This window comes from Quercus suber, unplaced genomic scaffold (assembly GCF_002906115.3).
Source record: "Quercus suber isolate HL8 unplaced genomic scaffold, Cork oak 2.0 scaffold_428, whole genome shotgun sequence".
Lineage (NCBI taxonomy): Eukaryota > Viridiplantae > Streptophyta > Magnoliopsida > Fagales > Fagaceae > Quercus > Quercus suber.
Genome location: NW_027069879.1, coordinates 308946 through 436445, shown reverse-complemented (window position 1 = coordinate 436445; position 127500 = coordinate 308946). Strand labels below are relative to the sequence as shown.

Genomic DNA, 127500 nt, shown 5'->3' with positions numbered 1-127500 from the left:
TTATGAACATAACATTTCTCATATTTAATAGTTAAATATACAAACATAATTATGATAAATACTAATTAATAGCCCCCTAATAACATAAATAACTTTTATAACTATTAGATTTCATATTTAAATATAATCATAATAAAAATTTATTAACAAATATCATAAGTGTAGGGGTGATAGGCCCAGTAGTACATGTTGATGTATATATGGGGCCAAGGGCCCAATTTAAGGACATTAAGTAGTTAGAGGACGGGTAAACACCTTTCTAAGAATCGGCGTTGGTAAGTAAAGAGGTGAAGTCTGATCATGATCATCCAAGAAGGCTAATTAAGGAGGAATGCTTCCTCGGCTAAGCAAAGCCGAGGTTAGCAGGTGCAGTCTGACATGAAGAGCAACATTCCGGATGATTCCACTGATGAGGATAAGTATCAAAAAGGAACAAGATAGAGGGATGCCATGAAATATCTAAAGGGAAAACTGCTATCACTACATTAAATACTCTGTAGCTAACTCTTTGGCCGCATTAATAAAGAAGTGATACTTGAACAACATCTTTCAGCTTTACAGCTATTTCCCAAAGATTTCAAGGAGGTGTTAATGGGACAAGTATCAATACCAGTAATTTAGTCTACACGTAGAGGGTAGAGATGAAGGAGGAGGATAGTATAAAATAGAAAGAAGACTCTAAAGGGAAGGGATCGAGAAATTAAGAGAAAAATACTGTAGTAATCAAGAGCTGAATTTGTAATCAAACTTGAAAGAAATATATAAGAACTGATCTTTTCGGATTGTGTTGGGGATGATTTTTTTTAGATTAAACCATTCTATCTTTATTTTCTTGTCATCTGGATCCACTTTACTTGTTGTTTGACTTATTAAAGCCCAATTTTCCAACCCACTTTCTACAAATTCATTGCATTGAGCTATTGGATCTAAGTTCATACATCCTTTGGACTTGGGAACCAAATTGCGTCCTTACAATAAATATTAAATTTTGTATCTATATATAAAAAATATATATTGTATGAGATAAAAATCGAATAATCCCTATGGGTTGGTCTTTAAGTGAAACAACAAATTTGTAGAGATGAGTTCAAAAACTAAATTCTTAGAAAACAAGAAAGAAACTCAGAATAAAAAACTTGACTACCAAATATGATGGAAAGATAATCACTACTTCTTTCTTATAAACTTTCCTTGGTCAGTCTCGAGGAAGACAAATACACGCGGATAACAACAGTACAAATGAAGCTATTACAAGCCCTTTATAATCTTTTGTCTAAAGTTAATCTTTTTCAAATCCCCATACATAGAGGGTTTTTTTTTTTTAATTTTTTTTTCTATTTATAGGGTGATTGTAGTAATCTCAACTGTCTACTTGTATAGTGGATGCTCCCTATGGTGGGATACTTGTCTCATTCCTCCTTTCCCTCCTTTTGAGGCTGTCAAATCACTATTCAAAAGGATCATTTAGCCATAAATGCAGCATGGCTAGTTGGTGAAGTACATTTAATGTGGAGGAGATAAATGCTTTCTTAGGAAGCTTCCTTCACCTTTTACTTAGGATTCCAATGTTCCTCCATTAGATAGTTTCCTATGAGAAACCTACGAGTCTCCAATTATCCGTCCATGTTACAAAGCTCGCCTTGCTCCTTGGCCCGAGCTCATGGGACAAGCCTTCCTCGGACGGGTCTTCTCGAAATCTTAGAGGGTGGTCTGTTTTTAGGCAAGTCTTTTCCAAGCCGAATCCTTTGCCCTTAGGCTCATTTTTCTTCCATCACTATATTATTGGATCACTTTGGGCTTATCTAGGCCCAATCCTCTTCAAGCTTCCCCCCTGTCAGCAATCAGCAGTAGAGAGAGAGAGAGAGAGAGAGAGAGAGAGGCATTCCAAGTTTTCTGGTAAAATAAAATTCCAAGGTACGAGGCTTTGTAGACAAATCCAAAAAAAAGAAAAGAAAAAAGAAGGCTTTGTAGCCAATCAGTGCCTTTCATTTAGACAATTTATTAATTTCTCACTCAACGTGAAAAATATTAGAAATCAAAAAAATATCTTATTACGTTCTTGACCGACTTGCAAGGCTGACTTCTCTCTGTCTCTCTCTCTCCACAGGTTCGTCCTTCCTCACCATTCTCATGCTCCGCATTTAATTCTCAAAATACGGATTACGTAATTAATTAATTAATTTCCAATTTTTTAAAACTATTCTTAGATTAGACTATAAATCTTGTCCATTTAATTTTTCCTTCTCAAAAAAAAGAAAAGAAAAAAAGAAAAAAAAAATTCACTCTGCAAATCAATCGTTGACCGAAACCCTAGGGTTTCTACCCCTTAAGCTCTAGGGTTTGATTGGTCCTCATCGATGGATTTGGAATTGGTCAAGAAGGGTTTGAGTTTCTCTCAGAGGAGGAAAAAATGGCTGATTCTGCTCGCCGTGTTCGGCGTCTCCGGTTACGGTGTCTACAAGGTCTACAATTTGCCCTCCGTGACCAAGAAGAGGAAAAGGTTGATGAAGCTCTTCGGAGCTTTGGTTTCTCTAGCCGAAACGGTCGCCGACTCCGCCGAGACGATCGGTGTTGTCTCTAAGGACTTGAAGGAGTTTCTCCAATCCGATTCCGACAAAATTCCCAATAGCTTGAAGCAGATTTCGAAAATTGCGAGGTCGGAGGAGTTTTCCGAGTCCTTGGTTAGGGTTACGGAGGCTTTGACGGTTGGGATTTTGCGGGGATATAAGGTTGATGCGAAGGTTGATGGGGATTCAGGTACGGCTTCGGGGAATTCGGGCTTTTCTGATAGGGTTTTGGAGAAGCTTTTCTCTACTGCTGGGACCGGTTTTGTTTCGGTTGTGGTTGGAAGCTTTGCGAAGAACTTGGTTTTGGGATTTTACTCCAATGGTCATTCTGGGAATCGTTCTAGTGTGTCGAGTTTATCGGAGGTGCCCGGATGGTTAAATGTGGTTTGTGATGATAAATGTAAAGAGCTCATAGGGAATTGCGTTCAAGTTTTTGTAAGCACCGCGGTTACGGTTTATTTGGATAAAACAATGGATATCAATGTGTATGATGAGATGTTTGCTGGATTGACGAATCCCAAGTATGAAAATAAAGTGAGGGACATTCTGGTTACAATTTGTAATGGTGCTGTGGAAACACTTGTAAGAACATCTCACCAAGTATTGAGGAGTTCGAATTCGAGTTCAAAATTGGGTTCAAATTCTTCTTCCCCAATTGTTGATCTGAGTGAAGGCTCGAGTGCCATGAAAGACGAGTTTTTTCAAAGAGAAGGGTCTTTGAAGCAGCCAAAGGATGAGGAATATTTTGATGGGATTCAGGATAGTGGGTGGGTTGGCAAGGTTTCATCTACATTGGCAGTGCCAAGTAATAGGAAGTTCGTGCTTGATGTGACTGGCAGGGTGACGTTTGAAACAGTGAGATCCGTTGTGGAGTTTATGTTGTGGAAGCTATTGGATGGTTTGAAAAGAAGTCTTAATGTTGTTCGCGAGGAGGTTGTGGACAGAGGATTGGAAGTTATCAGATATTTTAGTGCAAAGTCTTCTGTCATTGTTACCATATGTCTTGCTTTGTATCTACATGTTTGTGGTGGTGCCAAGGTTCCCTTGCCTGCTTAATTTGATGCGTTCTCCCTTCCTTACAAAGGTCTTGTCATGGAGACTCCAATGACTTTATACTGAAATGGCTTCTTCTGGATAGGTTTTTTAATGTATATCTTTGTCTTGATTAATTAAAATGCAAAATTGGGTTCGCCTATTTAGTCTTGATTGATAGATTTAGCACTGGGAAATTTAGTGCTTCCACTTATTTCTATGTATATGTGTCTGTTTATTAAAATGCAAAGTTGGGTTCGCCTACTTCATTTTGATTGGCCACGAAGTGCTTTTAAATTAACTGGAAATTGGAATTAGTTCCATTACAATTGCGTCCCCCCCCCCCCCTCCCCCCCCCTCTTTCTCTCTCCCTTCTCCAAAATAGCAATTCAATAAAAAACTTTAGGAGCAGAGCCCTGGGGCTTGATTGTTGGATTTTTGAGGGGACATTGTAAAGTGCTTATGAGATTTGCAATTAGGTTCAATTTTATAAATCTACCACCTATATGTATAGGCCCCTTAGAGATTAACTTATTTTCTCTGCCTCCCGATATTAGTCTACTTTATAATTTGAAAAGCACATAATGCATGCATAAATACATGCATGTATTTATGCATATACCCTTCTATATGCATAAATATATGGGAGCTTTGAGTTTTGAGGCCTGATGCTAATAATAAATTTTAAGGATTCATTGTCATTGGTAATTTATTAGGTTATGATGCAAGTTAGCAGGCTGTGCCAATGAGCTCTGGCTCAAGTGGCACTTCCTCCCTTAAAAGGGGTGGAGGGTAAGGTTGCGAGTTCAAAACTCCCTAGGTGTGTATGCAACTTGCCAATAAAAAAAAAAAAAGAAAAAGAAAAAAAGAACATGTTAGTGGGCTGTGGTGCTTGTTATCCTTTAGGCCTAGATTATTATTATTATTATTTTTATATAGCCAGTATATGCTGCATGCTAGATGTGGAGTCCTGTCTGCAAGACATTTCTTTAAGTTGATTCAGTTTTCTTGTGCTATTTTTGTTTTTTTCGTAGATGCCAACAATGTATCACTTTCTTTGAATTGAGTTTATGGGGGAAACTATGGAATGAAATAACCATAGTTGGTCCTCATTGTGTTGTTTCTTCTAAGCATAATTACTATGAGGATATATAGGCTTTCAATCCGTAATAATTTCGAAGCATTAAAGCAGGATGAATCTGGAGAAGTCAAAGTGGTTTTTGATTGTGCAGTGCAGGTGGAATTGGAGGGATTGATGACTGGTGGACATATCAATGCTACTTTAAATTTGAATGTTGTTGTTCACAGTTTTCAAATGTGGAGTGTACTGTTGTCTATTGGGGAGACGACTTTTTGGACGAGTTCAGTAATTTGGGGTTTGCCGTCTACAATCGGTTGGTGTAATTCTTTTCAATGGATCTGAAATAATAATTCTAGATGTTAAGGTGATGCATTTTAACTGTTTCAGTGTTTTCAACTTTTAAATAAAGTTTGTAATTGCATTTCATGGAATTCAGGGGCTAGATTTGATTCCATGTCTTTTTGCTGCAAAAACTGAAAGTCTTCTGCTGCCTGAGAGTTGGGGGAGAGGCCCCTGATTATCAACATCGTTGGGCTGTTGTTTTTGTTTTCCTAGTCTGTTCTAAGGAAAGTACATGATGGGATCAGATGTATAATCTGCATCAAATGAAACTTTCTTCTCCCATAAAATGAGGAGGATGAGGTTGTGGATTCAAAACTTGCTACGTGTTTGTGGAACTTACTAATGATTTATAATATCTTAATCAAATGTAGCATAATCATTTATGAGCCCACTACCTGATACATGTATTTATGATTCTTGTTAACCTTCTATCATTTTGATTTTGACAAAAAGATTTTGTTGGCCAAAATGTCGCCATTATTTTATCTTTTCTAGCTATCATATGTATTTAAATTATGACAACTTTTCATTTTGTCTTTTGGTGTCAACTTACTATACAGAAACCACTAATTGAGTAATTGTACTTTGCTGTTGGTTCTAGAGTTCCCTACTTATAGCCAAATGTTAATTGTTTATGTTTTCTCAGTCTACTTTTGAACTTGTTATTAGAGGTGAAACTTAGTAGGACTGAAGGCTTTGTGGTCATGTCTAAATTATTGCTTACTAGAAAACCTATATTGATCTATTGAAATATGATTTAGCATGATGACAATGAATATTTATAAAAGGTTTAGGCTGGGCCTCTTCCTTTTGAGATGGATTACCTGATTTAGTTTCTCAGGAGAGGTTACTTACAAGGTTGTGATTTGAGTTGGTCTTCTTCTTCTTTTTTGTTAAAGAAGAATGGGATTATTCTAAACCAGTAATAATTTGGTATCATGAGAGCAGCTGAGACATCTTGAAACATGAAGAGTGGGCTGGATTGTGCAGTCTGAGTGGGAAGGTCCCGACTCTGAATGGGTTGAATGAAATACTTAACCTGACCTACCATTACGCCCACTAGTTTGTGCATGAATTGCCATAAAAAATAGGTTTTCTGTTAGTGATTGTTCCTGTTCCCATTACTTGAGCTGATAAGGGAGTTTAATGATCTTTTATCAGTGCATTATACTCTGCATATATTTACAATTTATATTGCTTACCATTACGCCCACTAGTTTGTGCATGAACTGCCATAAAAAATAGGTTTTCTGTTAGTGATTGTTCCTGTTCCCATTACTCGAGCTGATAAGGGAGTTTAATGATCTTTAATCAGTGCATTATACTCTGCAGATATTTACAATTTATATGCGGTTCGGTGGTTGCACCTCTTGATCCTATCCACAAAGAAATGAGTAGCATATATATAAGCTCAGCTGAATCTGCTGGTAGAGTATTTATTGTGTGAGTTGTTGAAAGTAAATATGAACCAAACAAATTATGTGACTAGCTATCTCCCTCTCTTTTGAGTGGCTGTGCTTGAAGCCTTGAACTGTGATGGTTTGGTCCCCATTAGAAATCTGCTATGCGTTTTACCACTTGAGACAGGATTGGAGAGCATGCCATAGATTTTAAAGATTAAGTAATCTTGGTCCCTGAGGGTTTAAGTTGATTACTCTAGAATTACAGCATCTCATAAATAAAGTCTATTCCTTATAAATTGGTAGCAGCTTAGGTCTTAAATATCTTTGTCGCAGTTACTATGGCCAAGCTGTCCTATGTCATGAAAATGGTTTTGCATTAGGAAACATCAACCATGACAAATTGCTTTCATGGGGAAGATAATATTTATTATTGGTCTTTGGTTTGTCTGTTAACTGGTTCGTTCGCTTAGGTATAAGATATTTTTAGGTTTCTGGTTTGCCTTGGGTTATCTCGTTTCTTGTAAGAGCAATTTTTGCTTGCCTAACATACCCGAATGGGTGCCTAACTTTTCTAGAAAAGAGACGCACACACAAAAGCTTGCTAACTTAAAGACTGCATTACTAAGCTCGTAAATTGTTGTAACATTTGGGAGGACCAAAGTGTTTATACAATTCTGTGTAATATGTTAGGTCTTAGTTTCTGAGGAGATGGTGGAGAAGAAAAGACAGAATCTAGCACAGGTTCAAAGAGCAGCATAATTCGCACAGCAATAATGGTCGTTAAAAATGCATATAATTATTTGTCATTAACTCATGAAAACGACATGTTCATTATTTCAAAGTTTTTTTTTTCTTGCTTACACCAAAGCAGGGGTAGGGGGATTTGAACCCAACATTTCATCTGAGAATCGGACTATACCACTGAGCTACAAGACTCACATATTTCAAAACTCTCGAGTAAAACTTATATATGACAAGAAATTGTCATAGACGGCTTTGACACTTCTTTTATTTTGGCGACAAGTAGACATAGAATAATAGATATTGGGAAAAATTCTTTAAGGATTTGATGAGGGTGATGATGTGCTTTGGTTGAATTGAAAGGAGGGTTAGAATTTTTTTAAGTATGAAATTCTGCGGTAATTGCACAACAACCTTTTTACACCATGATGTTGATGATTACTTTCGTAGGCCTTGACCAAAAAAAGGTGTATTAGTAATGGCCTTCCTTTTCTCATTCAACCAAACTGGAATCTCATTCGCTTCTCAATGCTTAACAAACTATTCTCAAACTTTATTTACGGCTCTAGTCAATTTTGACGTATATCTTGGGTTTTGCCTCTATGCCAATACGCCTAAGTTGACTCTTGCTTGATAAACATTTGCTGGGAAAGAAATTAGGCAATGATTACGCCAAAATAGAGCTGCCCATTATTCTAGGGACATAACTTTGAAGTTGTTGACTGTAGGCAGTGAAGATGAAGTTGTGAATTCATATGAGAATGTTTGTGTAACACTCACAATTGACCACTTCAACAAATTGTGATTGTAGAAACCTATTATCGATTGGCTAAGCCATCTAAAGCATTGGAACTGCTACAAGGTACAGAATTTTTAGTTTCGTGCTTTCATCAAAACAGCTCTTATTAGAATATTAGATTCAAAGCTTGATATTAAACTTGGCATAAACGTTGATTAATACTGGAATTGACCTCATTGACTCAGAAGCTCTCATCTTTAGAAGCTGGCAGCTGGGTCACGTAACTTCTTTTTTAGATTTAGGAAAAGGTTACGTATCTGACTTTGGGATTGAAAATTATCTTATGAAGTTGCGCAAATTCTATGACATTCAATACAAAATCCGATGCTTCAAATTTTCTTCTTGTTTATCAAAGGAACTATGGAAGTGAAAAGTAAAGACACCCGTATTATTAAGCACGTATTAAAAAGCAAAGAAAATAATGAAATCAATGAAACGGCCATGTTCCCAATGAGAACGAATTCAGTTCCACAAATTAGTATTTAACTTTTTTTTTTGGTGTTCAAAACAAAAGAATGATCAAACTTATAATATTATTATCAAAAGGCAACACCGGTGCTTGTAGAAATTACAAACCCAATTTATTTATCTTGTACTGTTCGTACATGTTGGTACGAGGATATTAAACATAATAATGTTTAAAATCTAGAAGAAGCAAATATAAAACTACTAAAAGATTCAGAGGAACACCAAACCTATCAAATCACACTAAACCCAATTCAGAACATGCATATAATTCAAATCATTCCCATTATTAAACTGAAAATACCAACTTATTGCAATTCAATTACACTAATTTCTTGATACAGAAGTTCAAGGTTTGTGCTTCTGAGTATAGATATAATCCAGATGAGCCGCGAGGGTTCTTCTCATCAAGCACTCTTCTTTCCCCTCTACTCCTTCACAATTCTCATTAACTTCAATGTTTTCTACTTCATCAATCTATATCCCAAAAATAAAAATAAATAAAGAAAAATTAGATTTTACAACAAAAAATTAATACAAAAGGTTCACAAGAGGAAAAAATTGGACGTACCCCATTTGGTGTGGTAGAAAGAGAGTCTCCAGCCAAGGTAGGCTCGGGACGAGCGGCGTAGGTTAGCACCAAGCTAAGGAGAAGGGCAATTGTGAAGAGGGTGCTAAGCTTAGACATGTTTTTTTGCTTCACAAATAATTTTGGGTTCTCTTTGTTTGGGAGATTAGTGCTTACTGCTGAATTTATAGTGGAGTTGGCTAACCCCAAGGAGATTACGCAATCACTGAAGTGGAAACCATTAGGTTCACGACATGTTAGCAAGGTTAATAATGATAGGTGTACCATGCGAGTAAAGTTTCACATACAATAATAGTGATAAAAGCGACTGATTAATATAATATAATTTGACCAATATTTATAGATTTAAAGTGTTTGGTTAATTCCACATTAAAAAATGAGTGTGAATAAAAGAGGTTTAAAACTTGTGCTGTGTATTAAAAAATTAGGCATTTTTAAATATACACCATTGTAAGTTTATATAAAAAAATGAATAATGCTACATAAATAATAATTTTTATAATAGTTGAGTTGATAGTTTTTTTTTTTTTTTTTTGGTCTTTCCAAGCATGGCCATCTTTTATGTTATCAATCTTTTGTCTTTTATTTTCTTCATGCATAATTCCTTTACGACTATTTTCTTTCTTTAGTTCGTCCTTTTCTTTGTCTTTATATGTTATAGACATAGTTCTGTCAGTTGCTTTTGAATTATCTATCAAGTCATCTTTTCTACCATTTATCATATTTATTGATATCGAATTATCCTTTTGCCTATTATGCCAATTATCTGTCATAACTTTTGTTAAAGGTGATCTATGATGGGGTTCAAATTCTTTTTCTTCTTCTAAAGGTGAATTTAAAATTTTCATTTTTTCATAGAGGTCCAAAAAGCTATCATTTTTACTTTCTGCTTTAGTGTATGTCGTAGATCTTTCATCCTTTTCTATAGATTCTAATTTTTTATTAATTATGTCTAAGAAACTATTATTGTGTCTATTAGTCTGTCGGTTAATTTTATCTCCTGTTAATATACTCCAATTTTTTGCATTATTATTATAATTATAATTGTATTTATCCATATCACTGTCAGAATCAGAATCTGTTTCATAATCTATATTATTGTTTGACCAATTATTGTCTATATCTCTCATGCTATAACCTTCATCATAATCTATATCATCATAGTCCATGTTTCAAATTAGTGTGTGTCTAACCTAAGTGTGAACAAGCAAACAGATTATGAGCTGATAAATGTATTTGTTCTTTTTCTAAGCAATTAATAATTACTGGCGGAACTTTATTACTAACCACTGATATCCTTACTATCGGGACCACCTTCTCGGGAAACTCCATTGCGGGACCACCCAAACAACGCCAGTTCGTCGGCTAACAAAACGGGCTAACCAATGCGAATGCTATGGTTTGCCAACGAGTGTAAGGCTGACCAATGCTATCAAGGAGCAAGTAGTGGCTATACTGTAATATGAGTTCCTAGTAACTTCTTAATTGCAAAGAAATAAAACTCATACACCTACCATCCATGGCTCTGATACCATTAACTACCCAAGAGAGAGCACAGCAGTAATATAGAAGCATAAACAATGATAAAATAGATGATAAAGAAGAAAATAGCAAAACAGATATATTCAAAAATAAGTTAAAACAGAGTATGGAATATGAAAACTGAACTGATAAAATCTTACTTGAAAATACTTCTGTCTTTGATTAAACTTGAAAACAAACTGTCTTTGATACAAGCTTGAAAATAAAACACTGTCTGAAGAGTTACAAGATTACAAAGTAAACTGTCTGAGGAGAAAGGTTACAAGATTATAAAAGGGAAGTTACAAAAGTCTTTCTGAGAGGGAAGGCTATTTCAAGGGCTTTCTTAAAACTATCTCTGGAAATTTTGGACTTGGTCTTCAAAAGTAACTTGGGTTAGGTAGAGTGAACCCAAGTTAATCTGTCGGTGGAATCTTGTAGAATCCTAAACAGTAAAAGTTTTACTTTATAAACAGTAACCTGTCTGGAATCTTTGTGTGCTAGTAAATAGTAGTGTCATCTGTCTGTCTCTTGTCTCTTGTACTGTCCTTGAACTGTCTGTCTCTTGTCTCTTGTACTATCCTGGACTGGTCTAGATTTGAAAATCCTTCTTACACGTGGATTGATATTGTCTGTGTATTCTGTAGTTGTCTGTTATTTTGTCTTGATAATACCATAGCTATTCTGTTAATATGTCTGAGAAACCTTTCTGATCACCACTTGAATTCTGAAGGGATATTGTCTCTATTGAGACGCCTTCATGCTTTGACTGAAATCTTAAAGATTTCTATTTGGGCAAAATATGGTCATAGAGTTTAGCCTTAGAATGGCTATCTTGCTTGCCAAGCAATTGACCGTTAATGTTAAAATTAANCTAGTATTAATTAGATGAGATGAGTTGTAAAGCAGTAAATACTAGCCTTTTTTCTACCGTTAGATATGTGAGAAATCAATGGTTTAAAATAGGTGTAACTTTTTTAAAATTACACTAGGTGTAACTTGAACCCAGCTCATTCTAGAAACACAACACTTTACACAATATTTCACAATTATTGATGCAACAAGCTTTTAATGGTAGATAATAATGATGTTAATGGAGGTCCTCAGTCATGGTTTTAAAACCAAAATAGTTGAAGAATTGAAAAAGAGACCAATTCCTGGTTCTTGACCTATTTTTGCCCCTTTTTTTAGTTTTTACCAAATCAGTTCCATGTCTGGTTCTTGGTTTAACCTATTGAACTGGCCGGTCTGGTCTTGTTTTTTAAAATAGTGTCAGTAAGAACAACAAAAATACATGTCAACTCCTTCTCAACACGTATAAAAGATAAAGAAGTGTTTAAAAAAGGAATGATAAAAGAGATGATAGAAGTAATTGAAAGACAAGATAGTAAAAAGCTAGAGACAAAAGAAGATGTAGGGAAAGTTATAAGAAAGGACATACTAAAACCAAAAGGAAATAGTGCTCTTGAAGAATCTCTATGTAGGAAACTAGATATAAAGAATAAGATAGAGAAAGGTTGGAAAACTAATAATAATAGTCCTAAAGAAGTGGAGGAAAAGCAAAAAGGAGAAGCTAGCTCAGTACAAATTATATGTAAGAAGCTAGAAATAGAAAGAGACATAGAAAGACAAAATAACATAATAAAAGATGTTATACGTACAAAACCAGAGCAAAAAGAAGAAATAGGACAAGAAAGAGCCAAAGCAAAGGAAATAGTCAACAAAGGAAGGAAAATTAATAATAATAAAAAGGAAAATAATAGTACGATATAAATATGATATGGATATAGGCGTACAACACCTTAAATAAAGTGTTCATACTTCCTGGCTATTCATCAAATTTTCGTTTATTGACAAACACATATCTCTATTTGTTTAGTTCATTGGCGCATATGTATGGATATTATCACAATATCTCCACCCCGCAAAAAGTAAGTACTTATGCTTTGGTTGTTGGATTTGACAATAAATTTTATTGTAGAATGAATGATTACTAGATAAGAAGAAAGACCCTTCAATGGAACTTCATTTCTGAGATTGCTAATGTTTCTGAAACCCACAGCTGAGCATTTTATTATGTTCAGTGTTGATCAATCCATTTCAAGAGTTTCATGAATTGAATTGTTTCAAATTGGGCCGATGGACTCAAAGATCTTGGCTTCATAAAGCTGCTTTGAGAATGTTAATGCAAGGGGCTATCAAAATGGGTTATCTTGGGAAGAACTGTGAAGCATAATGGGCCGGTCAAGTTGCACAAATTAGCATTAGGAAATATAAAGTTCTTTCTTTGCACCAACTCGAGTCCATGGCGTTTTAGTTCTTTTTGCGTGTACCAGTAGTAACAGAAAAGGCCCAAAAGTGACTATATTTGGGCCTTATATTCCAATTATTGGGTTTTGGGTTGAGGCCTTTTCTACATAGGCCTAATGTTCCAAACCCCCTTGCAGAATTGAGGATTTGACATCATCACATCATGATTCCCATCAATAGAAATTGACTTATTTTGAAGGAAAAAAAGAGTAATAATTTGAAGAAAGAGAGGTTCTTTTTTCAACAAAATCACCCGTGGTATCACTTTGAAAATAACATTTCTATCTAATCATTTTAAAATTAAAATTGACTTATTAATAAGGTTTTAATTGGCCCATTAGTTTTACTGGCATAAATAATTTGTCTTTTCATATCTTATCCAAGATAATTAAACTAAATATCAAAATGAATCTTATCAAAAAAAAAAATCAAAATGAAATTAGATCAATTTCTCCGAAATCAAACATCCAAATGAATAGTTTTGACATCAATTCTTGTGTTTATCAAAATATCAGTGAAAGACATGGAATTTGGACAAACATATTGAACTTTGGCAGCAAAACCTGGCTAAATGGAGCGTTTGAGTGTGACATGTTTAAAATGTAAAAATCTTAACCAAAACTGAGACTTGCTTATCCCATTGAAACGACTCTTTGAAATCCATAAGTTATAATAGATAACATACTAGTAGCAACAAATCTGTTTTTTTGGTACCAAGAGCAACAAATTTGTTGTAGGCAGAACATCTTTGATTTCTTGCTGCCTTAATGCCATAATTCACAACATTTTCACAATAATTTTATAATAAATTTTAGGTGACAAATTATTACTTGTTATTATCTGAGTTCATTCCTAAATTTACTTTTTTTTATTTATCAGTAACAGTTTGTCACCCAGAATTTGTTGTAAAATTATAACGAAAATGATGGGGGAATGAGATTTTTCTTCTGCACGCTGCTTAGGTGATTTGACTCACACATATGCTATACTCGTGCATCCATGGACAACTTTCACTGTGTAATGTCGGTCCCCTAGTTGAAGAAAAATCTCTCCAGCTATGTGGATTATGGAGTAGGTCTGTTGAGTAGGTAATGAGATGGGGTCACCCGGTTGGGTAGGGTTAACCTTTATGATGAGACCCACTTTAATCTATGGGTCTCATCATTGTCTTCCCTCATTTATTTTTTGATTTATATTCACCGCCTAGCTTCTCCTTCACTTCCATTCCATCACATCCATTGTCTTCACTGTATATGAGTTTATACATGACATGAATATTACATGCTACCGACTATCTTTTATTTCCACTTCTTTAACAATTCTGCCATTCAAGCTGATTTTTTTTCTGAAAAATTCATATATTTTCTCACCAAACTCATCTCATTGAGATCCAATACAAACACAAAATATATAGGCAATTCTTTAATAAAGAGTATATGCTTAAGCAGTTTAAGCTCCACATAAGTGAAATCTCAAATGAGTAGATGACTATATTACCATGTATGCCTAGACGATTAGGTTGAATTGTAAATAACATTGGTTGAGTCTCTGGTTCTATTTTACCAATATTTTTTTTTTGGGGAGTAAAAAGCGATAGATATTATATATCCCATGATTTTGAGGGTGATGAACTAATGATATGCACTACTGAAAACATATCCCATTAATTATATTCCCTTTTTTAATGCAGAAAGAAGAAGAAGAATAGAGAAGGAAGAAGAAGAAGAAAGAGGACAATATATCATTATATCCCATTATAGCATGTCTTGGAATGAGGATTTCTACCAATTCAATATCAAATTGCCTTTACTAGAAAGAAGACATTCCTTGACCAATTTAAAAGTTTTTCGCTAGTCTGTCGTTTGTAGTTTTTGATTGATGGACCTAACAAATGAGTTTGGCTACAAGGGGTCAAACTAAAATGAATTGCAAAACTAATAACTCTTATCAGTTCTTTAATGATTCAGGTGAATCTAGTATGACCCTTATTTTTTTCATATATAAGTAAGAGGAAAAAAAATAAAACATTATATGTTAGGTAAAGAAAAATATAACTTTGGTATGCAATGAAAACAAGTCAATAAAGAATTAAAATTTATTAACTATGATTATTCTATAAATGGATTATATTACCTTCAAATTCATACCATGGCCTTAATCCTCATCGAATTTCTATTATTTGAGAAGAGTGAAAAGTGAAGAAAAGAGTCAAGAGAAGTATAAATATAGAATCATATAAAGAAAAAATTGAAATTAATTGGATAGACTGAAACATATGTAAATAGAAAGAACATAGATTTTTTCTTTTTAAAAAAAAAATTTTGGGTCAACCTAACATGATTAGTAGTGTTTGCAAATTGAGTATAGGTTTACCTGTTTTTTATGGGTTATAAATCCTATCTATACCAATTTTATTCTCTGGGTTCAAGTAGGTTAATGGATTTGTGTCCAATTTTGTATTTATTTATATAATCTAATTAGATCATATTTTTATGTTTTCAATGTAGATGTCTACGGTTCAAATTTCTCACCTCTCATTGTAACTATTGAATTATCAAAACTCTCGCTTTCTCTCTCCATAAAATCCATTGCAATTGCTTCAAAACTAATCTAACTGCCACCTATCACCTATTTTGTAACGGGTCTTAAACATCATCTACCAACTTCAAAATGCCACTCAATTGTTAGTGTGTTATTGTGTAAATTATAACTATAACTTAAAAATTGTAAGCTCTCAGAAATAGATGTTTTATTTTCATTTTTAAACTAAAAAAACTAAGTTATTATAATTACCCATTCGTGGATTTAGGCATGGCTTTTTAGAGAATGACACATTTGACACCTAGAGATTTTTAGTGCGATATGAGTAAAAGAACCTTGTTATATAAGCAAAAAAAAAAAAAAAAAAAAAATGAAAAAATGAAAAAAGCACCGAATTATAAACACTTTCTTTGATATTCAGCTCACTTTAATCCACTACACATGCAAAAGCAAAAGGGAGTGTGAAATTGATGACATTTTCTGTAAGCAAAACGAAGTAAACGGGAAGGAAGCTTGATTGCCATTTTCATTTTGCCAACAATTGAGATAACTTGGGGCCCATCTCCCTTGAGGGGAATATAGCTACTAGTACTACATTCATATAATTCAATGAATCCTTCCAATAATTCATTTTTATGATTGATAAACAAAAACAATTAATTATTACAAAAATTATTTCTAGAAAAATCCCATTTCAAAATACATTAGGGAAAAAAAAAAATCCCCTTGATCATATATAATTAATATCTTTATCTACAGTAGCTAGCGCAATTAGATTAAATAAAAACCTAACATTACAAAATGAATAAATATCATATTGTATCTTATGATTTGAAACCGGTTAAGTTTGCCCCCACAAAATTTCAAAAGGAACAAACAAAGGATCAATCTAATCTATCCAAAAAAGAAAAGAAAAGAAAAAAGATCAATCTAACTATCTAAAAGTGAGTCTGGATTAATTTTTTCAATTTTTTTTTTAATTTATATAAACTTTTTAATGTCTCATTTTTTCTAGACACAACTATATCCTTACTAATTTTTAATATATAAACAAATTAGTATTTAGCAAAAAGTTAATCCAAATGCATATTTAAGATATTAGGTTAAGAAACAGAAAGCTTGATATTCATATAAGGTTTTATACAATTAATATCTTTTTGGAATCCATGAATCTCGATCTTGTGAAACCTTTGGTTGAATCAAATTACTACCTATAGTTAAAAAACAAACTCTTGGCCGGCGTTCATCTCTCTCTTCTTGTAAATTCTCTCATTATAATATTAAAAGAGAATATATATTCATTTTACTGTGTGATTATTTAGCTTATACTAATATATTTATGGTCCTTTCAAAAATCAAGTCAATCTTCTCCTTGAATCTCTAGCTTAAAATATTAATGGAACTAGCTGATATGATTGTCTATATCCGCAATTGATTTATACGCAAATTTTTAGTTTGAGTCCTACAAATTGCATTTGTTATCAAGAAATTCAAAAAATCATAAGAATCAAACCAGCTATATATGTTGGATGCACCGATTTCATGATTTGAGAGCAAAATTGTAAATTTACACTCATTGACCAAATTTTTACAAAGTTTGACTAGTGGTTAAACAAACTCAAAAATTCATCCGATTGTAAAAATCCATTCTTTTTACGCCGAAATATGTCTTTCATAACACTTTAACCAAGCTTGAGTAAATTGCTTTTCCATATCTTTGAAAATACTTTTTCCAAATGAGATATCAGTGTAATTTACTCTATATATTGTAGGTAATAAAGTTGATATATTTTAGTTGTTTTCAAGGAACGCCGGTGAGAAGTCACCATTGTTATCCATTATAACATTGCCCACACCATGTACGTACGTTGTGAATGGATCAATGAGTACGGCCCAATCAACCCATTAACGACAATAATATGAATAAAATTTCCTATCACTGTCAGGAATAGCGTGGTATTGTAATTGTAGAATTGGAAAACAAATTAGAAGAAAGATCTTCTTCCTCTTTCTCAAAAAAAAGAAAGAAAGATCTTCTTCCTTATATTATTACTGTACTTTTTTTAAAGAAAAATTCTTTATTATTACATGGATGCTTTGTTTTAATTTCATATTACGGGACTGCAGTTTTTTTAAATAAAAAATTAATGTATTTTATTATTATTTGAGTAAATTATAAATTACATTTCTAAAATTTGAGAATGTTTGGATTTTGCACTCAAGAGTTTCAAATTTTAGATTTTACTTTCGTTTAGATTTTACATCGTGATATAAAATCTTCTAAATTTTAGAGGTATTTAGATTTTACTCTTTAAAGTATGGGGTGTTTAGATTTTACACCTTCAATTTCAGGATGTAAAATCCAAATACTTTTAAAATTTAAGGGATAAAATCTAAATTCTGAAACACCAAGTGTAAAATTCAAATTCTAAAATTTTAGAGTATAAAATCTGAACACCTTCAAATTTTAGGGTTATAATTTGCAACCTACCTTTATTATTTTTAAACATAAAAAAAAAAAAAAAAAAAATCTTTAAAATTTTCAAAACGTTTAGGGCCCAAGCTTCAAGATAATACCACCATGACCATGCCACATACATAAACAGTTAACACGAATATTATAATACAAGTTCGTAATTCCATAACTTGTCCAAGGGCATACATTAGAACTCAGCATCAAAATCATTGAGAAACCTTAATAGATTAGAGGTCCCTTAAGTTGAGCTTGAAGCCTCACAACATTTCTCTTCCTGTGCCAACAACAACTAGCTAGCTAGTCTCTTAAAACTCATGGCCGCCACCACTACCTCTACAAGCTGTTCTACCTGCTTCAATTTTCAATCCAAAACGGTTGAGCCAAGGCCCCTGACCTCGCCGTCGTCGAGCCAAGGCTCACCCGGGTGTGGCAAGCTTGATGGGGTGGCTATGTGGTTCATCAATGGTGTCACCACCGCCTTTTTCGCGTCTTTGGAACGATGTTCTTGCATCCGTATTGCCACAACTGAGGATGATGGTGATGAAGGCAATGACTTGCCATTGATTCTCAATGATGGAAATTTTAGGCACGATGGTGGAAGTGGCACAACTAGCAAGAGGAGGACAGGGAAAGGCAAGAAGGGAGGAGCACTTCTTGAGTACTAAAAGAATTTTTATGATAAAAGTGAAAAAATCAAGCTTTTTTTTCTTTTGGGGGGGTAAGTAATTTAAGAGGAAGTTCTTGGAGTTGTGGAGTTTGTTTCATATAATATGGTTTTGGAAGGAAAAACATGAAGAAAAAGGGTTATGGTTATTGCTTTTGAACCTGTGATGAATATGATCCAATCAATAACTGCATTGAAGTTATCATCTATGTTTTATAAATCTCTATACTATGTTCATTGGTGAATATTTCTTTTTACTTAGTTTTATAAATTTTAAAGCTTTTGAAAATAATTGCATGTTACCATTGAGTTCTTCTATAAAAAAACAAAGTTTGGTGTTTATATCTGAGTCATCTGACTACTCTGATCATATTAAATTTCATTATTGATCCAGATGTTTTTTCTTGCAAACATCGCCCAGCTCCATATACCAACATACAGATATTGCCCAATTCTAAATTTTCACTCAAAAAAAAAAAAAAAAAAAAAATCAGATCTTGTCCAATCATAGCATGAGTTATTGAATCAATTGTGGTCTATCAATTTTATTTTTCATATTTTGAGCAATTGACTAAACATCGACAAAATTTTAGCCTATCGCATGCTCTGAAGAGATGATTTACTGTGCAAATAAGTGAAGGAGAAACACAGACTTTTTTTTGGGGGGCGAGTATCAGCCATTCACGGACTCACCTATACCGTTGAAAATTATCACCTCAAGTCTTTGTGATATATTTCTCAATGGGAAATATTTCTAACAAAATACTTTGAATGAATGCGATGTTATAAATTTTATTTTTTGTGTGATTGATTAGACACCAATCCGGCAGGTCTGGAATTAAGAACTCAATGTCAAATTTTTTTTTTTTTTTGGAGGGTTATATATATATATATATATATCACCTATACCCTTGAAAAATTAGCTCTTTGTCTTTGCGACAAATATCTCAATGGATAGATTCTAACAACATAAGTAAATAGGGTTGTTAAGGTATGACCATATGACCATTTAATGTTATAGCAATGATATTTCTATTTTCTTGCTGCATTTATTCATTTGGGACCTTTGGATGCTCAATTGAGTGAATTAGGAGTTGACACTTTACAGTTTGCTGTAACATTTTCCATCAAAGCTTTGGAACATTATTAGTACATATTAAACTGTTCAATTTCGCTATATTTTATAAGACAATTTGTAGCAAAAGTAAAACCCCCACTCTACTAAAGGCACTTTAGTTATTCATGAAAGCTTTTTCCCCATGATTTTGAATGATGTTTGTTGTCATCTAGGTCATCATCATGTTGTTTCCCTGCCATTTGCCAAAGTTTCTTTTACTTTTGTTTATCTTTTTTCCTAACCATCTACAGCGGCGAATCCAATGCTAGATATGTCTCCTTTTTTTTTTAACCAAAAAAAAAATTCCTCTAAATTCTAATGGCTAAAAAAGACAAGGTAAACACCTATTTGCCCGTCAGAGAAGGTGAATAAACTATCAATCTGTTCAGCCTTTTAATCGTGCTATTGAGCTCTAGATACGCATATATTAGTTCCAGTTGTTGGCATTATTTATGTTGTTTTATTCAAATTCCTTGAAACTTTTCATTTCATTGGATTCAAAACTCTATAATATATATATTAGGTTCACATATTGGTGGTCTGAAATCTGCCCTTTATGCCGAAAAGCTAGTTAGTACATTATTACCAACATTCTCCCTTATATACCACAAACGGCAGACAAATCAAAATTTTCGTTAGATTTATGATAAACACTACACCAATGCTGCACCAGGTCCATAAAAAAAAAAAAAAAAATCATATTAAACCACCCAAATACATTTTGAGTAAGTTCAGTTAGTTCAACTAAAATCATTTTGTTGTTGAATAAAAGATTTAGGGTTTAAATTCTATTTAAACTAAAACTAATTGATGTTTTAATATGATGATAAAGAACAATAATTATGGAACAAATGTTATAGATTGAAATTCTATTGTATTTAAAAAAAAAAAAAAACATTTTAACATGGAAAGGAATATGGGTTCAACTTTATCTTAAGCTGGTTGTAGAATATAGACACATTTAACTTTTTTTTTAAAAAAATTTTAAATTAAGGTATTTGAGGGAGGGCCACAGGTCATGGCCTAAATGGCCATTCCATATTTTAAGGGAGCTTCTTTGATTGGACCAATTGAATTCTTATAGATACCAATTGTTAAGGGGGAAATTGATGCATCTGAATAAATTATTGGGAAGCCAAGCTGAAACTCAACGATAGGCTCTTGAGATGATGCCCAAAGGCTTTCGGTGTGGTGATAAGCCTATCCAAGCAAAAACATAAAGGTTGCACCTTGACAAAACAGCAACAAAAGCCCAATAAAAATACTTCAAAATAGTTAATTAGTACGTTAGTGGTCCTGTTTTGATAATACAAGAAAAATAATTTCTCCAATGGTAGGGTAAAATTACACTTAGAGTCTAGCAGTTCAATTATTAAATAGATTTAGGAAAGTGTTCACTTCTAGAGGTCCTTGTGTATCTTGGTTAGGGGAATTTATGGTACTTTCAGCCATCATTATATCAATATAAGGGAAGAGTTTTCTTGTTACAAATACATTATATCCTTTAATAGTAAAACAAAAAGTAAAAATTAAAGGTTCCATGGGAAGAAGAAAGTGGTTAATTGGCATGGTGTGAAGGGAGAGAGAGATTTCAGCTCAGTGCAGTAAATGTTGAACTAAGATTTTGGGGAATATACCTGGAGCTAGTCTCCTTTTTCTCTCCGTACTAGTATAGTACTTACTTCCCGTTTCCCTTTCACCGGAGCTAGTCTCCTTTATCTCCTATTCTCTGTTTCATCTCTCCATCCCCACACCCCGACCCACCTACAGATCTGCTGCTACCCTTCCATCGGCTGCTGCTCTGCTACATCCAAACGAAACCAAACCCATACCTGAAACAGAGCCTCCGCCATGGAGGTTTCAGATCTTGTGACTAAAACTGAAAAATGTTCATGTCAGAACATTAGAATAGAGCTCCCTCCAAACCAAGATAACAACCTACCGCCAGATAATATCCTACTTGCCAAAATCATATCTGCCAAAAACATAAGCTACAATATGGTAAAGGACATCACTGTCAGGGCTTGGAAGCCAGTTTTCCCAATGGAAATCAAAAGACTCAGCAAGGAGGTCTTCATGTTCACTTTTCACCATGAGGTGGACCTCCACAAAGTCTTCACGAGGAGACCATGGTCCATCAGAGGGGGCCACATGGTTCTTAAGAGGTGGAGCCCAGATCTTACATGGCAGAAAGTTGATTTCTCGTCATCCTCAATTTGGGTCCAAGTTCACGGCCTACCTACTCTATGGAGAACAGAGGAAAACTTAAGAAAGATTGGGTCTAGAGTGGGTGCTATCATGGAAGTCGATCTGATAAGAGAACCGGGTGGAAAGTGGAGAAAATTTTTTAGACTCAGAGTTAAAGTGGACATATCCAACCCATTAATTCTAGGTGTTTTCCTTCCTCGGCCAAGTAAAAATGATTTATGGATTGGATTAAAATATGAGAAAATTGTTGATATTTGTTATTATTGTGGCATCATTGCGCATGAGCAAAAGATTTGCTCAGCAGAGGTGTTCAAACTCCAAAACCCATTTGGAAAAAGTTTTAAGGCCGCCGGGCCATAGCTCAGAGTAGAAAATGACGAAGTCCCTAATGAAATCGCCACCAATACTTCGACCCCCATCCCCACTAGCTCATCAGATTCAAATCTTCACCAAGTTGCCGACAGCAATAGCTGGTAAAACGCCAAAAGTAACCATGGAAGTGGTCCTGTCCAGAGAGACAACACGTGTACACTGGAGGATAGTTTGCATTCTATTAGAAAGGACAGCTCAAGGACTGACACCGAAAATCTTGGGATGGTACAATCACAGCTGGTGAGTGACACGCAATCCTTATCCCCCCAAGAGGTGGTTAGCCCCGACATTTATGAGGCTCGAAATTTCTTTCTTTTGACTCCTGTGAAGATTGGGCTTCAAAAAAGCCTCATGACGTGCATGAAATATATACGATAAAGTACTCACATATCTGCATATTTGGCCTTACTTTTATGTTATTTTGTGACTGATTATATAATATCTTTGTGTTGCAGATAACAAGGGCTTTACATGCAAAGTGGGGCTAAGCCAATTGAATCAAGCCAACTTACATCCAGCCAGGCATGAATATTAAATTTAAGTCCAATTGGAGTGAGGAATCAAAGGAAATTTGCACCAAATCCAAGTCCAATTCGGATTAGGATTCCAGCCTGCACATCAGTTAGTATTTTTAGCATAACTTTCGGCTCAGATATTCAATCGAGATTATTCAAGTTGGGCTGGAAAGTTAACTTAAAGGGCTACAACTTTGTAGTTTACCAGAAGTCCTAATTCTGACGTTAAGTGGGCCTAAATAGTCGGTTAAGTAAAGCCTAAAAGTCTGGGATTTTCTCCAAACGGGAATTCAACTTATAATAGGATTCATTGACCTATTTAAAGGCTTTTTAGGGCAAAATTCAGGGGGACTAAGGCTAGTGCTAGGGCTGTGATGAAAACAGAAAATTGGAGTAAGAGGCAATGCCGCATGTGGCTTCTCTGTAGCTTTTCTCCATGATAGCACTGTGACTATTTCTTTCTCTATTTTATTTGTCTAATTTAATGTTTAGTATTTTATTTTTTTGTTTTATTTCAATTATCATGAGTAGCTAAATTTATAATTAGGGTTGAGGATGAAACCTTGTTAAAGATTATTAGTAATATTTACGTGATTTAATTTTTCCTACAATAGTTGTTCTTTAATGATATAAATTGTTCTTGCTTCATATCAATTGACTAAGATGGGATTCTAGATATGAGTTCAATCATGTTTTTCTCATGATTTAGAATTTGTCTTAATTAATTGAATGCTTGGTTTATTAATTCTTGATTATAAAATTGGATATCGTTTGTGATTTGTCTGTCAATGGATACAAGTTATGATTTGATTTTTAGAATTAGATATATCTTGTGATTTGTTTGGCTACGGATACAATTGATGATTTGGTTTTATACTTAAGAAGCGAAGAAGAACATGCTTTTGATTTTTAAAATAAGGATTTTAACAAGAATATTTTCCATGATAGTAAGATTGATTTCTAGATTATCATGTAGTGAGGTGGGAAAAATTAATAATCATAAATATATGCTGATATGACTTACAAGGCGGATTCCAAAACCTTATTTCCTTTCCCTTGATTGTTTACATCTTTTTATTATTTTATATCTCTTGCTTAGTTTAACTATTCGCTTAATTTTATTATTTGCTTAGTTTATTTAATTTCAAAACAACCAATTTTTATTAAACTAAATTAGGATTAATTTGGTTAAGATTTAATTAATTTTCCTACATTCATTCAAGTCCCTGTGGGTTCGACCTCGTTCTTGTCAAACTATACTTCGGTACGGTTCGTACACTTGCGAGTATTTTAAAATTTCACAACACCTCACTCCCACTAAACCAAACCCAACACACCAACTTGGCCCATTTGATGACCCAGCCAATAGTCACCTGTCAAACCCATCCTTAAGTGAGGACCTAAAGTTACAAGGCCCAACCCCAGTCGGCCCAAAAACACCTTCCAACCCGTGTAAACTGCCTTATGTTGAGCACTCAGACCAAAAGGCTTAAAATCCTCTTGACCACATATCCCTTACCCTCCCCAGTGAAAAAGCCATGATTGATACACAAACCCAGAGCACCCAAGTGCCATCACCATCCTCATCAAAAACTTTGAGCATAAATCTTAAGAGAAAAATACCTAGACCAAGTTTTGATCTCTTTGCAAAGAGGCTGAGGAAAGCTGTCACAGCTATAGAACCGGTGTACTTTGACCCAAGTACGGCAACACTCATTCTGCGATCAAGGTTGGAAGACTTTATTTTGGATGAGAGAAAGAAAGCTGAAAATCATGGTGAGCTCCATCCTGACCCTTATCCCTATTCCACCCCTATGGTATCTAAATATATCTGTTCTAATTCTGTTTCTACAGCCGAGGAGGCGGGCTTTATCATGCCCCCAACCTCACCCTAAGGATTCTAGGTTGGAACTGTCGAGGCATCTGCAACGTCGTGACAATTCGAGCCCTTGGGGCTCAAATAAAAGGAGCAAGACTTGATGTGGTCTTCCTATCCAAAACAAAAGCTGATAAAAATAGGATGGATTATGTAAAGAAGTTTGTTAAGTTTGATTATTCTTGTGTTGTTGAGGCGAAGGGCTATGCAGGGGGTTTATATAGTATGTGGAAAAATGGCCTAGCCAAAAAAGAGGTAGAGTATGATAAAAATCTAATTGCAGTCAAGGTAGCAACCAAAGTGTTGAATGGTTGTTAGTTGGTTTCTATGGTCCACCATACAAATCAAAGAAGAAAAAAGCATGGGGGAATTTGTTTGCTTTTCTAGAATCCCACCAGGGACTGTGGGCTTGCATTGGAGCTTTCAACTTTATAATCAATGATGAGGAACAATTTGGAGGTAAGAAAGGAGGGCCATCATCTACAAACTACCTTAAAGAATTATTGTTTGAGCTAAATGCAGTGGATTTGGGGTACTCAGGGAACAAATTCACGTGGGCTAGAGGTAAGTGGGGCAATTCCGCAATTAGAAGGAGGCTAGACAAGGGGGTGGCAAACATTTCATGGCGACTGGCATACCTAAAAGCAACCATTACTCATCTTGGTGCTATTAAGTCAGACCACGCACCGATCCTACTGGACACTAACCCATGTGATAGTTTTGCTCATAGGCCTTTTAGGTTCGAAGCAATTTGGCTTAGGAATGAAAATTGCAGTGCTGTTATTGAAAACGCCTAGAATGTAAAGGTTTCAGGATCAAAATTCATCAAATTGTACAAAAAGCAAGCTGCAACCAGAGATGCTCTCCGCAAGTGGAATAAGGAGGTGTTTGGCCAATGCCAGGACAAAATTAATTCTCTCCTCAAGAAAATCAGGGAAGTGCAAGATAGACAGCCTTCACATGAGAATGGTTTAGTAGAAAATGGTCTTCAATATGAACTCTCGGAATGGCTTCTCAGAAGTGAAGTGTTATGGAGACAAAAGTCCAGAGAACTGTGGCTCAAACTAGGTGATAAAAACTCAAATTTTTTTCACTTGTCTACCATCATTCGAAGGAGAAGCAACAATATAGATGCTATAAAAAATGAAGATGGCTCTTGGATCTATGAGTTTAGCCAAATCAGGAATCAATTTCGAGACAATTTCATAAATCTGTTCAAAGAAGATGATATATGTTTTCCGGAGAATCTTGACTATTTGGTGCTACCTTGCATCACTGAGGAAGAAAACGAGAGCTTACAAAGCATCTCATCTCCAGAAGAGATCAAAGTTGCCCTGTTTCAAATGCAGGACTTAAAGGCACTAGGCCTAGATGGCTTCCCAGCACTTTTCTATAAACAACTTTGGTCTACAGTAGGAAATGATGTTGTAAAGGCAGTCTCTTCCTTCTTCATCAGGGGTTCAATGCCAAAAGAGGTAAATAGCTCTCTAATTGTTCTCATCCCTAAGATATCTAACCCCACCACTGTTAATCATTACAGACCAATTAGCCTTTGTAACGTGGTTTATAAGATCATTTCAAAGCTCTTGGTGGAAAAGCTTCGGCCTCTTCTTGATAAGTTGGTGTTGCTTACTCAATCGGCATTCATACCAAAAATTAGATGGATAGCAGAGAACTAAATCATTGTCCAAGAAATTTTGCATAGCTTTAAAACCCTTAAAACGAAGCCAGGCCTTATGGCAATCAAACTTGATCTCCAAAAGGCGTATGACAGAGTAAATTGGAAGTTCTTGGAAGCAGTCCTCCTTCGTTTTGGTTTCAATGAAACTTTCATAAGGTGGATCATTGCTTGTGTTTCTTTGGTTTCTTTCGAAGTGGTTGTTAATGGGGGCAAATCAGAATGCTTCAAGCCAAGTAGGGGGCTTAGGCAAGGGGATCCACTCTCCCCATACCTATTTATCTTGGGCCAAGAAGTGCTATCCAGACTTATAGAGCATGAACTTAGATTGAAAAATATTGCTGGTATAAAATCTAGCATCAGTGGCCCAACGATCTCCCATGTTATGTATGTTGATGACATCATATTATTCATAAAGGCCCCTAGAAAAGATGCAGAAAGTTTAGTGAAAACGTTGGAGAAGTACTGTAGGTGGTCAGGCTAATCTATTAATAGAAGCAAGTCGGGGGTTTTCTTCTCAAAGCACACACAAATCCAAACCCGTAGGTCCATGAAAGGAATCCTCCAAGTGAAAAGCCTAAAAAAGGATGCGGTATACCTTGGAGCACCACTGTTCCTATCAAGGGCACCCTCTAAGGACTTTGCATTCCTTGAAGATAAGCTTGAAGCAAAATTGTCGGGATGGAGAAGCAATTGTTTGTCATGGGTAGGGAGAAGGACTTTAATTAACTCAGTGGCTCAATCAATGTCGATCTACACCATGTCCTTATTCTCTATTCCCAACAAAGTGTGTAACAACTTGGATGCCCTAACTAGAAGGTTTTGGTGGAAGCCTAAACAAAAGGAGGGAAGATTTCTGGCTTGGAAAGCTTGGGATAGCTTATGCTGTCCAAGAAACAGTGGTGGTTTGGGGTTCAAAAAAGCCAAAAACATAAATTCCGCATTACTGGCAAAGTTGGCATGGATGATAGCATCCAAGAGAGATAGCCTCTGTAAGAGGATTCTCAGAGCAAAGTATAAGGTGAAAGATGATTGGCTTAGAGCGGAAGCATCTAAGTATGCATCCCCACTTGGAAAGCAATTGAGAAAGCAAGGGAAGTAGTTAGAAGGGGAGTTTGCTTCCTCATTGGAGATGGTGAATCAATTGATGTTTGGTTAGACCCTTGGGTACCTTGGATTAAAGGCTTCATCCCCTCCCCAAAAGATGAGTGAAGTTGTCTGTTGCCCATGAAAGTGGCTGAGCTTATTGATTTTGAGCTTCACACCTAAAAGACTACCATAGTTCAGGATATCTTTAAATCCATTTCAGCCCAAGCAATCCTCTCCATTCCCATCCTTATTGGACCAAGGCCAGATAAGCTATTGTGGATTCCAGATTCCAAAGGTCTTTTCTTGGTTAAATCTGCTTATAAGGAGCTGCTGTCTAACCCCCCTTCCCAAGTTGCCACTGAAGTAAATTGGTCAAAGCTTTGGAAAATGAGAGGTCCAGAAAGAACCAAAATGTTCCTTTGGAGAGTTGCTGTAAATGCTCTTCCCACCAGAGAAAACTTGATGAGCCGCATGGATATATCTGAGCTGTGGTGTGTACTTTGTAACCTGGAGGTGGAATCTGCTTCTCATCTTTTACTTAAATGCCTTGCAGCCAAGGCTCTCTGGTTCTTTGCATGCTGGGGTTTCAAATCAGATGAAGCTCACTTAGCTCTCCCTAGTGACATCATTAAGGTAATATTGGATCCACCACCGGCTCTTTGTCAAGTGCAGGATATGTGGCTTGTATCCCTTAATATGGCTCTTACTATGGAGGAAATTTGGTGCACTCGTAATGCTATTATACACCTAAAAGGTACTATTGACCTCCAAGCTTCCATGCACACGATTGGGACAAAATTGAATGAATGTGCTAATGTTTTCTTCATTCCTTAAGCACCTTTAGCTGAACAACCAGTCGTTCACTGGTCTCCCCCTCCCTTGGGCTTTATTAAACTCAATGTGGATGCGGCCATTTCTCAGAACAACTTAGCCTTAGCGGTCATTGCTAGAGATGCTCATGGTTTGTGTTAAAGGCCTGGTCCAAGATTCTGCCAAAGAGATCCCCGCTCTATGCTAAAACCGAAGCCATCTTATGGGCTTACAGATTGCTAAAAGTGAGGCTTGGAGTGATGTCATACTGGAAAGTGACTCAAAGAATAGCATTGATGCAATCTTGGACTGCACGTCTCGGCCTCAATGGTCTATCTCCTCCTTGGTTTCTAACATTTGTTTCCTTGCTAAGTCGTTTGGCTCTTGTCTGTTTTTTTGGATTAATAGAATTGGTAATACTGCTGCCCATGAGGTAGCAAGGTTTGCTTTAGTGTCTTTAGTTTCTTTTTGTTTGGTCTCTGAAAATCTTCCAGCCAGTGTGGCTTTTGCTTGTAAGGAAGATGCTAGTTTTTGTTAGTTTTGTTTTCTTCAATGATATTACAGCTTATCAAAAAAAAAAAAAAAGATTTTGGGGAATATATATATACATGGCATGAATGGGGTAGTGTGGGCTATTAGGGATGGCAAAATGTACCCGACCCGCGAGTACCCGGCCCAGCCCGACCCTAATGGGTTGGTTTTTACCCGACCCGTTTAACATTAGGGTCGGGTCTGGGTTTTCATTAAAAAACTCGAAGCGGGTTCGGGTCAGGTCCGGGTATTAGGCATACCCAGCCCGAACCCGACCTGTATATATAATATTAAAAAAAAAAAAAACCCTAAGTATAAATAGTCATTTTTCACCATCAGACCCATTCTCTCACCCTCTCATTCTCTCCCAAGCCGCCTCCCATTCTCTCCCTCACCCTCCCTCTCGCTCTCACTCTCACTCTCAGTCTCACTTCGCCGGCGCCGTTGCTCCTTGCACCTCACCTCACCGGCGTCGCTCCGTTCTTCACCTCGCCAGGCCGAACCCCAAATCACCAAATCACCAGGTCTTTCCTCCCTCCCTCCTTCAGCTTGCCGCAGCCTGCAGACGTCGCTGCTCTTCCCCACCTCGCCAGGCCCTCCTCCACCTCACAAGGCCGCAACTCTCTCATCTCCCTCACCTTGTTGTGGCTTTTGCAATGAAAATCGTTCTTTTTTTTTTTTTTTTTTTTTTGAAAGGATGAAAATCGTTCTTTTTGTTCAAAGAATCAAATTTGTAATATTTAGTTTTAGTGCTATTTTGGTTGAATAGGATCGGCTTGTTTGATTTGATTTTGTAGGGTCTTATTGTTCAGACCTAGGGTTTGTATGTTAGTTCTTGTTTTTACTTTTGATGTGGGAAAATATTGTAATGAAAAAAAAAGGATTTCCGATCTGTTGGTTGCTGAGAAAATAATGGGTTTTGTTGGTTTCCGATTGTTCAAATCTGTTGGTTGCTGGAAAATAATGGGTTTTCTTGAGTGTTCTTTTACGCTCCTGTTTGGTTGCTGAGAAAATCAATATCAGGCAATTTTTTTTTTTTTTTTTATTGGGCCACAAAATGGGCCTTGAAGTACCACGGTCCAACGGGGCCCGTGGGGCCCGGCGGGGGCGGGTCTGGGCTCCGGGAAAAAAATCCGTTAAGTAAACGGGCCGGGTTCGGGCCGTGGGTCTTGGCCCACGGGTCGGGTCCGGGTATGGAAAAACCCGGCCCGTACTCGACCCATTGCCATTCCTATGGGCTATTTTGAGTGAGTGGGTATTTAGACTTGTGGTGGTGTGATGGAGTTAATGCTGGGGGTTAAGGTTTTAGTGAGTAAGGGGTTGTTTGTGACTGATTAGGAGGTATTTATGGGTTGTGAATATGTAGAAAAGGGAAGGCAATGTCTGAGGCTAAGTGAGTGTAGGCTAAGGGGAATGAGTTGTAAGCTTAGGGAGAGCTAAAACACAAGCAAAATGGCAAGCAAATCAGAAGTTTCAGAGGGAGTTGGTGTGTGTCTGTGGGCTGGTGTGCTTATGCTTTTATATTGGAGTTTAGGGAAGCATTAATTAACAAAAGTCCAAAAACGTAGGATTGATCAGGGGGCAGAGTATCAAGCTTAATTATCTTAGGATTTGGCTAAAAGTGGGAGATTTGCTTTTGGGGTTGCTTTGCTTCTTTGGGTAATATGACACATGGTGGGTTTTTGAGGTGTTTTGCATTAAATGTCAAGATTTTCTAAAGCTAAGTTTAACCAATTGGATTAAGGCAAGTATCAAGAAGAAATCCTAGTGCTGCAACTGAGATTTGGACCCCAAGAAGTAGGATTCAACACCTCAAACCAGATGTCAAAGTTTAAGCTCACTTCAGAGGGTTTTGCTGGAAATCCCTTTATGCTCTCCAAGCCGCATGTTCCCAATTTTTCCCCTTTAGGATTCATGAGCTTGGCACATGAACCATGTCTTGAATGTTTTTGACATTTATAGCATTGTTTTGTTGAGGTTTAGATAATTTGGTTTCAGCTCCCCTTTCGCTGGAGATATTGTCTTGAGAAAATGATGAAGTTCCATCACCCATTATATTTTAGCTGATATCACAACCTTTAGGCACTGTTCATGTTAGGTAGAGGGTCATAGAAAGTTGATGGGACAATCCTTAGTTCATCCTCAATGACTTGGTTCTCTTGTAGAGGCCTTCAGTTGTACCTTGGTTAAGGATGAACAAGGGCTGGTTGTCTATTTTCAGTCCTCTGCCTCTTGCTGGAGTTCTTTGTATTGGGCTTGCTCATGTGGGCTGGTCCCTTTGGGCTGAGCTGTGTTCATCCTACAAAATGGACATCAACAACACAGGTTGCCATGGGTTTTCATCCCTCATGGACTTTTATTATTAGTAAATATTTTGGGTTTTCATAGATATTTGTAATGGGCCTTTAGGCAATGAGTTGTAATATTTGAAATAATAGGATAAGTTTCAAAATGCCTTTGCAAACAACATTTACTATTTTTGAAAATGATGAACTCCATATCATAAGTAATGTTTATGATTTCTAATAATCACATCATAATTTAAATGGTAAGCTTGTAGGATTGAATAGTTACCATGAGCTTTGAAGATAAATATTATGTGTATTGTGATGTAAAATATGTTATGAGATGAATATCATAATCTTCAATATAACTTTCCATGCGCTTTTGATTATAACTTTCCTGGAGCTTTTATAAAATGATTGCTCCGGTTTTTTGAGATGCCTGCCATAGTAATGTTTAAGAAAAATCGTTCATCTTTTAAATGAAATAATTATAACATAATATTTTTGCCAAGCGTTAATAATCTTAAGCTTTTGATAAAATAGTGCCAATGCAAATTGGGCTATTGATAAAATAGTGCCAACACAAATTGGGCTTTTGATATTGCTAGTGAGAACAAGGATTTTTTATGTTGCCAGTGAGAACTGAGGTTTTTGCCAATGAGAATTGGGTTTTTTGATGTTGCCAGTGAGAACTTGGCTTTTTGATGTTGCCAACAAGAACTGGGCTTTTAATAAATAATTTGTCATGGGTTTAAATCATGGGCTTTGATCATGGGGTTGAATCCCATTGATAAAATAGTATTGCATGAATTTGAATCATAGGCTTTGATTATGGGGTTGAATCCCATTGATAAAATACTATTGCCATGAATTTGAATCATAGGCTTTAATTATGGACTTGAATTCTATTGACAAAATTGTTTTGCCTTGTATTTGAATCATGGGCTTTTTTCAAATATTGCCAAGCATGAAAATTCTTGAGCTTTAGAAGGAATGAGATTTTAGCTTTCTCAATAAATAATTTAGGCTTTACAAAAATATTGGGTCTTATAGTGTTTTACATTTGTAGCCCAATTTTGTGATGGAAAGAAGAATGGTTGTGGACTAGCATAGTAATAGTAAAAAATATATAAGCATGCCCAATAATTTTTTTATGATGTTTGAAAAATAAATAGGTGTTATTTAAATAATATTAGGTAAAAAAATGTACCCTAACACCAATTACTACGTAATTTTTTGTTAGAATATTCAAGCTTTAAACACTAATTTATATAAGCTTAAAGAATTTTAAAATTGAGGAAGATGGTCCCGCCTTAGCTATAATGTGAGTCTGTTTTTGGTATCATTATGGTCGTGGGATGTGGAGTGAAAACTAAAAACATGCCAATTATCAATTGGCTTTTTTGTATACATTATTTAAATAGAGGCTATAATCATGATGTTTGATGTAAGATAGTTTATGTTTTATTTATTTATTTATTTATTTTTAATGCCTAAAAAAATAATAACCCAAAAATAAATCCCACACACTTGATTACTAAAACGTTTTATGGTTTGAATAGCTGGGATTTTGCACAATGACTTCATAATATATAAAATTTTCGTTTTAATTAGTTGTAGTAGGTTTCATGGGATATATTTATTCAATAATCATATCACAAACAAAAGTTTGATATACCTCCAGTACTTTTTGAAAAGAAATCTCTTTTTGTTTTAATGAGAGACTGCCACATCATCCATTAATTAAATAAAAAGTGAAAATTAAGACTCATTACCATTTGCCATTATATATATTTAAAACAAAAGGACATGTTCAATTAAAAAAGTACTAGAAATAAGTCAAACCCCACAAACAATACTTTTCAATACATAGAGGTCATTGAAACAATGCACTCTAAATGATAAATAGGTATTTATTTTTCACAAAACTAAAACTCATTTATTTATAGATAATTCTAAATTTCTAATCATTATGTTTATTATAGTTTTGAAAAAAATTTATTTAAAAATTATTTTAAGAATATCACATTGTACTCGTGAATTATTCATTTATTATTCAAAAAATTCAAAGAAAATAATGATATACAATAACAATAACTATGATTTCATAATCTATAATTTATGTTATAGGGTAAGGTTTAACTCTAGTGCTCCAATGCACTGAAGTCAATATAATACAAAAACATGGCAAAAATCGAACACATGTCCATATTATGTTGGCTTCAGTTCTCTATAGCACTAGAGCTATAAGTCATGTCCTTAACTAGTCCTATAACATATTAATGAGCAAAGCGGATATTAATATAAATTAAAATAAATAGTCAGAATCCATATATTACAATTAAATATATAGCATTAATTATAGGATACGTACAACCAGTTCTAAAATCCTTTTTTTTTTTTTTTTTTTTGGTATGAAACTTGACAGCTAAAATATATGTTTTCTTATTAAAAGAATAAAAAAGTATTGAGTATTGAGTATTGACATTATTAAAACTAGCTCTCTCCTTAACAATAAAACTCTAGATTGTTGCTTCCATCTGCTCCAAGTCTTCTTCTTTCTGTTTTAAAGATCATTGCGTCAGCCATTCCTCCAGAAACACATAAATGTATAAACTCGGATAATTTTCAGTTTGAGGTGTAAATGCATACACAATTGCATCATCTTTCTTATTTTTCCTTCCACCCCCACCCCCCATACTCCCTCTTTTATTATGATCAACAATGCAAAATCATTTAAAATGCCCCAAACAAAGAAAACTTAACTTTGAACGTAAAACACGATTGAGATGATTAGATGACACATTTTTTAGCTTTTCAATTATCCATTTGAAAATTCAAAAGACTCGCAGACGTAAGTAACAATCAGCTTCAAAAGCAATTAATCTAGTAATTAGCAACTACTATACATTGTAGTAGGGGCTTAAGTCCACAAAATTTGCTTCTTCAATGACCGGGTTATGTTAAATTTAATATAAGTTACGAAAAATATGAACCTGCAGAAAAATAAATGTCAATTGTTCATGCACATACATATACTTACGTTGATCAACTCCTCTTGAACTACTTAAAGTTCATCATTAATAGCACGTTGCTTAACAATAAGACTTCGAATTGTTGCTTCCATTTGCTCCAAATCTTCTCCTTTCTGGTTTAAAGACCATTGCATCAGCCATAACTCCAAAAAAACATTAATGTCTAAACTCGGAGGATTTTCAGGTTGAGGCATATATGTACTCAAAAACAAACGTAGAAACATATAACATTTTAAAAATACTTACATCCATCAATTTCTTACAAGCCTCCTGCAATTCATCATTACTCCTTGGCCATAAGATTTTGATTGGGAAATTCCATTTCAGCCATAGCTACTTCAGTTGCTTGCATCTTTTCCTTGACCTCCATAATCTTATTGCCAAGGAAAAGATGCAAGCAACTGAACTAGCTATGGCTGAAATGAAATCTTCTAATCAAAATCTTATTGCCAAGGAGTAATGATGAATTGCAGGAGGCTTGTAAGAAATTGATGGATGTAAGTATTTCTAAAATGTTATATGTTTCTACAATTGTTTTTTAGTACATATATGCCTCTACCTAAAAATCCTCTGAGTTTAGACATTAATGTTTTTTTGGAGTTATGGTTGATGCAATGGTCTTTAAACCAGAAAGAAGAAGATTTGGAGCAAATGGAAGCAACAATTCAAAGTCTTACTGTTAAGCTGCGTGCTATTAATGATGAACTGCAAGTGGTTCAAGATGAGTTGATCAATGTAAGCATATCTATGTGTGAACAATTGACATTTATTTTTCTAGTTGATATTTTTGGGAACTCATATTAAATTTAACAGAACCTGGTCATTGAAGAAGCAAATTTTGTGGACTTAAGCCCCTACTACAAAGTATGGTAGTTGCTAATTACCAATTTAATTGCATTTGAAGTTGATTGTTGATGACTAACACACCTTTTATCCTCTGCAAACCTCAATGCAGATTTAAAAAACCTGTCCGTTTGATCCTCTCCCATGCCCAACCTTTGTTTGGCATTGTCGAGGTTCTTTTCTAGCTCTATCATGGAGATTCGCCTCTTCCCTCTGCCAAAAATAGCCAATCAAAGTTTCTTGTAGGAGATTTATGGAATAGATATACATATTATATGCCATCATAATTTTAATGATTAAGTCCGAGAGAAACTATCAAAAGATTGAATACTACACCACTTGATCCTCTAACAATGCACTGACAGACTTCTCCATGAATGTCGCTGCAGTTAAAAGAAATCTCAAGGTCAATGAATTGTATAACCTTTTTCAAATGATGAAATGCCAAAAAATAAGTAAAACAAAAGGTTCTTAGATAAAGGGATCATTCCGGTTTCTCAAAAAAATCTCAGTAGGAAATAATAAATTAGAATTTGAATCAACATTTCAAAAAATTTAGCTTGACAACATTTTTCAAATGATGAAATGTTAAAAATGGGTAATTATTGAATACTTCTGGAGTACCATAAATGCATACTCCTTCCTTTTACATAATTATGAGTTTCACTAATTAAATTCATAATAAGACCTATAATTTATATGAGAGAAGAGAGTACGTAATTATAGTACTTCCAAAGTATTTAATAATTTTTTGCCAGAAAATATAAGTAAAACAAAAGGTTGTTGGATAAATGACTCATTCTTGTTTCTCAAGAAAATATCAGTAGGAAATAATAAATTAGAATTAGAATTAATATTTCGAAATTTTTGGCTTGACAAAGGTATAAGTATAAGCTTTCACAAATTGTTAGATCTATTGGGCCCCAAATTTGTTGTAAACCCAAAGGCTATGTAAGCTTGTACTTGCAAGACAAGTAACCTAATCATAGAAGGATAAGAAATTTAGATAACGGTTTGGCAAAGTTTTTCTATGATACAGATATTTTTTTATTCTATAACACAATTTTATGATGTGAAATATCAATTTTTTTTTTTTTTACTAATCTTAATGCAACCATATAGCTTACTTGAGTTTCTCATTGTATGGCCAAAAGGCAAAAGGAAAAACTAATGAGACAACAATTATATCCTTTTTGAACACTCTTTGTTATGGTAAGTTCTCAAGAAATGAGCACAACCAAGCATAATGAAATTTCTGGCATAAAAGGAATATTGAAGATCATAAAGCACTGACATTCTGACAATTTGAGAAAACAAAGAGTCAAGAAAGAAAGAGAAATGGCAAGTCTTACCTTAAAAAGGCAGTCTATGATGAGGCGCAGCTGCTTCCTCAAGTAAAGCAAACGCAGACCTGAACAGGATTTATAAAGATGAACTAGATTTGGCTCTTCTTGGTCGTTTCATATGGAAAGAGAGAGAGGAAGTTGAAGAGGTAACAAGTTTTTGTTTGTCTTTTCAGATTCTCAAGAAAGATTGTTTTATCAAAGAGTATCTCAAGTCTCAACGTAATGTTTTTTTTTTTTTTTTTTTAATGAAAGTCTCAACGTATTGACTTGTGCATCGGTCTTTGAAGCATATTGCAAGTGAGCTTTGGTTTTGGTGGGTTTGGATTTAAATGACCATTTAAGCCAACGGGGGCTTGGCTCAGCTGGTAAGGTTCGGACATTTCGTTTAATCCACCTATATTTGAGTCATGCTGCTAGCAAGAGTTTGTTGGTGGACATCCACACAAGTTGGCTCATGATCTTTAACCTTAGTGCCCTGTTCGAGGGCTGGCGTAACCTAGCTAACCCCTATTTTTTTAACCAAAAAAAAAAAACCATTCACATCATTCCCCATCAGTGTTTTATTTTTAAAATTTACATTTTTTTATTTTTCCCAACCAACCTCCAAAATCTCCAATTATTATGTAAAATTGCGTAAAATTCATCATAGCTTTTGTCCACTGTTACCCTTATTATTTATTTACGTATTTGGACAATGAAAAAAGAGAGTTGATAAAGGTTATTGTAAAGAAATATAAAAAATAAAAAAATAAAATATTTTTATAAAATATAGTGTAAAATAAATAATGATATAGCTATAGGGCATTTTGAAAAATGAGTATATAAAATAGAAAAAATAGGTTCTTATATTAAAATAGATATGAAGTTTTGCATAAACAAATGTGAATTCTAAATCTACATAACTGATAGTTTTTTTTTTTTCAAACCAACAATAGTGTGTCCATAACTTTTCGAGCAACTCACTATATATGCGGTATGTTTAAAGAGTGATACTACATCTACATGCACCCAAAAGAAAAAAAAAAACTCAACTTGCTAGGTGGTAGGTAGAGATTTGTGTGGGCTAGGGTGAGCTAAGGAGTACTAGGCCTAGATAGAAAACTGAGAAGACCCAATTGAACGTTCATATGGAGTATCTAGACTTAAATAGTCCGAGGAAAGGATTAGGCTAAAGGGTGAATTAGTCCAAGGAAATAGCGAATTGAGGAGGACATAAAAATGAAAAGCCATACCAAGGGTTTTGGCCGAGGAAAGTAGCAGTGGCCCATTAGAACATAAGTTTGAGGAAGCTTCCTAATGAAGCCACCATCACTTTCACATTAAATACTTTGTACCAATAAAAAATGCTGCATTAATGGTTGAATAATACTTGAATAGTGCCTAAACAACCTGTTACCTGTTCAACACAACCTCAAAAGGAGGGGAGAAGAGAGATGGGACAAATATCTTGCCTGAAGGATCATCCACCCTACAAGTGGACGATAAGAATTGAAGAATTAGAGCTATAAAAAGGAGGGAAGAAGAGAGATGAGACAAGTATCATGCTTGAAGGATCATCCACCCTACAAGTGGACGACAAGAATTGAAGAATTTGAGCTATAAATAGGGAAAAATTCCCCATATATAGGGGTTTGATCGAGAAAAGGATAAAAAGATAGAGAGAGAAACCTTATAATATAGAATATAGTTGAGTCTTGTATTTATACCCTAGAACAAACACTCCTTGTATTTTTCAAGGAAAGTAATACAATCAAGAATTGGTCTCATAGTTCATAATTTGGACTTGTGCTTTTATCTCTTCCTTTTTACTGCATTGAATTATTGTTTTAACTCAATTGGTAGTTAAAGTACCCATCTCTTACAAAGTAATTGTTACGAGCAAACACCCAACCCATTAACCAGGGTTCTCAGTTTTTGAACCGTACAAGATTGATACAACATCAATTTTATATATGTTCATCATTGATATTACTTTTAATATGCACTAGTATGTAACACCATGCATATGCACAAGTACAATTAAAAATAATCAGAACTATACGGTTCAAATTATATATATATATATATATATTTTTTTTTTTTAATAATAGATTCAAATTATACGTAGTATTAGTTTACACTTTTTTAAACCTTACATTTCTAAATTATATATATATATATATATATATACGATTTAGAATTTAATTAGTTTTTGACACTTTGATTTTTGCACCTAATAATTCATTTGTCACAAAAATTAAAAACATAAATGTACACATGGCAAAAAATTAGACTCTAATTGAAATCCAATTTAGAATTTAATTAGATTTTTTTAGATGGAATTTAATTGGATTTGGACTTTTCGATTTTTACCATCAATTTTCCACTTAGCACAAAATTAAAAATTAAATTAGACACGTGACACAAAATTGAGAATCCAATTAAAAACTAATTGGACTTTCTCTAAATTTTGACTATTAAATATTTATATATATATATATATATATAACAAAATCCTCATTTTAGATGAATCAATGCTTGTCTCTTAGCATTCACATCAAATATACTAAATGTGGGGCCTATGAGCCTCACAGCCTCGGCCCGCCACGAAACAGGCCCAAGGCCCAGGCCGAGGAGCATAGGCCATTTTTTGTTGGTGTTGTTAGGCTAAATTGGGGGAAGCCTCTTTTCCAATCCACACCGAGGACCACCTCATCCTCGGCCTGACGAGGGGGATTTTAGGGAGACTAACCCCAAAGTAAGATGTCATTCTCACATTTAATGCATTCAACTAACCCCCCTAGCCGCATTAATGGGGAGGTAACCCCTTGGCAGGATAACGTTGATCAGAGTGAACCACTTGAGTACCGATAAGGCCTCTGATGGGACGGATGGCCAGATAAGAAGGCAAATAGATGATCAACAGATGGAAAGAGGGGATAGGGAGATGAAAACTATAAAAGAAAAGTTAGTAAGGTGAGAAGGGAGGGGGAGAACGATAAGGCCTCCTCGGCCACAGGCCGAGGAGCATCTCCCTCCTTGAAAGAGAAACTCTTAGCACTTTTCTTAGTTGCAAGAGAATTCATGCTTGGTGATCGACGGCCAGCACCTAAACCTTTCGCCCCACTCTCTATAAATTTATTGTTTGGGCTTATTGGGCTGAAAACCCGTCACTCAGGGTCAATCTAATTTGAGTCCTTACACTAAAATATTTAGCTTTTAGCATCTTAAAAAGGCAAAAAGTTATTTTTATTTATTTTAACAACTCACTTTACAATACACCTAACATCAAATACTCTATTATTTTACCAATTCATTTAAATATTCTTTAACCTCTCTCTCTCTCTCTCTCTCTCTCTCTCTCTCTCTCTCAAATACTTTTTTTGTGGTTACCATCTAGCTACAGTAAATTGCTGGAAATGCTATAACTAAGTGTTAAAAAATAATAAATTTGACACCTTTGATGCAATGGGATTTTAGCACATTTGATGTGAATGCTCTCCATGTATCTAACTTCATATTCAAATGGTGAGGTTACTTTTGCACAATCATCCTTGTTTCCATCTTAAGATCCTAGCCTTGGTGAAGCACATGTCTCCCTATTGGACCTCCAGATGTCAAGCTTCCATATCCTCTTGTTTGTCAATTTTGAGGAGGATTCCTTAAAGTGTAATAGAAGCTTTTTGATAACTTTATTCCCACTCTCATAATTTTTTCCCTTTTTCATGCCTACTATTTTAACATCTTTGAATTCCCTTGTTTGTTAGGATTTTTGTTTTGTATCAAGGGACAATTTTTTTTGCTTCACAACCTTAACCTTGCTAGTTAGGCAGCTCATTGTATGTGGTATGGGCTCATAAATATCTCCTCCCTCCCTCTTTGGGTCTTCACTCTCCAAAAACTTATGATCCATTTGGATTGAGGGAGAAGGAGGAGGAGCAGAGTAAAATAGAATAGATTTAACACAAAATTAACTTATTTTTAGCCAACTCTACTTTACTCTACTCTCCCTTCATCCAAATAAGCCATTAGAGATGGTTTTGGGCTCTCTTTCCTTCTTCTTGTTTAATATTATCCTTACTTATCAAAGACCAGTCTCTTCAAGATAAATAAATACCATGGAAAAGGTTCTTTTTTGAAATATAATTTTTTTTTTGGATAGGTAAAATTATTTTTTTGGCCTCATGATCATGGCATTGATTTGTGGATATAAACGCCAATTACTAGGTGCAAAAGTTGTAATACCAAAAAAGCTTGTTGGTATATGTGAAACCGTATGTGGAAGTAAAATACAAGTACCTGTACCCAAAAAAAAAAGAAAAAAAAAATCCTATTATTAGCATATCTACAACTGTCCATAAAATGATTAATGAAACTGACAAAGAGGTATGACCGAAAAAGGAGAAGAAAAAAAAAAAAAAAAAAAAAAACACTAAAAAACAATCAAATTGTCTATTAACTGCATGAAGATCAAATCATCAAATGGCAACTTGTTATATTTTTGGGTCGTTCCCGGAAACCATACTGAAATAAGTGTTTGGATTTGGTGCCCCAGCCCAGCTGGCTTTAGTTAGTACTTAGTAACAGTTTACCAGACTTGTCAAACGAGAATGGATCAGTGTGGGCCGTGAATTGGGCCACATGACCCAGTGGTTTTGCTTGGAGAATAATAGTGTAATAAAAAAAACAATTATCGCCGTTGCCGGGGATCGAACCCGGGTCACCCGCGTGACAGGCGGGAATACTCACCACTATACTACAACGACCTTGTTGATATAACTGTTAACTAAATATTTATTATTCCTTTTGAGCTACAAGAAAATCTGCCAATTACGGAAAAACCCTTGAATGGACTGATGATTCACTGCCTCCCGGAGAAGCAAGTTCCAAATGTTTACTTGTGAGTCACGACACATGGAATAATTTCCCTCAGGAGGCCAACTGCAAGTCGTAAACGCTGTCTACTCTTCTTCCCTCTCTGACTCTTGAGCTCTCTCGCACACAGTTTTTGTTTTTCGCCATAGCTTAATACAAATTTTTACAGCTATCACTTATTAATCATCATAACCCCTCATTACTCGCACATGATAAACTCAACGAAGTCACAATCTCCCAAACTTTAAACCTCATTCATTACACTTATTAATAACAAAATCCCGCTCACTATCACACAAATCACTCAAACAAAAAAACGAAAATGCTCGGACACGAAGGAGAAACCCCTTCCAGGTACTACTACTATAAATTTAATGCAATTTATTTTCAACTATTATGTTATAGCAATTTGAGAAAATGTCAAGTTTATTTGTTTTTGGTAATAATCTGAAACATAGGTACGAATTGTTGAACATGGTGAAGAAACACTCAAACTCTTTAGGGCAAACAGTACTATTAATGGACCAACAACAACAACAAGACGGTGCTCCAGACGACGTCGAATTGGATCAGCTGTTTTGGCACGATATCTTGGATTTGTATTTTGTTCGTGGCAAAGAGTCTAGGGGTCGCCAAGACGACGATCTTTTATTTTTCATCAGGAAATTGGTAACCAAATTTTATTAAATTTTGAATTCATTGGCTATAAAATTTACAATCCAGTTGTGTTTTTAGCAAATTTTTTGTTGTTGTTGGTATAATAGGGGTCCCAAGGATATGGATTCAATGACAATTTGGAAGCTATTGCTCCTTACTTTGTTCGCAGGTGGGCACCTAAGGTATAAAAAAAAAAACTTTTAAATTTTCCGATTCGAGCTTTATGTGTCTATGCATGCGTGCTAAACTGAAATCCTTTGTGCGTATTGATGATCTAGTTCATTGCATTGTCTTGCTAATAGCAATTGCATATTGTTTGAAACAAAAAGTGTATGTGCGTAATAAGTTGTGAATCTTGTGATTGTTCCCGTCATTCGTTTGTCAACTCAACAGGGTGTGAAATTGGGCATGTTCATAGCATTTAGGGAAATATTTGAAGTTGGAGTTTGGCATGTATATTATCAAGAAAAATAGAAAATGTGGTGTTAACAACTCCGTATACATCTTTTCGATGTTGTTAGTGCATGGTTTATGAGATGTGCCTATGTTTGAACTTATGCATCATGTAGGAAATGGAAAAAGAGTTAAGGACATAAGTGATCAATCTATGAGATATGGAGAATGGATTCATTGTCATCATATTAATTGTATAGGAAAACAGTAATACATTTATCTTCCTGTTCACTGGTCACGTAAAATAAGGTTCTTTACTTTTGTCAAAACCAGTTGGATACGTTAGTCGGTGAGAGTTCTGTTGAAGTGGATTGGAGGCGATCATTTTACTTGAACTTGATTGCTCACACTACATTCACTGTGACAGTGGCTATTTGCAGGTAATTTTTCTTTTTCTTTTGTTTTACATGATGTTTTCGTCCCTTAAGTTATGTTGACTACCTTTTGCTTTCAAGTTGCTGATGTTTGCCTGCATAGTTTTCTCGGGCAAGTAAGGTCATATGCACGTTTGGGCTCTTAGCACTCAATTATGATCATAATTTCTCATTCCGCTTTTGGAATTTTATCCTGATTGAGAAGTGTGACTCTGTCATATCAAATTGTTAATTAGGCATTGTAAAACGGTTTCAGAGTACTTGCAAATAGAGTTTGTAGTTCCTGTGAATTTTTCATCTCAAGGGAAGTGGTTGGGTTTGGTTTGGAAGAGAGTTCTTGTTGTAACTACTCTATATGATGCACATTTCGTTATTCAATTTGTACAAGGAATTTTATGTTGTTTCCATACGTGCAATTGATATAAGATTCGGCCATCTATGACAGTTACTATCCGTCTTCTTGGAGGTGTCATTTCTAATTTTCTAGGATTATTCCTATTTTAATGAGTTTGTATTGCTTGTCAAAACCACATGCACATTTGTTATTTAGAGATTTTAAGTTGTATTTATCATTGTTTTCACTCATAGAATAAAGTTGCAGCTTCCTACCATATGGATTTCAAGTTCTATATGTTAGTTGTTTTTGTACCAAAATTTATTTGTCCATTCCTTTCAGAGCACCTGACACTTTGAAAAAAAAAATCCCTGATATATTAGAAAGAAATGTACCAGGAATAACATATATTAGCAAGAAAGAAATGGCAACTTGTTTATAGATGTGTGTTTTAGGACCTTGCTACTAAGGATTCTTATTTCCTTCTGTCCTGCATGATAGCTTCATTATGGTAGAATCTGAAACATGTTTTTTTCCAGTCATGAGGACCTTCGGAATCATCAATCTGGGCAAGACAAACCATTGTCACCTATATATAAGGTATCCATAGCCTTAATTAGTGTAACAGATATCGCTTTAGTTAGTTGTTAATAGGATATATTTTGTATCCTATTCTTCTTATCTTCTTTTATATGTGGCCACCCTGTTCAGTCTGTTTTCAATATTGAGAATTCTTCTTAACCACTGAAGTTGATTCTCTTGTCAAGAGAAGTACCATCTACTCCAATTTGCTGCTGAGAAGATAAATAATGAATTTATGTTGTTGTCATCTAAACTTGAAGTGGATAAAACTAAGATGATTATGCACTGAAATGTCTGTATGAAGTTGATGTTCATGCTCATTTTTGCATCTGTTTTTGCCTTTTGTGAATTTTCCTGAGTTGGCCAATCCGGTTCCTTTTTGGAAGGCGCATGTCGTGTTTTGGTTATGATGTGCATTGTGCATATATCTTCACATGAACAGCCCAGGGTTGGCTGGGGCCTTTAGTAAAGGTACAGATTGGGTCTGGCTTCCATGATCTAGGAATTTAAGATCTCTCTCATGAAAAACCCAAAAGCTACTATACTAAGATTATTTTTTCAAATTGAATTTGTGTTCTTGAGATCATGGTAGCTCAACTACTATCTCTTGCATGCTCTTAGATATTGTATGTAGATATATATTAAAATAGTAATCTAATCATGTAGCATGGCCTGGGACATCTCTGCAGGTTGTTAAAACGGTTTATGCATCCCCAAGTCGTGTCAATTTTCATTTGGATTCCAAAAAGGCAAGTTTATATATATTCAGCAAATTGATATCTTCCTCTACTTATCAAAAAAAAAGAAAAAAGAAAAAAAAAGAAGAAGATATCTTCCTCAATTGTGTTCTCAATTTCCATCTGACTCTGTTACTAACATGTGTCTAGGAAGTGGAGACAACACCTGCCTATCCAGATATCTGTTTTGCAGTTGATGACTTTGATTCTACCTTTGATGCGGTGGTAATAAGTTTGTTTTATCCTATATATTTTTTGCATCTAATTTTATTAACTTCACTAGAAATGTTATTTTGCTTAAATAATTATTTAATTAAGCAGCTGAGCTTATTACAGGCTTTGCCAAAGGATAATAATTATTAGGATATTATTACCAAATGTGTTACTCAACATTGCTTTGCCTAGCTACTTTGCTATTATTACGCTATTATATTGGTTGAATGGAAGACAGGTTGAAATGCTTAGTTTCATAGAACATATAAACATACTCCCGCTTTCACAATAAAGATAGTGGCTTCACTTTTGCCTTATCAACTTTTAAGTCAGGCTAGAATAATGGCATTCTTTAATGAATTTTACACACTTGATCTTCTACTATCTTCTTCACGTCCCTTTATCAAGGAACAGGAAGACTGTAAAATATTTAACATTCTCAGATTTCTGCATGATTATCACTTTTCTTTGATATGATCTACTTTCAAGTTACTATTTTATCATGTGATTTAATTTCACTGTCTATCTAGGTATTGACGGAAATAGACCATTGCTATTGTGTACTTCTTAATGCACATGGCGGGGCGGCATTTCCTAGTGATGATGCACATTGTGGGGCAGCGTCTGCTAGTGAAAAGGAGTCTCAAGATTCCAGTTCCAGTGATACTTCCTCTTTGAGAGTTGATACTAATTCTGGAAAGACAAAAAATACTAAGGTTTGTGTCAATTCTCATCACACATGAGAATGACTGCTATGAGCCTATTGCCCTGCCACTGTCTTGATTTTGTGAGCCAATGCTTTTCATAATTATTATTTTGACTAAAGTAGACTTTTGGCCCATATATTTTGAAATTGTTTTCATTTTGGCCCTCTACATTTTTCAAAATTTTCTTGCTCTTCATGTTTGATTCTGTTTCCATACTTGCCTTGCCATCCATTTCTATTAGTAATCTGACCATTATATGCCCTTTATATTAACTTTTTCATTAAATATTAGTTCTAAAATGCTATGGAGGGTGTGAATTTCATTGTTGTAGGTAGAATAAACACATCAAGGATGGTCAAATTACTAGCAGAAATGGATTGCAGGGCCAATATGAAAACAGAATCAAGCATGGAGGGTTAAATTAAAAGTTTTGAAATGTAAATGGCCAAAATGAAAACAACCCAAAACTTTAAGGGCCAAAAGTGTACTTTATTATTATTTGATTGCTATGTATTTTTAGCATCACCGTAGTGTACTTCTGTTAGTAACCAGAAAAAAATTGATTGGTAATATTGATGTGCTTACACATAACCTGCAGGGTAAATATTTGTTTCCCAGGGAGAAAACACAGACACTGGGCTTTGTGAATTTCAGAAGAAGAAGAAGAAAAAAAAAATAATAATAATAATAAATGCAGAAGTAATATAATAATTAATCTTATAGTTGCCATTACTTTTACCAGAGCTGACTGAGATACCTGCATGATGCCTTTTGAGGACTAATATGGTCTTATGATTGAGCATGGTAACTCTTGCTGTAAACTTTCCTTTATACATAGCAAAATAATAGTAGCAAAAAACTCAAGGGAGCATGTGACTTATGATTAACATCTTGCCAGGCTTAAGAGGATTTAGATTATTATAGTAACAACTCAATCAAGCCTAGAATACCAACTACAGGTATGAGCTGTTTGGAATATCATGAATAATTATGAGAGGGCACTGTAAATATTCCCATTAAGTTGATGAGCAAATTAGCTTCATAGAATCAAACATTCTACCTTTACAGAAATGTCAATGATGAGGCATCGGAAAGCAGTCAGTGCTACTTTTTCTCTGATTATTTTGCTTTTGCCTCTCCTTGCTTTTGGAAAAAAAAGGTAGAGACGACTCAAGTACCTATCGGAAAAAAAGAAAAAGAGGCATTTAATAGTTGTAATGTAGGTATATTAACTGTATGGATGCTCCACACACATTCACATTGGTGCACACATGCACACACAAAATAGGTGCTTAGATCCTTTTGTATACATCTTGACTCACTGGCAGCTGTGATTGCAGCTTACTCTTTTCTCAGGATTTGTCAGCTATCAAATGGTTCGAGATGCATATGATGGTACGTCTTCCTATAGACTCTCTCTCTCTCTTTGGTATAAATTACTTGGATCAAATTAATTTCTCACTTTTTCATTTAGATTTAATATATGTTTACTTTCATTTTCTAAAGCAGTGAGTGGTTTTTATGACCTTTGTTTGGGACATATTGAGTGTATATTTTTATCATTTCTACATGTTGCACATGCAGGAATATTGATACGTGAAATACTGTTTCTAAGTTGGTATTGACTTAAGTTCTGCTGTTACATTTGAATCTAACTCCGTGAAGTTGTGAACTTTCTTTTCTTTAATTCAATGTTGAATATATTCTGTTAAGATTGAAGATCTATCTCAGTAACCATAAAGTAGTCTGGAGAAGGCTGTTATTATTGGGACTTTAGCTTATTCAATTCTAGTGTGCTTTATAAATGTACCATCTTATTTTAAAGACCTCTCATGTAAGGGTGTAGACGGTGTAGTTCATTTAGTGTAGCTGATGCAGGAAGCAAAAGAGACTATTTATTTTAACCTTAGTTTTATTTCTATTTGGACATCAATTGAATTTTTATTTTAGGCCCTAGTATTTACTTAGGTTAACTAGTATTTTTATTTAAAGTCTAGGGTGTTTTTGTTATTCAATAAGTAGGGTTTCCTAACCAATTAGAATTAGGTTTTTGTATTCCTATATAAGCAAATGATGTACTACTATCAAAGGGAGATGATTTTGATGAATGAAAGTTGCTTTTGGTTTTTGGTCTTTTGCCAACTCCAGCCAATCCTAGGTGCTGATAGCTAGTGGTTTTTTTTTCTTGCTTGGTATTGACCCCAAGCAAGCCTAGATGCTGATTCCTAGGTTCCTATCCTTTATTTTCCTTTCTTTTAATTTTATTGCTGAAAAGTTCTGGCCTGTCCTACGTTAGTAACAGGACCATTTTGCACTGCACTGCAAGGGTCAGTTTCTCAAAAACTACAACTTAGCTGCACTTGGAAGGGGCCAGCCTGCCAGTCTGGGATCGGTTTTATTGTTCTTGGTACAGTGTGGCTTGGTCGGTTTGGGCCACATAATGTGAACGACGAGATTGCCGACTTGAGGGATGACCAGAAGAGGGAGTGGAAACAATGCAAAACAGCGTAGCATCACCTTAGAGTCTTCACATTGTGTTTCTTGTTGAAGACAGGAAGGGGGAATTGGTGAGGTCAGATCTGGTAGAGTCAGATCAGTGGGAGTGAGAGAGGAGATGAAATAGGTCTGTAGGGAAAGTGGGTTTAGGGTAGATCTGGGAGATGCCTTCCACTGTCTTTTTAAAAAGAGATTTGTGTTTGTTTGATTTCAAAAGGGCAGCTGACAGCCAAACTACCACTGTCGGATAAAAGAAAAAAACCTGGCTGTGACAGTTGAATCACAAGCCATTGGAAACAGCAGAATTGGCTGGTTTGGCTTGTACCAGCTGGTTTTGGTCAGTTTCTGAACACCCCTACTTTCATACGTACAACTTTTTTTTCAGTAGCTTTATTTCTACTTTGGTTCTGCTTTATCCATTAAAATTCTCCCTCACATCTTTGCAAACTATGTATGGTACACAAGGCAAATTCTTTGTGAACTACAGCAGTTCAAAATTTTGTCTGACTTTTGTGGCTGGACCTCTGTTCAAGCTAAAACTTTGGCAACTTAGTCAACTCTGTTCTTCTGAGTATCTTTAAAAGGTCCACAATGTTCCAAATAAGTTTTATTGTTGACTTTTTTTCTTTTCTCCTCTTGTATACAGCCGGAAAATCACGATTTGGGAGCCTTTTATCGCTTGGTCATTCCCCTGGCAAAACAGACAGACTGTACATGAAAGGTCCTGGTGGACGTGGGGAAGTTGAAGTTGCTGTTTCTGGTGTTGTAGGTAAGAGACTCTTTTTCAGATAATAATGTTTTAACACACTATTTCATTTATTTCTCTCTCTCTTTCTTTTTTGTTGATGTTCTGGATGAAATGTTTTCTTAGAACCTAAATGTGTTTTGACAAATGAGAACCCTTTTATTCTTCAAAAGTGAATAAACATGTGCCGTTAACTTTTAAATGTACCATGAATATTTTGCTTCTTACAAGAACTTGTGATGGCAACTTTTTGACTTTACCATGTTATACTACCTCACTCTGCCTGAGTACATTAAGTTTGGCAATAATTAAAGATGTTGAACAAGTTTGGAAAAAAAAACTGAATCTTGATATATAATGGGATTGGTTTCAGTTGATGCCCTAGGATAATAGCAGTATGCCTCAAATATCAACTTCTCATTTTGGCACTGCCCAGCTGGCAAATGCCCACTCCTTCCTCTTATTGATAACTCACTGTTTCTCAGACTCCCCTCTCTCTCATCTTGCATGCTATGTGACATCTCTCCTTCTAAGATCAGATGATGCAAACTGCAAGCAGTGATGCCTTAATTATAGCATGGGTAGAGAAACTATATCTTCTTTAGAAGCCTAGGATTAAGGCAAAGCCCAAGAATAAGTGTCAATGGTAGTTAATTAGGACTATATATATATATATAAAATGTTTAATTGGTTATTCTAGCGTGTAGGGTATTTTAGTAATTCTGTTGGGTATGTGCCTTGGGTATTATTTTATTAATAAGTCTTATCTTACATGTTGACCTTTGCACGTACGTGTGTTCTTTTTACCCTTTCTCTTCTCTCTATCCTTATCTTTCTTGTATCCCTATTCACAGGCACTGATCATAATGTCCCATCACACTATGAATTTCCCTTTTTTTCCTTCTTCCTTACAATCCCAAGTCAAACCCCATCCTCATATCTATCAAAATCCTAAAATCTCACATACTTCCTCTATCAAATAATCATAAAAACTTCAACAAAGCCTATCCAATTTTGAGCCTTAACCCTTTTATTCTACTACTCTAAGCCCCAGATCCTCAAATCCTCCTAATTTTTCCTACACCAAGTAGGTATCACAAGAATGGAAGTGAATGGAATGGAAGTCACAAATGTCTTAGATACTTTTAAAAAGTGAATTGGGATCCGTTGATTTTTGGAGAGGGTTTCTTTCTTCCTCTGGTGGGGTTTTGTTTTGTTTTTGGGTTGGGATTCCTTTTTTTTTGGGGGGGGGGGTGGTGAAACTGATGGAATTGATATTTATATGCTTTATAGTTTTCAACGTGGAATGTTGATTCGCAGATCTCAGTGGTTTGTTGCTAGAATTCATATTTTAAAACTAATGGGGGACAATGGGTTGGGTTTTGGATTTCATCAAATGGGGTAGGTTTTGGGATTCGTTTCCAAATTGAATCGACTTCAAGCTAGGTTCTGGATGGCATACCCTGGCCTTCCCAAACCAAACCTGTTTCTATGTAGAACACATCTAATATCTGGTCTCCAGATTGTGTTGTGACAGAGGTGTTGTGCTTATCAACTAATTGATCCTATGAATTAGATGATATATGCAAAGATTGTGTCAAATACTGAATCGAGAAGTGCTATATCAGATCAAAGCCAAGAGGATTCAGGACCTTTTTCACCAGTCATGTCGAAAAGAGGATTCGGGATTGGCTCAATTTTTCGGAAAGCAGCATCTGTTGCATCTGTGGCTGCAAAGCATGCCTATGCAGCTGCTGCTGCCTCCAGCACAAGTTCTGATGATGAAATGGTGCCTCTGAAATGCTGCTTAATGTCCATTTCATTGCCCTGGGAACACATTGCTTATGACATGTTATTTAAGGTGAAGTTACTGTTTCCCAATTCCTATGGTAAACTGCATTGTTATTTTCAATTCCTCATAATTTGCCTGGTAGGGGCAGTTTTTTCCTATGATTTTATGTATTTACCAGCTGCATTTGGCTCAATGGCATTAGTTGGTCAGGTCTCAAAGTTTGCTTGGGTAGTAAAAGTGTTAGAAACCAAAAGTCCATTTGTTGATCTTGATCTTTTTGTGGGAATATCTAAGTGGTGATCTATTTATTCTTTTATCGTGCTTGAAAGAACTGCTAATTTGATACCCTGACTGCAAACTCAGGGAAGTCCTCCAGTGAACCTGTAAGGTGAAAGGACCATATGTTTCTGCATCCATGAAATTGCAGAATGGTTATGGTGGTAAAGCCTGGGAGGAAAGCATGAGACTATCAGAGGCATGGAGTTGCAACCTGCGAGAATATGAAAGAAAGTTATTTTGTAATCTAAGTTGTATATGGAAATCCCCTCCTCTCTCTCTGTGCATATTTGGTCTTGGTCAAGTGTCTCATAGCTTTGTTAAAATATTGTAAATCAATTTATTTTAAGTTAGTAAATGTAGTGTCACGCCAAGTTCACAGTAAATGTAGAGCAAGGTTTTTATGCAACCTAGATTGCAGGAATTTTTATGCAAACCATCTATATGTATTATTTAAGTAAGTCACATGACTCATTAAAAATGTCATGGGACTAAACTAAAGTACACAATGGTTTTTTTAAAATGCCACTCTAAGTACACTACAACCGTTCACATTTTCCTATATTTTATTTGCAGATAGAAACCCTTTGGATTACTTTTCCATATGCTATAACTGTGATTTTTTTTTTTTTCAAATAACATCAAATATCAAAAAATTTAGTTAGTTGTCATGTTTCAAAACAATGTTGGAAACTAGCATCTCGATTGTCTAAAACTCAAGTTTCAAGATAAAACTTGAGTTTTAAGTCTCGATTTGTAAGTGGTGGTAGTTGATGCGTAAGAAAATCCACATGAAACTAGAGTTTTTAAAACTCGAGTTTCACTTTTAAGACTCGAGTTTTAAAAACTCGAGTTTCACCATTTTAATACTTCTTCTTCCTCGCGTTCTTCTGAGTCAAACCTAGTGTTCTTCTTCATGCATATTTGAAAACTTGATCATCCAATTGCCCACCCAATGTTCAATCGTCCAATCGGAGCTCTAGTGTTCTTGGTTCTTCCTCTGTTGTTCGTCGTTAGATCGTTTCTCCTTTGTCGTCAGATCGTTCTTCGTTTTGGGTTTCTTCATCTTCTTGGGTTTCTTCTTCTTCATCTTCGTTCTGTTCTTCTTCTACTGGGCTTCATCTTCATTTTGTTCTTGTTGTTTGATTTTTGATTAGTTCGAGCAACGACTAGCCAATCCCAGACCAACTCAGTCCATAACTTCATTGTTAAGGTTGGGGTTTATTTATTTATTTTTTTGGAGATTTTTTTTTTTTTTTTTTTTTTGGTTTTTGAAAAAAATTTCATGTTCTTTGTTCTGCTGGTTTTCTTCAACTAGGTTTCTCTTCTTTTTGTTTTGTTGGGTTTCTACAACGTTCTACTGGGTTTCTTCTCCTTCTTCATTGTTGTTGTCTATGTTTTTCATTGAGAAAATCGAGTCTTAGATACTCGATTTTGATTAGGTAGAACTCGAGTCTTTAAGACTCGAGATCTATATGGCATTTTCCTGTTCAAGTCACCAAGTATAAAGCGAGTCTTTGAGACTCGAGTTTTATATACAACTTGAGTTTCTAAAACTCGAGATGCTAGTTTGCTAAAACCTTTCAAACGTTTATTAACTTACTATTTTGTCCTCCCTTACTATGCTAGTTTGCATATTCCCTCCTATAACTGTTTATAACTTGAATTTTTTTGAGTGATGCCTTTAAGTGCTTTAACCGGTTTTGTGCAGATGGTCTCGTAGATGGACCTTCTGTACCTTTTTGCTTTAGGATTAAACTACATCAGGACCTCTCTACTTCTACCTATTTTTGGGGTAGAATTGTTTATTCACTTAGCACATTAATGCAACCCCTCGTTCACTTCCATGGTTTTTCACTTTTATGTTTGTCGCTTTGCGTGGTTTGTCCACATATTCGATCCCTAAGTTGAGGGCTCTGATTCTGAACTTTCTCCTTTTACCAAAGGGTCTGGCTCCCCTCCAGTTTTGAAGTCTCCCGTTCTCTCCCATTTTAAAATTGATGAAGGACACGTGGCAAAAATAAAATCCAAAGGTTACAAAGATGCCATGCCAAATACAACGTTTTTCTCACCTAAGAAGTCTGACCACCCTCTTTCACTTTCTCTCCAACAAGCCTTTCCTCCTTATTTGCCTTTCTCTTGTTCTCTATCACCATTGCCACCTGAGCATCATAGGCACCGAAATCAAAGCTTACCAGAAAAGAAGGGTAAAACAAGACAATGGATTAGGAAATTAAAAAGAGCAAAAAGATCTTTTTAATATAAATAATACCCACTGCTAATGTTACCACAAAATCAGTCATAACATTAACATCTTGAAAAGAACAATTCAAAAGTTTTTGCAAAATCAAAAATTTCCACAACTAGAAAAGAAATAAGAAATACAATTTGATCAAAGAGAATAAATTTAAAAAAAAAAAAAAAACCCAAAATGTACAAGATGTGAGTCTGTGCTTGGGGAATTTATATCATTCTTGGCATGTTGGACAAGGACTTGAGTGGTGTGCTTAGCCATAACGCCATTGGCTTCCATTCAAGAGAAGGTGGAGTTTAAGACAACAATGGCAAACTGCACACCTACCTCCCTCTCACAATAAGTATAGCTTGCTTGGCTTCCCATAAGGTCACAAAGATCTTTTGATCTTTTTAATTTGCTAATCCACTATCTTGTTTTACCCTTCTCTGGCAAGCTTTGATTTCGGCGCCTATGATGGTTAGGCAACGGTGGTGATGGAGAAGAAGAGAGAGGCAAATAAGAGAGGAAAGGCTTGTTGGGGAGAAAATGAAAGGGGTGGTTTGATTTTATTATTTTTTATTTTTAGAAAAGGGTGGTCAAACTTCTTAGATGAGAAAAAAGTTGTATTTGTCGTGGCATCTTTGTAACCTTTGGATTTAATTTTTGCCACGTGTCCATCAGTTTTAAAATGTGAGAGAATGAGAGACTTCAAGACTGGAAGGGAACCGGACACTTTACCAAAACTGGCGCACTAACCCAATTCAATATTCTACACTTACCAATTACGGAAATTCGATCAAATTGTTATATCACAAATTTTGGCAGAATTTTTTAGCCTACAAATAAGGCTGTGTTTAGCAATGTTGAATTAGGATTTTACTAACATATGCCCTTAGGCATACATTAAGAAACCATTTAAGGAAACTTTTTAGGAAAAAAATTAAAAAGTGATCTCTTTTAACAATTTTTTCAAATTCTCACACATACATTAAAAGAATGTTACCATTAAAAAAATAAAATAGATGCGTGTCATAATAAAACTGGTGGAGCACCATGTGAGATAGAAGTTGAGACAGAGGATGTACGTTCAACATTCGTATGGAGCACAATGTGAGACAGAGTAGCTAAGATAAAGGATGTGCGTTCAATACGAACGCACATCCTCTGTCCCAGGTTCTTTGTCTCACATTATGCTCCACCAGTTTTATCATGACAAGCATCTTTTTTATTTATTTTTAATGCTAACATTCGTTTTTCTTCAAATTCTAACTCTTTAAATTTTCCTCTATTTTTTTTCTTTCACTTGGATCCCTCACATCTTCAACAGCTTCAACCGCATTATTCTTTCGTCGTGAATCTGGATATTGTTGACAATATTTTCACTCTTGGCAAATCGATCTGTAACCAGGGGCGTAGCCAGGATTTTTTACATGGGGGGGCCGATTTTCGACGACGATGATTATCATCGTTGTATGGACAGTCTATATATTTAGGTTGATATGGACCTTCTTGAGATAAACTCATTAGATTTCATTTTGTTTGTTGATAGAAAATTCACATATTTGTTTATATGATCCTGGATCACGATCTATCTCTTCAGATTAAATTCTTGAACATTTGGAGAGGTGTTCATTAGGCATTGAAGTATTAACATTTATTTCTATAGCCACATTTGTTTCTATAGCCACAGATGTCCTAAATTTTGAATTTCTAACATCTTTTTTCTTTAAGAATGCATCAATTGTTTTTCGTTTGCTCATAATTCTTTTAGCTTTAAGAATATAACTCAAAAATTAACCTGAAAAGAACTTAAAAAATAAAATCTTAATTAGAAATTTTTACTTAATTATATGTTGTTATTCAGACTCAAGAAAAAAAAAATTTCAGTATAATTTAAACAATCAACCCATCATCATTCCTATTATTCAAATTTTCTTGTATTTTAATTTTTTTTTAATTAAGAATAACCCCTCAAACAAAAGCAAAAATTAAACACACAAGTACACAACATAAACCAAACAATTTAACAACACCCATTGCCACATGATATCTAACTAATCAAAAATAGGTAATAAATCAAAAAAAAAAAAATTTACCTTAGAAACTTTATCTTCACAAAGTGCAAACTTTATCTTCCCTTCGAGACTCATCACAAACAACCTCCCCATGCCCATGCCTTCAACCATATATTTCTCTAAAAATCTATGAAAAATTAAAGAGCATGTAAATATTTAAGTGTAGATAGTTGAGAAAAAAAAAAAAAAAAAACTAAAATGAGATGAAGCGGAAACTAAAAACTCACCCTCTGACTACGCCCCTGCTTTGAATGATTTATTTTAAGAAAGCACGAAGAAAGAAAATAATGGTCAATTTTTTTTTTTTGGATTGTAAGGACTGAGTTTGAGAGGAGGGCTGAGCTGAGGTGAGGGTTTTGTTTTGTTTAAGAGCTGCTGGAACCAGTGTAGTGGGTGGTGGCTTGTACACAATAGAAAAGAAGAGAGTATAAAGAGAAACAAAAGAAAGAGTTCTGAATCTTATTTTGAGTTGAAGAATGGGTGATAAAGTATTGTTTTGTTGGTCAGTGCTTTGGGCATTTAAATATAAGTGGGTTGTGGGCCATGTTTTATTTTATTAGAGGATAAAAAGGCCTACAATTGAAACTAGAGCTGGGAGTGAATTGAAGTATTGAACAGAAATGAGAGGGGGGGCCGGATGTACATCATTGGGGGGGCCCAATTAAAATTTGTATATATGCTAGTGGACTTTTTTATTTTTTTGCAGGGGCCACGGCCCCCCCAAGGGGCAACGTGGCTTCGCCCCTGTCTGTAACTATAGCAAGAGCGATAGAGAGAAATAAGGTAAAAGAGAAGAAAAAAATGGCTAGTGACTATAATATTTTGGTACTTATTTATCTAACTTGAATTTCTTTTCATAAGATATTTTTATAAAATCTAAGATTCCTGAATATAATTAGGCGAGTGATTTTAATAAAGGTTCATTCTTGTAGAATTAATCGTTTTTTTGAAAAACTTACTGCCACAATTTTGTATGGGCTAGGAGGCTTGCAAGTCCAGGCTATTGCCTCTCTTCTTCTCTAATTGTTCTTTACTTATCTTTCTTTTGCTAACTCACGGACAAATACCTTTACAACTACAAAAGCTTACCCCCAAAAACAAGAACGCACATCCTCTGTCTCAGCTTCTTTGTCTCACATTGTGCTCTATCAGTTTTATTATGCGTTAAAAAAATAAAAAAGATGCGCGGCATAATAAAATTGGTGGAGCACAATGTGAGACAGAGAAGCTGAGAGCCTGAGACAGAGGATGTGCGTTCCATGCATTAACTAGACTCATTGAATTATATCATTATATGAGACAGTCACCTATTTTTTTTGTTTTAAAGAGGGATTCATGGGAAAGTAACAATCCATGGCTTCTGTAGGGAGGGTGGGAGTGGATTTTTAAAAAGAGAGAACTGCAATCCGAAGCTGTCGATCGGTTAGACAAGGGCTTCGCTTCGGGACAAAATTTCGGTCATTGAGCTACGAAAAGGGCACACAATCTTTCTTCTAAGTCTAAGATCAAATGATGTAGTTAATGGGTGTTTAATGTGTGGAAAAATAATGGTTGTTAGAAATAAAGATTGTTTAACCCCTTGCGTGGAGGAACTAAAGGGGTATTTTTATTTTTTATTTTTTATAGGAGCTGAAGGGATATTTATAGATAATGGATTAACTCTTTCAAGTTTCAACAAATTGAACTTGTAGCTGATTTGGTACTTTTCCATGCACAAAATGTTTGGGAGGAGGAGGGTTGGAGGGAAAGGGTTTGAACAGTAGAGTTAGCAGCATATTGTAACTATTTCAAAAAAAAAAAGTTTTAACAAATGAATTATGGCTCATTTGCCGGCCAAAATAGCCAAATACTATCTTTGGTTGAAATATTTTGCAATCTACCACTGTTTATAAAATATTTAACAATTTACCATTTTTTTAAAACTTGAGTTCATGAAACTCGAGTTCTACATAGAACTCAAGTTTATGAAAATCAAGTTTCAAAAAAAATGTGATATGGTGACAGAAGTTGATCTAGCATTTTATAATTTAAAAAATACTTGAAACTCAAGTTTTAAAAATTTGAGTTCCTTGCAATAAGAAACTTAATTTCTTGAAACTCGAGTTCCTTAAAAATTTGAACAAGTGGGAGATAAACTCAAATTCCTATGCCTCTATCTCTCATTTTCTTTTCTCATTTCATTGTTTTTACCTAAGCCTCAGTTGAAACTAGTCAAACCATACCATCCCTTGGGAGCAAGTGTAGTCATTAGAGTAGACAAGTCAAAGGCTCATTTAAGGAGCTTGTCTCACAAGTTTTACTTCATGCCAGAGATGTGGCATTCTGAGTGTGGGACATGCTAAATTAAAGAAGAAAAGCTGAAGGAAAAGAAGAAAATAAATAGACTAAAGAAAAGGAAGTTATTCGGCCACTTTGGTGAGGAGAAGTTTTATATGATAAATTTATGATGTGAATCCCAGTTTTAGAGACATGGACCTCAGTTTTATGGTATTCAAGTTTTATAAATTTGAGTACGTAACACATTATAAGGAACTCAAGTTTCACAAACTCAAGTTTCATAAACTCAAGTTCCATGTATGTGATCTTCTTTAATTAAAATAATACAGGTTAACGAATGTCACCATGGCATTTTTTTGGAACTCAAGTTTTTGAAACTTGAGTTACATATCAAATTTGAGTTTCACAAATTCGAATTTTAAAATGTGGTAAATTACTAAATATTTCATAAATAGTAGTAGATTGTTAAATATTTTAGTGAAAGATGATATTTGGTCCTCATTTGTCATTATGCCACCCTAGGTTGGTTGAAATGACTAGTGTGTGCGTAGTGCTTCTCACCATGAGGCAAAATGTGATTACTAACAATTAACAACCCATGGCCATGGGGTCAGTTGAGAGGCTGAAATATCTCCCATCAGAGGTTAGCCTAGTCATATCTTTATGTCAAATAGTATTTAATGAGTGCTAAGTTAGGGGAAATAAATTCGGTTGAGAGGTCTCCTATCAGAAGCCAGCCGAGACCTTAATCGACATATCTTGGCAGCTTTGTGACTTCATATTTAATTGCCTGAACCCCATTATCAATACTGAGTTTAGGCCATGCGACATGGATGAGTACCCTTATTTCGACGTTTAATTTGGGTTGTAGCTCATTTGCCTAAACCAACATTACTAGAATAATGTGGTCGAAGGCCTCTCGAGCCTACCTCAAGTTCGGAAAGCAACCTCGATCCGACTAGGGAACCGAAGCAATTCATAAGCAATCAAAGCTCTCAAGGCTGGTGCTTATTTTATTCAGTTGCAAGTGATTTATTAATATTTTTTAAAAAAAGTTTGACTGCGTCCTATAGCTTATGTCACTACCTAAATGTTGCAAACAACAAAACACAAGACAAAGAATGACGATTGGGGAAAATGATAGTTTAGTCTATATCGATCGGACATTTTTGAAACCACTAAACTCATTGCTAAACGACATATATCTAAGGATAGAATTGCATGAAAATTGATGGATTAGGAGTGATGGATTGGCAAAAGAAACAAAATGAAGTTGTTGCAGAGCATGTTAAACGCAGTTGCAAAATGTCGAATAAGATGGTATTTATTTTTTAAAATTATTTGCAGCACATGAAGCCTACTTTGGATCAGGTGAAAGTTATATACTTGTGGAGGCACGATGCTAACTTTGATTCAATTCATATAATAGTTAAAATACCAACAGAACCCATCCATGTTAGTGTTAGTTCCCACTTGTTTAATGTGGCATTGTGCATGCTAACATGCCAAGACAAATAGACTGAATAGTAACTGTCGAATAAGAAAACTAGCCAGAATGCTAACGACGAAAACTACCCAGTAAACCAGGAATATTCCATATTATTGTACAAATAAATATAATGAGTATCAGAGTATGCCATGTATAGAGCTAGGAAAAGCTGTCAAATCCTTCCAACAATTAGTCTTGGATACTCTGAGTGAAAGTAAACTGCCTGCTTTTCGGAGCAAACGGAATGAAAGGCTTTTAAAAAAAAATAAAAACAAACAAACAAACAAACAAACGATAAAAGCCTATATATCTATGGGCAATTTTGCTTTGGAGTGCAAATAAGAGAATCTTCTAGATGTAGAATTTTATATAACAAGTATGAACTTTCTTTTTTGTGCAGACAGTTATTCTGAGTTCAAAGTTCTAGCTTTTCTTTATGTTTTCCTACTTCAATTTTAATTTCCTATCATTCCTTAAAGTAAGTGATCCGTGGCTTTTCTATTCTCGATTGGTTGTAACAATCTCTTATTAATAACATTTTTTTTTCCTCATTTCCTATTAATAATGAGTTAATAACTAATAATAAACATATGTAGATGCCTGCTTAATCCACCAAATGATGTAATATATTGGTTGTGAGAATCCCCTAACTTATTTCATTATAAATTTATCTTTATCAAAATATACACTATGAATTTATCACGGTCAGAAAGAGACATAAAAGTTAAAAACACCCATTTTTGCATCCTTTGATTCCTTTCCTTTCTTTTTATTGTTGTTATTTCTGGCTGAGATTTGCATCCTTTTCTCTAGAGGCAACCAACTTTTCCACCATTTTCTCAAACCTAGCAGGGCTCACGAGTACTAGGCTGCATTAATGCCACTGATATATCTTTCTTTATGCATCCTAATTTTTTTTAACGTGTTTTTCTTTGATTCTTTGTGATTAAGTTAACCTAATATATATATATGTTCCATAAGCCCACCAAAGTAGCATTATTAATGATCCATTTCAAATGAGGAAAATCCTTTTTCCACCAACATAATGAAGAGGATTATTCATGTAATAAACCCACAATTAAAAGAAAAAGAAAAGCATAATATATATTTATATATTATTAGACAAAGTTCACTCACCCGGAAAGACTTGTCTTTGAACTACTTCGAAAAGTTTCCTTTTCAATTGTCTAGCCCAGCTCCGGAGAGCTAGTTTCTAAGGAAGCTTTCAAGAAATCTTTCCTATTCTAGAATATTTTTTTTTATCACTTCCCTATGTTTCATCTCTCTCTTTGAGTAGTTCTCGCATCTTGCGGATATCAAGTTGCTTTTAATAATGAAAATCGGCCTTGTTGGCCGCACATACACGGTATGTGCAGCAAGCTGTTAACATTATACTCGACAAAGCATTCATGCAGTGGTTGGGAAAGTAATGATTATCTTTTTAAATTAGTTGTGCATATAGTGTATACATAGAGGGTTTCACATTTTTTGTGTCCGTTTCCATGCTTGTGTGGGGATGAAATTGGACAATAAGGGTGTATTTGGATACCGCTTATTTTGCTGAAACTGAAAATTTATTACTGAAAGTACTGTAGGTAAATGTAAAAGTTAGTTAAAATAATACAGTGAGACCTATAAATAATACCAAAAAGTATAGTGGAAATTATAAATAATAGTAAGAATAAGTTGAATAATAAAATAATTTTAATTTTCCATCCCAATTCAAACGCAGACTAAGTAAATCACATTGTGCATACACTCTTAAGTATTGTTTAAGGGCATTGTCTTCCACACAAACAATGTAGAACAATGATTATCAAACATGCTACCTTTATGTGTCGGTTTCCATGTTTGTGTTAGGGGATGAACTTGGATGATAAACAAATCACATTGTGCATACACTGTTAAGTATTGTTTAAGGGCATTCTCTTTCACACAAACAGTGTAGAGCAATGATTATCAAATATACTACCTTTATGTGTTGGTTTCCACGTTTGTGTTAGGGGATGAACCTGGATGATAAGCAAATCACACTATGCATACACTGTCAAGTATTGATTAGGGCATTGCCTTTCACATATACAGTGTAGAGTAATGATTATCACATCTATTGCCTTTAAAAATGTGTTTTTAAAAGAAAGTATGTACAAAGTATACAATAACAAGTGTAAAACAAGATTTTCCTTATGATATATGTGCGATTGTCAAGCCCTAAGTTTGGTGTTTTGGGTCTTTAGAATTGGGTGCTTTGGGGTTTGTTGGGAAAAGGGCCAAAATGAGGTATCAAGTTATGTGCCTTTGAGCTCTGAAGAGCTTACTTCTTCTACTAAGATAAAAGAAATGTTTATAAATATTGTTCCCTTAATTCTGTGTGAAGTTCTTCTCAAAAAGAAGTCTGTATGAAGACTTTTAAGCATGTCATTATGACTGGAAGGGGGGCTATATATTTTAGCCACTAGCTACTAGTTGCACATATAGTGCTAGCTTCCTAAATTGTTGGTTAGTTCATTGGAGATTTGTGTTTTGGCCCAAATTTTGGTAGTTTTTGCTTGACAGGTTGCCGTTGCACTGTGCTAGACAATGCATTGAATGCCAGGAATCCATACATACAGTGTATGCGTGACAATTGCTACCTTTAGCACATGTTTTGTTGGCTTCTGTACTTGTGCTGGGGATTGAATATGGGATTTTGGACAAGAAGCAAAGCTTCTTGTGCATAGTGCACACACTATTAGCTGGCCAATTTTGCTTATTTGGGCAACTTGTTGGACGGTTTAGCTGAGTTTTGGCTACTGCGTACGTATTAACTGTTGTTATGGACATATATGATCTTTGACTAATTTATGAAAGTAATTCGGTATACGTATAACCTCATGTGACATCTCGATACAACCAAAAACTTAAAATGGAAGGGGGGAAGAAAGAAAATTAAAACAAAATTTTCTTGAAGTACATGTTCTTTAATTTGCAACCACGAATCAAAAACTCAAACCTAAATTATTGACGAGTTTCTTTGTTTTGTTTGTTTTTTCAAAGGTTAAGTAAAGAGATTCATGTGATCAAAAAGAATGTACGTTGGGGTATACTTGAACCACTTTATGAAGTATGGATTCCTAGAAACGCGAATTCTTCATTAAAAAAATTAAATTAAGGACAAGGGTAATTAATTAACTAAATTAAGCAATGCCAATGGTGCTAAAATCATTTTATTACCTACGTTTGCTCTCAGGAGAGAATCCATTAAAAACTGCTTGATTTCTAGTGTGAATGAAAGTGATTCCTTTAGGGTGTGTCAACAGAATATAATAAAGGCTTATACAGGAAGAAGGAAATGCATGTGTTTAGAATACCGAACATTTTATAGATGTAATTTTTTTTTTATTATGGTAGCTTTTTGACTATACCACGGTCTACGGAATATATATTACATTTTCAAAGCTGCAGCTATCTTCTGCCTTGAAAATTTGGAACTTGAAGGAAAGAAACTAAAGGGTACGTGTTATGTAGGGATAATGATTGACGAATAAAAAAGACGCACGCAAATATAAAGTGCATGTGCATGGACTAGCTGTCTACCCTACTGTCTTAATGGATTGATCTTTTTTGATCCAGGTGCAAGGAATGGATTACATATAGGATCTGTAGCCCCCATCAAATCATCAACGTGTCGTTCTGGAAAGAAAAGAAAGGAAAAGAAGATTTATTATCCAATTATAAAAAGAAAGGAAGACGAAGACCCTCAAAGGCATAATTGACCAAATATGAGCCACAAACAAAACCCTTGTATGTTAGAGGAGTAAATCACTCCTTTTTTTTATCCCTACAATCCGGTTTAACGGTTCTTAACCACTCTTTTCATCATACATTTTAATCAATAAGAATTGCCAATGATTCTCAAAAAAGAAAAAGAAAAAGAATTGCCAATGTGCTACAATTAATTAATCCTTCGGTTTAATAATTTCATGAAATAAATTTCTCTACCATTAATCCTACAAAAATTTCTAACTTGTCCACTATATTAATTTTTGAAATATATTAATAAGTGTTCGATTGTACTAGATAAAGAGGAATTAAGGGGATTCCATTGCATTGAGAATAGTAAAAGCAAATAAACAAACAATCCTTTTAAATAAATGTTGTCTGGCTCCCAAAAAATAGTTGATAAATTCTAATAAAAATTTAAGCCTTAACCAATTCACTTCAATACATATTAACTGGACCCTTAGTTTTAGAGCTAATATGAATCACACACGCTTATATAAATAGCACACAATGCAATGCCTAACTACAAAGTACAATCATCTTAAGAATGACATGCTCTATGTACATTTTACACCACACGTGTTAGTTACTCAGGGCGGAGCTACACATACACGTGACCCTTCAAATTTTTAAAATTTTATTTATAGTATATATAAATCACTATATTAAACTTTTTAGTTTGATCTACAAAAATAAGAGTTGACCCTCCCAAAAATCCGAGTTGGGCCCTATAGTTACATTAAGAAATAGAATTGATCAATTTGTCCCTATGGTTATGGAGGAAAAATATTGTTTTAAAGTTTTCTATTTTTTTTTCCTGGTAAAATTTACTCTTATGTTATGTATTTGTTGAAGTTTTAGATTATTCATGACTTTGGGGACTTCATTGATTCTACCGAAATTTTTATTCACTTAAATAGATAATTTGGTGATTTATATTGTCAAATGAAAATTTGAAGACTTTAACCATATAGATGATAATAGATGGATTTTTCTATGAAAATTTTAATACTTATCGATCATAATTTTGATAAGAATTATTAAGGTATATATATATATATATTTATTTATTTTAAAATTCTGTTATACATGTTGGACAAAATGAGTAAAACGGTTCATTGAAATTTGGGTCAATTTTAAACAGACTAATGTTGTGTTTGCAATTTAGGGTCTACTTGTTACCGTTATTTAAACATCAGTTTTTTAGTGTTTAAACAACATTATACGTACAGACTTTTTCATTCATGCGTATTTTCAAAAAATATAAATAACGTTATTAAAACAATATTACCAAACGGGCTAGTGTTATTGGCCATTGAGGTATCATAAAGGACAAAATTTACCCATTTATTTCACTTGTCCAATTGGTCTCTCAAAATAATAATAACTTTAACCCTTTTCTGATGATTGTTTTATAGTATTCAATTACATCCGGACTTCTTTTACTTTTACACGCTTGCTTAGGACCTAACACCCTCACTTTTATGTTCGTCACTTTGTATGGGTACTACATATATATTGAATCCTTTAAAGTTGAGGGCTCTCAACTTTCTTCTTTTATAAATCAATAAGGTTTTTTTTTTCCCTCTAAATCAATAAGATTAGAGACACAAATTGTTTTATCATATTTTGTTTTTATAGTTGTTGAGATTACATACTATAATTGCTACTAATAAATATCAATAATTATATACATATAAAAATGATATTGTTTCAATTACAACTTATCACGTTAATATAGTTTAAAAAGAAATTAGGTAAGATTTTGTGTCCCTCTTATCAATCTTTATAAAAATTGGTGCACGTACTAAGGCAATTCGATATTCCACAGCTGCCAATTACGGAAATCTAATCAAGTTGTTAACAATTTGGCAAAATTTACATGAGCCTTTGAAGGCCTTGTTTAGCTGTCTTGAATTATATGAGACGCTAATTAATTTTTTTGTTTAAAAGAGGGATTCATGGGAAAGTAAAATTCTTTTTCTTCTATATATGGCTAGCAGAAGCCACTGAAGGCACTGATTGTTCTATTAATTTCCAAGAGTGATTTATTAAAAAAATAAAAAGAGTTTTGACTGCATATATATGCCTCACTCTGATAACAAATCACAAGACAAAGAACTTTCTAGGGAAAATGATCGATCATAAAACGTACATCGTACATTTAGGTTATACTAAAGGACATCTAATCAATTTGAATGATTGAAATACATGTACACCGTCATTATATTTCATTAAGAATGAAATTGCATGAAAATTGGTGTTCTAGAAGTGGATATGACCAAAAAAAAAAAAACAGAACAAAACAAAATGGGGTAGTTGCAAGGCATGTTAGAGGCAGTTGATAAATGTCGCATTTTAATTTTTTAAAATTACTTTGCATCACATGAAGCCTACCTTAGATCAGATGAAAGTAACACACTTGTGGAGGTAGATGCTAAACTTTGCTTTAATTCATAGATTAATTTAGTTAAAATACCAACATAATGTGTCCATGTTAGCTCCCACTTATTGTAGCATTGGGCATGCTAACATGCCAAGACAAAGAGTAACTGCCGACTAAGAAAACTAAACCAGAATACTAACGAAGAAAACTGCCCAGTAAAGCAGGAATATTTCTTTATTATTATACAAATAAATTATATGAAAAATAAAATTGTGTATGCCATGTTTTTAGAGCTATGAAAAGCTTTCAGATTCTCCCCAAAAATTCTCGGATACTCTGAGTGAAAGTAAACCTAACCTGCTTTTCCTAGCAACACGACCAAACAGCCCAATGGAAGGAGATTTTGCTTTGGAGAGCAAGTAAAGAACCTTTAGATGTAGATTTTTATATAACAAGTACGAACTTTCTTTTTTGTGCAACACTTCTATAACTTCTAGCTTTTCTTTCTTTCTTTCTTTTCTTTTTCCTATCTCAAATTTATTTTCCTATCATTCCTTAGGGCAAGTAGTGATCCATGGCTTTTCATTTCTTGATTGATTGTAACAATCTCCCATTAATAATATTTTTTTTCACATTACCTTTTAATAAACCAATAATAAACATATATAGAGGCCTGATTAACCCACCCTATGATGTATATTGGTTGTGACAATCTCCTAACTTATTGATCAATTTGTCACGGTCAGTAATAAGAGGCATAAAAGTTAAAACACCCCAAATTTGGAACTTTGCATATCCTTTCCTTTTTCTTTATTTTGGATGAGGTTTGCACCCTTTTTCTCTGGAGGCAACTGACCCCCCACCATTTTTTTCAAACCTAGTAGGGCTCACGATTACTTAGCTGCAATGTGGCCGATCGATATTTCTTTATTCATTTGTATATAGATATATCTGATATTTGTTTTCAATGTATTTTTGTTTGATTCTTCGTGATTAAGCTAACCTAAACTTGTCCATGACCCCACCACCATGCCACCTGATCACGCAAAGGATTTTACGTTTCAATTCACATATAAACACACCTAAATTCATACTCAATTTTATAATATATTTAAGTGTCATAAGATTATAACATTTATGTATCAAATCAACTTATTTATTGAAAAAGTGATTTTAGATACACCAACAACAAAATAACACTAACATATTATGATTTGAGTGTGCATTTAGAGGTGTTTCTAAAATTTTCCTTTGCTTCGTGTGATAATCAAACTACTAAAAAGTAATAAATAAATAAATAAATAAAACATAGTATAACTTTTTTTTTTTTTGAACAAACATAGTATAACTTTATTAGACAAAGCTCCCTCACTCCCATAATGCTTTTGTTTTTACGTGGACCCCACATTTGCTCTTCCACTCGGTCCTTAAATACCCACCCCCTCCACTTCGTTCCTTCCCTTTTCCCCTTCCTTCTTCTCTCCGGTTCACTCTTTTAGCTTGTTCTCTGTTTTCTTCAAAAATCATGTCAACGTTTTTCTCCCAAGAACCGGACCAATTCCAATGCCCGGTTCCCGAAGAAACCGGGTTCACGCCAGATGAACTCCAAGAAATCTTGTCACTCCTAGAGTCAGGAGGAGACTCTGTCTCCCTCAGTCCAAACTCCGGTTCAGAGGGCTCGAGCCGGGCGGTTTACAATGACAATGAAAGAAGGCTGAGGCGCATGATATCAAACCGGGAGTCGGCCAGGCGGTCCAGGTGGCGAAAGAAGAAGCACGTAGAGAACCTCTCGAGCCAAATGAATCGGTTGGAGTTGGAGAACCAGGAATTGAAGAGGCGGTTAGGCTCAGCTTTACGACAGTGCCACGTTGTATGGGGCGAAAATGAGCGCTTAAGATTCGAATCTGTAGCCCTACAGGCTAGACTTTCGAATCTGTACCGGATTTTATTTACCATGCAAGCACAATAAAGCTAAGCTTTCAAATCGTAAAGTAACTTGTATTAAAACTCTTTATGACCTAAATAAAAAGCTCTAAATTTGCACAAACTTAGAGCTCTCTAGCTAGATTTTCTCTCTCTCTCTCTCTCTCCCAAAGCATAGGAATCAAAGCTGGTTGGTACATTTGGCAGCTCACTCATGAAAACATTAGCTCTTTCTTTTGAGGAAAAAAAAAAGGTGTAGTGGTTGTAAGAAATCATCACGTGGTTGGACGATGTAAAGATTTGATGGGTCTGCTTTTGTTTTTTTCTTTTTTGAATTAGGTATTTTTAAATGTTTTGCTAGTGATGATGTCAGGGCCACCAATTATATGTTGGGCTCTCCATGCTAATCAGATATATATATATATATATATATAATTTTATGGGACAGTAAAGGTAAATCGGTGCGATCTTTGTTTCTTCATCATTAATCGCCATGGACACATCATATATAGACTGTGTCATTAGTAAAGTTGAATAGTATCATATCCATCCAACGAAAATATCAAAATGGAAGGACACCTAAGAAAAAAAAAAAAAAAAAAAAGTTTCTTGGAAGTCCATGTAAGTGTTGTTTGGAATTGAGTTATTCTAAAGGTCATAACTCTATGTGCTACATGTACAATTTTTGTGACAATTTTTATGTAGCATACTGTAATAATAAGCTACTTATTACTTTTATATAAATCTCTCATTTTTTCTTTATTACTTACAATCAACCATCACAATTAAAAATTACAACCTAAAGATGCCCGATTATTTTATAAACTATGTTTGCCTTAAGGAGAGAAAATATTAAAGATTGCTCGATTTATATTTTGTGAATGACTCCTCTTTAGAGAGTTAATGAACAACTACATATAGACACTCACAATTAACCACAACAATAAAAAACTCAAACCTAAAGATGCTCAATTATCTCATAAAATATGTTTTCTTTCAAGAGAGGAAGTATTAAAGATTGCTCGATTTCTATTTTGTGAATGACTCTTCTCTAGAGAGTTATTGGACAACTAGATAGTTATAGACACTGTTTTTTGGGGGGGGGGAGGGGAGAAACACATTAGGAAGACTTCTTGAATAGTTAATATAATACATAAAGACACAACTTAATCCAAAAAGATTAAGCCCAATAGATATGAGCTTGACTATGTTATATTAACCACTTATTTTTCTCATTATATAGTTCGAGGGCAAGTGTTTATTAGTGGGTCCTATCAAGTAGAACGAGGAACACTCTCATGCCTCCACCCATGGTTAAGTAAAGATTCTACTAGTGGTGAGTCAAAGTGATTGTGTATTGGTGAGTCCTATAGTTGTGCAACAAAGACTCCCATGTTTGCCCTAAACATGATTGAGTAAAGGGAGACTTGGATTGTCAAGAAAAGGTCTTCCTTTCAAGAAGGAGACTAACCAAGGCGCCACAAGTGGCTCGGTAGAGGCTTGCACGTGAAAGCTATGGGGACATAAAATCTCCCCAAGGTGTTGGGAGAGAAACACCTTGGAGAGACTTTATGAGTAATTAATATAACAAATAGAGACACTGCTTAACCTAAAAGAATTAAGCCCAATAGATATGAACAAACTATGTTATATTAATCCCCCACTCTTTTCATTAGTATTTAACATGAGACTTCACTTAACCACACTACTCACACATAAATATTTCAACATACAGTATAGTGAAAAAAGTTCGTTGACCATGGCATCGCTATAAACTAACTATTCTTATTGTTATGGGTAAAACTTAGATGCATACATGCATTAAGATACTATACCTAAATTTTATCTTATTTTTATTGTTATTATATATGTCTTTTTCAAAACTCTCACAATAAACTACTTGTATTGGTATTTTTATTTTTATTTTGTTTCGGTCATAAAAAACTAATGCTAAAAGTCATTTCATTTAGTAAACACAACCTTGTTTTGATGGCTTATTATTATTAGTGTTAGCGTTTGGTATCCATTTTAAGAAACCTTTTATGAGAAATTTGAAAACTATCAAAAAAATTGGTCACTTTTCTATTTTTTCATAAAAAGATTCATTTTTCCATAAAAAGTTTCCTAAAATAGTTTACTAATATATATCTTTTTTATTATTATTATTATTATTATTATTATGAACTAGACTATAACTGAACACAGACACCCTCTCCATCTTTTTAATTCATTAGCTAGCTAAGACCCAAGATGTGTCATAATATATGCCATGTAGTGACTCTAGCTAGCAGTCTAGCTAGCTTTTAAAACTTGCCCTCTATTTCCTAACAACAATATAAGTTTTGTTTTAATTAATGTTTGTCTTATAAATTTTAGTATCCCAACTACTGCTAGTATAAATAAATAAAGATATCATTTGCACTATTTTTACTTCTTCTATAAATGGATTCAAGTTATATTTGTTGTAATTTTGAAATAAGTAAACAATTTTTAAACCGTTTTTCTTTTTAGTTACATATTTTTTAAACCTTTGATTCTACTACATCTGATGGTGGTTAAGATACCTCAAAATTTGCATCCTCACTCTTTTTGTCTCTCCTAATTTCTCTCTCTCTCTCTCTCTCTCTCTCTCTCTCTCTCTCTCTCTCTCTCTCTCTCTCTCTCCAAAGTTTGTCTCTCTTCCTCATATCCATGTAAACCGTAAACTCCAATGGCTTCTCCAGTTTAGCGACAGCACAAGACCAGAGATTAGTGACGTTTAAGTGAGAACATGCAGAGAACTTACACCACAACTTGTTTTATTTATTTATAATTTATAATAAACACCAATTTTCATCTTAACTCATAAATATTTTTAAACAAATCACTATATATATCTCTGTGAACAAGGTGCCAAGAAGTCTGGGCATTCCTCTATAGCCACACTTGTGAAGAAGAATTTACAGTAGCAATAGAGGCCAATGCTGAAGCAGGTCCATTACATTTTAATGAACAAACTCATACCCCCAAGAGTCTTATAACTTAACTAACACATTTTGGTGTTTTTAATAAATATGTTAAAGGTTGAACGCCCCTACCCCCCACACCCCCCCCCCCCCCCCCCAAAAAAAAAAAAAGGAAGCTCAATAAACAGAGAAGCAATTCCTTATGAAATAAGTCAAATAACTGAACCTGCTTTTGCTTTTGATTGGATTTAGTATTCCTTTTTTTTTCCTCCCAATTAGTTTGAGTAAAGGAGACTGATATTTCACTTTCAAGAATACCAATTGTGAAGACAATCTTGCTGCTGGGGACTTTTGCTGTTTTGCTGTCCAGGAACACACCCAAAAAATAAATAAATAATGTACCACTAACTTATTTTTTTCAATTTTATTATATATATTTATTTATATAAAATTGAAGAAGACTATTACTTTCTTTGTAAGAATGAAGATTCTTAATTCCCAGCACCTTTCTAGTTTAGATCTGATTTGCTCCAATCCAGCTTACGTAATAAGAAAAATCAAAACAAGAATGAAGATTCTTAATTTCTAGCACCTTTCTATTGCTTAGATATGATTGGGTTGTATCCCGCATGCATGATAGGAAAAATCAATACTAATTGGCGTTGCATCCCACCAGTGCAAATAAATAAATAAAACTAGCTAGGACCCAAGATTGATTATAATTAATATATGTTAGGCAGAGACTCTAGCTTTTAAAATTTGCTCTCTAATTCCTGACTGGAATATAATTAGTTCTGTTTTAATTAAAAGTCTTACTCATATTCATATGTTTTAAAATCCCAAATAGCACTGGTTTAAATAAATAAAGATGTCATTTGCACTACTTTTTACTTTCTTCTGTCTTGTAGCTTGTATACATGATTAAAGTAAAAAGCACTCATAATTAGAGGCTAATTCTTTTTGATGAAAAAATTAGAGGCTAATAAACAGAAGCAATTCCATATGTGAAGACTGAACCTGCTTTTGCTTTTACCTCTCTCTCTCTCTCTCTCTCAAGACTATTTTGCTGTTTTGTCAGCCTGGAACACACAAAAATAAAACTACCACTAATTTATGTTTTCAATTTTATATTGTGTAAATTTTTATATAAATTTAAGAAGACAATGATCAAACTTACGGTCTACTGCTTTAATACCATATTAAATTAACAATTGTCTAAAAAGCTTAAGTTTAAACATTTGAGAAAATCGGTAATTTAATATATATATATATATATATTGTTATCTTTTCATTGTATTTTGTACTTGTTTAGGCATTAATATTTTCTTTGAGGTATTTTATTTTGTTGCTATTTTCTTGCTTAAATATATATGTAGATTGCTATGAAGTTTAGTACAACATGAATTAGAGATGATTTTTATAATATAAAAGTATATAGAGCATTGTTTTCATAAGTTAGGATTAATCTATCAAAGAAATTAAATGTTTATATTGAGTTAAGTTAAGAGACAGAATCTTTTTCTCATTGGCTCATCCCACCTCTGATTGAAGACATTATATTTTGGTTTCACAATTTCTCTGGTCCTTTTTCTCTTGTCCTCCGAGAGGCCAACACTGCAACTCATGCACTCGTTTGCTAATTCCCCCCTCTTTATTTTGGGTTCTTGTTAAGCAGATGGCAATCGTTCCTCTTGCCTTTTGTCTCTTGTTTTTTTAATAAAATAAAAAAGTAAAGGAAAAATCTTCAAAGCGAAAAAAAAAAGTAAAGGATAAATGTATGTAAACCTTTTTTTTATAATATATATATATATATATATAATGAATTATGTTAAATATAATTTTTATTTTTTTATGTAAGTATAAAAGCTAGCTCTCAAAGTTTCAATATATTTAATTTGACTTCCCGGCCCCTAAATATTTTTTCCCACCATTGATGTCAAGATCTATTTAGCCTTATCACCATTCACTGTGTGTTTATCTAAACTTAAACATTAGCTTATTTATAATTTTATTTAAAGTCTTACTTATTTAAGTACAATTATAGTTTTATTTAACTTAATTAATTTTTAAACAAAATAAGTCAATAAAATAAAATATCCCAAATTGACCCTTGAAACTACATGCATGGTCAGGTCAGTGTGTTTTTGGTCAGTTATTTGCTGCCAACGGTTTTTTACTCAAAGGCGAGACAAAAAGTAATTTTAGCAAAAAATGAAATTTAAAGACGTTAGCTTATTTGTTAAACTAACTTTTTCTCTCACCTTTAAACAAATATGTTTTTTGAGAAGGACCTTGAAACAAATAAAGTTGACCAAACACACTAAAATACTTCATTTTAGTACACTTCATTCTGGTACGTACGTACGAGAAATGGCTTTGGTAACTTAGAAGTTAGAAACAAAGCAGCGGTAATTGTCTACTCTTTTATGACCAACACAACGATCTGGTTGCTCGAAATATGCAATACTTAAATCTCTCATGAGAAAAAACTTTCAATTTAAACAAATAAATAACTATATATATATATATATATATATATTTATATTTATATTTATATTTATATAACATTTTCAAAGTTTCAGATATCTTCGGCCAATACAATTTGGAGCTTTTTTATTTTTTATTTTTTATTTTTTATTTTTTTTTTTTTGAGAAAGAATAAAATTTTGAACTTGAAGCAAAGAAACCATCCTCTAGAATTTACACGTGTTTAGTTAGTGTTTAATTTGAATAATGATTGATGACTAAGAAAAGGCGCATGGAATATTAACCTTTAAATGTCTTAATTAAGATCCTTTTTGATCCAGGTTCAAGGAATGGATTGCAAATTGGATATGTAGCCCCCATCAAATCATCAAAGTGTCATTCCGGAAACAAAAGAAAGAAAAAAGAAGATTTGATTATCCAATCATAGAAAGAACAGAAGACGAATGGAGTCTTCACCCGCAATGCATAGTTGACGAATATGGGCCACAAAACCCCAATATTGTAGGGGAGTTATCACTTATAATATTTATACCTACAATCCTGTTTAATTGTTTTTATTAACTTTTCCATTATTCAATTTTATTTAATATTAAAAAAAAAAAAAACCTCTATATCCTACACAAATATCTAGATTGTCAATATTAATTGACTATGAATCACACATGCTCACGTAAATACAAAATAATACTTTTTAATTAATGAAATGCCTTTGGCTCCAAATAGGCTATGAATCACACATGTTCAAGTAAATACTAAATAATAATTTTTAATTGATGCAATGCATTCGACTACAAATAAGGTTAGCCGAGCTTTATCAAGTATTGAATATTCGAGCTCGGCTTGACATAAAAAGTAAAATATTTAAGCTCAACTCAAGCTCGAGCCAAGCCTACCAACAATGTTTGAATATAAGTTTGTCAAAAAATTCCAAAAGCTTGAGTTCAACTTGATTTATTAGTCATGTTTAGCTCGAGCTCAAAATTAAGCTCTTGAGCTTGAGATCTAACAAAAGTATATTAGCAAACCCATATTAAGCATACTGTTAAGTCCATTTGGTTTGGATAAGTGTTCCTAACTCCCAATTAATTATAGACTTAGTAAGATATGAGTTTATATTTTCAAGCTCATGTCAAACTTAAACTAAGCTCATAAATTAGCCTAGGTTTGGTTGTTGTCTATTAAAACCTATTATTCACAAGCTTGTTTATGAACAATCTTTTTTTGCTTGAGATTGGCATGTTCGTTAAACAAGTCTAAAACTAAAGATCAAGCTTGACTTGTTTATATAAAGAAACAAATATAAACGAATTTTTTATTAAAACATGTCTAATTTATTTAAAATCAGCTTGATTCATTTATGGTCCTACACTCCTAGCAATAGAGTATAATCAACTTATTAAAAAAAACACGCTTTACTTTAACCCTATGCCTACGCCTAGGCCATATGCCCGTTACTTGTTATTCTATTGTTAGCCAACTGTTTGTTGGCCAAAGTTCATATTTGGTGTCCTTTAATTTTTTTTTTCTTTTTTTTTTTAATATAATGTTTTTGTAATATTTTTTGCACTCTCACTTTCTTCACTGGTAAGTTCTTAGACGCGGCCCACGAAAATCATATGTTAACAGTTAGAAAAAAGTTGAGATTTTCTTTTTGACCCAGAAGCATGGATTATTGGATAATGAGGTGAATTATCACCAACTAAAGGTAACGAGAACAACAAGATTTGATGTGATTGTAGTTGTAATCCATTAATTTGTGACAGTGATAGCCTCATATACCAAGCAGATCAGAGTTGGCATGTTTGACGGCAGTAGTAATAACATTGGAATATTAATTAATATTATAAGAAATATAAGAAAATAGAATAAAATAACTATTACTTTTGATTTGTCTTGGTGGTATTGCAGTGATGTAAAACGTATGGTACAGACTTTTGAGTAAAGAAACTGTTAGAAGTTAATACAAAGAAATTCAGAAAGTAGAAAAGTTTAGTAGAAATCATTAGAAAAAATAACAAAATTGCGTGAAATTTGGGTGAAATTTGGGAATCAGAAGAGAATATTTGTGAGATCAAAACTCATCCCTTTATGGCGATGACTTATGCCGTTTTTTGAGCAAATTCCATCTTTTATACTTTCATTTGGTCAATTTTGCTACATATATATATATATATATACTAATTTATTTTGTTACAATTTTCAATTTAAAGTCAGAATAAGTCCCTTGTCTATTCTAGGACGTTAACTAGAGTTTATAGAATTTGGTTTTGTAAATTTTTTTAAAATTTGAATTTTTGGAGTGTTTTTCAGGATTTCCTTTAAGTCTCCTTAAGAGAGGTGTAATCGGTTCGGTTCGGTCAGTTTGAAGTGTGATTTTTTTACTGAACCAAAATTTTTGGTTTTACCAAATTTGGTACCGACACCGACACCAACACCGAACCGAAAAGGAGGAATAGCAACACTGAACTGACTAAATTTCAATCAGTTCGATTCGGTCGATTTTCGGTTGCTCTTCCACTCGGTCCTTAAATACCCACCCCCTCCACTTCGTTCCTTCCCTTTTCCCCTTCCTTCTTCTCTCCGGTTCACTCTTTTAGCTTGTTCTCTGTTTTCTTCAAAAATCATGTCAACGTTTTTCTTCCAAGAACCGGTCCAATTCCAATGCCCGGTTCCCGAAGAAACCAGTTTCACGCTAGATGAACTCCAAGAAATCTTGTCACGCCTAGAGTCAGGAGGAGACTCTGTCTCCCTCAGCCTAAATTCCTGTTCAAAGGGCTCGAGCCAGGCGGTTTACAATGACAATGAGAGAAGGCTGAGGTGCATGATATCGAACCGGGAGTCGGCCAGGCGGTCCAGGTGGCGAAAGAAGAAGCACATAGAGAACCTCTCGAGACAAATGAACCGGTTGGAGTTGAAGAACCAAGAATTGAAGAAGTAGTTAGGCTCAGCTTTACGACAGTGCCACGTTGTATGGGGTGAAAATGAGCGCTTAAGATTCGAATCTGTAGCTCTACAGGCTAGAATTTCGAATCTGTATTGGATTTTATTTACCATGCAAGCACAATAAAGCTAAGCTTTCAAATCTTAAAGTAACTTGTATTAAAACTCTTTGTGACCTAAATAAAAAGCTCTAAATTTGCACAAACTTAGAGCTCTCTAGCTAGATTTTCTGTCTCTCTCTCTCTCTCTCTTTCCCAAGGCATAGGAATCAAAGCTGGTTGGTACATTTGGCAGCTCACTCATGAAAACGTTAGCTCTTTCTTTTGAGGGGAAAAAAAAAGGTGCAGTGGTTGCAAAAAATCATCACGTGGTTGGACGATGTAAAGATTTGATGGGTCTGCAGTCTGCTTTTGTTTTTTTCTTTTTTGAATTAGGTATTTTTAAATGTTTTGCTAGTGATGAAGTCAGGGCCACCAATTATATGTTGGGCGCTGCATGCTAATCAGCAATATATATATAATTTTATGGGACAGTAAAGGAAAATCGGTGCGATCTTTGTTTCTTCATCGTTAATTGCCATGGACACATCATATACATAGACTGTGTCATTAATAAAGTTGAATAATATATATATCCATATATCCAGCCAAAATATCAAAATGGAGGGACACCGAAGAAAATAAAAAACAAAAGTTTCTTGGAAGTCCATGTAAGTGTTGTTTGGAATTGAGTTATTCTAAGGTCATAATTCTTTGTGCTACATGTACAATTTTTGTGACAATATTTATGTGGCATATTGTGATAATAAGCTATTTATCACTTTTACATAAATCTCTCATTTTTCCTTTTTACTCACAATCAACCACCACAATTAGAGATTGCAACCTAGAGATGCTCGATTATTTTATAAACTATGTTTCCTTCGGGAGAGAAAGTATTAAAGATTGCTCGATTTCTACTTTGTGAATGACTCCTCTTTAGAGAGTTATTGGACAACTATGTATATACTTGTAGACACTCACAATCAACCACAACAGTAAAAAACTAAAACCTAAAGATGCTCAATTATTTTATAAAATATGTTTGCTTTCAAGAGAGGAAGTATTAAAGATTGCTTGAGTTCTATTTTGTGAATGACTCTTCTCTAGAGAGTTATTGGACAACTACATAGTTATAGACACCGTTGGGGGGAAAAACACATTGGGAAGACTTCTTTGAGTAGTTAATATAACACATAAAGATACAACTAAACCCAAAAAGTTTAAACCCAATGGGTATGAGCTTAACTATATTATATTAATCACTCATTTTTCTCATTAGTATCTAATGTGAGATTTCATTCATTAACTAACCACACTACTTACAAGTGAATATTCCAAAAAATGTCCCCCTTCACGTATAAGCCTCTACCAAGCCACTTGTGGCACCTCGATTAGTCTCCCTCTTGAAAGGAAGACATTTTCTTGACAATCCAAGTCTCCCTTTACTCAACCATGTTTAGGGCAAACATGGGAGTCTTTGTTGCATAACTATAGGACTTACCAATACATGATCGCTTTGACTCACCACCAGTAGAACCTTTACTTAACCATGGGTGGAGGCATGAGAGTGTTCCTCGTTCTACTTGATAGGACCCACTAATAAACATGCACTTGCCCTTGAACTATCGATTCTAATACCACTTGTTGGGAGAAAAACACCTTGGGGAGACTTTATGAGTAATTAATATAATACATAGAGACATCACATAATTCAAAAGGATTAAGCCCAATAAATATGAACAAACTATGTTATATTAATCCCCCACTATTCTCATTAGTATCTAACGTGAGACTTCACTTAACCACACTACTCACACATGAATATTTCAACATACACTATAGTGAAAAAAGTTTGTTGACCATGGCACTACTATAAACTGACTATTTTTATTGTTATAAGTAAAACTTAGATGCATACATGCATTAAGATACTATACCTAAGTTTTACCTTATTGTTATTGTTATTTTGTGTCGTTTTCAAAACTCTTGCAATAAACTACTTGTATTGGTATTTTTATTTTTATTTTGATTCGGTCATAAAAAACTAATGCTAAAAATCATTTCATTTAGTAAACACAACCTTGTTTTGATGGCTTATTATTATTATTGTTAGCATATGATATCCATTTTAGGAAACTTTTTATGAGAAATTGGAAAACTGTCAAAAAAATTGGTCATTTTTCTATTTTTTTTTTTTATAAAAAGTTTCATTTTTTTATAAAATATTTTCTAAAATAGTTTACTAATATATTGTATGAACAAGACTATAACTGAACACACAAATCCTCTCCATGTTTTTATTCATTAACTAGCTGAGACCCAAGATGTGTTATAATATACGCCATGCAGTGACTCTAGCAAGCAGTCTAACTTTTAAAACTTGCCCTCTATTTCCTAACAACAATATAAGTTTTGTTTTCATAAATGTTTGTCTTATAAATTTTAGTATACCAACTACTTCTAGTTTAAATAAATAAAGATATCATTTGCATTATTTTTACTTCTTTTATAGATGGATTCAAGTTACACTTTGTGTAATTTTGAAATAAGTGAATAATTTTTAAACCATTTTTCTTTTTAGTTATACATTTTTTAAACCTTTAATTCTACTACATCTAATGGTGGTTAAGATACCTCAAAATTCGCATTCTCACTCTTTATGTCTCTCCTAATTTCTCTCTCTCTTTCTCTCCCTCTTTTTCCTCTCTCCAAAATTTGTCTCTCTTCCTCATATCCATGTAAACCGTAAACTCCAATGACTTCTCCAGTTTAGCAACAGCACAAGACTAGAGATTAGTAAGCTTTAAGTGAGAACATGCAGAGATCTTACACCACAACTTGTTTTATTTATTTATAATTTATAATAAACATCAATTTTCATCTTAACTCATAAATATTTTTTAAACAAATCACTATATATTTCTGTGAACAAGGTGCCAAGAAGTCTGGGCATTCCTCTAGCCACGCATTGTGAAGTAGAATTTACAGTAGCAATAGAGGCCAATGCTGAAGCAGGTCCATTACATTTTGATGAACAAACTCGTAACTCCCAAGAGTCTTATAATTTAACTAACACATTTTGATGTTTTTAATAAATATGTTTAAGGTTGAACCCCCTACCCCAACTATAAAATTACACCCCACCCCTTACCCCCCCCCCCCCCCCCCCCCCCCCAAAAAAAAGCTCAATAAAGAGAGAAGCAATTCCTTATGAAATAAGTCAAATAACTAAACTACTACCGCGTACTCTTAGTGCGGTGGTGGTCACTCCACAAGTTTAAATACTTGTGGTGTGTAAGGATCAAGTTTTCAGGAGAGAGTTTCACACATATATACACTTAAATTAGGTTAGAGTAGAAATTCTATCTTGTATTAAAAAATAAAAAAATAAAAAAAGAGTCAAATAACTGAACCTACTTTTGCTTTTGATTGGATTTAGTCTTCCTTTTTTTTTTCCCCCCCATTAGTTTGAGTAAAGGAGACTGATATTTCACTTTCAAGAATACCAATTGTGAAGACAATCTTGCTCTTGGGGACTTTTGCTGTTTTGCTATCCAGGAACACACCCAAAAAATAAATAAATAATGTACCACTAACTTATTTTTTCAATTATATCATATATAAATATTTATATAAAATTGAAGAAGACTATTACTTTCTTTGTAAGAATGAAGATTCTTAATTCCCAGGACAAAAGGGGCTTCTGCCATTTTCAGGAAAATTAAATAGGAAAATGCCCTTCTTCTCAAACTAATTAGGGAAATGCCCCTCTTTTGAAAATCGAGTTTTTAAAAATCGATTTAGTGCCTATAGCGGCATTTTTAAAGAGCCTATAGTGATGTTTTAAAGACCTATAGTGACGTTTTTTAACTCGACTTCAATAAAATCGAGTTATAGGCAATGAAATCAACCTTTTTTTTTTTACCTATAACTTGATTTCTTTAGAGTCGAGTTAAAAAACGTCACTATAGATCCTTAAAATATCACTATAGGCTCTCTAAAAACGCCGCTATAGAGCTTTAGAATTTTTTTTTTTTTTTTTTCTAACTCGATTTTTAGAAACTTGATTTCCAAAAGAGAGATATTTTCCTATTTAGTTTGGGAAGGGGGGCATTTTTCTATTTAATTTGCCCAAAAAGGACAGAAGCCCCTTTTGTCCTAATTCCCAGCACCTTTCTAGTTTAGATATGATTTGCGCTCCAATCCAGCTTACATAATAAGAAAAATCAAAACAAGAATGAAGATTCTTAATTTCTAGCACCTTTTTATAGCTTAGATATGATTGGGTTGTATCCCGCATGCATGATAGGAAAAATCAATACTAATTGGCGTTGCACCCCTCCAGTGCAAATAAATAAATAAAACTAGCTAGGACCCAAGATTGATTATAAATATATGTTAGGCAGAGACTCTAGCTTTTAAAACTTGCTCTCTAATTCCTGACTGGAATATGAGTTCTGTTCTAATTAAAAGTCTTACTCATATTCATATGTTTTAAAATCCCAAATAGCACTGGTTTAAATAAATAAAGATGTCATTTGCACTACTTTTTACTTTCTTCTGTCTTGTAGCTTGTATACATGATTTTAAAAAAAAAAAAAAAAAAAAAAGCACTCATAATTAGAGGCTAATTCATTTTTATGAAAAAATTAGAGGCTAATAAACAGAAGCAATTAATTCCATATGTAAAGACTGAACCTGCTTTTGCTTTTACCTCTCTCTCTCTCTCTCTTTCAAAACTATTTTGCTGTTTTGTCGGTCTGGAACACACAAAAATAAACTACCACTAATTTGTGTTTTCAATTTTATATTGTGTTAATTTTTATATGAATTTAAGAAGACAATGATTGAACTTACGATCTACTGCTTTGATATCATAATAAATTAACAATTGTTCCAAAAGTTTAAGTTTAAGCATTTGAGATATTCGGTAATTTAATATATATATATATATATATTAGGCGTTAATATTTTGTTATCTTTTCATTGTATTTTGTGTTTTTTTTAGGCGTTAATATTTTCTATGAGGTATTTTATTTTGTTGCTATTTTCTTGCTTATATATATATATATATATATGTAGATTGCTATGAAGTTTAGTACAACATGAATTAGAGATGATTTTTATAATATAAAAGTATATAGAGCATTGTTTTCATAAGTTAGGATTAATCTATCAAAGAAATTAAATGTTTATCTTGAGTTAAGTTAAGAGACAGAATCTTTTTCTCATTGGCTCATCCCACCTCTGATTGAAGACATTATATTTTGGTTTCACAATTTCTTTGGTCCTTTTTCTCTTGTCCTCCGAGACTGCAACTCATGCACTCGTTTGCTAATTCCCCCCTCTTTATTTTGGGTTCTTGTTAAGCAGATGATCATCTCATGAGAATCGCTCCTCTTGCCTTTTGTCTCTTGTTTTTTTAATAAAATAAAAAAGTAAAGGAAAAATCTTCAAAGAGAAAAAAAAGTAAAGGATATATGTATGTAAACTTTTTTTTATAATATATATATATATATAATGAATTATGTTAAATATAATTTATTTTTTATTTTTTATGTAAGTATAAAAGCTAGGTCTCAAAGTTTCAATATATTTAATTTGACTTCCCGGCCCCTAAATATTTTTCCCACCATTGATGTCAAGATCTATTTAGCCTTATCACCATTCACTGTGTGTTTATCTAAACTTAAACATTAGCTTATTTATAATTTTATTTAAAGTCTTACTTATTTAAGTACAATTATATTTTATTTAACTTAATTAATTTTTAAACAAAATAAGTCAATTCAAATAAAATATCCCAAATTGACCCTTGAAACTACATGCGTGGTCAGGTCAGTGTGTTTTTGGTCAGCTTATTTGCTGCCAACTTTTTTTTACTCAAAGGTGAGACAAAAAGTAATTTTAGCAAAAAATGAAATTTAAAGACGTTATTTTATTTGTTAAACTAACTTTTTCTCTCACCTTTAACAAATATGTTTTTTGAGAAGGAGCTTGAAGCAAATAAAGTTGATCAAACACGCTAAAATACTTCATTTTAGTACACTTCATTCTGGTACGAGAAATGGCTTTGGTAACTTAGAAGTTAGAAACTAAGCAGCCGTAATTGTCTACACTTTTATGACCAACACAACGATCTGATTGCTCGAAATATGCAATACTTAAATCTCTCATGAGAAAAAATTTCAATTTAAACTAATAAATAGACACACACACACACACACACACACACACACATATATATATATATATATATATAACATTTTCAAAGTTTCAGATATCTTCGGCCAATAAAATTTGGAGCTTTTTTTATTTTTTTTTGAGAAAGAATAAAATTTGGAACTTGAAGCAAAGAAACCATCCTTCAGAATTTACACGTGTTTAGTTAGTGTTTAATTTGAATAATGATTGATGACTAAGAAAAGGCGCATGGAATATTAACCTTTAAATGTCTTAATTAAGTTCCTTTTTGATCCAGGTTCAAGGAATGGATTACAAATTTGATATGTAGCCCCCATCAAATCATCAAAGTGTCATTCCGGAAACAAAAGAAAGAAAAAAGAAGATTTGATTATCCAATCATAGAAAGAACAGAAGACGAATGGAGTCTTCACCCGCAATGCATAGTTGACGAATATGGGCCACAAAACCCCAATATCTTAGGGGTGTTATCACTTATAATATTTATACCTACAATCCTGTTTACTTGTTTTTAATAACTTTTCCATTATTCAATTTTATTTAATTTATTTAAAAAAAAAAAAAAAAAACTCTATATCTTACACAAATATCTAGATTGTCAATATTAATTGACTATGAATCACACATGCTCACGTAAATACAAAATAATACTTTTAATTAATGAAATGCCTCTGGCTCCAAATAGGATATGAATCACACATGTTCAAGTAAATAATAAATAATACTTTTTAATTGATGCAATGCCTTCTACTACAAATAGGGTTAGTCGAGCTTTATCAAGTATTGAATGTTCAAGCTTGGCTTGATATCAAAAGTAAAATATTTAAGATCAACTCAAACTCAAGCCAAGCCTACCAACAATATTTGAATATGAGCTTGTCAAAAAATTCCAAAAGCTTGTGGTCGACTTGATTTATTAGTCATGTTTAGCTTGAGCTCAAAATTAACCTCTTGAGCTCAAGATCCAACAAAAGTATATTAGCAAACCCACTGTTAAGTCCATTTGGTTTGGACAAGTGTTCCTAACTCCCACTTAATTATAGACTTAGTAAGATATGAGTTTATATTTTTCAAACTCATGTCAAACTTAAACTAAGCCCATAAATTAGCCTAGGCTTGGTTGTTGTCTATTAAAACCTATTATTCACAAGCTTGTTCATGAACAATCTTTTTTTGCTTGAGCTTGACATGTTTATTAAACAAGCCTAAAACTAAAGATCAAACTTGACTTGTTTATATAAAGAAACAAATATAAACGAACTTTTTATTAAAACAAGTATAATTTATTTATAAACAGCTTGATTCATTTACGGTCTTACACTCCTAGCAATAGAGTATAATGAGCTTATTAAGAAAAACACGCTTTACTTTAACCCTATGCCTACGCCTAGACCATATACCCGTTACTTGTTATTCTATTGTTAGCCAACTGTTTGTTGGCCAAAGTTCATATTTGTTGTCCTTTTTCTTTTTTTAATATTTTTGTAATATTTTTTGCACTCGCTTTCTTCACTGGTAAGTTCTTAGACGCGGCCCACGAAAATCATATGTTAACAAAGTTAGAAAAAAGTTGAGATTTTCTTTTTGACCCAGAAGCATGGATTATTGGATAATGAGGTGAATTATCACCAAATAAAGGTAACGAGGACAACAAGATTTGATGTGATTGTAGTTGTAATCCATTAATTTGTGACAGTGATAGCCTCATATACCAAGCAGATCAGAGTTGGCATGTTTGACGGTAGTAGTAATAACATTGGAATATTAATTAATATTATAAGAAATATAAGAAAATAGAATAAAATAACTATTACTTTTTGATAAGACAAAATTATGGCACACAAAGGCACCCCCTGCTTAGCCCGTCGGCTTTACTCAGAATGGAGCCTACAACTCATGTTGACGAGCTAAGTTATAAAGAAGGCTGAAGACCCTGAAGTTGACGGACCGTAATAGGTTGTCGTGGAAGGAGGTCCGCGAAGAACCCTAACGGGTTGATTCCCTTATGAGGCTGACGACCCTTCCTGATTGAAGGAAATAAGACAAACTGACGGTCTTAAAGCCGACGGGTCTAATAAAACCATGACTTGGCCACCACGCATGAATAATAAAGAGATGACTTATATTCCACGTTCAATGATAGAGTCCTATATAGAAAGGATTCCATAATCTACGCTCATAAGGACTTCTATAAGGAAAAGACTTCTACTCCAAGAAAGGGAGGTTAACCCTCTACTACTATAAAAGCCTCAATACCCTCACAAATCAAGGTAGGCATAATTAACCCCTCTCTAGCACTCTAGAGTTGAAAGAAGTTCTAACTTGACCTTTGGAGGGTACTTGGCCGGCACCATACCGATGCCCTCTGTTGGGTCTTCTCTTTTCTTTGTGCAGGCGTCGTTTCAAGTGTGCAAGTATCGTGTGACTCACTGGTAAAATTTTCGGCATCATCACTTTTGATTTGTTTTGGTGGTATTGCAGTGATGTAAAACATATAGTACAGACTTTCGAGTAAAGAAACTGTTAGAAGTTAATACAAAGAAATTCAGAAAGTAGAAAAGTTTAGTAGAAATCATTAGAACAAATAACAAAATTGCGTGAAATTTGGGGATCAAAAGAGAAAATTTGTGAGATCAATACTCATCCCTTTATGGCGATGACTTATGACGCTTTTTGAGCAAATTCCATCTTTTATACTTTCATTTGGTCAATTTTGCTATATATATATATATACACTAATTTATTTTGTTACAATTTTCAATTTAAAGTCAGAATAAGTCCCTTTTCTATTCTAGGACGTTTACTAGAGTTCATAGAATTTGGTCTTGTAATTTTTTTTTTTTTTTAATTTGAATTTTTGGAGTGTTTTTCAGGATTTCCTTTAAGTCTCCTCTAGAGGGGTGTAATCGATTCGGTTCGGTCAGTTTGAAGTGCGATTTTTCCACTAAACAGAATTTTTTGGTTTTACCAAATTTGGTACCGACACCGAACCGAAAAGGAGGAACACCAACACTGAACTGACTGAATTTTAATCGATTCGGTTCGGTCTGTTTTCAGTTGCTTCCAATTTCTTAGAACCAAACAGATTAGAGACAAAAAAAAAAAAAAAAAAATTCACAAAAAAGCATTAAAATTTTCACCAAAAAAAAAAAGCATTAAATTCATACCTCAATACATTTTTATATGTTTTATTTGGGAGCAAACATATCACAACAAAGCATTAAAATTTTCACCCAAAAAAAAAAGCATTAAATTCATACCTCATTACATTCTATATATTTTATTTAGGAGCAAACATATCATAACAAATCATAATACATTCTTTAAAAAGTGAAACAAAACACAGCAGGATAAAATAAATTATACCTCTATTACTTTGAGAATTGGATTCCTCCATGCTTATGTGAACAATATTTTGTCTCTTTACACTAGAACTTTTCAATTGATTTCACTAAAAATCACTCATAGTAACATTTGTTTTTGGTCACACTGTGCACTTGTTTTTTGTCAGTACTAAGGAGTAGGACCTTCTGGCTTTTGTTCACAAGAGTGAGAACCCTAAAAGGTTTTCTTTGTCCTAAGTCCTAATCGGAAAACAACTGGCTAGCTTCTTTTTTTATATTTTATTTTTTTAATAACTAACGTTAACAGGGTTGTCTAACGTTGGGAGCTTGAAGACTAGCATTTAGCCATTGTTATAAGCTGTAATATTTAAATGATATCACCATTTTTATCTTACATGTTTTATTCTTATTGGTTGGGACTACAAGGTCAGCATGGTGACCTTGTAGTCTAGGACTAGGTAAGAATTTCCCGTGTTTGACTATAGGAAGCTAAAGCATTTGAAAAGGGACTAAAATATAGTGGCTTATGGATTAGTTCAGATTGCTAGAGACTCTAGGATTTCCTAGTTTTGGTTTGGAACTGAGCCTCCAATGCTACAACATCAGCTCTTGATAGATAGATCAAAATGTTAGTTGTGTTTTTTGTTGGATGTTTCTATCTCTTGTTGTACTTCAATTTTAGTTCTTATTGAAAGATGATAGGTTTCATTTCCAAAAAAGAAAAAGAAAAAAGACTTGATATCAAGTGTCATACATTACACTGTGAGGCGACTTGATAGCAGATAATGGAGATTGATATCTGGAAAAAGAAAAACAAAACCCTAGAGAGTTTCATAAGGTTTTCTTTTTGAAACTTTAGCCTCCTCCTACAAAAGAAAGAGTTCTTGCTGCGTTTCTTATACATCTTTGGGTTATGTAACCAAGTAAAGTCTCTCACACCATCATTGAAGATCTTATTGGTGTTTCTATGTGAAGCTGTTGCAAATCAACTACAACAATCAAAGGTTTGCTATTGAGTTAGTCACGTACTGGGATCTGTGCATCATTGGTTAGTCACGTACTGGGATTTATGAAAATGAGAGATTGCTACTACATCACAAGTTCAATTAGGTATTGGGAAAAGGGTTTAACTGTAGATTGGTATTAGCTACTAGGATTTCTTTTACTTGTAACTGCTTGTTTTGATAATAGTGGGTTCTCAGGAGTGGTAATCTTAAATTCACTCGATGGGGTTTTGCCTCGATGGTTTTTTCCATTTGTAAACAAATCACCTGTGTTAAATTTATTTTTTACTGCATTTAATTTAGTTGGTGATTTGTTTGTGCTACCACGCTTATTGCATGTGATTGAATCTAATTAATTCACTTGATTAATTAATTGATTAATTTACTAAATGGGTTAATACATTCTTAGAGGAAAATAAATTTGAGACACTACTCTTTAGAATCCACTATTATCAAAACAAGCGGTTACAAGTAAAAGGAATCCCAGTACCCAATACCAACCTACAGTTGAACCCTTACTCCAGTACCCAATTGGACTTATGATGTAGCGGCAATCTCTTCTTTCAATGTACAAATCCCAGTACGTGACTAACACACTAACTTGAGGAAGATGTTGGTTGTAAAGTTCTTTAGTTCATCCAACAATGAAGATCAGGAAGTTCCTTGGTCATAAAACCCTTGACGCAAAAACGCAATAGCTTCTAAAGAGAATATGATGAACTAGGGCAAATTGTCTCCAGTCACAATATGTATGCACAATGACTTTTCATCAAGTTGCATTACCTTAGACAACCCTTAAAATAATCCTTATATATGTCTAGGATTATGAGAAAAGAAACCCTACACAAATGCACATGGATATGCATGAAATCAGATTTGGAAATTCTAATTTTGTAATTCTTGATAGATACAACTTTTGTCGAGTTGCTGTCGAGTTATCTGTTAAGCTTTAATGAACAGTACTTCTTCACTTGTTTCTTAGATAGATTTGCATGGCTTCAATACTAAACTTGAACTTTTACTCCTTGAAGTACTAAACCCATCCTAGATCTACCCAATTACAAGTAAAGCGCGTTTTGTCAAGGGATTAGCCAATTTACATAATATATATCTCTCAATAATTGTCTCATGTAATTTTGTACACTAAGACTTTACGAAAAAGACTAGGCTGAAAAAGACATACAACCATTGCCGTGAACGACGTTCTGCAGAATATATGACTCATGCTCCTTTAGGTTTGGAGGACTCTAAACCTCATTAAACTTTTTTAAGGTAAAAAATGTTATTGCATTCGCTATTCACTTCCAAAATATACAAACACTTGGACTCAAATAGTTAGTTTTGATATGAATTTTTTTTTTTGGGTCATGCGAGACTCTTGAGCTATTATTTCATCCTTAAAAATTGAATTGCATATCTCAACTTGTTCTTTATTTCTGCTACATCACGGCCTCCTTAACATTAGTGACATCCCTATTCATTTTGAGTTTCTTCACCATAGGGTAGGTTCTTGTGATTTTCATTTGGAAAAACAAAGTAATTATGGCATTTTAAAATCTAATTTTGGAAAACCCAAATTTGGGAAAAAAAGTAATTAAAAAAAAAAAAAAGAGCTCTTTTTCAAACTTGATGGAGTATGTTGTCGTCAGAGCATTGTTAAATTACTTAAAATGTCATTCAATTTTGACCCAAATTTTTGGGGAATACTTTTACATTTTGTTGAGGTTCAAAATTAGTCACAGACTAAGGCCCAAAGAAATAAAACGTTGGGCTCATTTCACAAAAAAAAAATAAAATAAAATAATGAAGCTAAGAGAAAAATGAGAGAAAAAGGAGGGTTGGGCTCACACAAATGAAGAAAAGAGAAAAGAAAGAAGAAAAGGGCAAGAGGCCCAAAGGATTGAGATCCAAAGACCCATAAAAGAACAAAATTTAAAATATGTAAGGGGAGAGAGAGGACCAAAACAGCCAGGGCCAATAAACCAAAGGGAGCCCAGTAAGAAAAACTGGGCCGGGATCCCAGAAGTCATCAGAGTCCAGGGATCCCTGGGGTGCACGAAGTAAGATTGAGGCAAAGAGGGATTAAGGACAAAGAGCATGTGGGTCTCATACTCCAGACATGCAGTGAGACCAGGAAGTACGAAGCAAAAAAAAAAAAAAAACGCATGAGCCGTGATCACAACCATTTGGAGGAAATGACAAGGAAGAGTACAACTAAAAAAGCTGGAGAGGTGGAAGAAAAGGCCAAACAGCTAAAGATCAGCCAGCGGAGAAGTCTGAAAATAGAAAACCAGCTAAGGGACTTTCGTTTGGTCGCACCAAAAGTAAGAAGCTATGAGAAAAAAAGGAAATGACATAGCCCTGAGCAAACTGGCACGGCACAATCTCTAAAGGGCAAAAGGGAGAAAACACTAGTACCCTGGAGCCTGAGCTGTGCTATAAAAAGAGGAAGGGTTCCATACTAAGGAGGCATTGAGATTCGGATAGAAATTCATTTTGGTTATATCATTCAGGCATTCATGGTCATTTTCTGAAGTCTCATAGAACTATAGAGAGAGCTCTGTAAAATTAAAAAGAAAACAGAGGAACCGCTCCTGGTATCCCAGAGGCAGCCACTATAGCATATGCTCGGATCTAACAAATTCAAACTTTACAAGTCTTGGAAGCTTAAATAGCTATCAAAGTCTATAATTTTTGAACTTAGTTGCACCTTGTATCACGTCTTAGTGAGCATTGTAATAATAACAAAAGAAAATTAATAAAATACACGTCACTAATTCGAGGATCCCTAACCTTTTCTTACATTGTATTTCATTTGTTATGTATTCCTTTGCTGTTAAAATGTCATTCAATATAGATATTTTTGTTTGTTAGTTATTTGTATTGTAGGAAACTTGTTTTGTGCACCACTAGGTTCTTAAACAGCCCCTGAGAACAGCAAAGCATGTGAGAAGAAACCTATCAGAACCCTCCAAATTTGCCCCAAAGTGGGAAGGACCCTACATCATCAGGGAGGCCCATGACAGTGGGTATTACTACCTTACAAAGGAAGATAGGACAATCCTGACAGAGTCCATAAATGGGAAGTGGCTAAAACAGTATTATGCATGAGAAGGGAGAGGTCTCAGTACACTAGAATCCTTTTTGCGAAACTCTCTAACCTGCTAAGTATTTCTTTCTTTTTATATATTATCGCTTAAGTAATTTTGGTCAAGGACTCGTGGTAGAAGGACACTCTATGATCCTTACTATCTTTGTTAGATTTGTTGTATTCCTTGAATGACATTTATGTTTTAAATTCAATGAAATTTCTTTTTATTTCTCAGCTATTAAATCCTAAGTATTACAAAATCCTAACACAGATGAAATCAGGGGAGGATACCTGGGGAAATCTTTTTGATGCATGACCTAAGATCACCCCATAGATAACTACAAACAGTTAAAGTTTCAAATACATGGTCTAGGATGCCAGGCAAATACTAAGGATACCTAGCCTAGTACTTGATAAAAAAAAATAATAATAAAAATAAAAAAACCCTGTCAAGTTCATGAGCTGGGACAAAAATATATACATCGCCCAATGTACTCAGTTCAGTACTTGCACAACCAATAAGAAAAGGGCTGGGTACCTGTCTGGAACCTGCAGCAAAACTTGTGGGAATCACGGACCAGGACTCAGTGCAAAAAAAAAAAAAAAAAAAAGACTAAAGGAAAAGAAGATCCACATGCCATTAAGAAAGATTAGAAGCAATCTGAAAACACAAATACTTAGAAGCAATCCTGAAGCACAAATACATGGAAGCAGTCTCAAGGCACGAATGCAGATTTATGTAAAAAAAAAAAAGAAGCCAGAAGCAATGTCCAAACAAAGAGATAGAAAGCTTACACAACCCCAAATTTTTCATACACATCCAAACCAGCTAAAAAAAAAGAAAAAAAAAAAAAGAAGGCTAAGGCCAGCCAACAAAGAGCCATTTGAGGAAAGAGCAAGGACAACCGAAGAAGAAAGAACCCTTTGTCTTTTGATCTTGAAATCCTGCAAAGTCTTGTGAGCATGAGCTAAAACTTTCTCAGCAGCAGCAATCTCAGCATCAATACTCTTAGAGGTTTGCCTCTGGAATAGTGCGTGGGCTAATGATCACAGGTACTCCAGCAAAAAGGACAGGTTGAATTTGGCTTCTAAGAGGTCCTGCACCACTCCCCTCCATTCCAAGAGCTTTTCCTCAAATAAAGAGTCTAGCGAAGAATCTCTCAAGGAAATCAACACGGCGCACAGCAGCTCCATCAAAATATTCCCCAAAAATACATCTCCTCTGAAACCAATGGTAAAATCCCCATAACTTTTGAACAGCCCTTCCAGCAGTGGCAGGCGTTCCACAGGCCCAGAGAACTGCAAAAAGCTAACATAGGAGGGCCCGAAATGGTGAAAGTGACTAACAGGGAGGCTGTTGAACTCTAGACGATCAAAGCGAGCCAGAAAGGTGGGGAGCCTTGAAGCCGGATCTAAAATAACCACCCCTGGAGCCTCCCCCTCGTTACATCACCACCTGAAGAGGCTGAGGAACCTTCAACTCTCTGGGCAATATGAAGACCTGCAACCTGAGCAGATCCCGCACCCCTCTCAGGAATCACAAGTTTAGGATCTTTAACGCCAGTAGTAATTCCTGCAAAAAAAAGAAAGAAAGGGGGGGGGGGGGAACAGACTTAGTTCCTTGTTTTAAAAAAAGGAGGAAGGAAGAAAAAAAAAAAAAAATAAGAGAGGGTAGAGGAGAAACTAGTATCGGCCTCTTGGGGCTGAGCTTCCTCCTCTTGCTTCTCTGACTTTTTGGAGGACTCTGGGAAAGAGCACATAGCAAGTGGAAGAAAAGGTGAGGAAGCCTTAGCGAAATGACTAAAAGAGGGCAAGGATACGGGGGGCTTCGCTATAATAAAAAAAAAAGGGCAAAAAAAAAAAAATGAGGGAGGAAGCACAGCCAGAACGATCAACACCCACCTTCAAAATCCTCCGATTCTAAAGAAGAAGTAGCACCAGAAGCAAATTTCACAAAGGCTTGGCCTGGAAAGAAAAGGGAAAGAAATAACTCAAAAAAAGGGGGAGAAAGAAAAGAAAAGGAGATGCAAAACAAATATAATTAACGATATTATAAAAGAATAAGGTTCACCTGTTTGCCCAGATGGAGACGTGCCTCCCAAAGTCATTGTACTTAACCCCGTCTGAGGTAGCACAGTCCTAATAGGACTGGCAGTCTGCTCAGATTGGGGACCCTGGGACGCAGGAAGCTCAGGAACCTCAAGATCTTAGGTAGTCTGGACACCCTGCATTGGCTGCCCAGCCTCCCCAACAATGCCACCACTGGGAGTCTCCTCTTCAGTACCTTGAGATCCAGCTGTAACCATTTCCTCTTCCAAAGTCTCACCAACCTCGGGGGGAGAGACCTCCACCTAAGAGAAAAGGAGAGGGGCAACATAAACAACAAAAAGCTTAAGGGCATCACAAGTACACAATGCTAAAAAAAAAATGGATAAAGACAGACAGCAGGAAGGCATGGATAAAAAAAAAAAAAAAACATACCACATCTTCACCAGAAGAAGGACTTTCACCTTTCATAAGATCTAACTTACGCTTGGACTACAGAAAAGACAACCACTCATTAGTTCAAAAAAAAAAAAAAAAAAAACTACAATGTAAAAGAGAAAAGAAGTAAAGAAGCCTTGCCCTTCTCTCTCTCTCTCAACAGGGTCTCCGGGTCTCTGTTGTTTACTACGGGTACCTCCAGAGGATCCTAGAGAACCATGGATTAAAGAACTCACAGGAGCCTGGAGAAAAGAAGACTCTACCTTAGTCTTCACCCGGCCCCTTACGACCAAGGGTTGCTCAACTTCTTTTTCCTCAGCAAGCACCAACTGTTTCTGAGATTTTCCAGTTTTCTTCTTTTTTGTCTTAGGGCCAGTACCCCCCTACACTCTCTTTAACTTCAGCCTCCTTCAACTTTTCCTGCTTAACTATTTTTCCTCTACTCATTCCAGCGGGGGTACCAGTACTTATGGCCTCTACTGCCCCTTTCTTAATTGGTACCCTAGCAAAAGCACCAACAATAAGGTCACACCCCAACCAGGTTTCTAGGAAATCCTGCGTATAAGTCACCCAACCTTTCCTGGAAGCGTGCCATTCTGCGAAACTAGTTTTGCTACTTACAACAGTAGAAACAACACCAGCAGTAGGCAGAGACAAATGCTTGTTGGATGTTGGGTAGAAGAAATGCCAGGATTGGGGACTCTCCCAATCGTGTAAAAACTAGCATAGTCAACAAAGGACTTTTGCACCCTTCTCCAGTAGTCAGCATAACCATTGGAAGCAAAAACTCCTCTCTGAAAGTTGGGCACTACAAACTGAGGACTCCTTCGCGACCAATAAGAGAAGGCCTGAAATCTCATAAAAGGATCCAAGGAAGGAAGAGAGGGTACTATGTCATTAAACACTGGAGGATATCCTGATCGAAACTAAACTGTCGAAGTACTCGATGCGCCGAGTAATGGGTGCACTGTGGGCCACTCGAGGAAAGCACAGGAAGCCAAGAAGGACTAATGCAAGCCAAGTAGGCTAAGCTACCTTCATCACCACAATGTAAATCGAAAGTATTTCCTGTAGAAGTCAGAAAAGAGATAACACAGAATCACAAACAAAACCGGGGCTAAACTCTTGGGGAGAGCGCTAATGCAAATGGCTTACTTGATCAATAATTCAACCAAGTTAAGGCTGCCACCTTTTAGACTCAGCCAACGGAAAATAATAGGGTGGCTGTCAGTTGATTTGCCACAAAGCCCTTTAATCACGTCAAGGGATCCCTGAAACTTCTCTTTCACAAACTTTAAATTCCTACATCTCGCTAAAGTAATTGAAGAACGATCACACAGAAATACCTGGAGAATGGCGCAATGAAGAGAAGAAGTAATTACATAACAAGAATCCCCCTCGACTTCATCTTCATGAAGCTGATCCAATTAAGAATGGACATGGCCCAAAAACATGGGGCTAGAGGATATTGAGTGCCCTGAGCCAACTTAATCGCCAATGGAAAAAGAGTAGACTTGATTCCATACCCAAGGAACTTGTTGAATAGAAACTTGCTAAGCCAGAATGCAAGGAACCCGGCTCGCCTAACGTCCTTATCCTTCTCACGCAAAATATTCATAACCCACCTACCCATCCTGGCCGGTTTCCTACCAGGAGAAGCAGTACGTCCACCAAAGTGAGCAAATAACTTCTCTTCCACCTTGAGATCCTCGTTAGAAAGATTAATATCAAAGGGGTTTTCATCCCCAAGCACCAGAAGGAGAAGATTGTTGACCACATCCTCTAGAGTGATAGTTAGTTCACCAACAGAAAAAGAGAAAGTATGCAGAGCAGGACACCAATGGCACACCAAATGCCTAAGACCTTTGGCATCTCTGAAACCCTCAAGATTCTTGGAAATAACTATTGCCTTCAGGACACTGGTGTGCTCTAAGCGGCCCACAAATTCCTCGTCAGAAAGATCATTATCCACCAGATGGGCACCCTTGGATCTTTTCAGCGACAAAATCGAAAAAGATGGGACCGCCTCTCGAAGTCCTCGCCTGATCTGGAGATCAAAAATCTCCCTAGGATTTGGAACTTGTATACAACCAACAAAGCTTGCTTGACCAGAGAATACCTAGGCATGAGTGGATGAAGGGGTCTCGCTATGGGACACTTGAGGAAAAATAAGCTAGGAGTGTATCAGGGGTTTTGAAGGGGAAAGCAGGGTGCCCAATGACAGACTCACCTTCCGCAGAACTAGAGGAACCTTCACCTTCAAAGGGACTGGGAGTACGCTTCTTTCTTTTCCGAGAAGAAGAAGAAGAAGCCATTGAAACAATGGGTATCTTGAAGGAAGAAAGCGGGTAGTAACAAGACTAATTGAAAAAAAAAAAAAAAAAAAAGGAGAGAGAAAGACTAGGAATAGAAAATTCAGGCAGACAAGAAAAGAAAGGTAATGTGAAAAGGCTAGAATGAAGAAATAAAAGAGTGGTTACAGAAGACAATATGTGGAAAGACGCGCACCAGTTGCCAAGAATTTAATTTAAAGAGGGATGAGTTATCAGCCGTTATTAATGGGAGTTATGGGAAACGTAAAAGTAGGTGGTGGAAGTTCCTTTTTGAAACTCAACTGCCACGTCTCACGTAAAAGGGAGGAGTTACAAGAAAAGAAAGTGAAGGGGCCAGGATACCAAAGACCAAAAATTAAGGATTCGGATCCCTGAAGAAGGAAGAAATAATGCAGAAACTCACGCATGGGCTGCAGGCAACCCATGAGCTCGGGGGGCTAAATGTTGAGGTTCAAAATTGGTCACAGACTAAGGCCCAAAGAAATAAAACGTTGGGCTCATTTCACAAAAAAAATAAATAAATAAATAATGAAGCTAAGAGAAAAATGAGAGAAAAAGGAGGGTTGGGCTCACACAAATGAAGAAAAGAGAACAGAAAGAAGAAAAGGGTAAGAGGCCCAAAGGATTGAGATCCAAAGATCCATAAAAGAACAAAGTTTAAAATATGTAAGGGGAGAGAGAGATCCAAAACGGCCATGGCCAATAAACCAAAGGGAGCCCAGTAAGAAAAATTGGGCCAGGATCCCAAAAGTCATCAGAGTTTGGGGATCCCTGGGGCGCACGAAGTAAGATTGAGGCAAAGAGGGATTAAGGACAAAGAGTATGCGGGTCTCATACTCCAGACATGCAGTGGGACCAGGAAGTACGAAGCAAAAAAAACGCATGAGCCGTGATCACAACCATTTGGAGGAAACGACAAGGAAGAGTACAACTGAAAAAGTTGGAGAGGCGGAAGAAAAAGCCAAACAGCTGAAGATTAGCTAGCGGAGAAGTCTGGAAATAGAAAACCAGCTAAGGGACTTTCGTTTGGTCGCACCAAAAGTAAGAAGCTATGAGGAAAAAAGGAAATGACATAGCCCTGAGCAAACTGGCACGGCACAATCTCTAAAGGGCAAAAGGGAGAAAACACTAGTACCCTGGAGCCCGAGCTCTGCTATAAAAGGAGGAGGGGGTCCATGCTGAGAAGGCATTAAGATTCGGATAGAGATTCATTTTGGTTATATCATTCAGGCATTCATGGTCATTTTCTGGAGTCTCGTAGAACTATAGAGAGAGCTCTGTAAAATTAAAAAGAAAACAGAGGAACCGCTCTCGGTATCTCAGAGACAGCCACTATAGCACATGCTCGGATCCAACAAATTCAAACTTTGTAAGTCTTGGAAGTTTAAATAGCTATCAAAGTCTGTAATTTTTGAACTTAGTTGCACCTTGTATCACGTCTTAGTGAGCATTGTAATAATAACTAAAGAAAATTAATAAAATGCACCTCACTAATTCGAGCATCCCTAACCTTTTCTTACATTGTATTTCATTTGTTGTGTATTCCTTTGCTGTTAAAATGTCATTCAATATAGATATTTTTGTTTGTTAGTTATTTGTATTATAGGAAGCTTGTTTTGTGTACCACTCGGTTCTTAAACAGCCCCTGTTAGCTACGGTAAACCGAGCCCAGTCTATCAAGAATATTTATTTGGCCCAGGATCTTTGGGCCACTGTGTTGAGAAGAAAAAGGCACCCTCACACATTTTATCCTAACTTAATTGATATTCATGTATGGCCTCTGACATTTTATTGACTACTTTAGGGTCAAAATCAAAAATAAAAAATCTTTGGTGAAGCTTTTTTATTTTTATTTTTTTTTTCCTGGTGTTAAAAAAAAATGAACTAGTCATTACTTAATAAATAAATAATAATAAAAAAAGGTTAGGAGGTTGTTACCTCGATGGCATAAAACCTAATAATTTTTGGACTACATCTTTTGAATCTCTTTGTTTTTTTTAATACCAGAAGATACAAAATTTTATTAATGAAGGAAATGGACTACAACAAGTTTACTTATAAATCAAGGACAAAATGTTCTATCTTTGCTCATAACATCTTTAAGAAACTCTAGTTCGTCCTTAATTCTAACTGCTTCTTGACTGATATTCTTGGCATACCTGGCTAGCTAATGGGTTTTTCAATTGCCTTTGCATCGAGTATGTGAGATTGCAACATAGTGAATATAACTTAGGAGAGATCTAACTTCTTATAGAATTTGACTGAAGCTTGCATCATCATATTCGCCATTCTTCAACCCCTAGGTAATTATTATATGGTCATCTTAACAAGTGCATTTAGAATAATTGTTAATAAATTATTTTAGAAAAGTTTTTACATCACTTTCATAGAAAATATAAAAAGTTATCAAAATGATTAAATTGCCTTTTTCTTTTTCCCCAAAAGTTTTTAAAAATAGTTTTTAAATCAATACCTTCAAGATATCCGTTAACATTTTACATGATGACATTGTCTCCCTCCAAGGTGATGTCAACAAAGTCAATTTTAGAGCAAGTTTGATGACCATAAACACTCCCTTTGCTTCTATTTCTTCTACACTTCAACTCTGATTAAATTGAAGAGACATAGATACCATTAGAAGATCGTAGTATTTCATATCACCATGCTAATTCCTATAGCATTTAAGGTTTGAATACAGCTCCATCGATATTAACTTTGTACCTATTTGCCGTAGGTGCAATGGCAGAGCTACGTTGGGCCTGAAGGGGGCCACAATCCTCCCAATTCTTTTTTTTAAAAAAGCCAGTAGATATATACCAGTATAATAGTTATCCATACCATTTTAACTTTTTCAAAGAGTATGTGAACTCCACCCCCCCTCCCCCAAAAAAAAAAAATCCGGTTCAATAAATTTGGCCTATTTGGAAAGCAAGCTCAAACTCATATTTTCACATTTTAAACAACATTACACACATTTTCACCCACATGTATTTCAAAAAACTACAAACAACATTACTCAAACTACTCTATCAAACACCCCTTTATGGATATATTATAGATTCATTTAAACAGGATTACAATCCTATACTAATTTATCACCAAGCTAATTCATTGGACAATCAAACACTGATAATAAGCACTGCAAAAAATTATTTTAACAATTATCTATAATAATAATAATAATAATAATAATAATAATAAATGTTTACCAAAAAAATAAAAATAAAAAATGAGCAAAATCTAGTTTTTGCTCTAACCTCATTTATAAAACTCAATGGCTTACTTTGGAGTTCGACGGGAAGATCTCATTCTTCATCCTCAATAAATTACTCAACTTAACAGTCACAGCAGCACCAGACTCCTACAGATTTTGCATCTGGGCTTTGACTCTTCTCTGTCTCTCTCCTCTCTCTTTGATTTCTTAGTTGGTCTAGTGACTCTGGTCTGCTATTTTTTTTTTCTTTTCTTGCTTTTACTCTTTCATCCCACGGTCCAAGACAATATATATATATATATATATTTTTTTTTAGATTTGGGCTTGCTCCTCTCTTATGCCAATTTAGAGGAATGAACAAGCAAAGGTACTAGAAAGTGCAAATAATTTGCTCCTTTCTTAAGCTTGTGACCACGGATTTGATTCTAGTTTACACTTGAAGGAGAGTGAAAACCAAGAATGCATAATTTCATTTCTTTTAATTTAAAATTACATTAAAACCCTAATACAAACACTCCCTCCCACTGAAAAGGAAAGAGACTAGCTAGGACATGATAAAAAACATGCCCAACAACAAAATAAACACTGAAATCACAAAACCATAAACAAAGTGGCAACAAAGTCTTATTCCCAACACTACCCCCAATCTAGTCCTTTTAATACCCCTCTTTGTGGTGAGGGGAGTTAGTATATTCTTTTCATTATCATCTTTTGTGGCAATGCCAGCAGTGTGCTTCAAAGCATCTAGTGCACCTTGGGCCATGTTCTTCACTTGCTCCCCAGTCTTCTGGATTATCCCACCGGTCTTCTCCTTGCCGGCCGCTTGGGCCGTCTCTCAGGTCTTCTCCTTCGCCGCCTCTGTGGCTTGGGAGGCCTTTTCTTTGGCTGATTGGGCTGCGCTTGAGGTCTTCTCTTTGAAAGCCTCGGCCGTTTCATAAGTCTTGTCCTTGGCTTCTCTGGCCTTTTCCCCTAATGAGCCCATAGCAGAGTTGGTATTATCCTTTGCTTCTTGGGTTTTCTCATAGGTCTTGTCCTTTCCCTCTCTAGCCTTTTCCCCTAATGAGCCCATAGCAGAGTTGGTGTTGTCCTTTGCTTCTTGGGTTTTCTCATAGGCCTTGTCCTTTCCCTCTCTGGCCTTATCCCCTAAATGGCCCATTGTCTGGTTGGTCTTCTCCTGAATACATAAGCAACATCAAGATTGCACATTTAGAGTCAGGAAAAAAAAAAGGGTTTTTCAATGAGACACTAGAACCAAAAAGGCAATAATATGATCCAAAGGTGAAAAAAATAGCAAGTAGAAAAGAGAATCTAGATAAACCAATTTCAAAAAACAGCAAGTAAAAAAGAGAATCTAGCTGAACAAATTTCAAAAATAGTAAGTAGAAAAGAGAATCTAGATGAATTACATATATAATGTGTAGAAGAAAACTATATGAATAATGTTAGTTGTCCAAATATAACTATGATTTTGCATGATGAACGCTCCCAAATTGCACATTAATCCTAACATTTCTTTTTGCCAACCAGTACTTAACATAGAGGAAACTTACAAAACATGCATGATGCAGCATTTTGAGTAAGAAAAAAACTACACGAACACAATCTTTGGGAACCATATATAAGCACAAAATAGGAACAATTCCCCATACCTCAACTCAGCCTTTAGTTTTTTTTTTTTTAGTTTTCCACCGTGTTTTTTTAAAGTTTTCAACTAGAGACTAATCACTGTTTGCGACGGGTGGGTTATAGCGGGGTAAATAATTGGTCAAAGAGTTTTTTTAAAGTATTGGTGCCTGAACTTGAATTAGGGAGCTCCTAAACAAACCTAAAACAGCCATTTTGAGACCGAGTGCCTAACCACTCGGCCAACTCCATTGGGTTACTCAGCCTTTAGTTTCACCAGCTCTGTAGCTCTGATCATGGGATGCCATTTTCTTTTCCGAAAAGTAGTGATTGCTATTTAGCCGAAGTTGATGTTTATTTCTTTTTCTTTTTCTTTTTTTTTTTGATAATTTGATGTTTATTTTTGAGAACTGATAAAAAGTGTTGTATGATTGTTGTATCAGAAAATCTTTCTTGCAATAATGAGAATAGTGCTTTCTAGGATTGTATATTTATTAGTATGTCATGTACCATACTTGATAGACACGTGTCCTATCCCTTGCAATGACAGGAACAGTGTGCCTTAATTAGGATGTATAGTATATGTATCATGTACCGTACTTCATAAACACGTGTCCGAACTTGGACACGTGTTGAGACACACGCCTTGATACGTCGGTTTTGTAAGTTTTTAAAAGTATTGGATTTGTGATTTAAAAAAAAAATGCAAAAATCTAAAATTGATCATATAATTTTCAGACTTTTTTTTTTTTATTTCAGTTGTCTAATTTTTAATTTTGTTATTTCAGTTTTTTATCTTTTAATTTTTGTCAATGTTTATTTCGTTAGAGTTCAGTTAGTTGCTACCGTTAAATGTGCTAAAACGATGTCGTTTTGTTTTGTTTTTTATTTTTATTTTTTAAGAATTAAAAGAAAAATCTATAAAGAAAAAGAAAAAGAAAAAATCATTTTAGGGGAACGACGCCCCTTACCCTGAAATTAAAACAACACATTGTCAACAAGGAGAGTAGCCCTTTTCCCACAATACACGAACTGACCAGTGTACATGCCCTCGACAACCACGAACAGCTCGTTCTGCTCTTGTAATGGAAGGGGTGGCAGAAAGTGATCCGGGTGAGCGGTGCACCGCGACCCGGGTCGTGAATAATCTCAGTGACCACGCCCTTCAAGTACCCATTGCACTCACCAAAGTTGAGACTACGGTGGTGGGTGTGGGACTTGAACACAGACCCAGCCCCCTTACATGAAAATCAAAATGAAAATGCACAGATCTTTGAGAAGTTGCAAGTTTTCTCAAAGATGATGAAAGTTGGTCACTGTTTGCAAAATTTGCTTTTGGCAACCAAATCCCTAGTTCATATCCAGATCTAGAACCTATGGTAGAAAAATTGTGCGTAGTTGTGACGCTGTGCCTTCAAAAGTAAGAACACTAGGGTCTCTCTTGCGATTTAAGCTACAAGTTGCAGATTGGAAGACTGTACATTGGAAACTTGCGACTTCTCAAAAGATCTGTGCATTTTCATTCCGTTAAATGTTTTTTTTTTTTTTGCAAATTTTTTTTTATTTCCTTTTAATTTTGAAATTTAAAAAAAAAAGTCAAAACGGGTCGTTTTAGCACCTCTAGCGGCAGCAGCTAATTGAGCTTTAGCGAAACACCACGTTGACAAAAATTAAAAATTAAAAAATTAAAATGATAAAACTGAAAATTAAAGAACTAAAATGAAAAATTCTAAAAGTTAAAAAGACAGTTTTAGATTTTTTTTTAAAAGATGTGTATTGGATTTGTAACTCGGCCTGTGGATTGTTGCCGCGTCGTGCTGCAACTGCAACAGGCTACTGTGGATTGTTGCCGCGTCAATAGGCTACGTTTCGAAATTTGAAGGCATCCACTTCAAAAACGTACGTGGCTTTTGTTCACTACAATGCTTGCATTCAATCCAAGTAAAATATTTATCTCAAAAAAAAAAAAAAAATCCAAGTAACACATTTTGAAGGTTATCTTTGGACATGACTATTATATAATAAACAAAAACAACTATTTTGATACCACTTTTTGCCAAAATTGCCAATAATGGACTGGGCGGTTCTATTAGCCAATCGAAATGAAATATTTCTATATTATAATATATATTTTGACTTACTATTTTAGGATATCAATTAATACTAGTTTTATCATATGTACTTTGCACGTGTGAGGCTCTTTTTTTATTTTGAATTTAATATAACTTTACAATTTGAATTTGTTTATTGTTAGTGAGATTATATAAGAATGAATTTGAAGAAACTAAAATTTAGAATTTGAAAATGAATAAACTGAGTTTTTAGAAAAAAAAAAAAAAAAGTATCAAATATGTGTGAGATATATTTCAATAGAGAGTATGCTAATTTTTAGGAAAAAAATTGCTCTAATATTTTTTTATAATTTTTTTGAATTATAATTGTGGGGTCATAATGCCTAGTGATATACGTCCACCTTCTGTACTGGGCCTAAAGCCCATGCTGAGACCCATAATCACATATGAAGAAGATAATGGTGATTATGGCAACCCAGGAAACCAGGCCGAGGACAACTTTGTCCTCAGTTAACCAAGGCCGAGGTAGAAGTAAAGTGACTTACCGGCAAACACAATCTTCTAAAGTACTCCAAGGGAAAAGATAAGTACAACAAGTAAGCACACTGGAGTATGGCGGTAGAGCAATTCCAGGAAAAACTATTGCCTCCACATTAAATGCCCCACAACTAATACTCTGCTGCATTAATGTGGAAATGATACCTGAGCAGTGACTTTTCAAACTCACAGCTACTACCTAAGAGTTTTAGGAGGAGGTTAATGTGACGAAGACCAACAACAACAAATCTGACATGCACGTGTATGGTGGAGATGAAAGAGGAAAGTAGTATATAAGGAAGAAGGAGCCCTGAGAAAAGAGATCAGGATTTTACTAGAGAAAACACTGTAACAATCTGAGCTAACTTTGTAGCCATTGTTACTGTCACTCAAGAAATAATAAGTTGAAGCTCCTCAGACTAGTGTCGAGGATTGAATTGCTTGCCCAAGTCCACATTTGTTTTACTCGTTCTTTTTTTAAATCATCTTCAACTGTTGTCACACTCTCCAAAGCCCAGTTCTTCTACCCATTTCTCTACAAATTTATTGTATTGGGCTTACTGGGCTTGAATCCACTTATCCCTTTGGAATAGTGTACAAACCTAACCCCTACAATAATTTTAACCCTATTTTATATATTTTTTTAAAAATAAAGATTATCTAATTAGATTGAGAATGTTTTTGACATTTTCTGAAACCATGACTAACTTTATAAATTCTCTTAATATATAGAAATTAAGAATAGTGGTATGTCTACAACACTTTTTCAAGTGGTAAGTTGTTACCCATAATAACAAAAAGTAACAATCTTACCACTTAAATCATCATTTTATTTTCCTCAAAAAAAAAAAAATCATCATTTTATTTAATATTCATATATCAAATAATACACATTTTTAATTATATTGCCAATAATTGTCAAAAACCTTATACATCAAATACCTCCACATGCAAGAAATGTATAGGAGTTTAAGGAGGGGAAGGAGTTCAGAGTTACAAGGTTAGGAACATATTTTCAATATATTTCTAACTGTCTAACAAAAAAATCACCAAGAATTCCATAGTTCAACTGACACTATTATCCTAACATAGATGTACAAGGATTCACATCCTCCTCACCAATTATTAAAAAATATTATCATTTCATAACAATGAGGTTTATAATATCTCATTACATAATAAGGAACCCATTAATTCAAGATAAGTCATAGAGCTTAACTTAATAGGATCAAATTTTAAATATTAAATCAATAAAAAAATGAATTAAAATCAATAGCTCAAATTTCTCACAAAAATAATATCAAATCAAACAGTTAAATTCAAATTCCATATTGTAAGAAGATATACATACATACATACATACATACATAATATATATATATATATAAAATACCCAAGAAAAAAAGGTCATTATTTTGTTCACTTTCCAGCCCAAAGCATCATATCAGCTGGAGTTCAGTTGAACGGATTGAAACAATTATGTTACAAAATTTGATGGACTACAATTTTTGTCTAGTATAAATAATCCACTGACGTCTTAAATTTTATTTATAACAATTTTTATTGCAAATTGCATCCTAGTTAATTCTACTATGAATCATCATTTTATTCACCTTAACTTCAATTCTGATTAATCCTAATATGTTCAACTTATATGTTAAGATTAGTTATCTCAAATTACTTAGTTTCTTGATTATTGGACTATTGAACTGATTCCAACTTGGTTTTTGCATAAATGCATGTGCTTTTGTTTGAAAATTTTGGTTGATTTTGATAGTAAATTTTAATTTGGGGTTGGTCCATTTGGATTAGGGGGACCATTCTGGGTACTTTAATTTGCTACTTTTCTTTTGTGGTACTAATTTTTAATCTCTATAATTGAATTCAATCGACTCTTAGAGCATTCGCATCCGGAATGCTAAATGCCATATGTAAGGTTTATTTAGTTTTTTCCCTCAAAAACCTCCCACATCCGGAATTGCAAATGCTCAAAATTGTAAATTTTTTTACAATCTTGCTATAGTGCCATTCTACATGTAGAATGGCACAGTAGACTATTGGATATGTTTTTTAATTTGATTTATTCTTTCTCTCTCCTCTATGTTAGACTTCTCAACTCTCTCTCCGTCTTGCTTCTCTTCTCTCTCACTCTGGTCTTTTGGTTTGCTCTCTCCTTTCCTCAAACCCAAAACACATTTTCTCAAATCCAAAATCCCGTGTGGTGGTGGTAGCGGCGGAGGTAGGCGTGGGCATGGGTTGTCATCGATGGTGGTGGCGTGGGGGTCCCTCTTCGTCTCCCTCTTCATCTTCCTCTCTCTTTCTCTGATCTCTCATCCCTTTCTTTCTCCCTCACCTTTTTTTTTCTTTTTTTTTTCCCCTTGAATCAACCCTCTATGGTGGAGATGTGGCGTGGGACTCATGGATTGGTGGCTGGGTTGGTGAGTTTCGTTTTAAGAATATAGAAATTTTCCTTTGGTCAAAAGAAATTTTATTTAAAATGAATCCAAATCATTTAAAGAACTTATAAGATCATCAAGTATAATATGAAGTTCTGACTTCTAACATAGAACTTCGAAACTAAAATTGTAGTCTAAATCATTTTAAGGAACTAAAATTCATCAATTATTAAATTTGAAGTCAAGAATTTTGCAGTTCAATTGGTTGATACTTTATAGTGTTTTTAATGGAGATATTTAGGATTTAAATCACATTTCCTCATCTTAAAACATTTTTTTAATAATATATAATTTTCATTTAAAAGCTAAATGATTTTTTTTTTTTGAGAAAGAAAAGCTAAATGATTTGATACTTCCAATAATATAAAGCCTCCCATCAAAATTTAAGCTCTCAAGGTTTTGCTTTAAGTAGGATGCTCCAATATGATCTAGAATGACATCAACTCCTACCTTTGAACATGTAGTTAGTTGTTCTTTTTTTATCACATAATTAATAATTATTGCAAAAAAGAATAATAAAAGACATCAATTTCTATAAACATTGAGGAAAACTGAGGTTTTAATATATAAGAAAATACATTTTCCATCTATTTCTTCCTTCACCCTTTTAACAAAGTCTCCTTTGTCTTGTAATTGATGCACACATTAGCCCCAAGATCCTTGCAAGTGCGGGTTAAAATAGCCATCCCGTGGGCTTCTCCCAGCAGGTCACAAGGACAAGGAGGGACGCGGATGGAGTGGGCAAAGACAACTTCTCCAAACTCATTATGGCATAATGCTGCTGTCAAAGAAGAGTGGGGTCAGATTGCAACTTTTATTACCAATCTTAGCCCAACCAGTTTTTACGAGGGGACCAAGAAATAACTGGTTGATATGCATTTAAGGATAGTGGGTCAAGTTGCAAAACTTTCAAACCTAAAGTCTAAGTTGTCAGAACTCAGAAGCAGCCTCCAGTCAGCAAGTCAAAGGCATTTGGCCGCCTTATCTTATGAGTTATGCCTACTATTTTAATCCCTTCTCCACTTCACCCCAAAACCCTCTCAGTTTTTATACTCTCTCGGCCACCATATTATAATAATCTTTCTCTGTATATCTACCCTCCCCAATTTCAAGCTCCACAAATGCGTCAGATAAACTTCATGCCCTCTTTCTTCTCTCATTGTCACCATATCATTATAATCTTCTTTTCCCTTGTACCAAAAAAATCCTTAGGTGCTGTGGACCCATACTTCCAAGCCTGCAGTGTGCCCAAAACCTGTGGTGATGGGCAAGCCATAAGATTCCCATTCTACATCCAAGACAAGCAAAATTCCTCTTGTGGCTACCCTGGATTCAACCTTTCTTGCAACAATAATGGCCATCCAACTATCCTCATATCCAATAACAATTACACCATCAATGAAATTTTCTACCAAAACGAGACGCTTAGAGTCTCAAACTCTGCCTTCTCAAATCCATATTCCAGTTGTATACCATCTATAAACAACATATCTATAAACAACACGTCCCTTCCGGGTAGCCGGTTCGATCTAGCACCAAACCAAACCAATCTATTTTTATTTTATAATTGCAACTCTTCGGTGCATGAGAGTTGGCCTTCAGAGTTTTATCCTAGTTGTTATGGCGAAAACGATACCGTTCTGGCTCTGTCTGGACAGGACCCGAAGCTGCAGATCAGCAACGTATCAGTGGAGTGCAAGTATTCGGTTGTAGCACCGGTTGAAGCTTATGTAGGTGGGATTGGAGAGTCGTTGAGAAATGGGTTTGTGCTAAAATGGAAAGCCAGCAACTGTAGCATTTGCGAGGATAGTGGAGGGAACTGTGGGTTCGATGATATTATGTATCATTTCAAGTGCTTCTGCTCAGATGGGCCTCAAGCTTGGAGCTGTCCTAATACTACTTGTCTTGAGTATCCTCCTGGTCAGTTTTTCTCACCAGAAATTTCTCTTTCTCAGTCTAGTCTTGGCATTATTATGTAGAAGCAGGACACGGTGGACGAAAAATAAAAGAGAGAAAATAAGAGTAAAAGTGAGCATTTGGTTTGCGTCTGGTGCGGACGCGTTTTGCGTTAGACTTCTTTTTCTTTTTTTTCAGCGCCTTGCGCACTCATAAACTGTATAAATAGGCCAATTAACAATATTTTTTAGTATAAACAGTAATTGTAAATTATTTTTTATTATTTTCAACAAAATAAATAGTAGTCAAATAAACTTTAAATATTGTTAGCAGGGGAATAAATTTTTTTGGTAAGGTCTAAGCATTTTCCAACGAGTCTCACAAAAAACTCATTTTTTCTCCAAATTGAAGCGAAAATAGGCATTTTCACAACTTTTGCTGGGGAAAGACAAAACTACCCCAATCCCAACTGTCCTTCTCTCCAACCCCATTCTTTCTGTTCAGTTCTTTTCTAAGACCTTCCTTCCTCAATAAGTTATTAAACTAATAATATAAATTTATATGTATGATATGTAATACAATATATATATATATATTTTATAATATAATTTTTTATATTATTTAACTAGTTATTTCTTAAATATTATTGTAGGGACCGGGTTTGAGCACTTTTACAGGTTGAGAGAGTGGACCCAAGCCCAGTTTGCCCTGCAATGAATTTATAGAGAGTGGGCTCAAGAACTAGGCCCTAGTAAAGAATGCAACTGCCATGCATGGTTGTATGTGGGTTTAACAACCTAAACATGAATTGGGATGCACAATAATGCTCCTCAGACTTGCCTTCCGGAGCTTGGAGTTCTTATTATTTCTTTGAAAATTGATTACAAGGATTGAGAGAATACAAGTTGCTACAGTACTTCTTAATTCATATTTTCTGTCCCCCTTTCAAGAGAGACTCCTTACATTATATACACCTCTCTCAACTGATCCTAACCCTACATTTGTTGATTAGCCAGGCCACCACTTGAGAGCCTGTCCCATCAGCCGCATTCCCATTCCTCTTGTGGGTTGCAGCCCCCAAGACAGCACTGTTCAGGAGTCCTATCCTCATTAATGCGGCCAGGACTTTAGTTGAGGGCATTTAATGTGGAGGTGACAGCTCACCTTAGACTTGCTCCTTCACTGTGCTCCAGTCGCCGACGCATGGCGCTTGCGCTTTCCTCCTCGGATATTGAAGAAGACCCCTCTTTGGTGGAGTGGTGCTCGTGTACTTCTAAGGTCTCGGATGTCTGAGGACGGGGTTGTCCTCGGATATGTTCCTTGGGGGCCGGACGTCGTACTTTTATCCTCGGACCTCACATGCATCCTTGGCATGGGCCTTTGGGCCTGGTTTGAGGTGGGCCGAGGCTGCCTGATTTTCTGGCCCCCATAATAGCCCCTCAAAATCTTGCTGCACGCATCCTCAGGCAGGGAGAAGGATTTTGACATCCTCGGGCCTGCTCCGTGCCCAGTCGAGCCTTATCCCTCGTCAGTACTGGGGTCTATTCATCTGCCCAAGGCGCGTTGCTGACGTTTCGGAGCGCGTAACGTGCCCTTCATTAAATTCAGGCAGCTCTGTGCTCCCCACATTCAACGAGGCGTTACCAATCTAATGGTGGAGGTTCGCCTCGCATTTATGGGTGGAAAAACCCGCATGGTTCTTCGATTTGGGGTATAAATACCCATTCGAACTGCTTTTTCCTGTTTCTTATTTGCAATCAAGAATTCTTGCGCGTCTATCCTGAGTTCAACTAAACTCTCACTTACATCTCCAGTACAAAAAGCCTGTCCGAGGAGCTCCTCCTCTTTCCAGTAAATCGCTCTATCCCTCTCTGAGCTCTCTTCCTCTTTACCCCTTCTTCTCTTTCATTTGTTCTTTCTTAGTTCCTTTAGGTGTCACTTGGGATGGGTAGATTTAAGAAATACGTCTACACTAAGGAGGCGATGGAGAAATTCATCACCGATTATGGAATACCTAGCAATGTAGGCTTAAGGTATTGTGAGGATGGGGAGTGGCTCTTTCAAAGAGAGGAGGGTGAAGTGGTAATTCCCATTATCGCTTTCCTCAAAGGGGGTATGAGAATCCCCATGGGGCCAGTGATGAGGGGCTACCTTACGCACTTCCGGCTAGCCCTCACCCAGTGCGCAATAAATGTTTTCAGGATTTTGGGCTGTGTGGACTCCCTGAACGAGAAGATGGGGCTGAGGTTGACCCACCACGACGTGAACTGGTGTTACAACTTTCAGCTCCTTAAGGGCAAGTCGTATTACCTGAAGACAAGGGATGACAGGGTACGGCTCATCCAGTGCCTCCCTGAGTCTAGCAAGGGGTTGAACGAGGATTTCCTCATCGTGTTCGGAGAGTGGCACGATGGCCTTCACTGCCCAACGACGGAGGGAATACCAGGTGGGGCAGTGAGAATAGGAGGGGGTTCAAGTTCTCTTTTCTTTTTTCTTTTCTTTTTTCTTTTTTTTTTTCTTTTTTTTTTGCTTCGTTTGGTTACTAACGTGAATGTGTTTTCTTCCTGCAGACCCGTACGCCTTTGAGCGCCACTTCCACCTGGTCAACAGGGAGGATTTGCAGAAAGTACTGAGGGCGTCAGTTTTTGTAAATGAGAACGACCATCAAGTTAGAGCCGCCCACAAAATCTTGGGGTACACTCTTGTTCAGAAATCATTCCCGGTTCCGAAGCACGTGATCCGAGTGAACGACCCTCGGCTATAGAAAATTACTGTGACCGAGGACGGGTTTCTGTTCCCCAATGAGCCCTCTGATCCAGAAGTTGTCACCTTGGCCGTCCCCTCTTCCTCCTACAGATTCGCCGAGGCTACAGAGGAGGATCTAGAGCGAGAAGAGGAAGAAGCCGATTTTGGCCCCGCCGAGGAAGAGTTTGACATTTTCAATCAGGTCGATCAGTCCGAGGATCCTCCCGGAGACTTGGGTGACCCTTGTCTGACCGAAGCGGACTTTCTAACTTCAGAAACCTCTCCTTCGCCAATGATGGGTTATAAGAGGAAACCCCCTACCAGCCTGTTGGATCTAATTGAAGGCCAACCGGGGAAGTCCCAACAAAAGCTTCCCCCTCCTCCTCCCAAGACTCAGTCTGTTCAGACTAGGTCGACTTCTGCCCAGTAGAAGCTTCCCCCTCCTCCTCCTCCTCCTCCTCCTCAAACGAGCTTGCCTTCTGGGTCCGTGCTCGCTGACCCCAAGAAGAAGAAGGACAAGGGCAAAAAGCTTATGAAGGATAAGCCAATGTCATCGCAGGATGAGGACAACACTCTGTGGCCTTCCAAACAGATAAGGATAGGTGGTAAAAGCCAGGATAGGCAGGTCGTCACCACCCCGTCCGAGGCTCAGGCCTGGCTAAGGTATTCCTGAATTCTCGAGTCTTTGGCTTCCATCTCTCCTTTTACCTGTCCTACCACCAATTTCAAGTCCGAGAACATCTCAACTGACTTTCCTCCAATCTTCTGTACCATGACCATTCCTTGCAATAATGCCTCGTACTCGGCCTCGTTGTTTGTGGCTGAGAATCCGAGCCTCAGGGACTTCTCTATGACATGATCTTCAGGGGATACTAAGACTAGTCCTACTCCTGACCCTCTTTGGTTTGCTGCGCCATCAGCATATACTTTCCAGCATGGTGACCTCGGGACAGAGACCGTTCCAACTGGCTTCTCATCAGCGATCCTTCCCTCGGTCCCCACTTCTATAGTAGGCTCAGCGAACTCCGCCATCAAGTCTGCCAGAACCTGACCCTTTATGGCAGTCCGAGGCATGTATTTAACGTCGAAAGCCCCTAGGATGGTATTCCACTTTGTAATTCTTCTCGTGTAGTCGGCGACTCGAAGTACGGACTTCAAGGGTAGTTGGGTTAAAACGACCACCGTGTGAGCCTGGAAGTAATGGGGTAGCTTTCGCGTGGCGTGGACCACGGCGAGTATGGCTTTCTCCAAGGGTAAGTACTTAACCTCGGATTCGTGCAATGACTTGCTAATGTAGTAGACTGGTTTTTGGACGCCACTGTCATCTCGTATCAGTACCAGGCTCACAGCGTGGTGCGCCACAGCAATGTATGCGTATAGGACCTCGTCGGCCTCCGGATTAGATATGATGGGTGGCCGGGCCAGGTAATCTTTGAGTTGTTGGAAGGCCATGGCACATTCTTCGGACTACTCAAATCCCTTCCACTTGTTGATCAGGAGATAGAACGGTCTACATCGGTCGGCTGACCTGGAAATGAATCGATTCAGAGTCGCGATCATCCCAGCAAGCCTCTGGATCTCTTTGGGTTTTCGCGGAGGCCTTAGGTTTTGGATAGCTCTGATTTGGTCGGGGTCAACCTCGATCCCCCGGTGGGTGATGATGTAGCCTAGGAACTTGCTAGATCCCACGCCAAACGAGCACTTGGAAGCATTTAGTCGCAGCCTGTGCTTTCTGAGGACGTCGAATATACAACCGAGGTCCCCCAGATGCTCGGACACCAATTTGCTCTTCACCACCATATCGTCAACATAGATCTCAATGTTTTTGCCCAATAGCGGCTCGAACATTCTCGTCATCATCCTCTGATAAGTAGATCCAGCGTTCTTCAGGCCGAATGGCATTACCTTGTAGTGGTAGTTCCCGATAGGTGTCATGAAGGCCGTCTTCTCCTAATCCTCCAAGGCTAATGGGATCTGATGATAGCCCTGAAAGGCGTCTAGGAAGCTCATTCGAGGATGGCATGTGGTCGCATCCACCAGCTGGTCTATTCATGGCATTAGGAAGGGGTCCTTTGGGCATGCTTTATTCAGGTCCGTGAAGTCCATGAAAACCCTCCATTTTCCACTTTTCTTCTTAACCACCACAGTGTTGGCTAACCACTTGAGGTAGAATACTTTTTTAATAGCCCCCGCGCGCTTAAACTTACTGACTTCTTCCTTAATTGCCTCGGCGTGCTCCTTTGACGGGCGTCGGGGTGGCTGCTTCTTGGGGGTCACCGAAGGGTTGACGTTAAGGTGGTGACAGATAAAGGATGGGTCAATCCCTAGGGCATCGTAGGGATCCCATGCGAACACGTCAAGGTTCCTCTTGAGGAACTCAAGCAATTCCTCCTTCTCTTGGGGAGGCAGTTGGGTTCCGACCTGAAAGAACCTTTCCTGGTCGTTGTCGATGACCACTTTTTCTAGGCCTTCAAGCCTTGCTTCCTCGGCGGCTGTGTCAGCTGGTGCCACCGAGGTGGTTAACTGCTATAAGTTTTCAGCCACGGTGGCCGAGGGTTCCGTATCTTACGGACGTGAGGTGGCTGCAACCATACACTGCCTTGCCGTTGACTGGTACCTTCAGATCTCGAGGATTCGGCCTTCGGACAGAAATTTCACCTTCTGGTGCAAGGAAGAGGCGACGCCTCCCAAAGTGTGGAGCCAAGGCCTTCCTACAATGGCAGTGTAGGGGGAGTACGTGTTCACCACTATAAAGTCTACCTCCACTACTTCCAAGCCGGTCTGGACAGGTAGCCTGATCATGCCCTCCAAGATGACTAGCTTCCCATCAAAGCTCATCAAGGGGCAGCTATAGGGTGACAAGTCCTCAGGCTTTAGCCCCAGCCCCTTATAGAGGTCGGGGTACATGACCTCCGCCGCACTGCCACCATCCACCATCACACTTTTGATGTTATAGTCCCCAATCCTGAAGGTGATCACCAAGGTGTCGTCGTGGGGTTGGGTGGTCCCGTCCTTGTCCTCCTCGAAAAAAGTCAGGGTCAGGTGACAGCCTCTTCTGGCCCTCTTTGGCTCGGGCTGAGGCTCCCCGGCGGCCACCTGGGTCACGGACAGCACTCGCAAGGGGCGCATGCCTGTTCTTCCTGGCGCAGCCAAGATCACATTAATCATTCCAGCGGGCTGCCTCATGGCAGTGTCCCTCCGTGGCTCCTGGTAGGTCTGGCCCTGCTGGCTGTTGGAATGGTGCAGGAGGTGCTTCAGCTTCCCCTCCCGAACTAACTGGTCCAGATAGTTCCAGAGATTCCTGCAATCCTCCGTAGCGTGCCCATGGTCCTGGTGATATTGGCAGTAGCGGTCCTGATTACGCTTCTCAGGATCCCCCGACATCTTATTCGGCTACTTGAAATACGGTTCGTTCTTAATCTTTTCCAACACCCTGTGCACCGGTTCTCGGAATACAGTGCCGACAGCCTGAGCGTTTGTTGCCTCAGATTGCCCCATGAAATCTCTCCTCGGACGGGCGTTGTTATATCGGTCCAACCTGGAATCCCTCCTCTCCTGAGGGATAGCTTTCTCCTTCCCCTTGCCTTGTAGCAAGTCCTCCTCCACCCGTTTGTATTTGTCGATCCGATCCATTAACTACCGCACGCTGGTGGCGGACTTACCAGTTAAGGACTTCCTCAGGCCGTGCCCTATCGGGAACCCGTTCTTGAATGTGTTGATAGCGACATCGTCGTACTTGTCGTCCAGCTCGTTGTAAATCTCTCAATACTTGTCCGAGTAAGCCTTGAGGGTCTCGTCGTCGCGCATGGTCAAGGACAGCAACGCGCTCATGGGCCAAGGAGGTCTGCTGTTCGTGGCAAAATGGGAACCAAAGGCCTGGGTCAGCTGTCTGTACGAGTCTACGAAATTCGTCCTTAAGCCGTTGAACCACCTCATTGCCACAGGTCCTAAGCTAGACGGGAATACTTTACACATCAGCGCCTCGTTCTTAGAGTGAACGGCCATCCTCTGGTTGAACTGGCTCATGTGCTCCACGGGGTCCGTTTTGCCATTGTAAACAGTGAAGGTTGGTTGCTGGAACCTTCGAGGGAGCATTGCCTCTTCTATGCGACGCGTAAAGGGCGATCTAAAGAGCTAGTCTAGTGCCCTGCTCATGGCGTCACTTCCTAAGCCCCTAGGGGTTGGGCTGCCACGCCTACGCCTGTGGTAGCACTCATCCCCGTGGGAGAAAGTTTCGCTTGGGGGTGTTGTCGACCTTTGCCTATAGTCGTCATCATTTTCGTCGTCAGAGGGTAGGTCAAGGCTGGGCTCGGATCGCCTTCGCTGTGTATGGTGCAACTTTCTCTTCAGATCATCTATCTCTCACTGCATGGCCACCTTATCGTCCTGTCTCTGGGAGGCGTGACTCTTATCCTCTCGCGATCGCGTGGCTGGGCCATTATCGCCCCTCTAGGGCACGCGACCGCTTCTATGCGTGTGGCTTTCGCTAGTTTGTGAGGTATGCACGCTTCCTTCTCGGAATCGTCCATTCTCCTCGTTCTGGCCGTGCCCAGTGTTGCCATAGTCATTCGGACATTGGGATCTAGCTGGTTCGTGCCGATGGGAACTCACTTAATGAGGGTCTGATCCTACCATGCTTGGCTGTTGTCCTTACTAATGCACGAGTTCTCCCCACAGACGGCGCCAATTGTAGGGACAGGGTTTGAGCACTTCTACGGGTTGAGAGAGTGGACCCAAGCCCAGCTTGCCCTGCAATGAATTTATAGAGAGTGAGCTCAAGAACTAGGCCCTAGTAAAGAATGCAACTGCCATGCATGGTTGCATGTGGGTTTAACAACCTAAACATGAATTGGGATGCACAATAATGCTCCTCGGACTTGCCTTCTGGAGTTTGGAGTTCTTATTATTTCTTTGAAGATTGATTACAAGGATTGAGAGAATACAAGTTGCTACAGTATTTCTTAATTCAGATTTTCTGTCCCCCTTTCAAGAGAGACTCCTTACATTATATACACCTCTCTCAACTGATCCTAACCCTACATTTGTTGATTAGCCAGACCACCACTTGAGAGCCTGTCCCATCAGCCGCATTTCCATTCCTCTTGTGGGTTGCAGCACCCAAGACAGCACTGTTCAGGAGTCTTATCCTCATTAATGCGGCCAGGACGTTAGTTGAGGGCATTTAATGTGGAGGTGACAGCTCGCCTTAGACTTGCTCCTTCACCGTGCTCCCGTCGCCGACGCGTGGCACTTGCCCTTTCCTTCTCAGATATTCAAGAAGACCCCTTTTTGGTGGAGTGGTGCTCGTGTACTTCTAAGGTCTCGGATGTTCGAGGACGGGGTCGTCCTCGGATATGTTCCTTGGGGGCCGGACGCCGTACTTTTATCCTCAGACCCTACATGCATCCTCGGCATGGGCCTCTGGGCCTGGTTTGAGGTGGGCCGAGGCTGCCTGATTTTCTGGCCCCACAATTATATAACAAGAGCATAAGATTCATTTGATATAAATTATGTTTTTTATTCTCTTACTTTTCTCTTCAACCAAATAAGAGTTTTCCACTCTTTTACTTTTCTACCCCTTCAACCAAATACACATGAAAGAAAACAAAATATTTTCTGTTCTACTACTTTTTCACTCTTTTAACCAAATGAACCTTTAATGTCCATTAGCCAAATGTGTTGCATGCTAGGCTTGACGTGGCCACCTATTTTTAGAAGTGGTTGACAAATTTTGCCAAAGCATCAGCTATGAGGAAAAGAAAAATTCTACTGATAACACTTGTATTATTATATAGCATTGAGATAGACTATAACATTTAATCTAAAGCTCAATTGAGTGCATAAAAGCCTGATTTGGCATTTTCTTTCTATTGATTGTATCCGTTGCATTCATAGTTGTGAGTTTTGACTAAGAAACAAAGAGTACCAAATAGTTGAACCAATTTTTTTGCAATCTTTCCATTCTCCCCGTATCCAATTGTTGCTTCACTAAACTTCTACATAATAATCTACACATATAACTCTAGTCAATTAATTGATTTACCTACAAAATTTTGGAATTTGGAGATCAGTACATAGAGATCCTAATCCTTCTTAATTTTTGAAAGGTATTAGAAATAATGCATTGAGATAACTGTATCTCTCCTGAATAATCTAAAAGATACAACGACAAAGAAAAATCTTAAAGAGACAAACTTACCCTTATTGTATGGTCCATAAAAATGGAAGAGTTTTTATTTTACTCTTTTCTCAGTCAGTTTTCATAATTTTTGAGTGGTGCATTGGCCAGGTCCAAGGCAACCTCCACATACAGTTTATAGACAAAAAAGGAAGGCAATAGAGAGAGAGAAAAATGGACAAAATTCAATGGATTTCAAATCTTGTAATTATTCATCAATGCCATGACCTCATTCTCGTGCTTGGCTCAATATTAAATGCCACTGCCCTTAGTTCCTACACATAAATCAAATGCACTCTATGGAGTGAATTTGTAAATATTAAGTACTCTAAATGGCACAATGGATTCTGAGTAACCACCTACCTAATCATATCAACATATGCTCAAAGGATCCAAAAGCCAAGTCAAAGTATTCAAATTAAAAACTTTCACCCTTGACCGTAACATTGCTTTCCTTATAGATAATTTGCTTTATTCAAATGAAAATCCCAAATTAATTCTTTGTACAATATAATATATATAATGGATTAGCGACACAATATATTTTAGAATTCTAAAGCATTACGTAAAACAATGCTCCTAACTGGTGTAATTCATTCATATAACCTAATAAATTGCTCTATATTGAAAGCTTTAAATGTCCAATTGAAGAATAGAAATTGTGGGGGATTATATGTATACTGTTTCCACCTTGGAGACATGGCCTGCTATTGGTTTTTTAAGATGCTACCTTGTTTAGGAGCTATGCAAGAATCTAAAATTTGCTTTCGCTGAAAGGTTTAGTGGGAATAGTTTTGTTGTGGTAGAGTGACTTCTCAAATTTAATTTAAATCATTTCCTCTAAAACCGTACTGCTGGTAATAATTCCTATTGAGCTGTGATAGGTTTTGATCCTAGGATTATGTAGCTGAATTTTATGTGCTGTGCTATCCTAAAACAGTCGTTGTGGAGGCCTTTTAAATTCATATGAAAGTTGTTAGTGTGTGACAGAGTCGATCATTTGTGGTTCCCTGTTACTATGTTGCTGCACTATTCACAGGTTGCTGCTCCATCTGGTCTAGGTGTACTAGTGATTTGGCCATCTAGTCAATTTCTGGCTAATATATTTATTTTAGGTCCTAATGCTAATGCCCGCATAGCACTACCCAAGCAAGCAACTGAAGCTTTAAAACCCAGAAAAATAAATCAATATGGAGCAATTCTGAAGTTTGTTAAACACTATATTCTAACTTTGTAAAGCTTATCCATATATTCAGGTGCTTTAACCTGTCCAAGAATCTCTCATAAAGCTCCTGGTCCTTTTGCACTCACCCTCTAATATTTCAAAACCAATGTATGCCTGTCATTAAACAAATAAGTGTTTTCTTCACCAATTATCTCAAAATCAACATAATCAAACATGCCTTAAAAAAATGACAAAGCTTTATCACAACCAAGTCAAATTTCCATATTAGTAACCAAAAAAGTGGTCATCACATTAGAGAATTTTGAGATACCAAATGGTTAGAAGCTTAGAATTGCCCCTATATATGTCACAAAAAGAAGGAATATATGTTGAGCTTTTATATTTTTATTATTATTATTATGAAATGGGTTCAAGTTACAACTGGTGTAACTTGAAAAGAGTTACACCTTTTTATAGCCTCTGATTCTTTTAAGATCTAATGGTGAGAAAGACATTAATTTTCACATCATTAATATATTAAAATTTAATTACATAACTACCCCCCAAAATTAATGTACATCACTTTATTATTCATTTTTTTACAAAAACTATGCACCTTCTCTCTCTAATTCATCTCTCCCATGGCTCCACCTTATTACGTTGGCCACAAAACCAGCAAAGGAACAAAACATACTTAACCAACTAAGTTTGTGGAGGTTGTTTTTCTCAAAAACAAAATTTTTTTGGAGGTGGTTTTTAATTTTTTAACGAGTTGGGTTTTTCAAAAAGGGTGGGTCTAAGTAAAACTCGACGGTGGCAGGAAAGGCTTGGTCCTTGGTTAAAGATGATGGTTTTGGTCTAAACCCATTATCACTTTGTAATACATATGCAGCTATCAATTAGAATTGTAAAGAACCTTAAAATGTGCGGGGACTGTCACCGTGTGGCAAAATTGGTGTCCAAAGTTTACAACAAAAAAGTAATTGTTAGAGATAAAACTTGATGATTTCACCATTTCAGGCTTGGTTTGTGTTCATATACATAAAGATATTGGTGAGAGCTTAATAAAGGAGACTTTGTAAATTATTGATCCAGTTTTCTCTGTGTGTACCATCTGCTTCTAAAGGGCAAACAAAATCAATACTTCCTTTTTCAATCTTTAACCATGAAGTCTGAAGAGACAATCAATACTTATAACTAGTATTTGTGAGGGTGGGTCTCCATCTGAAACCCAACTGGTTTTATGGTGAAGAGGATAGAGCAGTGGTAGAGGTGAGGCCAAAAAGAGAAGGGAATTTGAGAAAATAAAGAATAAAATAATATACATTTATTGTGGAGACAGCTAAGTTATTAATTTCTAGAATATTAATGATAGCAGAAATTACTCTCTTTCTCACCCTTAGATCTTATAAAAATCAATGGCTACAAAAAGGTGTAATTCTTTTGAAGTTACACCAGGTGTAACTTGAACTCATCTCTATTATTATTATTATTATTATTATTATTTTTTGTTTCATCTCCTATCAACTATATAAACCTCTCTCATTCATAGAAATTGAAAAGGGTAAATACCATCGCTAAGACCAATTCCAAGTCTTTTATATTAGTCTCCAATGTAAAAGACTTCATATTCTCAGACCTATAATTCTTTTCCAAATATACATTATACATTCAAAAACAACAAGCCACCTTAAAATCAAACCCAAATTCACAAAACCCACAATTTGTTCTCCATTATATATTTTGAATTTACAGAGGAATCCCAAACTTTGATTTCAATGCAAAAACCCACAGCAAAATAAATGATATGCATTTTGTTGTGTTTTTAGTATTCAACATTCCTGCAAAAGACTAGAACATAAAAATATGACACTATGCTATCCATCAAACCCCATTTGTTCTATAGATCAACATGCACAATTCCAATTCCCGTTCTCTCTACTTTAAATTAGCAGCATATCAAGAATAATAACATTAAAGAGTTAAGTGATATCATTATGAATCTTTAGTACTTTTTTTTTTTTTTAGACGAAATGAATCTTTAGTACTCTTATCAGATACTACAAATTAGTACATATCTAATAAGAAAATCCACTGCAAAAATTGCACAAAATAATATAAATGAATCGATAAAAACTTGTGATTGTGTTGCTAGGTTTATTAACTATCAATTGACAAAATATCAGTCATCTATCAAATACTACCTTAGTAACACCATTGTTTTTTGTCCATCCCTTCAAAAGAATTAAAAAAAAAAAAAAAAAAAGTGATTGCGCGGTTGGGTTTTAATTGTCAAGCTTACATTAATCTTTATTCATGGCTTCTTTGGGATGCTGCTGGTATAATTTCATCGTCTATTAATTTTCTGACTTATAAGTTACACATGCCAATCAGATCTTAGATTGTTGTCATGATATTAATTGACAAAGCATCAAATATGGCAAAAAATAACCCTTTCTTTCACAGACCTTTTCTTTTAAAGGCATAGATAATAGGTCATACATAATGGATTTGTAGTAAACTATAAGGAAAAAAGCTTCAGGGCCCCAAGAATTATAAACTACTTAGTCAAAAAGTAACTTCCCAAAGCCATAATCTATTCATTCTAAAGACAACCACACACAAAATACACCTAAACACTAACAGTTCTATATAAGCAAATTTATAACTTAAAGAAATTAGCAAAGACTTATAAATAATATATAATATAACTTAACTTTGAGAATTATCAATTACCAAAATATTAAACATCTTAATCACAGTATCACACAGAAATGATTACATAAATAAACAGGCTTTAAATTAGAATAAAACGTGCCACAATCTTAAAATTCTCACCAATAGTACCTGTTGTAATTCACTCTAGCCGTGAGTTGCAATACAAATTCTTTCTCTTTTTTTAATTTTTTTTTTAGGCTTTTTCTTTGGAGAAAAATAGAGTTAATATATATATATATATATATTGTTGACGTGTAAAATTGTGCTTAGTGCAAAGCTTATATGGCAAGCTCTAAAAAAGTCAAATAAAAGTCAAAGGTTTCATCTTTATAGTATATATAAATAATATTTAAACCTCTTTATAATTTTCCCAATGAAAATTATATTATCTAACTAAGTCATGTAATCTTTTTGGTGGTATAGTGGTCCATTTCTTTATCAAAAGGTGTTGTGGTTTAATATTTGCACTCTGTTTATTTAGGCAAAACTATTTTTTTTAAAATGAGTTATTTTCTAAAAAAAAATTTTCCGTAAAAACTATCTCATTTTTCTATTTGGTAATTATTTTAAATAAGTTGAAAAATAATCTTCTAACTTCCTTATTTAACTTGTTGTAAAATAGAGTAGTTTTCCAAAAAAATTAATAGAAAACAATCTCTAAAAATAAGCTATACTTTTTCTGTTGACCAAAGATAGTTTTCTTTTAACCCAAAAAAAAAAAAAAAAAAAATCATAGTTTGTAACTTTTTGTGTTTTAACTATCTTTACAAAAAGTTTTCCATAGAAATAAACAGAGCATTGGTTTATCAATGAATAGTCTTGATATAAAAAAATGTCTTTAGAAAATGTGGGGTGGAAGTCAATATCATACAATTACTATTATAAGGTATTAGGGTCGGTTATTCTCTGTCTTCAAATTTCATGACCGAAGGTGGTTGGTCTAGTGGTCATGGGCTCACTTCTAAGGGTTTGGGAGGTAGATGTCCTAGGTTTGAAACCCGCGATGGAAAGCGCTTGGGAAATAACTCCATGCTCTCAACTTATACTCACTAATATCCTCGATGAAGTTGGGTGTTTAGCTATGGCTCATTCAGATTCTCTGCTCTTGCAAGCCCAAGCCTAGCGAGTAAAGTGTTACTATGATCACACCTAGATGAACAAATCTACAAAACAAACCCCAAGCCTACAGTACCACCCCTCAAACCACCACAACTCACAACCCACCACCACCCACATCTCACCCCCACCAAATCCAATTGTATACCTTTTATAAATAGCATATCCCTTCTGGGTGGCCAGTTCGATCTAGCACCAAACCAAACCGATCTATTTCTATTTTATAATTGTAGCTCTTCAGAGTTTTATCATAGTTGTTATGGCGAAAATGACACCGTTCAAGCCATGTGTAGATAGGATTTGAAGCTAAGCAACGTATCAATGGAGTGCAAGTCTTCGGTTCTAGCACCGGCTGAAGCTTTTTGAGGTGGGATTGGACTTTGGAGAGTCATTGAGAAAAGGGTTTGTAGCTAACCTTGTGACACTTCATATTAGTAGTCTTAAATGCACAATTTTTGGGGAAAAAATAAATGTAAACCTCAAATTAGAATGAGTGAAAAATTATAACCAAAAAAAAAAAAAAAAGTCTCCACAAGCATGAACCGCATGTGATGAGGCTAGTTAAGTACTAATAATTTTTCCAAAAGAATATTACTTCCTTTTTATTCGATAACTGATTATTCTCATCAAAATTTGTGTGTGCAGGTGCTAGCACACGTCTGTTTTAGTGGTTCCGAATAGATTTGCTGCAACTGGTTCTCCTGATTCAAAATTTATGAATTTAGGTTAAGAGTCATAAAAGTAACTCCTTTGCAATGAAAACTATATAAGAGACATGAGCTGGTTTTCATAGTGCCTGTGTAAGGCTGCTAAGATTTCAAAGCATGCCAATTTAGCTGCGTTATTTTGATATTTTCTGTTTAACTAGCAAATTTTTTGTATGGATCTAGCTGCAGGGAATAACAAAAGGGTACTAGTGATAGCATTAGGTAAGATGCCTCTTCAATCATACTTCTTGTTGCAATTGATATTCACGTGTGCTTGGACAGTATATGGAAATTAAATTATTCCATCTTAAAAGTGACATTTGTTTTTTCAACACATCTAAGGTACAGTTCCAAGCCATCATGATTTTCTCCTTGACTGGGTATGGCTAACCGTCAAAGCTATACTGCAGTTATTTTTTATCTCATACAATGATAAGTTTTCAAATAACTTCTATTTTAGTTTTGGTCATGGCTCCACTTGCCTTTTTTTTTTTATCATTCAAAAGGACGTGCTTGTATTATACAGAATCCATAAGAAGACTTGTAAAACTTGTCCTCAAAATTTCAACTACAATGATGCATAAATTTCTTCATTGACCTACAATAGATAAATTTCACAATTCATGATTTTTCTCCAAGGCAACCAGTCTGCCTGTCAATCAAAACCTCACTACTCTATTTTGCCTAAGGTAACCCAAGTCCCATGCCAAGCCAATCTGTCATTTTTCTTCTTCATTGTTAGTCTGTTGTCGGTGACCCCACAGGCAAATGTAAATTTTATAAGGTTCAAGAGATCTCAAGGGATAATTTGAGCTACTCTGATGAGATCTTAGTTTTTGATCTGTTATTTAACAGGAAAAACTTGGCTCTAGTGTCTAATTACACTAGATCCATTAAGATGATACATGTTCATTTTAAGCCACATGTTATCATCAAGGGAGTCGATTCTGTACCGTACCGGCTGGTACGACCGGTATATACCATACCGGCAAGCAAACCGATACATATAACCCCCCCTATTTCGTACCAGAAAAAATACCGGCCGTACCGGCCAATTTCGAGCAATACCGGCTGGTACAGAAAAAAGTTTTTTTTTTTTTTTTTTTTTAAGTTTCGTAATTTTTGAATTTTTGTTAGGACAGAATGGTAACTTATTTGCATTGACTTATTAATATTATTTGTTTTCTTAGTATACAATGGTAACTTTTAAGCTTTCTATTTTTTTTATATTGTGCTTTTTTTTTCTTTTAATTGATATTAAAGTCTAAAACCATAAATAATTAGTTCTGAATTGAGGAAATGTTTTATGGTAAATTTTTATATTTATTATAATATATATACACACACATGCATATATACATATATATATATATATATATATATTTATAAATATAAAAAATTTATGTTTCAAAAAACCCCAATTTATACTTTTATTATCTTGCCATCCACTGTTGTCTATTAGCATTAAATCATCAAAACTATGCTGTTTTGCCTTAAATTTAAATTTTATTTTTTTATTTCATTATTTATTTCCTAACAGATGTAATTAAAAAAATAAAATAAAAAACCCCAAAAAATTAAAAGAAATATGAACTTTAATCCATTGATCATTGTTGGAAGGAATCGATTTGATGGCAGCTTGTATTATCACTACTAAAAATTCAAGTTTTTGCGGCGGTTTCAAAAAATGCCACTATATGTCACATACTATGGCACTTTTTTGAATTGCCCTATGAGATATATTGCAGTGAACCATTAGACCGCCACAATAGATATAGTCTTTTGTGCTGAAATACTATAGGACCAAACTTGTCCACAGTAACGGTGGACCTAATTATATTTTCATTTTTGCAATCTACAACCCTAGAAAACTTAGAGGAGGTAACCAAGATGAAGAAAATAAATATTGTAAGAAGCTGTAATTTGGTTGAATACTGTTTGGAAGAAGCATCAAGGTCAAGTTGCCACAACATGTTGTAGCAAACAATTCACAGACTCAACAAATTGCTTTTGAGTTTTTTTTTTTGGTGGGAATGTTGATCAGTTAATTTGTTCTTGGGGACAAAGAATTTTTTCTTTCTTGTAATATTCTAGGCTTTTCTGAATTATTTTTTTTCAGAAAAAACATAATAAAATAAAATTTTAAATTTAAATTAAGGGTAAAACGGTGTAGTTTTGGTGATTTAACGGCAACAGTAGATGACAAGATAACTGAAGTCTAAATTTGGGGTATTTTGAAACTTAGAAGAATTAAATAACAAAATGCAAACATAGATGACTAAAATAAAAAATAGTGAAACTTAGAGAATGAGTTTTAAAATTTGGCATTTTTTTATTAGACATGAATTGTGACAAATCTACTATTAGATTACATTTTTCTTCTTATATTCTTCATACTTGCAAAATTTCCAAAATATCAAAAATCAATAGTTATGTCATCAATCAAATATTTAAATTTTGAGTTTTTATAATCTAAAATTATGTATAGAAAATAAGTTTTTGGTTTGAATAATAAATAATATTTGATTAATACGAAATTTGACATGCATGTTGAAATCATGTAAAACAATGCAATCTTATAGTTGGATTTTTCAAAATACGTAGCCATGTTTAATTTTTTAGTCGGAGATATAGCCATTAGCTACAAACAAGTATGTAGTCTAACTTAGTCCATTCTTTTTCTTTTTCTTTTTTTTCTTTTTTTCATAGGTAAAGAATCTAATGAGGAGAAAAAAAAAATTTAATTATCATTTTAGTCTTTAAAATGATCCATGACATTTAAATGTGTCAATTTGGTATTTAATCAATTAGTGTTATATTAAAATAGTTCATACAATTAAGTGATGGTTATAAAATAATAATAATAATAATAATAATAATAATAATAATAATAATAATAATAATAATAATAATAATAATAATAATAATAAACGGATGTAGCAAAACAATGTGAAAACTATTTGACAAAATATCAAAAAGTTTAGGACTAAACTAACGCATTTAATGTAAGGGACCACTTCAAAATATATTGCAAACGTTAGAAACTAAAATAGTAATTAAACCAAACAAAAAAGTTATTTATTAGTTTAATTAATAAATTGTGTATTATGAATCATTTCAAAATGATCAAAATGTCCTTAAACATTAATAGAAAGGAACTATAAATAATTGAACCTATTTATTTTGTCTCATTTTCCCCTTATTCCCTCCCCCTAATTTTCTTCGTTCTTTGTGCTGCAACTGACATCTATTGAAAGAAAAAAGGGGAAAAATAACTCTCGAAAGCTTCGGTAGGGATGGCATCGAAATGGGCAAGGTCAAATCATGGTTGCCCCATCTCCATAGGGGCATTACCCTACTTCTTCTCTATAGGCCTCTCGAGACCGCACCTCTCCTTTTCCCGTAGATGGAGAAGAGAGGAAGAAAAGAGAAATGATCAAAATGTAGTCTTTTCCTCAGTTTGGTTACCATGGAAGAAAACAAAAGGGGAGAAACCATTTCCCTTGGCTCACAGATTTGCAATCCACCCAATTTGGGCAAACTTGAAGGGATACAATGGTTCCAAAAAAAAAAAAAAAATGAGCCCACATAAATAACATAATATAACATAAAGTTACATATTTGCCCATAACCTTTATACATATTTCACATTTATATGGGCATAAGAGTAAAGAAACATGTATTTTCTTTTAATTTCCTTTCTTGTTGCAAATCAAACTAAGGAAAGAAAAATGCATTTTTCTCTTTTCTTTTCTCCTTCTCTCCCTATTTCCAAACATACACGACAAATTTGATTTCTTTTATTTTCATTTTCATTTTCTTTCTATTATTCATTTCTTTTCTCTTCTTTTCCCTCGTTTGTAACCAAACAAAGCCTAAAATATAAAACTATGCAAAGATTGACATTTAATAACACACACAAAAATTCAAAACTAAACAAAACCAAAGTAGTAGTACGTGATAATATAAAACAAATCTTTAATACAAATACCCTAGTCTAATCCTTGTTATGTTGGGAATGGGTTCCCTAGGAAGCTCATCAAGTAGATTTGAGAGCCTATATTTCAGAAGATTAATGACATGTTTGGTAGTGGCAATTGAAAACTATTTGCGTGATTTAATGTGAATAATATGAATCCTAACAAGTATCTGTAATGGATTCGTTCATAATAGAGTCACTAACATTTATGATGGCTGTCAAACGATCACAACTTTCCTTCTCTCTCCTAGTTTGGGATCAACTGTGAATAAAAGATATGACACTAAGTATTGACACAAGTAGTGTTGTCAGCTTGATTTGCCATAGGTGTTAAATTTGTTTATGAAATCTGCTTGCATAATGTTAATCGACATGCTCTTCCTTGTTTTATTAAATGCTTCTTGCTCTTTTTGTTATCCACAAGTTATCAATAAGTGTCAAGAACCTTGTAGTTCAATTGGTTAACATTACATAGACCTTAGTGTTTCCAATGGAAACATTCAGGATTCAAGAAATCTCTCTTCCCCCATTATTGCTATTGAATTATATATTAAAAAAAAAAATTAAAAAGGTTCATCAATAAACTGGCCATGTTTGACTTAATTCTGGACTAGGCTTCAAGTATTTGTTGTCCTTGTTTAGCTTGTAAAAGTTGTTGGCTCGAGTAACCTTTTATTCCAATGTCCAAACTAGTGTAGATGTCATGTATGTTCTAAAACCCAAAATGTAGAGTTATAGCTTCTAAAGCTCAATATAAATGTGCAACATAGACTCATAAAGTCTAAAATATGTAGAGAGAGGACATGATCATAAAAGCCCAATCTATGATAAGAAACATGATCTTTAAGCTCAACCCAGGATTTAGAGATGTGATTCATAAAATTATTTTGTACGGTGAAATAATTTGATTTGTCAATCAAGCCGAACGTTTAATATAGAGAAGAGATGAGCTCAAGGAACACACCGTAAAATGAAGATGACAGGTTTGAGTCTGAGACCAATTTTGCATAATTAAAATATGAAGGATATCAAACCAATACACGTATATTGAATTATACAGGCATTGAAGTTTTTATTTTAAAATTCCCTACACTACATACCTTTTCTTTTATGTATGTGATGGATTATACAAATGAGAGGTAAATAGCTGAGAGAGTGAATTTTTTTTTTTTTGGTGAAAAAATCAATAACTTTAACAAAATTGATATTTTAACCAATAACATACATGATACCACATTTAAAATTTAAAATTGCACTTTGTTTATTTTTGTTTTTTTGTTGGCATGTCTCAAATTTGGCTATGAAGCGTATCATTTTTTTATTCTATGAAGGCACCAATCAACATTTCTTTTCTCTATTTTTTTTAATCTTTTTTTTTTCTAGATGAATTATTATACTAGTATTTATAGTTTAAACAAAAGGTCACACAAAAACTTCGACATAAGAAAGCCCAAACCAACATATCATATCACAGGTTCCAATGAAATTTCTACATAACAAGAATAAAGTGCATGTCTATACTTGCTAACCTTGTTAGTAGTTTAACAGTTTGGATGAGAGGATGTTCTACTTCTACCATATTTTAATTTTATAATATTAGTCAAAAATAATTGAATTTTTTTAATAGAGTCTATTGCACTCAAAAAAAAAAAAAAAAAGTGCTGCTTGTATATGTTCATAGGTAAAGACAAGAATGGAATATGGACACTACATAAGTGCATTAATTAACATGACTATATCCAACTAGTAAGCTATATTATTATTATTATTATTAGATTAGCCGTGTGTCGATGATAACTAAAAGCCTGTTGAACCAATTAGATTTGTTGACACCTTTGAATCAAAAGATAGTTGCATTCACATTACAGTTATGGTAAAAAGAGTAGGCTGTTATTAGCTTAATGGAACGCCCTTGAGAGGAAGAAGATGTGTTAGCCAGAAGTACAAAAAAACTCAAAAATCACCATGATCAGTCCAAACATCCCAGCTGGGGAAGCACTCAATGTTGGCCCTTCTCTGGAAACTATAACGAAAAGTTCATGGGAGTGATTGCGGAGCATTTGAACAGTCCTTTGGGCTTCAAGGTATCATGCAAGAGTAAGAGGATCTGATATTGATGTAAAGCCAGCTCACAAAGGATTGGCATCTGTTTCGTTCTCTAGGGAAGATAAAGCAAGGATGAGAGGCCCCATGGTCGTCTTGCTATTATTGCAAAAACTATATGTAGAAATGTTGGTTTTTCATTTTTATCTTCCAAGATTTGCAGCTTATGGGAATCCTTCTGGTAAGCTAGACTGCATTGATCTAGGCCATGATTATTTCTTGATTAAGTTGACATTCTGCAAGATTTACACAAAGTCTTGAAGGGTGGGCCTTGGTTCATTGGCCAGCAGTTTCTTGCTATTCATCAATGGGAACTGGAGATCAAAGTCTCAACTGCCTTGCTCTCGTCGGTGGCTGTTTGGATAAGGCTTCCGGAGCATCCCATCGAATTTTATGAGCTGAGTGCCCTCTTGAAGATTGGCCAGGCAATAGGTCCTATTTTACATATTGATTCTCATACATCTTCCAATGTTAAGGGTCGATTTGCTAGACTATGTGTTCAAGTGAACCTTGATAAACCCTTGATTAATACTATTCAAATTGGCAAAATGGCCCAGATGGTGCAATATGAAGGTCTGAACTCTCTTTGTTTTGCTTATGGACGTATTGGTCACCGTAAGGAGTCTTGTGTTTATCTAATTAGAGAACAACCTACCAGGACTCTCATAAAGTCATGCCTGATAGTGCTTCTCCTTCCTTAGAATCGTCAGAAGTTATACCTAGCTCTACTTCTAAAGACAAGATGTATGGGGAATGAATGGTGGTGAGTAGAAGGAAAGGAAAGGCATGTCAAGGGACCCCTAGTTTGCCTTTGGAGAAAAGCTCTAATGGAGATGTCACATCTAAAGAAAAAGCTGGTGAGCTTGCGTCTAATGCCCAACCTAGCCGTAGAAAAGGGAAAAGAAAAATCTTAGGCACCACCCTTAAACCGGTCACAATCCCTATTGATAAGTATGAAAAAGCTAGCCCTAGAAAGACTGGCAACAGGAAAAATTCAAGTCCCAAGGGAAGACGAGCCAAATCTAAAGGCATCCTGTCCAATCGTTTGGTGATCCTTCCCAGACAATTTTGAACCTACCCGTTAGAGCTTTTAATTTTTCAACTATATCTAATCATAATATTGCCTATCCCAACCCCTCATCCTCTCAAACTACCCAAGCCCTACCCACCCCTCACACCACCTCCATAGCGCTAGGCAACAACAAGAAATATTCATCGGGTAAAACTCCTCCAGTTTTCTATTCCCAAGATCAAGCATACAATTCTAGTCAAGTGCACAGAGGGGAACTTAGGAGTATGGAAACACGGACGAAATGGGTAACTACCCATAAAATGCTAACAATATAATTAATTGTCAACGTTTTCAAACTATTTTTTTTTTTAGCACCTCGAGTCTCAGAAGTCGAGTTGTGCACTCATACCTCGAGTTTTTGATGCTCAATTTTTATAGTTTGACCTGGCCTAGTTCCACGTGGCATCCCACGTGGAACTCGAGTTTTTGAGGCTCGAGGTCT

General features: G+C 35.4%; 5 protein-coding genes and 2 non-coding genes across 11 annotated transcripts; 4 read left to right on the top strand and 3 right to left on the bottom strand.

Moving 5' to 3' along the window:
- The first annotated feature begins 2011 nt into the window (after nucleotides 1-2011).
- On the top strand, nucleotides 2012-5600 carry LOC111990610 (protein PHLOEM PROTEIN 2-LIKE A10). 5 transcript variants are annotated; one of them, XR_010624301.1, is made up of 3 exons: nucleotides 2013-3715; nucleotides 4832-4993; nucleotides 5117-5600. XR_010624301.1 is itself a non-coding variant. In XM_065761772.1 (2 exons), the coding sequence occupies exon 1, from the start codon at nucleotides 2358-2360 to the stop codon at nucleotides 3621-3623; it is 1266 nt and encodes a 421-aa protein (XP_065617844.1). In that variant the 5' UTR covers nucleotides 2012-2357; the 3' UTR covers nucleotides 3624-3651; nucleotides 4837-5600. The 5 variants fall into 5 exon arrangements, 2 of the variants coding, with proteins under 2 accessions (XP_065617844.1, XP_023878166.2); XR_002880673.2 differs by having other exon boundaries at nucleotides 4832-5044; XM_065761772.1 differs by having other exon boundaries at nucleotides 2012-3651; nucleotides 4837-5600.
- Nucleotides 5601-8481: 2881 nt separating this feature from the next.
- Nucleotides 8482-9176, bottom strand: LOC111990608 (phytosulfokines 3). Its single transcript, XM_024022396.2, has 2 exons — nucleotides 9002-9176; nucleotides 8482-8907 (listed from the first exon to the last, which is right to left on the bottom strand). Exons 1-2 carry the CDS (start codon nucleotides 9116-9118, stop codon nucleotides 8779-8781), a joined length of 246 nt encoding a protein of 81 aa, XP_023878164.1. The 5' UTR covers nucleotides 9119-9176; the 3' UTR covers nucleotides 8482-8778.
- A 15105-nt stretch (nucleotides 9177-24281) lies between these two features.
- LOC111990605 (uncharacterized) lies at nucleotides 24282-26298 on the top strand. The gene is made up of 4 exons (XM_024022392.1): nucleotides 24282-24472; nucleotides 24598-24907; nucleotides 25018-25183; nucleotides 25433-26298. Exons 1-4 carry the CDS (start codon nucleotides 24282-24284, stop codon nucleotides 26296-26298), a joined length of 1533 nt encoding a protein of 510 aa, XP_023878160.1.
- A 14611-nt stretch (nucleotides 26299-40909) lies between these two features.
- On the bottom strand, nucleotides 40910-40981 carry TRNAD-GUC (transfer RNA aspartic acid (anticodon GUC)). Its single transcript has one exon. It is a non-coding gene; the product is annotated as a tRNA-Asp (tRNA).
- A 163-nt stretch (nucleotides 40982-41144) lies between these two features.
- Nucleotides 41145-51018, top strand: LOC112012169 (uncharacterized). Its single transcript, XM_024044551.2, has 12 exons — nucleotides 41145-41444; nucleotides 41549-41759; nucleotides 41855-41929; nucleotides 42474-42580; nucleotides 43448-43508; nucleotides 44180-44239; nucleotides 44378-44452; nucleotides 44971-45156; nucleotides 46488-46542; nucleotides 48290-48412; nucleotides 50017-50249; nucleotides 50544-51018. The coding sequence occupies exons 1-12, from the start codon at nucleotides 41413-41415 to the stop codon at nucleotides 50565-50567; spliced, it is 1242 nt and encodes a 413-aa protein (XP_023900319.1). The 5' UTR covers nucleotides 41145-41412; the 3' UTR covers nucleotides 50568-51018.
- A 46203-nt stretch (nucleotides 51019-97221) lies between these two features.
- LOC112031601 (late embryogenesis abundant protein D-7) lies at nucleotides 97222-101300 on the bottom strand. Its single transcript, XM_024064289.2, is given in 2 exon segments — nucleotides 97222-97865; nucleotides 101259-101300. Coding segments are annotated over 2 exon segments (672 nt in total). The 3' UTR covers nucleotides 97222-97235.
- Nucleotides 101301-104321: 3021 nt separating this feature from the next.
- Nucleotides 104322-106203, top strand: LOC112031618 (uncharacterized). Its single transcript, XR_010624303.1, has 2 exons — nucleotides 104322-105299; nucleotides 105928-106203. It is a non-coding gene; the product is annotated as an uncharacterized LOC112031618 (transcript).
- The last annotated feature ends 21297 nt before the right edge of the window (nucleotides 106204-127500 follow it).

Coding starts and splice junctions, on each gene's coding strand:
- LOC111990610 (XM_065761772.1), top strand. CDS start 2,358: ATGGATTTGGAATTGGTCAAGAAGGGTTTGAGTTTCTCTCAGAGGAGG.
- LOC111990608 (XM_024022396.2), bottom strand. CDS start 9,118: ATGTCTAAGCTTAGCACCCTCTTCACAATTGCCCTTCTCCTTAGCTTG. Junction 8,908..9,001: donor TTTCTACCACACCAAATGGG/GTACGTCCAATT, acceptor TTTGGGATATAG/ATTGATGAAGTAGAAAACAT.
- LOC111990605 (XM_024022392.1), top strand. CDS start 24,282: ATGATTGATACACAAACCCAGAGCACCCAAGTGCCATCACCATCCTCA. Junction 24,473..24,597: donor ACACTCATTCTGCGATCAAG/GTTGGAAGACTT, acceptor CTGTTTCTACAG/CCGAGGAGGCGGGCTTTATC. Junction 25,184..25,432: donor CAAATTCACGTGGGCTAGAG/GTAAGTGGGGCA, acceptor TAAAGGTTTCAG/GATCAAAATTCATCAAATTG.
- LOC112012169 (XM_024044551.2), top strand. CDS start 41,413: ATGCTCGGACACGAAGGAGAAACCCCTTCCAG. Junction 45,157..46,487: donor GAAAGACAAAAAATACTAAG/GTTTGTGTCAAT, acceptor CTGTGATTGCAG/CTTACTCTTTTCTCAGGATT. Junction 46,543..48,289: donor GGTTCGAGATGCATATGATG/GTACGTCTTCCT, acceptor TCTTGTATACAG/CCGGAAAATCACGATTTGGG.